This window comes from Lemur catta, chromosome 4 (genome assembly GCF_020740605.2).
Source record: "Lemur catta isolate mLemCat1 chromosome 4, mLemCat1.pri, whole genome shotgun sequence".
Lineage (NCBI taxonomy): Eukaryota > Metazoa > Chordata > Mammalia > Primates > Lemuridae > Lemur > Lemur catta.
Window position 1 is genome coordinate 116,758,526 of NC_059131.1, and position 143,264 is coordinate 116,901,789.

Below are 143,264 nucleotides of genomic sequence, written 5' to 3' on the forward strand. Positions count from 1 at the left end.
CTGTCACCGCCCTGCGCCGGTCCCCTCCTGCTACTCCGCGGGTCCCGACCCTGGGCGTGGTGGGAGGCAGAGTGCGCTCGGCTTTCCCGAGCCCAGGGCGCAGCTGTGCTCGGGGTGGCTGCAGGGTTCCTGCACCCCACAGGCCTGGGCCAAACTCCAGCGTGTCCCCAGAATCCAGGGTGGCAACGTTGGTCCATAGACAGACAGGATCTTGGACTCCAGACAGACGGGGAGTCTTGGGAGAACAGGAAACAGTCCTGTGCTCTCAGCTGGCGGCGGCGGCGAGGTGCCCGGGACGCGCGTTGAAAGGGTGGACGGACCCACTCACAGAGCGGGAAGCGCCTCGACGCGGAACCGGCTTCAGTGACTTAGGGGTGTCTAGACACAGGACAGGGCTAGGCTGGAAGGGAAAAGGCTCATTTCTAGTGCACGTCCTCCCCCCGCGGCCTGCACTCTCCTCCGCCACCCTCAGGCCACGGGGCAGACGGGGCAGGCGAGTCAGACAGCGCGAGGGAGGCTGGCCCGCATCTCCCCGCTCCTGCGTCCCTGACGCTTCGGCCCCCGCGCGCTCTGCTGCCGCTGCAGCGCACACGGTCACACACACAGACACAGTCACACACACAGACACGTACATATACATACACTCACACAGACACATACTTAGCCACCAGCACACATAAACATAAACACACACTCATACTCAAACACAAACATACACAAGTGCAACACAAAACATGCACACAAATACACACAAACATACATACACTCACACAAATACACACATACAAACACACACAAACATGTATACATACACTCATACATACAAACTAAACACATAGACACAAACACACACTACACACACACAAACATGCCCCTATACACATAATCATATACACATATGTATCCAAACACACTGTATACAGGCACACATGAAAATACACCCCCAGATACCCTCCTACCTTCTGAGGGGTTGGGATATAAGAGAAGACATGAACTTTCCATCTGCACTTAATTGTCATACAACATGCTGGTCAGCAGTTTTCGTACAGAAGTTTTCAATGTTATGTCTGCTTAAAATTGCTCCAAGTTTTACTTGACGGCAATAGTTTAATGCTATAAAAATACATTGTTAGAACCGGTTCCCGGTTCGGCCCCAGGAACAGAGTGGCAGAGTCCAAGGCTGCAAAAGGCAAAGGAGTTTATTGGCTGGCTCGAGCCAGGGTCCAAGTCCCAGAGCACCAACGCAGTGGTCTCTTTACGAACTAGGACCCCGCCCTGGGGTAAAAGCTAAGCTTTTATGCTTTTCAGTAGGTTACATACGCTGTGCACACCATTCCCCCTCCCCCCTTAGTTCATTTGCTCCTTCAAAGGTGGCTTGATTGAGTTGTCTCCTAATTGGTTGGCTCCAAGGTGCTCCATGTCCCAATACTTTTCCAGCTGTTTTGCAGAGTCATTGGGCGGGAAGAGGACCCATCCCAGGAACTCGTGACTTAGGCCCACCCGTCTTGGGGAAACCGAAACTTAGGCCTGTGTCAGGAGATTCAGCCTGTCTTGGAGTCACTCCTGCTCCCCCTTCTGCCCTTCAATATGTATATACTTGTTATGGTTTGTAGCTTCTAAAACATGGTCACCTGCTCTGTGTTTACAGAATTTGACACAGCATTCTTCCTCAAGGCTTTGTGTTGTTAGTTTGCTTCTCCAAGTCATCGTCTAAGTCCTGCTATGGTAAATGTCATCCCGGCCCAGCCCAGTTATGAGTTTCATTGTCGAGTTCTGCATTAATGAGGTCTGAACACGGTTCACTCAGGAATCCGGGTTGTCTGGCAGGATTTGCGACTGTGATCTGTTTTGTGCGATGTGCCACCTCTGCCGACCACCACCAGTGTCTCCCGGCAGTGGAGGGATTTGTGTGAGGCCAGCTCGCTCTTGTGACCTCAGCATTCGCCCTTCAGGGGACGGAAGTGGCTCTTGCTGTCTCAGTCCACTGGAAGCCCTCCCAAGAGAGCCTGGCCGACTGGCTTTGACTTTCAGTTCTGCCACCCGTGAGGGTGTGACCTTGGAAAAGTTGGTGCTTCTCCCTGCCCCTTGGTGCTCCTGTGACCTGGGCATGGGTGACGCCTCTCTTTCAGGACTCTTGTGAGGAATAAATGAGACGTTTTAGTAAAACATCTACACTAGTTTTACAATTTGCAGTTGTGACCCATGAATGAAATGAATTTGGTGAGTTGTGACCAACATTTTTAATAAGTTAAGTAAATTATGAAAACTGTCAATCAGTACCCAGGGGAAAAAAAGTTAAGTAAAATAGAATAGATATTGGGGATATGGTGTTTTTTTGGAGGGCGATGAAAATGTTCTAAAATTAGATTATGATGGTGATTGCACAACTCGGGAAATATACTAAAAACTATTTAGTTGTGGACTTCAATTGGGTAAATTTTGTGGGATATAAATCACATCTCAGTGAAATTGTTCATAAAAAAAGATTAGAGAGCCCTTAAAAAGCCCATCACGCCCTACCTCTGGGATTTGTGAATGTTATTATGGTATGTTCGACCTCAACCCGAAAATTAGGTGTAAAGATAGAAACTATCAGAGCGCGTTACATTTAGGAAGGGTTAACATCGTTTGCTTGAAATATCTGTGCAAATGTGTGTGCGAATGTGTGTGTGTACGGGGGCTGCAACAGAGACGCGTTTCCTAAAACATTTAGAGCCGTTGGCCTGGCACCTCCCCAGTCGGGATAGGCATTTAACTATGATTATTTGTACCCCTCCTACCCTGCCTTTCCAGAAACGCAAATAAAAAAGGAAGATGACGCCCATGTTCAACCACTGACCTCAGGGTGCTGGTCTGTTTTCTGACATGAAAGAGGGGAAATTCGGACCAGCTGTAGGAAACCTGTTACCTTCCCACTTCCATGTGCAGACGCACACACCTGTGTGCACCCTCTCTTTTCCAGTTAAATAAACACCACACCCGCTAGAAGAACAAAGAGCTGGCCTATCCCCAAAGACAATGTGCCTCTGGGCTTCCGGTTTTGGAGGGTTTGTAATGTTTGCTTTCCAGCAATCTCCACTTGACTCCTTCCCTGTTTGATTTGGTTTTAAATACCACAGTTTAAACTAGCTGTCTTCCTGCCGTGACCCTGGGCTGGGTACAGGTTCTCTTGACAGATGCGTCAGGCCTGCACAGCCCCTTCTCCTCTAGGCTAGAGTGGGCCGGGGGGAGCAGCAGACCTGGCCGTGGGCAGGGACACGGCTGCTGTGGGGGGGAGTGCAGGGCAGGGACCTCAGCCACTGCCACCACTGGGACATGGACTTAGCGCTTAGTCAAGGAAAACAGATGAAGTCATCCAGTGCTTGGTGACCCTTGAAGATGACCAAGTTCTAAATGGCCTTGGGATGACTGTTCCATCAGGGATGAAACCATTGCGTTTCTGTGGCTTTCTGATGATTGTTTCACTTGGGTTCTTTGCCCCGTAACACCCCTGGGCAGCCACCAGAGGGCTCTGGGGCAGATGCGTCCAGTGGAAAGACCGAGTTGGAAATGACAGGACTGGCACCTGCCTCCTCACTGAAGCCCAGGAAATCAGGAAATTGACTGAAGAATTCTTAGAATTTACTCTAGTTTTGTAAGTTCTGGGTTCAAATTCCATTTCATGTTATAGATAAGAGTGAGACAAGTACTAATTTGTGGCTACATTACAACTGACGTGGGGTAGTGGATTAGCCTCTGGTTGGAACTAGCTACCCTGGGAAGGCCACGTTAACTCTTTCAGGTGACTTGGGATCCCTGAGTGCCCGGAGCAAGGGTGGTTTCCGAGTAGATGGTCTATAGCACATGGCACAGGTGGATGGTGACGGCTGGTGTTAGATGGTTCATGACGTAATATATGCGGTGGTGGGTAGAGCCCACTTAGAGTCCAGCTGCCTGGTGAGAATGTGGGCTCTTCCTCCAACTTGCAGCTCAACCTTTTTGCCTCAGTTGCCACAGCTGCAAGATAATAGCACCTCACTCATGGGATTTGTTTTTTATTGTGTTTCAATAAACATTACATAAAATTTATCATTTTAGTGCTTTTAAGCATACAGTTCAGTGGCATTTAGTACATTCCCATTGTACACGGTCGTCACTATCCATCCACAGGACTCTGTTCATCTCCCCAAACTGAAACTCCGTACCCAGTGAGCACCAACTCCCATCTCCCCCTCCCCAGCCCCTGGCAGCCCTCACTCCACTTTCTGTCTGTGTGGATCTGACTACTCTTAAGTACCTTATACAAGTGGAATCACACAATATTTGTCCTTTTGTGACTGGCTTATCTCGCTTAATGAAACATCTTCAAGATTCATCCAGGGTGTAGTACGTGTCAGAATTTCCTTCCTTTGTAAAGCTGACTCATGCTCCACTGTACGGACACAGCACATTTTATTTATCCGTGGATGGACACTTAGGCTGTTTCCATCTTTTGGCTACTGTGAATAACACTGCTGTGAACCTGGGTGTAACAGCATGTGTTCAAGTCTCTGTTTTCAGTTCTTTTAGGTATATACCCAGGAGCAGAATTGCTGGGCCGGTCATATGGTAATTCAATGTTTCATTTTTAGAGAATCTACCATATTGTTTTCTACAGCAACTACACCATTCTACATTCCTACCAGCAATGCACAAGGGTTCCAATGTCTCCACATCCTTAGCAACACTTGTTATTTTCTTCTTCTTTTTTTTAGTAATAGTTCCCTGGGATTTTGTTTTGAGGATCCGATGAGAATGTATGAAAAACACTTAGTGCAGCATAGTGCCTTGCTCAGTAAATGCCAGCTGCCCTTGTTATTTCCGGTTCTCCTCTCTCTTGTAGAAATAGAGCAGACGACGACTTCCTCAGACGCTGCTCAAGTGTCCAGTTGTCTTTCACATAACATTGGCCCTGGAGCGCCAAAGGTTTGCATTTGGACGGCAGCGGCGGATTCTGGACCTCCAGCTCGGCTCTGGGAAGGTCCTATGTTGCTCTCGGTCCTGTCAAGCTTTGAGATTCTCGTGGGAGGGGGAGGCAGCATGGCTTGTAGGCTACCCCAGAATGGGGAGGCCTTTCTGTGTAACTTCTTAGGGTCTTGTTCTTGCCTGGGTTTTCACTATCCCGTTGGTTTTGTTACCTAGCCTAGCAAACATAAGCTCTCCATAGAAAGGGGAGCAATGAGAATAACTTGCTCATAGCCTACAAATTCTTCTAAGAAAAGGTATAGTGAAGAGACACAAAATTTTTCTTTGGATTATTCTAGAAATGTTGGAAAACAGCTTTATTTAACACTTGATCAATTTAGTTAGGAAGAGAATATTTTAAATGGAGTAACTGAGGATGAAAATGATTTTTATTTTCTTGAGTGAGGCAGCATGTTGGAGAATAGGACAAAATGAACGTCATTTTAGGTTGGAAGACAGTTAACTTGAACAATATTTGTTCCTTGATTTAACATTCCAGAAATGGATATGAAAAATGGGACCAACAGCATGCTGTGTGTATATGGTATTTCTAAGCCATGCCTTGGGTTAGTTCTATTTTTCTGTCTCTTCCTTCGGCCGAAGACTGTGCATTTCAGCTGTATTTCAACTGCATGCCTAGGCACCACCCTGACCGTGGGGTTTATGCCGTGTCCCATAAAGAGAAAGCCAGAGAAGGAAGTTTTGGATTAGAAAAACCAGGAAGAATCTAGTAATGTTAAAAAACAAACAAACAACACCCCCCCAAAAAAAAACTAACAACAACAATAACAAAACAACCAAAAAAGAAAAGGGTAAAAGCTTCCTTCAGTCTGGAACTTTGCTCAGAAGATTCAGGGCGAGTTGCTAATAGGCCTTCAGCTTGGTTTTCCTTCTGTTAGGGTGGAAAGCTTGGCAGGTGCTCACGGTGCGGGTGGAGGAAGATTTCTCACTCAGAGATTAAACAAAAAAGTAAAATTTATTTTGTCTTTTAGAAGGACAGTGGGAATGAGAGAGAGAGAAAGGGAGAAAGAGAGAAGAGGGGGGCAGAGGGCAGGGAGACACGTGGCAGCCCAGAGAAAGAGGAGAGGCTCCAGCAGCAGGGCCGGGTGGCTGCTGATTTTAAGGGGGATGAAGAGAGAAAAAAACAGCGATGGCCGTCGGTGGAGAACAAAAGCGGCAGCAGGTGGATGACAAAAACTGCACGGATGTCAAAGTCCAAGACTTGGTTTCCTGCCTTTCCTTGGAGAAGGGATTTTCACAGGAGATGCGACTCCGTCCTCATCCTGAGACGTGGTTGAGGCTGGAGCTCTTCTCCTGCTGTTTACTCAGGACCTCTGGTAAAGCAGAGTCTCAAAAAACAGTTTGAAAGAGGGAGAGTTACGTCTCTTTTCTGTTCATTCAGCTTTCTTCAGAGGTTGTGCGAAACAGAACTGCCGGTTCCTTAGCGAGAGAACCCGCAGGAGTGGTCTGTAACTGGTGCTGGGGAAACGGGGGGGGGGGGGTGGTGGGGTATTTTCCTGTTATTCTTGCAAGGCTGCTCCTCCCACCTTCAGCCCCTGTTTGAAAACAAATCAAAATGTAAAAAATAATAGTCTTTATTTAAATCTTTATTTTCCTTGAAAGAACTCATTGGAGGATTCTTTATTATTATATACATACACATACATACTGTATATGCAAGCATATAATGTTAATATATGGTATATAATATATATGTATGTAGTATATATGCATCTAGTGTAAGTATATAAATATATAATACATTCAGGTGACTAATAGTTTTGAGGAGTCATAGCTTATAAAATTTGGTGGCCCTTTTTCAGCGTAGGGTCGAAGAGGGCAAGCTTCCCCTTCTGCTGTTGAAACCACAAGGCGGTGTCAGTCTAGGTCCGGTTGCCCATTGCAGTACTGAGACAGGGAGGACTGCCAGGGAAGAACGCAGTTTTCCATGTGACAGATGTCTTGTCTTGTCGGGGGAAGGGGAGAAGCTGCCTCAAATCCACCCCCAGCTGGGGGAGGCCCCGGTTCGGAGGCCGGCGGGTGTGGTGTAGCTGGCAAGGGGACCATGGGCACCGGGGGCAGCGTGTGGGGGACAGTGGGTCCTGGCATCAGGAAGTCTGCCCAGGGGCCTTCAGAATCTCCGTTCCTTTGTCCTGCAGAAAACCCACCATTTCTGGGAAACAACTCCAAAGGTCAAGTAGTGAAGGGAGAGGATTATATAGGGGTCACTGAGGTTTGTTCAGTGGGGGCCGGTTACACTTCTCCCTCTGAAGATTCACTGAAAATGAACTGATAAAAGTCAGATTAAAAGGAGCAAAAGGCACACAGGCTTATTCACCAGGCATAGCAAGGGGCAGTTGCAGGAGCGAGTGCCCTGTGGGGGCCAGGCGCCTGCACACCCTCCTCCACAGGGCAGGGCCTGGGCCACGTGGGTAACTGACAGGGATCCTCTGAGCCCCGCGGAGGCCGTGGGCAGGGGAGGAGAACTGCGCTGGGAGCGAAGGCCGTCTGACTGTGCAGGTGAAGTCCTGCAGGTCGTCTCTGGTAGGTGGAAAGTCTGTCTGGGCCTGGTGATGACTTTCGTTCTTTCATTCATCTTTCCTGGTTATTTGATGAGATTCCTAGGGAGGGGGTCTTAAGACAATCGCATTTCTTTTGGAAGGAAGCTTTCTTAGTCAGATAAGGAAATTCTGGAGCAGGTTCCTCCAGGTGCAGGAAAGGAGGACACAGTGGGGGCCGGAGGGAATGGGAGTGTCGGGGGAAGGTCAGAGAGACCTGGCTCTAAGGCCTATTTCTGAGGTCTTTCAGTTTTCTTCAGTTCAAAGCACTCAGCATGCCCAAGTACTGTATTGCGGGGTGTCAGTTTCTGTGGCCCAACATAAGGGAAAAATACAAAATATCTTACTTTTGCAAAAATTTCCCCAAACATGACTATGTTAATGCATTGCTCAAGCTCCTCCCAGGTTCTGGCCAGAAGCTTAAGCTGTGTTGGCTTCCCAGAAACCTACCTCCAGGCCCCTGTGATTTCCCTGGAAGGTCCCCTGCAGCAGCTCCTTGAATGAGTGGCTCCTTTGTCACCTGCTGTCTTCTGAAACCATTGGTAATGGCAGCTGGCAGCTGGAACTTGATCCTCCCACCAAATCTGGGGATGTAGCAGAAGTAAGGGTCTGAAAAAGGGCAAAATGTTTTACAAGTTGTCTCTTGTCAATGAAAAAGAAGCCAGACTCTGTAAAATAATTTAAAGAGGTTTATTCTGAGCCAAATTTGAGGCCCATGACCTAGAGCCACGCCCAAGAAGTCTTGAGCAAGTGGACTCGCTGTGGCTGCGTTACAGTTTGGTTTTATACATTTTAGGGAGACAGGAATTACAGGTAAAGTCATAAATCAATACATGGAAGGCATACATTGGTTTGGCTTGAAAAAGTGGGACATCTCAAAGTGGGGGCTCACAGGTTACTGGTAGGTTTAAAGACTCTTTGACTTGTAATTGGTTAAAGAAATGAAGCTTTGTCTGAAGGCTTGGAATGTTTTAAGTTAAGAGAAGAAAGTCTGTTAATCAAAGATAAGCTACTGGCTCTGTACTTGTGTCAGTTGAGGCCCTGCAGGCTTGTCCTGGGCAGCCTTAGGCCTGTCAATGAGCTACAGAGGATGTCCCCGAGAAGGGAAGGGGGCGTGATGAGTCAGGTCTGACCTCTCTTCTCATGGCCACCAGCTCAGTTTTAGGGTATCCCCTTGGCCAAGAGGGAATCTATTCTGTCAGCAGGTAGGAGGGGTGGAGGGAGTCTACAGATTTCATTTTAGCTCACACCGTTTAAAACGCCTTGCCATTTTTGGGAATTAAAACCTGCATTCCTGCTGGAGGCCAGTAATCAAAGGGGTAGAAAAATGTTCTTTGTTCTTTGTATCTTAACCCACAGGAGATGGCTCAGCAGAATTGTCTGGACAGAGGTCACCGTCCTCACTGGAGACGCTGTGATTAAACAGCAACAGCCTGAAGCTGAAAAGCCCCTTAAGAGCTCTGTGTTTTTGCTTAAAGGAGGATGATGATTCTTTGAGACTTTAGGATGAGAGTGCCACCCTCCCCAGTTGCTGGCAAATTAATAAACTTCTCCTTCCTTTTCCTCAAACCAATTGTCCTCATTCTTCATTTGGCCTCAGGGACAAGTACTGAACTTTCAGTAACAGGGACATGCTTATCTTTAAGGGCCTGTGCAAAGGCCAGGAGCAACAGTTTTTAGGAGAGAGTCCCACTGCTTTGGTCTTGAAGTGAAAATGCGAGGAAAATAGCAACAAAGGTAGAAGTGGAGAAGGGGAAAAAAAGAAGTGGGTTGGGGGTTGGGGGTGCATGGGGTGGGCAGACAGCTACCGGCTGCAGCGATTGTCCTCATAGCCATGAAAGGAAGGGGGAAGATCCTCGGCTTCCAGTGGAGCTGAAATGGGTTCTCCTTAAGATCATGAACTGGAGTCTGGGAGGCTGAATTATTCATGAGAAGGAAGCGTTTGGCAACCTTGTCTCTCCCGGAGCTGTCTGGGCAGCAGGTGCTGGGATAGCCTGGTGTCTGCACACACCGGCCAGCCGCCAGCAGGTCCGCGTGTCCACTGCTCTGGCACCATGGACAGCTGTGACCACTGCAGAGAGATATCTTCAGGCTCAGAGTCTTGGATTTTAGTCCTTGTCCTCTGCGTGTCAATCTTCTGTCCTCCCAGCTGCTCTGGAGGGTCTCTGCAGGAGGAAACAGCAGACAACCCAATCAGAGCACGCGCTGCAGCACCTCTGCCCTGCGTTCTCACGTGGCCATGTCAGGAAAGGCAGGGGGCTGAGGAATCGTCCCCACTAAAGAGACATGACCAGTAAATGAGATGTGTAGCCTGGATTGGATTCTGCATTGGGGAAAATTGCTACAGAGGACATTACTGGATAATTGAAGAACCTGGTATATGGATTGTAGAGTAGATAATTGTATCTATTTGAAATTTCCTGAGTTTGAAAATTATTCTGTTATATGTGAAAGAACATCCTTGTTCTTAGGAAAGAAATGCTGGAATATTTAGGGGGATGGGGAACGGTGGCTCTGCAACTCACTTTCAAATGGTTCAGGAAGAAATCACAACATTTTATTATACATATTGTGAAAATAAGTAATTAAAAATCTAAGCTGTTGAAACTTTAAAATATTATGAGCCACAACAGGCAGCTGTAACTTTTATTTCTCTGATTGTTTATAGATTAGCTGTTTCCTTACCTACATTGTTATGTAAAATGTTGTAAATGACTGCAGGGTGACAAGGACGACCCCTTCCCTCTTACCTGGTTAACTTCCCAAAGTCTTCCTGACTCTCATCCAGACACTCATGACTGTCACGTTGTCTAAGATGGAATGTTAAATACAGTCTTTTAAGTTGGAAAGGAAAAGAAAACAAACTGTAACTAATTAAATTGCTGTAACTCATAAACAAGCCTGTATAGAAAATGTCACAATACTGTTAGAAAAAGTTCACACCTGTCCCCAAGGCTGCATCAGAAGAATGAGGACAAGTGGTTTAAGGAAAAGGAAAGAGAAGTTTATTAATTTGCTGGCAAATGAGGAGGATCGCAGACTTTCATCTTAAACAATCATTGTCCTCCTATAAGCAGAAATACAGAGCCTTTAAAAGGAGTTTTCAGCGCTGGGCTATCGCTGCGTAGCTGTAGCACCTTGGGTGAAGACGGTCCTGACCTCTGCCCGGCAGTTCAGTTGGGCTGTCTCTTGTGGTGCAAAGAACAAAGGACACTCCCTGCCCCTCTGACTACTGGCCTTGGGCAGGAACGCAGGTTTTAATTCCCAAAAAGAGTAGGGGCAGGGTTTAAAGAGACAACTTGTAATACATTTTGATCTTTTTCAGGCCCTTCTGTCACAATCCCACTAAATTCCTTTGTTTTCTGCCTATATAAGCAAGACCTTAACTTTAAACTTCAGAGTACTGACCCCATTTCTTTGGAGTCTGTGTTACCTGAATGGCTATTCTCAGCTTTGTGCTTTAATAAACCCTTTTAAACTGTGTTCTGATCCTTTCAATTATTTAAGGTTGACACCATATATGTAGAGGGGCGGAGGAGAGAGACATATTGAGAGAGAGGGAGAGAGATCGAGAGATAAAGACAGAGACAGAGGCAGAAAGCAAATGTGGCAAAATGTGAATAGTTGCTGAGTGAAGGGGAGAAGAGAGTTTTTTGTATTATTTATGAATCTCTTCTCTAAAATTTAAAATTATTTCAAAATTAAAAAATAAAAATCACAGGATATGGGCTTCCTAGGACCATGTTTATTGGGGTGTGTTTCCCAGCTGTCTGCGTTAGAATTTGCTGTGTGTTTAGACTCGACTCAGCAGGCCCAGGGCAGGCAGTCTGCTGCAGGAGGTTTGGGGCGTGGCCCCACGATCTGCGTTTTCCACAAGCGCCTCAGATGATTCTGGGTGAGCTGGTTGGTGGATGACACTTTAAGAGGAACTTCTTCAAGCAGATTTGTGCAAAATCTCGGGGGTGGCAGGATGACTGTAGCCCTGGCTGGTCTTGGCTATGCTTGCCCTGGGCAAACTGGATTCTGAGCCAACCGTTTTGAGGCAGGAACTAGGGCTGGTTTAGGATTAAGTCACCTGCCCAGACCCAGTGACACTGCCAGCTGTGCTGAACTCCCTTGCTCTTTCCTGTGTCTCTTCACTGACACAGTGACATGGTGTCCTCAGAGATGGTCTTGTAGTCACTCAAAGCCCCCAGGAATCCAAGGTAACATTACTGACACAAAGGTGGTGGCCCATAAACGGTGGCACAGGCAACAGTGGTGACACTGCTGCTGCTGCTGGTCCGATATTGACATGCCGTTCCTGAATGACGTGCTGGGGAAAGCAGGCGCCGCGAACCAGGGCGCGCACACAAGGAGCACCAGATAAAGGGGCAGGAGCAAGGTGGGAGGGTGAAGCACACAAGGTGTTTGGGATTATTCATCTGTGTTTTCAGTGACTATTTTATGAATCCCACGTGTGTGCCAGGAACTTTGCAAGGCGTGGAGAATATAGTTCAGACAGACAGAGCCTCCCTTCTCTCAGGGAGCTCGGCCCAGGCCTGGTCTCACCGCCAACAAGGACGGTGCAAGCGTAGCCTGGAGCTGCCATAAAGTTTGCACGAAGGGAAGTGACTGGGAAACAGCAGTGTTAAGAAAGTCGGGCTCCAGATGATGGGGATGGGAGGGAATTCCTGAATGTAGAGAACCCATTTTCTGCAGATAAGAAGTGGGAATGTGGGTCCTAATAGTAATAGTCAAATAATAATAATGATGATGACAAAACAACTCAAGCTTTTGTCTCAGCCCTTACCAGTGAAATAGTTGGAAACCCACCCTCGGGTCCCACCCCCATGGCCTTTGGAGTCGTCAGGTTCCAGATCCCCAGGAACCTTCACCTCTTCCACCGCTGGAGGCCGCTCTCTCTGGCTGGATGTGCGACGCCCCTGCCTGGCTGCCTTTGCCATCACCTCCAGGCTTCCTCTTCCTGCTCCCCCCAGGCAAGGTCTTGACTCCTCCTCTGCTCTCCAGAGGGGGCTGCATTTACTTGTTTCTTATTTGCTTATTTTCTTTAACGTTTACTCCTTCAGTAGACAATGCACTCTGTAGTTGAAAGATCAAAGCTATCAAAGAAGACCCAATGAATAGGGCTCCTGCTATTCCAGCCCCCCCGTCATGATGCCTCCCAGAGGTGACCGATGTTTCTCGATTCCTGTGTATCTTCCCAGAGATAGTCTCTGTATATTAAGGCATATATACTTTTCGTCATTTTTTTTTTTTTTGGAAAAAAATTCTAGTACATCGTAGATACCATTGTACTTTGCTTTTTTCATCTATTTGAAAATATCTCTTGGAGATCATTTCCTATCATGAGGAACCTCCTCCTTGTTTCTGCGACTGTATGGTATCCACGGTATCCCTGGTTGTGATTTAACTAATTGGTCTCCAATTAGTGGTCATGTAGATCCTTTCCAAATTTTTCCCATTATAACATACATATAAAATGTATAACATCCACATGAGTATAGCTGCAGGTTAAATTCCTACAAGTAAGAATTGTTGGCTACAAGGATGTGAGCTTTGAGAGTTTGATGGACACGTGACTGCCTTCCACTGAAGTACTAATTGACATGTCCACCAACAATGTGTTAATGTAATTGTACATTTTGTCACACTCTTCCCACCATAAGAATCAATTTTTTGTCATTTGCAATCCTGTAGGTAAAAAAAACAAAAGGTATCCCATTGAAATTTTAATCTTCATTCCTCGTGTTATAAGTGGATTTCAACATCCTTCTGTATGTTTAAAATCTATTTTCATATTCTTTTGGAGGAATTTTGCTCCCCCCGTATCCATTTCTCTTTTTTTATTGGGTTACATTATTTTTTCCTTTTTATTTACAAGGAGCACTTTATATATTAGGCCAGATTAGCTCTTTGTTAGTGATGTGAGTTGCAAATGTATTTTTTCATTTGTCATTTAGTTTTACTTGCGTTGGTTTGCTTCAGGGACTTTAAGAAATTTGTATACTGTTGAATGAATCAATCTTTTCCTTTATGGTGTCTGTTGTGTTTCATAGTTAAAAAGATATTCTTTATACCAGGATTATTATTGTTGTTATTTTTGAGACAGTTTCTCACTCTGTTGTCTGGGCTAGAGTGCAGGGGCGTATCATAGCTCACTGCAGCCCCAAACACAGGGATCCTCCTGCCTCAGGCTCCTGAGTAGCTGGGACTACAGGAGTGCAACATCACACCTGGCTAAGTTTTTTTTTTTTTTTTTTAATTTTGTAGAGATGGGGTCTCAGTATGTTGCTCAGGCTGGTCTTGAACTCCTGGCCTCAAGCCATCCTAACACCTTGGCCTCCCAAAGTGCTAGGATTACAGGTGTGAGCCATTGCACCCAGCCAATACTAAGATTATTAAAAATTTTTCCCATAAAGTCTTTTAACACTTTCATAATTTAATTTTTTATATTAAAAATTTAAATCCATATTAAATTTATCCTGGTATAAGATGTGAAGTGTGAATTCATCTTCTGTTTTTTTGTTTCCTTTTTCCATCTGCTTTTCAATATTGCCTAGTGAGGTGTGAATTCAAATTCATGTTTTCCTCCAGATGGTTATCCAGTTATTTCAGAAGCATCTTTTCTGCACTAATTTGAAGTGCTGTCCTTTTCATATACTACATTTTCATTTATGTGTGGATTTATTTATGGATTTTATATTCTGTCCCATTTATCTATTTATCAGTATCCTACTATTTCAGTGATTAATTGTAAAATGTCAATATTTGGCTGGGCTGACCCATTATTACTTTTTTTTTCCCAGAAATTTTTTGACTATTTTGCTTGTTTATTTCTACATATGATTTTTAGGATCAGCTTATCTACTTAAAACACCTCATTATTTTATTGGGATTTTTTAATTTATGAGCTATTTATAGAGTAAAGGAAAAATGGCATTTATGATGTTTCCATTCCAAGAATATGCTATGCCTTATTATTTGCTCAGGACATTTATTATGTGTCCAATAGTATTAATAACATTTTAAAGTTTTTATTTCATATAGATCTTACCTATTTCTTGTTATTTCCAAGTAGATTTTCTTTTTGCTATTGTAAATTCCTGTTTAGTATATTTTCTAACTGGTTGTAATTTGTATTTATTGAAGGATATTGAGTTAATCATTTCTGCATGTTAATTTTGAATTTTCTTGTTTGTGAAACAGGCAAACTAAATGAGGGTTTTAAATCATTAGAAATTAATTTGTTCCCTCTTCTTTTTAATATTTATTCATACAGTAAATTCTTTCTTTATTACTGGTCAATTCAGGTTTTCTTGTGCAGTAGCTAATGTTGAGTATCCTTTACTTTGACAGAACTTATTAACAGATTTGTCATGGATATCCCTCTATGTGTATAGTATATTAGGAGTTTTTTGTTATTTATGTTGATGCCACCATTTTGTGTTAAATCAACAAAAAATTTAAATATTTTTCCAATGAATCGTGATTGATTCCTCTTCACCAATTGAATTATCACCCAACACAAGAGCCTATTCATCATAACTCATTACTTCTACTATTGATCTATTTTTTTCCTGTTTAATGAATTATTGCTTTTGGTATGATCTGAAATTTGTTTTGGTTACAATTTCCTTCTTGATGTTAGAACAATTTTTATCAATTTCTTTGCTTCTATTTGTCACTTTTGTTTCATATGCCATTAATTTTATATGTGGATTTCCTCTAAGCTTTTTAATAAATTTAAAGATGAGAAAATAAAGTCCTTTTTATATATGCCCAAATCAGGAATATATAATTATGTTCCAAAACATCTTTCAATTATAGTGATAATGGCATATTTAAGCTTTTTTTTTTTTCAGAATAAAGTGCTTCATTTATTGATGATTAAAATGTCCCCAGCCCCCTGCCCCAGGGCCATGGGCCTCACAAGGAGGTCAGAAGGGTTCAGCGCCCCCAACTATGCCCCTTGGGCCCAGGCCTCTTCCCACCCCGGCCACACTGGGAAGGTGGTAGCGTGGGGGAGTAGTGGGAGTTTAAGGTGCAAAAAGTATAACAAACAAAACTGTATAAACACAAGAGGAAAGAGCTTAACTAGGAAACATGTAGTTTACGGAACCTTCCACTCCATCTTAAAAGCAGGAATGAAGACATTAAATGACAACAAAATAGGATTTCCTATTAGTGCAGGCCTCATGAGGGCAAGCACCGGGCACAGGCTGGGGTCCCCTGTCCCCGGGGGTTTCTCTCACCAGCAGTGCTGTGAGCGGCCCACCCACCTGTGCAGAGGCCCGGGAGGAGCCAGGATGCTGGAGCCGGCCAGGGACAGGCTGTGGCTGCCCTAGTGCCGCCACAGGGGAGCAGAGACGGACACAGACACACACGTCTCCTTCTGGTGTGAAAGGGCCAGGGTAGCTGGTGAGGGGCAGAGGTGCTCTGTGAGCGGCAGCCCTGCCCCCTGTCCCACCGAGAGCACCTTGAAACCCCAAAACACTTGTCCAAGTGGTCCTCCTTGGACCCTGCCCCTGGGGTCTAGCCTGTCTGCAGGGGTTCCTTGACTCCAGCCCCTGGGAGCTGGTGCTGAGGGAGGCACCTGTCTGCCCACCTAGGGCCTGGCCCACAGCACCAAGGCCTAGCAGCTTCGGGGGACATCGCCGGGACTCAAGACCCACGGTGCAGCCTGGTGCAGGTTGGGGGCCCCCAGGCCTGCCGGCAGGGATGTGAGTGGGGAAAGCAAGCCCCTGGGGTCCAGCCCCTGCCTCCCCCACACTACTTGGTGCAGAGCCCGGACTGCAGTTCCCGCTGCTCAACGCTCCCCACCCGCACCCGCCAGTGTCCAGTCTCAAGCCCTGGCGGGGTGTCCACAGCCCTCAGACTGGGTCCACAACTCTTCTACGGGGCGGCACCCCAACTTCTCCCCAAACCCTGCAAGAAGAAGGAGCAAATTAGGGGCACGAGCACGTGGGGCTAAACCGCTGAGGTCGCTCCAGGCTGGGCCTGACCAACCCTCTCCGGCTCCGGCCTCAGCAGCGTGACCGGCCACTACACCTGCCCCGGGCCCCTCCGTCCCCGCCGGACCTGCCGCCTCCAGCACCCTCCTCGCCTGGAGGGGTGCTGCAAACAGTTTCCTCTCTTTTCTTTTTCCTTCACTTCCAAAAAAAACCCAAAAAGTAAAGGCTTCAGGGAGCCGCAGAAGGGGGGCACTTGCGAGGGAGGCGTCCTCCACCGGCTCTGGGGGCTGCCGGCCCGCGCCCCCCGGGTCGGGGTCTCAGGCGGAGCACATCCAGCCACCTCTGGAGGAGGGGGCGGCGGCTCAGGCCCGAGCTGCTGCCCCCCAGCAAGGGGGGAGGGCAGCGGGGTCCCCCCCCCCGGAGCGGGCCCTGGGCTCCAGGTCGCAGCAGGTGTAGCTCGGCAGCTAGTTGGTGGCGTTCATGCCCCGCCAGTGCCGGCAGCGGTGGGGACGAGGGGCGGCGGGGCGGCGGGGTCTGGGGGAGCCCGGGCAGCAGGGGCAGCGCGGGCCTGAGGCTGGGCGGGGGGGCGGGGCGGGCGGTCGCCCGCCCGCGGGCGGCTGACAAGGAAGCATTTCTCCTTGTGGGCCTCGCGCACGTCGGGGCAGCGGCAGCGCGGGCCGCACACGTCGCAAGGCTCCGGCTTCTCCCCGTGTGCGGCGCCGGCGCCGCTTCACGCTGGGCGGGCTGGGGAAGCTCCTGCCGCAGATGTCGCAGATGTCCGGCCTCTCCCCTGTGTGGGTCTTCGTGTGCTCATCAAAGCACTGCTTCATGTTGAAGTCCTGGCCACACCACTGGCACAGGAGCTGCTTGTGGCCAGTGTGGATGCTCATGTGTGACGGCAGCTGGTACCTGTACTGGAAACGCTCCTTGCAGTTGTCACATCTGAATGGCTTCTCCCCGGAGCGCTGCAGTGAGTGCACCTCGAGGGACATGCTGCGCTTGAAGGACTTCCCGCAGGCTTCACAGGTGGAGGGCATGTCCTTGGTGTGGGCAACCATGTGCGAAACATGGGCCATGGTATAGAACTCACAGATCTCACATGAGAACTTCTTCTCTGCGTACCCATGCACAATCTTCTTGTGCTCATGGAGGGACCAGAGCTTCTTGAAAGCTTTGCCACACGTCACACACTGGATGTTGCGCTCGCAGTCCGTCTGCCGCTGCAGCAGCCGCTCACTCTCTAGCAGGAAGCGCTTGCCGCACTGGTCACAGATCTGCATGTGGCTGTGGGTCACATTCATGTGTTTCTCCAGGTACCAGCGGTTGTTGAAATCTCGTGGGCACTTCTGGCACGGGTGGTGCTGCTTCTCCTCCAGCCTCACGTTGGCCCCCCGCCCATCAGTGGCTGGAGGCCCTCGGGCTGGTGCAGAGGCCACTCTGGGGGACAGCTTGGGTCGCTTCCCACTACATGGCCCAGCCTCCTCAGGCTCAGAGGTGCCTTGGCGCCAGGCATTCTCCCGGGACCGCGTGGCCATGCGACTGTGGGGAGGGGGGTCAGCACGGCTGCCCCGGCGCCCTGGTGGCCCCTGCATGCTGCCAGCTTCCCCCTCCTCTGCTTCCTCCTCCTCAGAGCTCTCTTGATCCTGCTCACTGGGCCCTTCCTCCTCCTCCTCTTCTTCCTCTTCCTCCTGCTCACTGTGCCCTTCCTCTTCCTCCTCTTCCTCTTCTCCCTCACTGCCACTTTCTTGATCCTCCTCCTCCTCTCCTCCACTGCCACCATCCTCCTCTTCCTCATCCTCTTCTTCCTCCTCCTCCTCCTCCTCTGAGTGTCTCTGCAGTACATCCTCCCGGCCCAGCATCATGGTGGCCGGCTCCTCCCAGGGCCTGGCTTCCCCTCGGCCAGTGGACACGTGCAGTGTCTGGTTGTTGAGGTTCACCTCCACAATGATCTGGGGCTGCTCCTGGCGGCTGTAGGTGCCAGAACCCCCAAGCTCTTCCTCCAACTCCTCCCCACCCTCCAGCTTACACAAGCTGGCCGGGGGCCTGCCGGCCTCCTCGACAGCACCCTCCTTCTCCTCTTTGAAGAAGGGCTGGGCTGGCCCAATGGTGGCAGGCACTGTGCCGCCAGCGGTCCCTGCCCGTCCTCCACGCGCACTGAGTAGGGGTCAGGACCCTCGCGGGCACAGATCTTGGGCAGGCCTGGGGTGTCCGCCTCCTGCTTGATGTCACAGTAGTAGGGTGGCACAGCTGGGGTGCAGCTGGCAGCCGGCTGGGCCAGGGCCACAGTGCCGGGACCCGTGGGCCTAGGGAGCGGGCGTCCAGCAGTTCCTGGCGGGACGCGGCGATGCCGGCCATCTGCAGCAAGGAGGCGGCACTGAGCACCTCGTGGGCGCTGGCTGCGTTGACCAGCAGCTCGGGCGTGTAGATGAAGCTGAGAATCTGCTGCAGGCCACCAGACGCCAGCGCCTCCAGGGACAGCTCCACACGCCGCAGCTGCTCGTTCTGGGTGAAGAGCGAGTGGAAGAACCGGCTGTGGGCAGCGCGCGCGCCCGTGTGTGCCGGGAAGACGCTGCGCTGGGGCACCCGCACCAGGCCCACGTCGCAGGGGTCGGGCTGGAGAGGCGCTGCTGGGTCAGGCGGCCCGTCAAGCAGGCGAAGTGCGGCGCCCCGTGCTCCGCCAGCGAGAACTCAGCGCCGGTGAGTCAGTGTCGTCCCAGCCAGCAGCGTGGCGCGTGGCGCTGGGGGCTCGCAGGGCCCCGCGGGGTCGCTGCCCCCACGGCCGGGCCGGGCCGCCCCCGCGCAGGGCCCCGCGACCACAGCCCCGGGGGCGAGTCCAGCGCCGAGCAGCTCTTAGGCTTTAATAAGTTTTGAATAAGCGTTTTGCTTTTTGTTTGTGTCCAAGTTTCTCGTGCCTGTCTCTGAAAACACATTTTAGAGCCATGTTAAAATGTTGGTTGGTCACCTTGCAGGGCTTGAATGGCACATCGCTGGGACCCTGACGGGAGGTGGGGACTCATCCGGTTTGAGTTTAGTGGGTCACAGTCACTTCCTCACGCTCAGCTCCTGGTGGCCGTCCGGGTCTGGGTCGCCTCCCGGGAATGTCTCCTGCGCGTCTCCGCTGCTGACCGCGGGTGCAGGAACCGGTCCTGTGGCCCCGCCCAGCGCCACCAGGCAGGAGTTAAAGTCAGCGTGAGAGACTGTTCCGAACTGACGACAGCTGAGCTGTCTAATTTTCGCAATGTCTGATGACACAGGGCCACGCACATGCTGTCGCCGGAGCCCTTCGCGGGCCCCGGGGGACCGCAGGAGCGAGGCCGAGGCGCGGCCCCTCCAGCCAGGTCGCCCCGCTGCGGGCTGTGCCTGCGCAGCCCTCCGGCTTCTCCGGTTTCTCTTAGAAAATCCCCAAGTGCATCTCAGCTGGGTGACAATGAGAGCGTCCAGGCCTGCGGAACAGCGAAAGCTTCTAACTCCATTCAGGTCCCGCCAGCTCCAGCTTTTCCTGCCGGGGCCTCTGCAGGTAGGAGCCTGGGACGGGGCTCTAGCCTAGTTCGCTCCAAGTAGAAATTTCATTTTGAATAATTTTCGGTTGATTTTCTTATTCTTTTTCAGGTCAACAACCATACGGTCTGGAAATACAGTTGGCCCTTGAACAACACGGGTTTGAACTGCACAGGCCCAGTTACGTGTGGTTTCTCCTCCGCCTCTGCCGCCCAAGACAGCCCGACCACCCTCCTCCTCCTCCGCCTCAGCCTGCTCAGCATGGAGACGACGGGGATGAAGACCTTCCTGAGGCTCCACTTCCACTTAATGGATAGTAAATATATTTTCTTTTCCTTATGATTTTCTTAATAACATTTTCTTTTCTCTAGCTTACTTTATTGTAAGCTAATAATACATATAACATATAAGATATGTGTTAATCAACTATGTTACTGATAAGGCTTCCAGCCAAGAGTAGGCTATCAGTAGTTAAGTTTTTGGGGAGTCAAATGTTATACGAGGTCAGTTCCCTCACTCAACCCCTGCCATGTTCAAGGGTCAACTTAATGTTAATTTTGTGCCTCCTTTGCTGCCTTTTTTTTTTTTTTTTTTTTGGAGACAAGGTCTCGCTCTGTCCTCCAGGCTGGAGTGCAGTGGCATCATCATAGCTCATTGCAACCTCAAACTCCTGGGCTCAAGCGATCCTCCTGCCTCAGCCTCCCGAGTAACTAGGACTACAGATGTGTACCACCACAGCCAGCTAATTAAAATTTTTTTTTTTTTTGGTAAAGATGGGATGTCATTGTATTGCCCAGGCTGATCTCAAACTCCTGGCTTCAAGCAAGCTTCCTGCCTCGGCCTCCCGAAGTACTGAGATTACAGGTGTGAGCCACCATGCCCAGCCCTTTGCTGCTTTTATAGTTATTGTTTCCTTCTCTTGTGTAATTGTTTTGGCTAGTGTGCAGGAAAGAGTTAACACAGGCGATCTGAAATTGCTCTCCTTAGAAAGGCCTGCTTGCAAGCTTGGTCCTTGGCTGGCATCCGGGAACTTAGACTTTGGGAGGATCCCACATTAACTAACTGATGAGTGGCTCACAAATTGTACAAACAGTATGGTTTAGGCGGAGTACAAACTTCCCTTCTGGGATCTAGAATTTGGTTCTCTCCAGACAGAGGGTGCCCATGTGACCAGCCCCAATAAAAACCCTGGGCACTGAGCCTCTACGAGGTTTTCCTGGTCAGCAGCATTTCCCACTTATTGCTGGGAAAATCAGTATGTTCTGCATGGCTCCCCTGGGAGAGACCTTGAAGCTTGCTCCTGGTTCCCTCCGGAATTTTGCCCCGTGACTTTGTCCCTTTGCTGATTGTGCATAGCATCCTTTTGCTATAACAAATCTCAGCCATGGGTCCAGCTCTCTACTGAGTCTTGGGAGTCCCCCTAGAGAATTATCAAACCTGTGGGTGGTCTTGGGGGCCCTGACTCAGCTAGACACTCTATTTGTGGTGAAGCCACCTGTAAATGGCGAGAAACGGCCTCCTCCTGCCCATGTTAAGATCAGTTATTGGCTCACAAATGGTGTTCTCTGAAGGCCCCACCTCCCTGCTGTTCAGCTGAAGCACTTCCCAGAGCCGTCAACACTGCCTGGGGTCCTGTTAGAATGCAGAGCTCCTCTCCCCCTCTCAGAGTGTCAGGTCCGGCCTCCTGGTGGACTGTTGTCCTGCTTCTTTGGCTCCTTGCTTGGAAAATTCACAAGCAGGGCCGGTGCCACCAAGTGACCACAGACAGGAAGCAATTCCATGCAAACAGCTTTTATTGCAGAAAAGAAGGGAGCTATACAAAGTGAGAGCACATTCCAGAGAGGAACGGGTCGGTCTCCACGAGTGGGGAATGACGTTGAGGACTCCCAGGTGGTTTCCTTTGATTGGCCTGGTCCGGGGCAGGGCTTACGGGGACTGTGGGTGTCACCAGATGATTGACACATGTGATTTGACAGGTGTTCTTATAACAAAGTCGCAGCTCCGCAGCTGTGTGAGCCTCAGACCTCAAGTCCCTGCTCTTCGTGGTTGTCAGCTGCGCTTTCCTGCAGTCCCTTCCCCACTTCTCCATCCCCTCAGAACTGTCATCCTGGCCTCTATCAGCCACCTGCAGATTTGATCTCTGCCTAACAAGAGCTTCTGACCGAGGAGGTCTGAGGAGTTCACCAGCGCCCCAGGGATCCGGACTGCACGGTCCCAGACGCAGCCCAGCATCTGCCTTTATCTTTCCTTGGAGGTTTGTCCCAAAGGGTTTCTCTTCTATCCTTTCTCTCAACTTCCCTCGTCTAGTCCATACCTGGCAAAGTCCACTGGGGTGGGGTGATTCCCTGTGCCATCCACTCACGACCATCCCTCTGCACAGGTTCCTGCTCGCCACACTCTCCTGTCACACAGGTGTCCCCCAAAGCCAGTTCCATGCTCCGAGGGCTGAGAGCTGGTCTCGACTCTGTGAGGGCACCCGGGAGCCGCCCATCAGCAGCTCCAACTCAGGCCACTCACTTCCTCTTCCCTCTCAGGCGAGCCAGACCCTGCGGGGCCCAAATGTGTGGTTCTGGTGGACGCTGCTCACACCCTGCCCTGAGACCCGTGTCTCAGACACCTGCCCTGAGACACCCTGCCCTGAGACCCGTGTCTCAGACACCTGCCCTGAGACACCCAGCCCTGAGACCCGTGTCTCAGACACCTGCCCTGAGACATCCAGCCCTGAGACATCCAGCCCTGAGACAACCAGCCCTGAGACATCCAGCCCTGAGACCCGTGTCTCAGACACCTGCCCTGAGACATCCAGCCCTGAGACATCCAGCCCTGAGACCCGTGTGTCAGACACCTGCCCTGAGACCCGTGTCTCAGACACCTGCCCTGAGACATCCAGCCCTGAGACCCATGTCTCAGACACCTGCCCTGAGACCCGTGTCTCAGACACCTGCCCTGAGACATCCAGCCCTGAGACATCCAGCCCTGAGACCCGTGTCTCAGACACCTGCCCTGAGACATCCAGCCCTGAGACACCCAGCCCTGAGACACCCAGCCCTGAGACAACCAGCCCTGAGACATCCAGCCCTGAGACCCGTGTCTCAGACACCTGCCCTGAGACATCCAGCCCTGAGACATCCAGCCCTGAGACCCGTGTCTCAGACACCCTGCCCTGAGACATCCAGCTAAGAAGCGTCAATTAATTCAGGGATCACGATGACTCGTGGAAAGTTGTTTTCAAGATTAAAGCCTTCCGCCTTGGGGGTTGATCCAAGGGTGTTGGAGCGTGGTGGGAAAGATGCTTCAACATCAAGGGAGACCGTAGGAAACCAGTACATGAATCTGAATGTGAAGTAACGAGACAGTGCTAATCGGGACCTTGGTGGACGAGGTCGCATTGGATGACTTTTTCAAACTGTGGGTCCATTTCTCATTTTCAGAACCAATAGATTCTCTTGTGTTTTTTTTTTTTTTTGACAGAGTCTCATTCTGTCACCTGGGCTAGAGTGCCATGGTGTCAGCTTAGCTCACAGCAACCTCAAACTCCAGGGCTTAAGTGATCCTCCTGCCTCAGCCTCCTGAGTGCCTGGGACTGCAGGTTCCAGCTAATTTTTTAATTTTTATTTTTGTAGAGATGGAGTCCTGCTGTGTTGCCCAGGCTGCTCTCGAACTCCTGGCCGCAAGTGATCCTCCCGCCTCAGCCCCTCAAAGAGCTGGGATTATAGGTGTGCGCCGCTGTGCTGGCCTCTTTCATCTTTTTCAAACACTTCCTGCCTCCTGCCCATCTAAATGAGGTTAGGACCAAGGGGCCTTCGGGGCTAAAGAGATCCGTGTTAAAACCATGTGTGTGACTTCATTGAACCCTCAGAATCCGGTCACCTCATGTAAAATGAAAATGGTACCAGCACCCGCACGATGTCGGCAGAAGAGTGACGTGCAGAGTCCCACGAGAAGCACTCGTCACAGGGTCTGGTAAATGGGGAGCTTCGAGACGTGGTCGCAGTCCTCCTCCGTTCCTGAGGTCCAGTGGGACCTGCCTGCCTCATGGGCTTCTTGACTTCTCTGGCCACACAGCAGCCGAGCCCTGCCGCGCTGAGGCGTGACATTCGGTCCTGGATTATTGTCCGTGCAGTGAGTGGATTAGATGTAGCTCCTGAGCTAGACTGCACACTGTGAGGACATAGCCTGTGTTTTCTTCTTCTTCCTTTTCTGTGCCCCTTGTTCTCAGAAATTCTCCTGGCTGGAGCTGAGGGGGACCTGGGGGATTTTCTTTGTCCACATCAAGTCCAGGTCCTCTAGCCCCAGGCTCCTCAGAGCCCCGCAGGCAGCCCCCATGAGATCTAGGGCCGGGGCTGCCCTCCTGCAGGGGTCCTGCCACCTGGCAGATGCCCAGGGCTGAATGTGCCCAGCAGGCCCGTGGCCTGGGCACCCAGCTGCTCCCTGAGGGCACTTAGTCTCCCCTCATCTTGCCGGGTGACAGGGGCCGGCCAGCATCTTGCTTTGCAGGCCTGTGGAGTCTCCATGGCAACACGCTGGGACAGGGTGCGAGGGGCTGTTTTAATGGAACAGGCGCGTTCTGTTTAGTGAGGGGCATTCGAGACCCAAGCTGAGGAGATTACACGAGCTGACTTCTTGACAATGTAATTATAGCTCATTTTCCTCACTCAATTAAAACCCCGTGGCCGGGCACCGGCCTGCTCTGGGCAGCGTGGGGACAGCCGCCGCTGCCTGTCGTGTTGGGGCACCGGGCAGTGGCGGGTCTGCTTCCCTTAGAATGTTCCTGAGAAACTGTGCACAACTGGTTTTCGTGAGCATTTGCCTTGGGCTGGCGTCACGGTGTCGGGAAGGCTGCACGGCCGACTGATCGTGGAGTGCCCGCCGGCGTCCGCGTTGAGGTTCCCAAGCAGTTACTTGTCTGTAAACTCCGGGGAAGTTGGGGTTCCTATCCGAGGCGACAAGCTATTCTAAGTGAATCCTTTGGGAAAGAGAAAAATCCTTTTGTAGTGAAGAATGATCTCCCCTAATCGACGCCTCTGGTGAATTGGGCTTCCCTTGCCATAGGGGGTCTTGAGTGCACTGGGGTCAGCGGGGTCACGTGGCTCCAAGGGGCAGATGGGGGAGGGGGAAGGGGGGGGAGCAGCACAGTGGGGGGCAGGTGAATTGAGCACCTGCTGCTTCCTGTTCTCACGTGACCCACTTGGGAGTCCTGTGCGGTAGGTGTCACTACCCCCTTTCCCAAGTGAACAAAGTGAGGCCAGAAGAGGCCAAGTAGGAGTCTGAGGTGGCCCCGCTGGCAGGGGCTGGGCCAGGACTCGGTCTGAGGCCACTTCACCGCCGGCCTGGAAGGAGGCCCTGGGCGCTGCAGCCCTCTGCCCGGGAACAACCTTGAAGGCTCTGGAATTTCAGGCCGCTCTTACTTCTAGCTCTTTGAAGCCATTCTCAGAATCGAGTCCCCTTATCCTTCAAGAGAGGAGATGAGTTTTCTCTGGGTGAGTGTCCTGGGCTCATTCCACGGTGGCCCGGAGGACAATGGCTTAGTGTTTCCCTCCCAGCCCTCCGGGACGCCTGGGGCTGTGCCGAGTCTTCCTCGACCTTCTCCTCTTCAGACAACCAGACTACTTAGAGCAGCAAACAGCTCAGGTTTCCCATTTTAACCAGAAGCTGGGGTTAAAGTTTTTAATGACCAGAGTGGTCTTTTATTTTTATTTTTTCATTTTACAAATGCTTTAAATACAGTTATAAAAATAAGCTTTGATTTTACAAAAAAGCCAATACATTATTTCTTATTTTATTTTTTATTTCCTTCAGCTAGCCTAGAAAAAGCAATATATTAATATTAAAAGACGATGGGATGGGAAGCAAATTTCCGTGTTCCAAATGCTAACTCGACACAAGAGTTCCTTTAAATGGGGAACTACCTAAATGCATGTGATGTAGTTATGTTTCTAAAATTACAATTAAGTCTTTATTTAAATATTTTTAGATGCAATTTTATCTCATGCAAACTATTGCATAAAGTGTATGTGATATAAGTTTTAACCACAAATACAACCAGAGCCAGCCCAGATCTTCCTAAAGTACACTTCGGGTGCGACATTAACACCCTAAGGTGTTCGTGAGGCGTTCTTTGAAAGAAATGTTGTGTAACAAAAGCATTTGCCAAACACTGAGTGAAAGCTGAACACGTTATCTGAAACTGCAGGACTCCCTCTAAGATTTCAACATGCTAGTATATATTTATATTGGCTATCTATTGCTATAGAACATATTATCCCAAAAGCCAGTGGTTAGAAACAACAATAAACTGTGAGATGCCACTCACGGCATCTGCGGGTCAGGAATTTATGAGCGTCCTGCTTGGGTGACTTTGGCTCATGGTCTCCCCGGAGGCTGCAGTCAAGGTGTCAGCTGGTGACGCGTCATCCGAAGGCTGGACTGGAGCCGGGGATCAATCACTCATCCGCAAGCTGGTGATTGGTGGAGCCCTCGGTTCCTCTCCCCGGACCCCTCTGTACAGGGCTGCTTCAGGGTCCTCCCGCTGTGGTGGCCAGCTTCCCCCAAGGGACAAGGCAGAAGCTGCAGGAGGCATCACCTCCCCCAGACTCTATTGGTCACCCCCGCCAGCCCCGCAGCATTGTGGGAGGGCTCCACAAGCCCTTGAAGTCCCAGAGGCAAGATCTTTGGGGCATCATGATACCTTTCAACCTTGGTGTACGGTTTTCTCCAAACTTGCTTTACCTCACGGTTTTCTCCAAACTTGCTTTACCTCAGATAGTCACAAAATCCTTTTGTCTTTCAAGGAATGCGTATCCTGGTGTGTGTTGATTCCCGCTGTTCTAGCCCAGGCTGCTCAGTCCGACCCCTGGCCCAGATGAGCTATTGTCCACCAGCCTGTGTGGTGCCAGGAGACTTCTTTGTATTTGGTGTGCGTGCATGTGGGCGTGTGTCCATACGCGTGTGGGCGTGTGTCCATACGCGTGTGCGCACATGAGTAGGTGCATCTGGGTGTGTGTGTACATGCATGGGTGCACCTGGGTGTGTGTGCATGCATGTGTGTGCACGTGGGTGGGTGCACGTGGGTGGGTGCACGGTGCTGGCCAGGAGCTCTGTGGGCAGAGCCTGAGCTGAAGGACTTCCTGGGTATTTAAACTGCACCCCCAGGGGCTCTTCCCTTGCTGCAGTGCTGAGTTCCCGCCCACGCTGGGGCCACTCCCTCCCTTGCTGCCACTGAGTTCCCAGATTCAGAGCTGGGGTTTCTCTCCACTTCTTGGTTTCTTCCTCACCTTCCTCCACTTTGTGCCTGGATCCCCCTTTCTCTTTCACATCAAAGCCATCTTCCTGGCTTTTCTTTCACAAAAAGCTATGGTGGTCAAATCAGAAAGAACTTCTAAAACAGGATTCTGAGCCGTTCACGACCGAATGTATCTCCCCCTTCTTTGCCGAGAGGAAGGCTCTCCCTGCAGACCCAGCCGCCTGGTCAGCACGTCCCAGGGAGGGTCACTCTCCCTCCCTGTCCAGCCAAGGACGGGCCAAATCTAAGGCAGGAAAAAAGAGACACAGGGACTTGAGATTTCATATCCCGTTACAGGCAGCGTTTGTCCTTCTATCCCAGACCTGCCTCTGCCTGCATCTAGCTCGGGCAGGAACGCAGCCTTCCTGACCATCGAGCTTCTCTGACGTGCTCTTGCCCTCATTCCAGGAAACCACGTCTTTCCTGCTTTGCTTTTGTGGCGGCCCTCCCTCCACCTCCTCGCCCCCTCTACACCGCAGTTGCCTCGCACGTCCTGCCATGGACTTGGCTCAGCCACGTGCCTGCTGCCCTTGTCCTAGCGACAGTGTGAGGTCCCTGAATGAGCATCCGAAGCCGTGGCCCTGGCTGGATGTGGGCAGGGGCTGCATCCTCAGGCAGCCAGGCAGAGGGTCTGGAAACACAGCACGCTGTTCTTGTTTCTCCGTGAACTCGTGTGGTGAACATGAGAAGGCTCATAGGCTGCTCAGTGTCCTGGTTGTCCAGTGCTGGGATGGGGAGGGACACACACCGCATCTGACGCGCCGTCAGGCGGGGTTAACGAGTTTCTCTCTCTCCCCCTCTCTCTGTCTTTACTTTTCCGTCCATGTCCTGGACAAAGCTTACTTATTCGTAGAAGTCTTGTCCATTGTGTCATTTCCTTCCTTCTCTGAAGGGCAGATTTCCATCTGGGTATCTGGGAAGAAAGGAAAGGAAAATAGTTCTTGGACAGGGTGGTTCTGGAAATTAATAGCTCCCTCCTCTGTGTTGTCAATCTCCAGACTTAAAGGATACAACTTTTTTTTTTTACCACCCTGCACAATTGGTGATTAAACACCGGGGTTGTTATGACAGAGAAAAAAGGTTAGATTCTAATTTTGGCAGCAAGAATAAAGACTGACCTTGTCAATAAAATGTAGTCAGGGAGTTTAAACTCTTTTGCCAAAGGCCTGGTTTCCCAACTAGAGGGCCGTCCTCCGCCTCCTCCAGTGAAGTTGCTGATATTTTCCCTTGTTGATACATTGTCCTAAAATGCTGTGCAATTATTTTCCCCTTAATTGTCTCCTGGAACTACTTAGCACATTTCCTCTGAGTGAGGGATGGTGCAACCGAGGCACGGAAACACGACAGCGTGAACACCGTGCTCCCGAGGAGCTCTCCCCTCGCCCGCTGACGGCCCCCTCTTAAAGTAGCCTCCGTGGATCCAGGGGCAGTGGGGCTGAGACACAAGACCCTCACCAGCCTGTCGTGCCTCTAGAGCTCAGCCCGTAGGGGAAAAAGGACCCTCACCACTAGCCAGTCGCAGGCAGATTACAGAGCGTGGGTGAGGGCACGTGACTTTTTGGAAGCAAATACTCCTCTCTAGTGGCCGGGACTGGTTTGCTTCCAGATTCATGCAATGGCAGCCACCCAAGCCCCAGGTAGACGGTGGGATGGGGCTGTGTGGGGCGGAGTGGCCGTCTTCATTACCTGAGTCATCTTGGGCCAGGTAGACAAGTCTGCAGGCCACTTGTCCCCAAGCAAAGCTAAGTGAAGATAAATGTCTAAATCATCTTCACTTCCTTGCCAAAGCCACTGGGTGTCCAGGATGCAGCTGTAGCAGGATGTGTCAGGAATTTTATGCCTGTCTCTTTGTCTGGGCTAGATGTCCCTCTCTCTGGGATCCTACCCCCATCCCTGTCCTGACTGCTGTCAGCATTCGTCACTCTGTTACAGTCACCCGTCTGCCCTACAACACTATAACTGGCTTTACTGCAGGAACCGCGTGTGTGTGTGTGTGTGTTTCTGTAGCCTTAGTGTTTAAAATAGAGCCTGGCACCCAGTAGGGACCCAAAGTGTGTTTTCTGGGAGAATGAAATTGTCCTGCAGCAGAAAAGCAGCAGCAGGTGTCGCTGTCCCCGGTGAACTCAGGAGGGCTCGGCGGGATGCCTCCTGAAATGTGGAAAGACCCGGGCCCCTGAAGCAGACACGCAGCACTGGCAGGGCCAGTGGGGGCTGGAGGGAGGCTGGAGGGAGGGGAAGAGACAAGTGACTAGGGCGAGGGAGAAATCTCCAGTGCATTAGCACACTCTTTATTCTTGTCCAGTGAACATTTCTTGTTTCCTCTGGAGTCCCAGCTAGATCAGATGCTGGCAGTTGAGGAAGCGAATGATCATTGAGGGCGGGTGGAGACCTGTAGGAGCCTCGCTCAGAAGCAGACGTCGCTCCCTCCTGGCCGCCCGTCCCACGGTCGTTGAAACAACCAAGAGCAGGAGGGTGGTGGATGGGTGAGTCGGAGGCCGCAGGGAAAACGGGCCCCTCCCAGACACACACAGGCCCACGGAGGCTGGAATCACTGCTGGGCAGACGCCACCTTTTCCATACCGGGCTTTTTTGCAGAGAAGGGCAACTGATAAGAAACCAGTTCATATTAGGCATTTAGTAAACAAAGGAAGGAAGATGATTTCTAGGTCTCAGCCGATTCAAGATGATCTCCAACAGCAGTGTGTAACAACACACTGTTTTTAGGAATGGAACTTCTGTTGTTTTGTTTTTTTTTTTGAGACAGAGTCTCACTGTGCTGCCCAGGCTAGAGTGAGTGCCGTGGTGTCAGCCTAGCTCACAGCAACCTCAAACTCCTGGGCTCAAGTGATCCTCCTGCCTCAGCCTCCTGAGCAGCTGGGACTACAGGCATGCGCCACCATGCCCGGCTAATGTTTTCTATGTATATATTTTAGTTGTCCAGATAATTTCTTTCTATTTTTAGCAGAGACGGGGTCTCACTGTTGCTCAGGCTGGTCTCAAACTCCTGACCTCGAGCCATCCACCCACCTCGGCCTCCCAGAGTGCTAGGATTACAGGCATGAGCCACTGCGCCCGGCCTAGGAATGGAATTTCTTAGTTGCACAAGATCTGGTATTGTATCCTAGCATATAAAACGATGCACTTGGGGTTCCCCACGTCTAACCCCGCAGCAGACAACCACCCATGAACTCAGCTCGGGACCCACTGCCTGCTCCTCCCCCTTGGCTCAGGCCCCTGGAGGTCACGTGAGCCACCGCGTAGCCCCCTAACACTGAAAGAAGATTCCACCTGGTCCTCCGTCCTACACGTAATCTACCAGGAGAGTGAACTGGAGACTGACACCTGGGAGGGCACCGAAAATCCCCCAGTGCTTTGGGCGCTTTCCTTGTTCAACACCAGTTGGTGGGTCCTTACGGTTCTCCGGCATCATTCCTCACAAGGTCTCGTTGACAGTCTCATCCTCCTGTGTGTCCCCGGCACTTAACGCTGGGAAAGGCCATGGTAAACCCCGAACTGCGGGGAAGCAGCCTTTTGTCCAGAGCAGTTACCTTTTAGCGCTGGTGTCTGAGCTGCAGGTGGCACGTGGAGGATTTGAGACTGAGGGACAGACAGGAAACCACCCAGAGAAGAGGCTTCTGTTTGGCCCAATCGGGTCCTGCGGGGGCCCCGGCGGGAGGGTGGACTGTCCCCTCTTGGCGCCCACCAGGTCTGCGAATCTCTGTCCACCCTGTGGGGGGCCAGCCGGGCCTTTCCTCTGGCAGAGGCGTCTCACAGCGGCAGGGGGACTTGGGGACATGCACACTCAGGGGAGCACAGACAGGGGAACTCTCAGGCCTGTCATCCTTTGCACAGGCACGAGACCACCAGGCGCGGGACTGTGACCCTGTTTGACAGTGCCATGTGCTTAAGGAGGGAGTTCTGTACTTTCACAGCTGCAGCAACGGAGAACTGAACAGTCTCTGCAGCCGGCCAGTCCGCAGACACCGCGGGAGACGAATCCCACCCGGGCTCGTCTGGACCAGCTTGGGACACACAGGAGGACAGAGACAGGTAACGAAGGCAATGGGCCTGGGCAAACCAGGGCCAGGCCACTGGCGGGGGCCAGCAGGGGGTGGAAGTTAGTAACAGGCTCACAGCGCAGTGTTGTACATGCAGGGTTAAAGTTGACGCACAACTGCAGTTCTCCAGAATTATGTTTAACTTAATTGCTCAATAACCTGCCGATATTCTATACCTTAGTATGAATTCAATTCTGTTCACCCCACTATAGCGTTGCTTTGCAAAGTCACCAGTTCAAAGAAGTTCGTTCCCGTGTGTCAGGAGTGAGAGCAGCTGAGTCCTAAGAGCGCAGGGTCGGGAACCAGGTGTCCAGGGGACAACTCCTGAGCCTCTTGGGAGAGATGAGCCCAGAGAATGGTTCTAGGTATGAGAGCACTTTATTACAAGGTGACACTTTGGCGCTGTCGTCCCGCGGTATTCTCTGGAAATTTGCTAAACCACGTGGAGTGGGAGGGTGTTCTCTTGCCTAGATTCTGTCAGTCTCAACAGCTGCCTCCCCCCGTGTCACTTTCAGATTTCTTCTGGGCTTTGCACAGAGGGTGGAGGGGAAAGGGCCGGTCCTGACCTGCAAAGAGTGGAGACAGGAGAGGTGAGCCGGGAGGGGTGAGTGGTGACGAGGGAGAAGGGAGCCTGGGAGCGAGAGTGCTGCACTAGCTGGTGACAGGCAGAGGGTGGGAAGTGCGAGACTGCCACCTTTCTCCTTCCACAGAGACCCACGTTCCAGCTTCTGTGTCTACTGTCGTGGGTGCTCCAGCGTGGAGACGGGTCTGAGGCCAAGCATCTCACAGCACCGTTCTTCCTCCCTGGAGGTGGGGTTCATTCCGAGGGCTGTTTTGCATTGATGTCGTGTTGTGGGGGGAGTACAGTCTCCCATCTCTCTCCCTCTCCTCAATCCTCCCTGTTTCCTGAGACATAAAAAAATAGAAATTAGGGCAATTAATAACCATACAGGGGCCTCTGAGTGTTCAAGGGAAGGGAAGTTGCACGTCTCTCGCTTTTAGTCAAAAGCTACAAAGGATTAAATTTAGCAAGGAAGGCAAGTCTGAAGCCAAGACAGGTGACAGCTTGCTCCGAGGTCAGCTGTTGAGCCTAAGAATACTGAGTCATAGAAATGCCCCCTGTATTTCCGGAGACAAGATTTGATTTCAGAAGTCACATAAGGCTTTGCCTTAAAGAAAAAAGAAATGTGTTAGTTCAAAAGCTGCCTCGTCTCAGGAGGGCGTCTCCTTGGTCAGTAAAAGCTGCACTTCAAAGAGACAGCTGTAAACTGGGCCTATGGTTCTCACCTGTTTTGAAAGACAAGGCAGGCCTCTTCCTAGAGCCAGGGGTTGCCAGAGCTGGCAAGGACCCCCGGAGATGAGAGCTGATCAGAGAGATATGCTAATGCCCACGCCGGGCCCAGAAGGAGCCATGCGGTTAAAGTAATTAACACAAAGCACAGCTCATGTTGACTTCTGAGATCATCTCTGTCTCCAAGAACACAATCACTGGAGCCAAGATGTCTCTGGTTTTTGCTAAAGTAATAGCCTTATCAGAAAACTTAGAAGTTTGTCCCAAGAAGATTTTACAACTCATTGTTCCCCTAGTTAGAGTTAGTTGAAGGATCTGTAGTAGCCTTTTAGAAGACTTTGACCCGAAAGCAAACTGCCAAGGGCAACGGGAGCTTGTATCTACCCTATATAACACCTGTGTGGATTTTCAGTTTTGGATATATTTTTGGCAGGAGGAAATATTCGCATCCGGATACCCTCCTTTATCTATTTTCATAAACCTTTACTTTATAAACTATATCTTTGGCTCTGTGTATTATTACTATTATTTCTGTTTCCTACTATTTTTTCATCCTTTGCGATGACCCCTGCCTGAGAGACCTGATCGGAAGAGAAAACCTCTTTGCTGGGAGCGCAGCTGACTCCCCGCAAACTGGCGTGGTCGACTTAGAGACCGGATCCGAAGAAAGAGACAAAACCTCTTTGCGGGGAGCGGGAGCGTAGCTAACTCCCCGCAGTCAGCCAAGCTGTGACTGCCAAGGAAAGTTCCTGAGGGAAATGAAAACTGCTGCTCCAGCGATCACACAAGTGATGAGACAGTGAAATAGTCTCGCTGACACGGAGAAAGTGTTAGCGGTGGGGACAGAAGATCCAACCGGCCACAGCGTTCCCTTAGGCCAAAGCCTAATCCAGAGCGAGGCCCTAACTCTCTTCAGTTCTGTGAAGGCTGAGAGAGGAGAGGAAGCTGCGGAAGGGAAGTCAGAAGCCAGCAGAGGTTGGTTCCCGAGGTTGAAGGAGAGAAGCCGTCTCCACAACATTAGTAAAACTCACGGGGAAGCAGCCGGTGCTGGTGCAGAAGCTGCGGCAAGTTGTCCAGACGATCTCGCCAAGGTAACTGCCGGCCACGCTCAACGCAGATTTTTAATGTGAATGAAACAGCCTCCTGTGGGGAGCAGGTGCCATCCAGGACTTTCACAGCTGGACGGGAGCAGTCAATGTCCGGCTTCAAAGCCTCACAGGTCAGGTGACTCTTCTGTCAGGGCCAATGCCGCTGGCGACTTTAAGCTGAAGACGGTGCCATTTGCCACTGTGAAAGCCGCAGGGCCCTAAGACTTAGGCCGACTCGGCTCTGCCTGTGCTCTGTCGGCGAAACAGCAGTGACAGCACATCTGTTTACAGCGTGTTTCAGTGAATATTGTAAGCCCAATGTTGAGATTTACTGCTCAGAAAAAGAGATTCCTTTCAAAATGTCACTGTTCATTGACAATGCAGCCAGTCAGCCGAGAGCCCTCATGGAGATGTACCAGGAAATTGATGTTGTTTTCATGCCAACACAACGTCCGCCCTGCAGCCGGTGGATCAAGGAGTAATTTCGACTTTCAAGTCTTATTATTTAAGAAATATATTCTGTAAGGCCACAGCTGTCATAGGTAGTGATTCCTGTGGTGGATTTGAGCAAAGTTAATTGAAAACCTTCTGGAAAGGATTCACCATTCTAGATGCCATTCATGAGAGAAGATCAAAATACCAACATTAAAAGGAGGTTGGAAAAAGGTGATTCCAACTCTCGTGGATGAGTTTGAGGGATTTAAGACTTCAGAGGAGAAAATAACTGCAGATGTGGCAAAAATAGCAGGAGCACTAGGATTAGCAGTGGAGCCTGAAGATGGGACTGCATTGCTGTGATCTCATGGCCAAACTTGAACGGATGAGGAGCCGCTTCTTACGGGTGAGCAAAGAAAGTGTTTCTTCAGATGGAATCTACTCCTGGTGAAGATGCTGTGAGCACTGTTGAAATGACAACAAAGGATTTAGAATATTACAGAAACTTAGTTGATAAAGCAGCAGGAGAGTTTGAGAGAACTGACTCTAACTTTGAAAGAAGTTCTACTGTTACCCACAGTGTCATATGCTACAGAGAATTTTTTTTTGTGAAAGAAAGAGTTAATGTGGCAAACTTCCTTCCTTTATTGATTAATTGATTGACAGGGTTTTGCCCTGTCACCCAGGCTGGAGAACAGTGGGGTGATCATAGCTCATTGCAGCCTCGAACTCCTGGACTCAAGCGATCCTCCCAAGTAGCTGAGACTACAGGTGTGCCCTGCCATGCACAGACAATTTTTTTTTTTATTTTTGGAAGAGGCAAGATCTCACTGTTTTGCCCAGCTGCTCTCAAGCTCCTGGCCTCAAGTGATCCTCCTGCCTTGGCCTCCCACAGTGCTAGGTAGGACTGCAGGCATGAGCCACCACACCTGGCCTCATTGTTGTCCTGTTTTAAGAAACTACCACAGCCGTCCGCCCTTCAGGAACCACCACACTGATCAGTCAGCAGCCATCACCGTCAAGACAAGACTCCGCACCAGCAAAAAGATTGCAACTCACTGAAGGCTCAGATGATCGCTACCATTTTTTAGCAATTAAGTGGTTTTTAATTAAGGGATTTACGTTTTGTTTTTAGACAGTGCTATTGCACACTTAATAGACTGCAGTCTGGTATAGATAGATACAACTTTTACATACACCGGGAATCAAAAAATTGGTGTGACTTGCTTTATTGCGATGTTTGCTTTCTTGGACGGTGTGGACCAAACCCGCACTATCTCTGAGGTGCCTGTGTGGGGATGTGCTGGAAGGTAGGACTGGCTTCCTGTTTAAACGCAGCTTCCAAAGCTTTTATTTTTATCTTCACACCTTGCTTTACATGTGTCAGAGATCAACTGGACCTGCTGGAGTGCCAGCAGGTGTGCTGTTGGCCCTGCAGTGAAATGCCTTCCACCTGCTCTCAGGCCCAGAAGATGTGGACTGTCAGGGCCGAGTTCCTGCTGTGAGATGAGCCCTGGGGGGCTTGAGAGACCCAGCCCTGCCCTAGTTGCCACCACCCAGGCTTCTCACCTCCCTGCCAAAGGGAAGGCAGTCGTTGGAAATGAAGGAGCCTTTCCCAGCACTGTCCTCACGTGGCTTTGAGTTACTGTCTAGTTTTCTTTCATTTTAACTTAAGGAACTTCTGTTAGCATTTCCTATAGGGCCAGTAATGAGCTCCTTCAGTTTTTGTTTATCTGGGAATGTCTTAATTTCTTGCATATTTTTGAAAGACAGTTTTTGGAATATAAAACTCTCAGTTGACAAATTATTTTTCTTTCAGTACTTTAAACTACTTTCCCATTGCTTTATTCTTTTTAAAAATCTTCTTACTGCTTTCTGACATCAAATGTTTCTGATGATTAATCTGCTGATAATCGTATGGGGCGTCTCTTGTATGTTATGAGTCCCTTCTCTCTTGCTACTTTCAAGATTCTTTTTTTTTTTTTTTTGTCTTTTGACAATTTGAGTATAATGTGTATTGGTATGGGTCTCAGACTTTATTCTACTTAGAGGTCAAGTTTCTTAAATTTGTGAATTCATGTGTAGAAGCAAATGTGGGCCATTTTCAACCATTATTTCTTTCAATCATCTGTTTTGCTTTTCTCTCTCCTCCTTCTGGGAATTCCATAACGTGTGTTTTTCTGCTTGATGGTGCCCCACAGGTCTGTTAGGCTCTGCTAACTTTTCTTCCTTCTTTTTTCTTTCTACTCCTCAGATGAGATAATTTCATTTGTTCTTTTTTCAAGTTCACTCATCTTTCTTTTGTCTGCTGAAATCAAATTGCTGTTGAACACCTATAGTGAATTTTTCATTTCAGTTGTTGTACTTTCAGCTCCAGAATTTCTGTTTGGTACTTTCAAAAATTCTGATCTCTTTGTTAATATTGTCATTTTGTTCATATATCATTTTCCTGATCTCCTTTAGTGGTTTTGCTTATGTTTTCCTTTAGTTATTTGAGCACGTTTTAAACTTTTTTGTGTAGTAAGTCTGATGTCTGGGCTTCCTCAGGAATGGTTTCTGTTTAATATTTTTTTACTTGAATGAGCCATGTTTTCCTCTTTGTTTGTACACATTGTGGGGTGTGTGTGTGTGTGTGTGTGTGTGTGTGTGTGTGTGTGTGAGAGAGAGAGAGAGAGAGAGAGAGAGAGAGAGAGAGAGAGAATTGGGCATCTTACTGTTATAATGTGGTAACTCTGACATTCAGAATCTTTACCTTCTCCAGGGGTTGCTGGTTTTTGTAAAAATTGTTGAAGCATGTAGCACCAGTCCATTTGTTTGAGACTTTTCCAAACTTTTTTTATAAGACTATTCCTTGTCATGTGTAATTGCTGAAGTCTTTGTTCCTTTACTTTGTGTTCAGCTAATGTTTGGACAGAGATTTCCTTGAAGGCCAAGGGGTCTCCTGGTCTTTGCAGACTGTCTTTGTGCACTCCTTCAAAATCAGTGAAGCTTGCTCAGAGCCCAGGGATCAGCATGAGGTGAAAGTCTAGGTCCTCTCAGAACTTTGTGAGCACACATTGTCCCTGAGCATGTAAATTCCCCTGCAGACACAGCTGCTTTTGAATATCCCAATTTCTCAGAGTCTCACTCCAGCTTCCAGTCTGGGCCTCAGGTGGTCTATTGTATGTCTCCACTCATAATCTTTCACCCCAGGCATCGGTGAGTCTGCAGTCATCTTGCAGCTTTCATGAACATTGTCCCCCTGTGTTCCCACCTGTGTGTGTTCTGTGCTATGTGACACAGACTAGTGAGTCAGTCCTTCAGGTATCTCCCAGACAGTATAGAAGAGATGTGCATAACAATTTGCAAGTAATATCTGCTCTGATTCTTTCAGCACCAGGGAAGGAACTGGAAACGAGGCTGGTTGCTGCTGCTTCAAGACTGATACAGCCACCACACTGGGAAGAAGGTGGGACCAGGGTAAGTAAAAACACAACAGAAATTTTCACTTTGAAGATGGCATTTTCTTGATCGGGCATTCACTTGGTTGCTGTAAACCTTTGACTGTTTTCCAGTACTCAGACAAAAGTGGTTCAAAAAATTTCTTTTTATTTTTTAATGTTCTGTGGGAAAAGGAAAGCTTAGAGCTTCCTAGTCTGCCAGTTTTCTGATGTCTGTCCTTCAGCAAACTCTGTAATCCTGTGTTAGCATGTCCCCGTACCTATTTTGGCTGAAAGCCTCCTCAGACCATTGTGGCGTGCGGCAGAGTAAACACAAACCCCCTGGGTGGGCTGCTGTGTGCACGGCAGTGACCCGCGTGGACACGCCAGTGTGGCCGCCACCCAGACGCCATTTTGGTGTTTCTGTGGAGAAGCTGAAGGACGGCAATTGTAAACGGGCCCAGAATCCTTCTGGAGAAAGCCTGCTGTGCAGCCACACTCCTCCTTTCCTTGGAACTTTACCCAAAACCATTTTGAATTTTCCACAGCTAGTTTACCAGTCTGGTGGATTACTATTTTTTACCCGTTTGTGTGTGTGTGCTTGTGCACACATGTAGGCTAGGGAGGGGGTGGGGTGAATAACTCTTCTTCTTTGCCTAAAATGGCAGAGAAATGCCCACCTCGCCCCCACCCCAACCCACCCCTTTCTACCTCCCACACTAAGAATCTCAAGACCTGACCTCATTGTTCCTCCTGAGGAGCTCACGGTTTGGTGGGCTCCTTCCAGAACCCTCACAGCCTCCCGCGGAGCAGGTCTTCCCACCCAGCCTCGCTCTCCTGCCGGCCTTGGCTCCCGTGTTCCCTTCCTGGGATCCGCCGTCCAGTCAGCAGCAGGGCTGCAGAGACGACAGAGCTTGGTGTCTTTCCGGGTCAACGAAGCTTCCACTGTGACCAGGGACAGTGCCCAGGGCCCTCCTTTTCAAACATGAAATGTAGAGAATCCCGAGAGAGATGCAGCGAAGGAGGGAAAGTCGGCCGGATGGGCTCCGCCCTTCCAGTCATCTGTCCCTTCGGCGCCTGTACACAACGTGGGACCTGTTGACAATGAGCGTCAGATGTAAGAGCTGACGGAAGAACACCCAGACAGGGAGGGGGTGAAAGGAGGAGACTCTTGACAGGGACCTCCTCTTTCCCCCAGCCTGGCCTTGTGAGACAGGGAGCCCAAGGGCTGTCGGGGTCACATTTAGTGTTGCGGCCTGAAAACCAAAGGAGACACAGAGGTGTGCGAACCATTAGCACCAGGACGAAGACAGCTGAGCCAGGCACAGAGGGCAGCTCTGCATTGGGGCCACCACCTTCTGGCTGAAGCTGAGGCCCGGCCGCCAGGGCGGCTGCTTGCCCGACCCATCTGCGCCTTCCAGCCCCAGCCCCACAGGGATCCGGGAAGGGAAGGAACCTCCCCAAGGTGTCCAGGACTGGACACTGGACGGTCGGATGGAGGAGGGGAGAAAGGGATGGAGAGAGGAAGGGGAGAGAGAAGGGAGGGAGGGACGGAGGGGCTGGGGCAGGGACAGAGGAAGGGAGAAAAAGAAGTTGTCTCAGCCCCGGCAGGAAGGCCACGCTCACCTTAGGATGAGTGGGGCTAGGGGTGGAGGTGACCATCTAGTGTTGGTTGGCCTCAGCAGGTGAGGGGGTGGCAGGGTTCCCTCCTTTTCCTTCTCTCCGTCCCTCCGTTCTGTCCCTCCCTTTGGTGCTTCGGGCTGAGCATAGGAAGAGAGCGGAGCTCTTGGAAACAGGAAAGCTGAAGATAAACCCCAAAGCTTCCTTTGTCTCCCCTTAATCTGCTTTAGGCTCCCGCTGGCTCCTCCTAATCCAGTGAGTCCTTGCATGAAAGGCGCTTGGGGTGTTAAACTGCTATTTACCGGCAAGTGGCAGGTGGCAGGTGGGGCAAAGGGCAAGAGGAGCCCGTCTGTGGGAACAAGAGCTAGGAAGCCTTCCTTCCCCCTGCCCCCTGGCGAGGGCCCCTGACGCCCTGTCGTCAGTGTCTCGGCCGGTGCCTTCCAGACTGCTGCCATAAACCGCTGGGGGACTGGGAAATCAGTTTAGTGGATTTCAGCCAGCATTGCTGAGCTGTGGGGGTTGGTGCCCCATGGGAGGGTAGAATAGAAAGCAACAGGAGGCTTTGCAGGTAGCCAAAGGAAGTATTGCTTCCTGAAACCTGCTTTAGATGAGAGAGAGAGAGAGAGAGAGAGAGAGAGAGAGAGAGAGAGAGAGAGAGAGAGAGAGAGAGAGAACACTTAGCTGCAATAGAAAATGCACTTTTACTGCGGGCCATGAGCAGAGAAGTTTGAAAGCCTCTCTGATGTATCAGATGCTTCCACAAGAAGAGTCCCCATGGTGTCTGGATCATGAGAAATGATAACTCACAGGGGACTTGGGGACAGGAGTTCTTGGCCGTGTGACAGAGAAGGCAGCAGAGAGGTGGGAGGTGGGAGGGCAGCCTGTAGGACTCAGTGTCCCAGCATCTGCTGCTGCTGTGCCTGCAGCCAGGACCCTCCCCCCAGGGACAGGGACAGGGACAGGGACAGGGGGAGGAGCAGATGAGGGAACCGAAGGCCCCTGTGATGAGGTCCGGAGGGAGAAGGGCAACAGAAAGGCGGTGCTGGGGGGAACTTTAGTCCCCACTAGCGTTGACCCTCAGAAGGGAGTTTCGCAGCAGCTCAGCCCAAATGAGCTTTGTAGAGGATGACCTTTCTATTTCGAGTTTTAAAGATTCCATCTTACTGTTTTGCCTTCCATCTTTTATGTGTACGTTAGGCAAAGAGTAATACAGTGAGCGTTTAGGATTCATATTAACACCTTCATTTGATTGTTAAAGCTTTTTCCCCACATTTTTTTGGGTTCCGCTTAAACAGTACTGAAGAGCAGAAATAATTTGCAGCCCCTACAAGTGTGTTGTGCTATTTCAAGTGTGTTATGCTATTTCATTGAACTAAGTGTGTTGAAAAGTAAAATAATTTGCTTATAGCTAACGGCCAAATTCCGCTTCTGTGAACGGTGCTTGCTTACTCAAATGCTTGGTAAACAAGGCCCAGGCCCTGGGGGGGTGACTAGAAGCGGTGCTTGCTTACTCAAATGCTTGGTAAACAAGGCCCAGGCCCTGGGGGGGGTGACTAGAAGCGGTGCTTGCTTACTCAAATGCTTGGTAAACAAGGCCCAGGCCCTGGGGGGGTGACTACAAACAACTTACTGATAAAGGGGCCGAGGCATGATCAGCACGTAAACAGCCTAACAGCCAGGACAACGTTCCTAATCGCACGTAGACGGCTTGTGCAGGGTGTGTGTGTGTGGGTTTGGGCAATCAATATTGGACAATCTTTTGTAACAAGCTATAGCAAAAGTATAAAAGGGCATATGTCCCATTGAGCGGGGTCCTAGTTCGTAAAGAGACCACTGCGTTGGTGCTCTGGGACTTGGACCCTGGCTCGAGCCAGCCAATAAACTCCTTTGCCTTTTGCAGCCTTGGACTCTGCCATTCTGTTCCTGGGGCAGAACAGGGAACCAGTTCTAACAGTACCACTAGCAAACCCAAGTGGATCAGAAAGTGGGGTGCTTGTGGGAAAAACAGACAGAACGCTGAGGCCCAGGCTGAGCTGCGGCGGCGCTGCGGGAGGGGGCGGCTCGGTCCCCGCGCTCAGAGCTAAAGGGACCTCCCAGCGCTTCGCGGGCCGGGCGGGCAGCTCCCAGCGTTGCTGCTGCCTCTGGGGTTACGGGTCATTGTCCAAGGTCCACACTGTCCCTCACACCGTGCACGACCCTCGGCATCTCGTGGGGAAAGAGGGCTTTAGCTCCAAGATGGACTTTGGAGTTTAAAAGTAAGGGCAGCGCGAGGTCCCCCAGGGCCACCGCGGAGGCTGCGCAGAACCGGCTCTTTCTGCGCAAGTGAGCAGCGTCCGGGCCGCCCCCGCTTCAGGTGACAGCGACCTCTTCCTCTGCGGCTGGCCGGGGTGGAGGGGGATTACTTGGGACTAGCATAGCGACATCAAAGGAGAAATGTTTACAGATGTTTGTCTTACGGGGAAGTGGAAACCATTCTTTTCGGATGGGGGAGGCGGCGCCCGCTGAGACTGCTGGGTTTTGGCCGCGGCCAGGAGACAGCCAGTCGCTGAGCAGTTACCTGCCTGTCACCACTCACAGCAGTCCGAAGTTATTACAAACCTCCATGCGGTTTGTTTCCCCAGGGTCCCAGGGCACCAGCCGGGGAAGGCAAGGCAGGACTGCGGCAGCAGCGAGCTGTCACCCGCGGCCCGCCCAGCAGGGGTTTGTAGCAGTTGCTTCCCCGTCAGGTGCGGGTGTCCCCTGCCTGCACCTGGCGCATCCCAGGGACGCAAGTGAGTCCAGCCTGGATGTTTCTGGGCCGTGTGGCGATGCCTTAGTGTGCTCACATCCACGCTGGCGGCTGCTCCTAGCCCCGGGCCTGTGTCCTGCGACCTTCCTGGGCCTTCACCCCACACGGCACGAAGGAGAGAAAGGCCCAAAGACGCGAGGCCCTGCACGGGGCAGGGCCGGGGCGGAGCCGGCCCACAGGCGGGAGGGAAGGACGCTGGCCTCCCTCGCAGCACGTGCCGTGTGGGGCCCGGGAGCTCCTGGGCTGCCCCTGCCGACTCCACAGCCTCCCGGGCCTCTCAGAGCGGCAGCTTTTCCTCCAGGCCCGGGGGGCTCCCTGGAGGGGGTGGTGCCGCCGCCCTTTCTGGCAACCCTGGGTCTGGACGGCGGGCTCGGTGGAGCCAAGTGTCCCGGGCCACGGCTCCTCCACCAGAGCGGGTTCTGGGGACAGGATCGGGACAGCAGATCCTGGGAGGTCAAAGGAGGATGCTGAGAGGCCCGCAGCCCCGGCGTGGGGCCAGGGCAGGCGAGTGGTGGGAAGGTGGGCTCAAGGCTGAGCCGGGGCACGCTGCCAGGAAGAGTCAGGGGACGCGACGGCAGCGGGAGAAGCCGAGGGCTGGAATCTCCTGCCCTGGGGACCGGTGGGCTGCTGCCGCCGGGGCCATCAGAGCGGCAGGAGCAGCGCGGGCAGGACCGGACAGGACGCCCTTCTCCTCCCCGGGGGGCTGGGCGGCGGCAGGAGGGCGGCGGGCTCGCTGGCCGGCCGGGCGGGCCCTGGTCACACTGCTGTCGGCCAGGCTCCCGCCTTGCGCTGCGGGTGCCCTCGGCACGCACTGAGGGGCCCTGTGTTCCAGACGCTTCTAGCGACATCGCCTGCACCAGCTCATGCCCTTCGCACGGCAGCAGTGGAGCAGCACCTGGTTCTGTTTTCACTTGAGAGGTGGGTGAGGAGACGGAGACCCGGAGAAGGCGGGTGACTTGCCCCGGGCCACAGCGGAGGAGCCCACGCTCCCTGACCGCTGAGTCTGCGGTGACCAGATCCCGCAGGTACGGTGACAAGACCAGACCACGCTAGAGTTGTCAGGGGCCCAAACTGACCAAAAAGGTGAATCAAAAGACAGACGGGCGGGACTCAGCGGCTCACATCTGTAGTCCCAGCTACTCGGGAGGCTGTGGCAGGAGGATCGCTTGAGCAAAGGAGTGTGAGGCTGCTGTGACCTATGATGGCACCACAGCACCTTAGCCTGGGTGACAGAGTGAGACCCTGTCTCAAAAAAAAAAAAAAAAAAGTTAAAAATAAGGTCTGTGGGCTCCTGTAGAAGGAGGAATGAATTCTGAAGAGGAGAACCAGAGGAGGAAGGCTCCCCCCAGAATGTGGGTTAGTCTTCAGCAAAGCCCCATCTGTCACCACGCATCGCTCGAGCGAACCCTCGGGAACCACTAGCTCCTCAGACACTTCTCGTCCTGGGTCACCTCCTGGAGACCCTATCAGGAGCCCCGAAAATAGAAAGGTGGCCAGCTCAAACAAAGGATGACAACTTCCGGAGAGCAAAAGTTTATTTCTTTCGGCTTCATTCAGTGCTTATAAGGAGAAGAGGTTAGTTTCTGAGAGCCCCACAAATCACTCACTACCACCTCAAAAGATTGATTTTATTTTTAAAAATATGTTCTCTTAACAGAATGTACAAGACAAAAGACAGCAGCCAACCTGCCGCAGAGAGACCTCACATGACGCAGAGGTTGGGCCCCGCTTCCTCCTGCGAGGCGAAGACTGTCTCGATCCGGTAGACACGGGCAGTCGCAGGGCATGGCACCTGCAGGGGAGAGACCCTGAGCCAGTGTCAGTCTTAGGTTATTACAGCTGTCCAGGGGTTTACAGTTAAGAAACATTTTTTTTTTAGGAATATAAAAATATTTATTGACCGCTGTTCACCAGTATTTACAATAAACAGTATACAGTTGGATACCATTCTGATTACTACAAGGCTGTTCTTCCTGGCTTCTGCAGAACCAGTAACCCAAATACTGAAAAGATTGAGCCTACATGTAAGAAATGAATTGGGGTAAGAAAAAACATGCAGGTCAATAGTTTAGATTACAAAAAGTTTGTTCACTCATTTATGTCAGCAGGTCTGAAACTGCCAACGTTTCTAACCATCTGAATAAGTTTCCATGGGCCAAACCTCAGCTATTCCATTAATCATGAACTTTTAGTCAATGCAGCACAGGGATTTCAAGTTTTTGTAAAAGAATTGCTCACTAGGGGAATCTTTAATGTTCATTTAACTAAGTCTCGTTTACTGTATTAGAACACACCAGAATTTGTCTAGTTTCCTCATCTGGGTGGGGAGATTTTTGGTAGCGATAAAGCTTTTCCTTTTAGGAATTTTGCAAACACAATGTTGCATTTATATGAATATCCATGTAGATACGGATTCTAATATGGCTGCCTTTAAATTATCCAATTAATTATGAACCAACTATTTAGTTTGAAATGTTACAGCTTCAGGAAAATTTTCAGTTCTTAGGTTGCTCAGAATGATAGCATCACAGACACATGGGATTACCCATGATTTTTGTTTCGGTGAATGTTTAAAAATAAAGAGAATCATTTACATATGCATTTTACGTATACACACACAAAAACAAATTTAAAAAACCCAGAATGGTCCTTAGGCATGAGTTAAACACAAGTTCTGACTGAAAAATGGCTATGGAAATTTCCCCTAGCATTTAGAAGAGCTGTTCTCTAGTGCAGAGGAAATAATATACCATGGTATCATATGTCCTTTTCTGATAAAGGAAGCAACTACGGAAAGCTTTTGTTTGTTCAAAGTAACCAGTGCTATTGATGCACCCCCCAACAATTCTCTCAATACTACTTTCAAAACAAATGTATCAAACTTGATTTATTAGATGTAGTTATTTCTTCACATTAGTAAATCAAAAACCAAGCCCCAGATTGTGTGCGTATATATAAATATATATAAAAAACAATGCACACAATTATTGAGCTGCATCTTCTGGACAAGAATGCCAAGTTAGTCTCTCTTCATAAAAAGCAATTACAATTTGAGGACACTTCATATTTGCTTCTTTTGCCAGCACCAAATCTGCCTCATCTGAATCTTTCCATTTCATAAGAAACATTAATTCCCCACTGCTATCCGTGGCACCAATTATTCTTTCAGGATCAAGACCTCTGGCAAAGCCTCTTGGTTTGTCAGCACCATCTCTTTTTTTCTTTGATTTGCTATCGTCAGATTCACTGTCAGATAAAGATTTTCTTTTTGTACCATCTTTTTCTTTACCAGCTCTTTGAGAATTAAGAAATGCTTCAGGGAGACTCGCCGTGACACGGGCCTAAGCCACCGCGACTCGGGCGTCTGGACAGCTCGGACCCTCGGGCCAGGCAGGTGCTGCCCCTCAGAGGGTGGGCCAGGGCCAAGGCGCCCACCCGCGCGGCCCCCACCGTGGGCCGGAGCCGAGTCGCCGCCCCGCCTGCTGGGGGACGGCTGGTCAGAACTGTGGGAGCCGGGGGACCCCACGCTGGCTGCGTGCAGGAGAGGAGGGAGGAGAAACTTTGCCCTTTATTGTTTTTAGCCGTTAAGTGCAAGGAACTCTGTGTTGGAAGGAAAAATGTCCTTCTTCAATTTCCGTAAGATCTTCAAGTTGGAGAGTGAGAAGAAGAAGAGGCAGTACGAACATGTGAAGAGGGACCTGCACCCCGAGGAGTTTAGGGAGATTATAGGAGAACTGGATGACGGAGCCTTTGGGAAAGTGTACAAGGCCCAGAATAACGAGACCAGCATTTTAGCTGCTGCAAAGGTGATTGGCACCAAATCTGAAGAACTTGAAGACTACATGGTTGAAATTGATATATTAGCATCTTGTGATCACCCAAATATAGTCAAGCTTCTAGATGCCTTCTATTATGAGAATAATCTTTGGATCCTTATTGAATTTTGTGCAGGTGGAGAAGTAGATGCTGTGATGCTTGAACTTGAGAGACCATTAACTGAGTCCCAAATACAAGTAGTTTGCAAACAGACTTTGGAGGCATTGAACTACTTACATGATAATAAAATCATCCACAGAGATCTAAAGGCTGGCAACATTCTTTTTACTTTAGATGGAGATATTAAATTGGCAGATTTTGGAGTATCAGCTAAAAACACGAGGACAATTCAAAGAAGAGATTCCTTTATTGGCACACCATATTGGATGGCTCCTGAAGTAGTCACCTGTGAAACATCTAAGGACAGACCCTATGACTACAAAGCTGATGTTTGGTCCCTGGGTATTACTTTAATAGAAATGACTGAGATAGAACCACCTCATCATGAATTAAATCCAATGCGAGTGCTGCTAAAAATAGCAAAATCTGAGCCCCCTACTGAGCACAGCCATCAAAATGGTTTTCAAATTTTAAGGACTTTCTAAAGAAATGCTTGGAAAAGAATGTGGATGCTAGGTGGAATATATCTCAGCTACTGCAGCATCCCTTTGTTACTGTTGGTTCCAATAAACCAATCTGAGAATTGATTGCAGAGGCAAAGGCTGAAGTAACAGAAGTTGAAGATGGTAAAGAGGAAGATGATGATGAGGAAGCAGAAAATTCTCTGCCAATACCTTCAGATAAGCATGCCTCCTCTGATCTTAGTATTGCCACCTCTGAAGAAGACAAACTTTCACAAAATGCTTGTATTTTGGAATCTGTCTCAGAAAAGACAGAACGTAATACTTCTGAAGATAAATTCAACAACAAATTTCTTATTGAAAAATCTACCACTGGTGAACCTGAAAAGGCTATGGATAGAATTAATGAACTTGTTAATGATGCTCATTTAGAAGCTATGGCTGAACTCCATAATAGAACAACAGTAATCAAAGAGAATGGGAGAGAGAAGAGACCTGAGTCTGAAAATCTACCTGATACAAAAAACCAAGAAACTGTGAACACTAATTCAGTCAGTGAAGGAAAAGAGAATAATGCAGTGATAACTTTAGAAACAAACATTGAAGATAATCTAAAATCTGAGGAAGAAAGGGATCAGGAAGAGAAACAGACATTTGAAAATAGGCTTATAAAATCTGAAGAAATTAAAGATACTGTTATTCAAACAATAGATTCAGTTACTCAAGAGACTGGAGAAAAAGAGGCAGCTATTCAAGCAATTGATAGTGAAGTTGGCCTTAAAAAGGAAGACAGCCAAGAGAAATTAGGAAAAGATGACAAAACTCAAAAAGATGTCATCAACGATACAAGTAATGTGGTAGAAATAAACAAGGGAGTAGATGTTCAGAAGGTTGTTGAAAACAGTGCTGAGGATACTCAGAGTAATGATGGGGAAGAAGTGATTGAAGTAGACCAGAAATTAATAAGCAAGCCTGAGGAGGGTCCTGAGGCTGGTGGTACTAAGGAAGTTTCTATTAAAGAAATAGTTGAAACTAATGAGATAGATCAAAAATCTGTAGAAGATAAAAATAAGGAACAATTAATAAACAGTTCAGAGAACATATTGGAGACCAGTGAAGAACTAGGGACAAATGAGTTTGAAGAAATTACTGAATGAAGTAGCACAGAAAAAACAGAGGTTGGAAATGTAGTGATTGATGCTGACCAAAAGGCTTTAGGAGGTGACACTCAGGATGCTCATAAAGCCACTACTCAGATAGATACAGAGAAAAAAGAAATGCCATATGAAGTGCCAATTAAAACAGAACCTCAGGTTACTGCAGTTTCACAGCCCAGTGAACCTCAGCCTGTTCTAATACCCAGTATTAATATCAACTCTGGAGATGCAGAAAATGAAGGAGAAATCAGTGCTTTGTCAAGAAATGAAACCATGCTGCTTCCAGAATCTGAGAATCAAAAGGAACATGATGCTGATTCAGGCATTGGTTCTACTGCTGATAACAGCAGCATTGACTTGAATTTATCCGTCTCTAGCTTCCTCAGTAAAACTAAAGACAGTGGATCAATATCTTTACAAGAAACAAGAAGACAAAAGAAAACACTGAAGCAACTTAAAGATCAATATTTCATACAAAGACATCAGCTACTTAAGCGCCATGAGAAGGAAACAGAACAAATGGAGTGTTACAATCAATGACTTATTTGAGGAATTGAAAAACAGGCAGACTCAAGAAAGAACAATATTACCCAAGATTCAACACAGTGAAGCTAAGACTCGAATGGCCATGTTTAAGAAAAGTTTGAGAATTAACTCAACAGCTACGCCAGATCAGGACTGCGACAAAATTAAACAGTTTGCTGCACAAGAAGAAAAGAGGCAGAAAAATGAGAGAATGGCTCAGCATCAGAAACATGAAAATCAAATGCGGGATCTTCAGTTGCAGTGTGAAGCCAATGTCTGAGAACTGCATCAGCTGCAGAATGAAAAATGCCACCTGTTGGTTGAGCATGAGACACAGAAACTAAAGGAGTTAGATGAGGAACACAGCCAAAAATTAAAGGAGTGGAGAGAGAAATTGAGACCTAGGAAAAAGACACTGGAAGAAGAGTTTGCCAGGAAACTCCAGGAACAGGAAGTGATCTTTAAAAGGACTGGGGAGTCTGAATGCCTTAACCCATCAACACAGAGCCGTATTTCTAAATTCTATCCTATTTCTAGCTTGCATTCCACTGGATCATAACATGGGAAGCATTCTGTGCTTGAGTTGGCTTTTTAAATATATCATTCTATTCTCTTCATCTTCTGCCACAGTCTATATCAAATAGCTCACGAAGACAATCACCTGCCTCACCTTCTAGGTGTTTTTTTGGTTTTAGTTTTGGGTTGTTTTTTTTTTTTAAAGCAAAGATGAAGGGAAAACAAACTAAGACAGATGCTGGGCCATGCTGGCAAAGTAGCATCTTGCAGTAATTCCCTAAGGTGATTTTGTATATTAATCTTAAAAATTGTATTCTTTAGACACTGTTACCTGAAAAATTATTAAGAGAAATAATGTTTAAAGTTATTTAAAAAAACTGTTATGTCACTAAGTGTTAATAAATGTCTTTTTACCTGTCCTAACTTCTCAGTGATGCCTAAATTCTATAGCTGAAGCTCTGCTGTAGAGGATTGAAATGATTTTCTTTTGGTGAATCAGCTCTCATAAAAAAGCTATGAGTTGCTCAAAATGTTCTATTGATTCAGTGAATAAATATATTTTATCTTTAAATAGGAACAAACTCTTTTAAAAGAGAGAAATTATTTCAGTAATTTGTTGAAAGTAACCTATTTAGGCATGAGCTAACAATTGAGGTTGCTAGTTTTATTAAGATAGTGCCTAAAACACTAAATTTTAATCAAGTCTAAGATAGGATTTTCTTTTTGATCAACAGAGACATAACATCCTTAGCATTAAACATTATTGTGTTAAAAATCTTGCTCCTGTTACCATTTGATGGAAATTTTCATCCTAAAATATATGTTGTACAAAGTTTGGAAGACAAAAAATAAAAATAAAAATAGCTTTTAGATGTGCAAATTGGAAATGTAAAATACCAAACTAAAAGTAAGATAGATTTAGCCATCTCAGTTTATTTTCTAAAATAATACATGAGTTAAATGACTTCTCTCCTTCTTAGTGAATTCTGTACTTTTAAAACTCTATGAGAAGCTTGCAGGCTCTGAGTTATATTTATAAATATATTTTCTGAAATTAATTTTAAAAGGCATTTATTCAGAATACTTTTTTTAAAGGATTTAAATATTTAGGCAAATGTCAGGAATGACTTTTCATTGTTTTGAAATGAGGAAACTTACATTTTGGTGTTATTTTGTTTCATATTTAAATTATTTACTTTGAATGGGAAAAGCCTGAAACCTTTATCATGTGGTTGCTGATATGTGTAATTATTAATGAAATGTTCATTCTCAGTCCCTTTTGAGGCTTAGAATTTCAACCATGTGGCAGGTCAAATAGTATTACGAACTGGACTTTGGTGTGTGAGACAGCACACTTGTAAATGATGCTTGTTGCCTGCCATTTACAACCTATTCTCTCTTAAGAGTGCTAGAAGTTTGTTTTTAGTTGTATTACTTTTGAGGCTGGTGAAAAATTTAAATGCAACTTTGTGGGAACACTGACTTATACTAAGAAAATGTAAATGTCTGTAGCACTTTCTTGCAGTTAATTTGAAAACTTTAGATGCTGAACCTTATTTTGTCAGTGGTTTGGATGATTTAAAAATGTATGTGTGATTTTAATTTTGTAATTTTTTTGACAAGCATAATTTACTTGGACAACTTTGTAGGTAGCCTTAACTTCTGGCCAAGTTTGTTTTTTATATAAATATATATACATATATCATGTATGGTTGTAAATTCATACACTTATCACATGTATGTGTTATTATATACAAAACTCTTTTAATGCTTTATTCTCAAATGCTGGGTTGAAAAATGTTTTTAAAGCCTCTTGAAATATATACCTTTATAAAGTAATATTCAGGATGATGGAAATTATTTATATTGTTATGATAAAAATGACTGTATTTAATGATTTATTTGAAGAGGGAGTGGGAGGAAGGTTCTCATAACCACTTTCTCCTTTGAAATTTTCAGTTTATTAACTTCTTAAAAATGAATACTTTAGGCAGTAGGTATTTTTTCAGTATCATTGAAATGATACCCTGAGTGCTAAAGTTTGTGGCACCTAATTAATTTGGTCTGAATATTTGATGCTTTCCCTTTCAGTTTGACATTCAGAGTATTGACTCAAGGAGAGAGGCTCAGAGTGGCATGGTTGATGCTCTGGGCAAAGTTATTAGCGACTCGCATCTCCTGTAAAACTGCCTTTTGGATTCAGTGTGTGTGCTTGAGTTCTCTTTCAAACATGACCATATTCATGGTCATGACTATACAAGACTGGTGCAAGACTATACAACGATACCTATATAGAGGTGAAGCATTCATTTTCATACTTAAAGTTATATAAATCTTTTCAAAAAGTGTTTTGTTATAGAATATAGTGTTTGTACCCATACTGGCCCACCTCTTCTTAGGCCCTATATTCAAATAGATAATAGTGATCATTCTTTCTTGCATGAAGTGTAGGTAGGGAGTGGATGAGGGGCACAGACTTTGAAATCTAAGAGTACAGTCAAATTTCTTCCTGATTTGGTTGTTTTGTTGCTGTGGCAGAATGTGCCATGAAATGCATAAAAGAACTTCTCCATATGTGCACCCTAATCAGTCCCCTCTCCTCCTTTTCCTGAGTGCTGTGAACACACCAGACCTCCATGCTTCTGTAGGTCCAGCTCCTAGAGCTTGGGGCACCAGGCTGCCTTTCCTAGTCCTGCCAACTATAAGGTATGAATTGCTGAATTAGCTGCTATTTTATGTGGAGTCACATTAAGCTTTTTCTTACCCTTCTCTATGGGGAAGCTATAGGGTGGGTAAGGAGGAAGTTTAGAGTGCTTTTACTTTGCTGAAAATGTTAGAACTTTCCTGTGACAGGACACAGCAAATTGTAATTAAATATAAACCAGAACCAGAGCTACCTCTAAGTAGTATTTCCTCAAGCACAAAGCTCTCAGGCCTATGGGACCCACTTTAATAGAGAGCCTCTGATGTCTTGAGCACCAGTGAGTTTCAGAAGTGACTATTTTTTGTACTCTTCTAGTTTCCTCGTATACACACTTTTTCCCATTCCACACTGTGCTTAAATGACAGACTTCTGAGAAGCCAAATTCTGTCAAAGTATTAGCTAGAGATGTTGATTAAAGGCAAACCTAGACTGAAGTGGAAGAAGAGTGTTCCAGTTCTAACAGTCTTTTGATTAAATAAATAAATTCTTTTCTGGGAAATGACTTTTTTATAGGAAATGGGATGATATTTTAAATGCTTTTCTTAAGTTGAAGGCACAACAGTTAATGCCTCTATTGTTGCTATTCTGTGGCTGATGTGCTTTTGATAAAGCTTTAAAATTTCTGCTACTAAGCCTAGGATAGAGTGTTTTACCAGTTTTAAATGTTGGCTGCAGCTTTTTGTTGATCCTTCTCTGATTTGCAGTGTAATGAGTTCATAAGCTAAATTTTCAGAAAGAATTTTGTTTCAAATTATGCTTCTTGTCTATCTGAGAGCAACATGTCTTTTCAATCATGAGATTGACACACAAAAAATAAAGTTATTTCTTAATCTAAAAAAAAAAAAAAGAAAGAAAGAAATGCTTCAATTAACTCTGGACAATCTAAATTTTCTTCAGGTTCCCAAGTGTTGTCAGCATCTGTAAATCCCTTCCACTTCAGGAAATACTCCACTTTCCCATTTACTACACGTCGATCCAATACTTTTTCCACCACAAATTCTTCAGGCTCTGCCTCTTCAACCTTTTTACTCTTCCCATTCTGTTTCTTTCCCATTTTTTGCAATGTAGTTTTATTGGAGGCCAATTTTTTTTTTTTTTTTTTTTTTTTTTGAGACAGTCTCACTCTGTTGCCTGGGCTAGAGTGCCGTGGCGTCAGCCTCGCTCACAGCAACCTCAAACTCCCGGGCTTAAGCGATCCTCCTGCCTCAGCCTCCCGAGTAGCTGGGACTACAGGCATGGCCACCATGCCCGGCTAATTTTTTCTATATATATTTTTAGTTGTCCAGATAATTTCTTTCTATTTTTAGTAGAGACGGGGTCTCGCTCTTGCTCAGGCTGGTCTCGAACTCCTGACCTCGAGCGATCCTCCCGCCTCGGCCTCCCGGAGTGCCGGGATTACAGGCGTGAGCCCCCGCGCCCGGCCTGGAGCCGTTTGTTACTGCAGACTTGAAGAGCTATTATTCACCGCCTCCGAGCGGCTCCGGGTCGCGGTCTACGGCGTCTCTCAGAAACATCTTTGCATAGACGAGCTCAGCTGGGTGGGGACGCGCTGGTCCCCTCATTCTGCAGGCGAGGTGAGTGGCTGGCCGAGGCTCCAGTGACTCGTCAACCCTCCCTGGGAGCAGGCCCGACCGCGTGGTTCCTGGGTTCGTGTCCATCACCGACTTTTCCGCTCAAGCGCTGGCGTCTCAGACAAGGCGAAGCCACCGGGGACGGGGGTAGGGAGACCGGCTGTGAAAGCGTCTCCACCCGGCTGACTTGTGTGTCGGCAGTCTGCAGGGACACACGGTTTGGACAGCCGTGTGACAGCCTTCACACCAAAGAGGTCCAGCCTTCACTGAGTGTGTCTTGCGCACGTTCTCATTCACCCCTGAGAAAACCCGTTAAATATGTTCTAAATCCCCATCTACAGACGTGGAAATGGCAGCTTTGCGACTTCAGTAACCTGCCCAAGGTCACACCAGTGGGACGCTGTGGAGTCCCAGTTTAAGCCCGTTGTCTGGTGCGGGGTCTGTGTCCCTCCCACTGCCTCCCTCGAGTCCCCTCTCCTCCTGCCGTGTGTGCCTGCTGTCTGCAGGGCCACATGCTGCTTATCTGGAACCAGGAGAAGAGCTGTTGTCTTCCCGGGGACCTGACAGTGGATGACGTCCCCCAGGACAAGGAAGTCCAGGTAGACAAGGGAGCGACATGGGTGGGAATAGAGGCAGTGGCCCCTGGCCCCTGGCACTGAGGAGACTGGAGGAGCTGTGTCCGCAGGAGGCTGCTGGCCTCCTGCTGCAGGGCTGCCCCGCGCTGCTGCCTTCTGGGCCTGGCGATGGTCTAAACCTGCCACGGCCACTCGGGAGGGAGGCTGAGGCGGGAGGATCGCTTGCACCCAGGAGCTTGAGTCCAGCCTGGGCAACGTAGCGAGACCCCGTCTCTATGTACATCATGATCTTCCTGTCCCTGGTTGCAAACTCCTGGCAGGCGAGTGCTGCTCCTCTTTCTTTCTGGGCTCATCTCCGAGCCCGCCTCTGCTCTCTCCGAATGAGAAAGAGGAGGACGCTTCTCCGTACCGACGTGCCCACACTGGAGCACACTTATCGCCCCCCGGGGCCACCCCTCGGTTGAGGGTGGAGGGAGAAGCTCCCCCAGAGACACAGGGGACTCTGCTCCAGACAGGCTTCCCTGCTCAGGAGACTGTTGACAGTGTTGACGACAGCACTGTTCCTGCCAGCCAGGACACACTTCCTGCCTCCCTCTGCTCGCCATGTATTATGCACCTCCTGTATACCAGGGCCTGTTACAGGCCTTGAAGATACAAAGACAAATTTTAAAAGGCTTCTGCCTGAAAGAGCCATGGCTTCTAGTAGATTCCCTGTCGTAGGCCTTAGCTACGGCTGTGTTGCATGGAGTAAAATGCGTTTTTCATAATCTGTGTTTCCTCAGGCCACAGCAAAGGAGGCTAAAAATAGGGCTACTCTGACAGCCGTGAAGGACATTTTTCTGGTCCTCATCTCCACCTGCTGTTGTTAGAACTTCAACCCCTGGGCGTCCTCCAGGAGGATCTCCTGTGGACTGTGGATGAACACCATTCTTTCTTTCTTTCTTTCTTTATTTATTTTTTTGAGGTCACAAAAAGAATTTTAATAGTAGCTAATAAGGACAATTACCTCTTAGTACTCATCAAAAACATGGCTTTCCCACTCAGATTACAACCAGACAGAATTAACATCTCACTGCATCAGTTGTTCCTGCATGTTAATTATCAATACAGGGGAAAGTGAAACAGGTACAATATATAAAAAATAACATATATGTGTACACGTATATACACAAAAACATATACACATATGTATACATAGTTCACATTTCCCAGTCAAGTGTTCAGAAAAACTAAAATAAAACAAACACAAATATAACTTATTTGGTCTTGGAGAGGTATACATTCTACACATACATGCATGCATATATATATACATATATATATGTATATACCTTCATATATATATATGTATATAATGCCTACACGCATGTTAGCACACTGGTATACACACGCAAGCATGTCTACTCGCTTGTCTATCACATGCTACACCAGCTCGATTTTTCAGATGGTCATTCAAGTTTCACCTTTGTTCTGGGCTGTCTCTACTTTGTTTTCTGTCAACTGCCAAGCCATGTTCTATCAACACTTTACGCAGTGGGCCACGCCAACAGGAAGGCCGGGATCAATATGCAGGCTGCGGTCTGGGTGCTGTCGCCTGCCCAGCAGCGTGGCCCGGCGTGGGCAGGGAGTGCAGGACACGTCCTCCCTCACCCGTAGGAGGGCAGCCCAAACAGCTCAGGCCGGAAGTCCTGCAGGGAATCCAGCACCGGCGTGGCCTTTGCCGTCAGGTCGTGGCTCAGGGGTCCGTCTGGAGCCGTGACCGCCTGCATCCCGGCTGCCAGGGCCGCCTGCAGCCCGTTGGGAGCATCTTCAACGACAAGGCCCTGCTCCACGGGAGGAGGCGGGGACAACCTCTTGGCACAAGCCAGGAATATGTCGGGCTCCGGCTTCCCGCTCTTCACTCCCGGGTCGTCTCCCAAAACGAGGTGACGAAACAAACCAAAGAATTCCTTGTTCCTGCTTGTCTTCATCTCGAGTGACGCAGACCCGGAGCTGGCGGCGGCAGAGGGTATGTTGTGTTTCCGCAGGTGGCGGACGAGTTTTTAGCCCCTGGCATGAGTGCGGCCGTGGGGACAGCTCCTTTAACGTCGCTTGGCTTTCGTCCCGCGGCTCCTCCTTGGACGCGGGGGGTCAAGACGTCTGTGACGATCTGCGCGGCCTCCGGCGCCTTCTTACCCCTGGCCAGGGACTGCACGTCCCAGGTGTGATTCCTCCCAGAGCGGCCACATGTTTCTCGAAACACCACTGAACACAGCCGTTCCGTACCCAGAAGAAGGCCGTCCGTGTCACAGAGGAGGCAGGTGACGGGGCGCAGCATGGTGCCGCCTTCTCGGTCTAAACACCGTCCTTTAGTCGCCGCCCGGAGCTGGCCTTCGCCGCCCCCGACCCCGGGGTCTTGTTCCGACCTGGGTTCATACAGGCGCAGGGCCCGAGAGGAGGAGGAATCAGGTGCCTGGTGGCGCCTCCACTTGTCGCCAGCCACCAGGGCCAGCACCTGCCAGAAGGGGCCCGGGAGCACCACGCTGCCCCTTCCTAGATTGGCTGTTTGACCCCAGAAGGCTCTGAGCCCTCCGAGAGTCGCGGGCCACCGGCAGTGCTGCTGAGGCGACATGGTGCAGGCAGCAGAGGCGACAAGAGTAGATGGGAAGGCAACTTCCAAACTGCAGTGGCGCAGAGGAAGTTCTCCAAGGCGGGTCTGAAAGTCCCACGTGAGTATTTGCTGCGTGTCGGGGATGCGCCGGACCCCACACGCCCCTGTGACGTCTCAGCTCCCAGCAGTGACACAAAGGCTCTCAGGAGCCCCGCGGTGACCCCAAAATGTAACACGCGAGCGGACACACCCCTGTTTAAAAATCAGCATTTTTCTGAAGTTTTTTTATTGGACTGAGGGCTCCTTTTCTCACTTAAAACCTCTTCTTCCCATAGCACTGGGGCCTGGGGAACAAAACCTAGTGCCGGTGACCGGCCCTGGGCGTCACGCAGGAGAGTGGCAGGTGGGGGGGTGCTCTTCACTTCTTCTGCCTCCCAGGGGGTCTGTGACCCTGGAACCCGGGACACCCCGGTCCCCTCTCCCCTGCTGGCTCGGGTGGCACATCCCACATCCAAAGCAGCGATAGCTGTGGACTGACGTGGGACACCTTTTCTACACGCTGTCAGCTGAGCCAACTGGGTGGGGGGACACGTTGGGGAAAGAATCGCGGTTGGGGAATCAGCAGACAGGGCTGGCACTGCCGACTATCGATCATCTGCGGGATTCTGGGGGATGCTGAAGTCCCCACAAGCCTCAGTTTCCATCTGTGAAATGGGGACAACACACATTGGACAGGCTGTGCCAGGATGAAATGAGATAACATAGGAGAAAACCCGAGACTTGTATCAACGTGCTGGAAGGATCCAGAAATTTCTAGCCTAACACACACCCTCAGCACAACACACACACCACACATCACACTCACCACACACTCATACACCACACATCAAACACACAGCACAGCACACTCATCACACTCATACACCACACATTGCACACACCACACACCACACTCATCACACACATTCCACACGCCACACAGCACACTCATCACACACATTCTCACACCACACACCACACTCATCACACACAAACATACACCACACATCACACACCACATACCACACTCATCACACACACCACAGATCACACTCATACACACTCATATACCACACAATATAGACACCACACACCACATGCATCACACACCACACTCATACACATGCATACACCACACATCACACACACCACACACCACACTCATCATAGACAAATACACCACACATTACACACAGCACACACCACAGTCATCACACACACTTATGCACCACACATCACACACACCACACTTAAGACTCATACACACTCATACACCACAGATTACACACACCACACACTACACTCATCACACACCACACCTCACACTCATCACACACACTATATACCACACATTACACACACCACACAGCACACTCTTCACACACCCTCATACACAACACATTACACACACCCCACATCACACTCATACACACACACTTATACACCACACATTACACACACGACACACCACACTCATCACACATTCATACACCACACATCACACACCATAGTCATGACACACACTCATACACCACACATCACACACACCGCACGCCACACTCATACACACACCACATGGGCTCTCGCTCATGCACATGCTCCGAGCCGTCCCTGTGTGTCACTTGCCAGCGCACCGTGAGTTGGGAGCATTTTCAAAGTCCAAGACAGGCCTGGTGGCGGCACAGGGGCGGGCTGAGGGGCTGTCCCCCGCCCCCGTGGGAAGGTCCGTGGGCTCCGAAGCCCCCCCCACGGAGGGAACTTGGGTCACCGGCGTGTGCGTTGGAGCCGGTGGCCCTTGTCCCCGCCGGGCCTTGGTCGCGGACAAGAGCAGCTGAGTGAGGCGGCGGCGCCTGTGCCGACTCCCGGCCCTGCGCCCCCCACGCCGAGGCCTGCCACCTGGTCCCGTGCGGGGACAGGGACCTCCCGCTCCCCCAGGCTGGCAGCACCCAGCTGCCTATTCCTAGAGGATGGTCTTTCGTCTGGAAGATGCATCACTTGTGGAACGAGAGGCTGGTACGCTCTGTGTCACGGAGAAGCAGGGACAGAAAGCAAAGGCTGCTGTCGCCCCGCCCCCTTGTCTCTCTCAGCCGCGCTGCCAGCAGCCTGGGACACGCGATGATCCCAGCGTCACCGAGGCTGTCTCTTTCCTTAATGCCACAGGTACGTTTCACACTTTTAAAAGAGAAGCCATGTCACTGTGATGGCCCCGGCGCCTCCCGTGCGAGCTCCCGTAACGCTGTGCTCGGGCCGCAAACCCCTGCCGGGGACAGTGTCCCTCACGCTGACGCCCGGGAGGCCACGGAAGGCTCCGGTGCGAGTCCCCGCAGCACGGGGGTCCGACGCGGTTAGAAGCCAAAGTGCCCCCGGAGAGGACGTAGCACCGGAAACACCTGGTGACACGAGGCCGCGGGGCCGCTGGAGGCCGAGAGCGGGCCCAGCTGACACTCGGGGACGCGTCCCCGCTGCGTGAGATGCGTCCGTGCCAGACTGCGGGACGCGCGTTGCGGGGACCGCGGGCTCCGTGCCGGGTTCATCCGCAGCTCCAGCAAAGCCCAGGGAAGAGACGGGGGCAGAGGAAGGACTCGGGCCTCCTCCTGCCCGACTAACGACGCTGCAGCCGGAGCGGCTCCCGAGAGTCCGGCCGGAGCTCTGCGACCTCAGGAGGCCGGCAGGTACTCGTTGCTGGACAGACCCCTCTGCTGGTCTTATTGCAGACACACACGGTGCCTGCCCCCGCCGGCCAGCCCCCAGTGTGGCCCCGTCAGAAAACACAGGACAGTAAACCCAGACGGATGGTCTGTCGGGGAGCGACACTGTCGTCCCTTTGGTCGTTCTCCTGCCAGCTGTGCCCTTCATTGAAACTGGGCACAGACTGAGTGGCCTCCGCCAGGCCGCCGGGCACAGGGACCGGAGGCTGCTGCTTTCCTTCCTGCCCTCCCCCTGCCCAAGGTGGGGCAGACAAAGGGAAACCCTGCTTGGTGTGGGCCGATCGGTCACCAGTTTCACACCAGCCTGGCGGGCCCGGGTGAAATTTCACAGTTAGCAGACGCGCTTCTGGTCATTCGTCAGGACCTCAGTGTGCTCTTGCAACGGACACCCCCAATTTCCAGATGCTCCGCTGTAGGGGAGTCACACGATGGCTGGGAGGCAGGAAAGGTGAGGCTGGTCCATCCGGGTTCAAGTGTGTTAACACGTGAAAAATGAAGAAGGCCAGGGGTTTAGACACCCAGCCAGGAGAAGAGCACTGACTGCAGCAAAAGGTGACTCCATGGGCTGAGTTATGTCCCCTAAAAATCACGTGTTGCCTTCCTAACCCCACAGGAATGTGAATGTATTTGGAGATAGTGTCTTTAAAGAGGTAATTAAGTTGAAATGAGGACATCAGGGTGGGCTAACCCAATCTGACTGGTGTCCCTATAAAAAGAGATTGGGACACAGACACACATAGAGAGACCAGGTGAGGATGCAGAGAGAAGACGGCGTCTGCAAGCCCAGGAGAGAGGCCCCAGAGGAACCCAACCCTGCTGGCACCTTGGTCTCACACTTCCAGCCTCCAGAGTCATGAGAAAATAAATGTTTGTTGTTTAAGGCCCCCAGTCTGTGGTACTTCGCCATGGCAGCCCCGGCAGACTAGCACAGAGACCCTAGTATTGCTCGAGGAACGTTGTCCTTTGTAGCGGGGGACGCGTCACGACTTACAGCAGGTGCACATGCCTGGTGGCTCTTGGCATCCTCACCGCAGGCCTGAAGGGCAGGTCAGGAATTATTACAGGGCTTCAGCCCCTTATCCAAAACCACTGGGGACAAATGTACTTGGATTCCAGAATTCCTCAGATTTCGGGAAGATCATACATGCATGCACCATGTGTTACCTAACACACTGAGTGCGTCTGCCAGGGCACCCACAGTTAAACACACGGCCACTTCTGAAATGAAACAGAACCACATGTGTGTGGAGATATCTACAGATACGTATTTGCACTAAAAAGGATACATAAAGCATATATGTAACCTCATATTTGTTCAGGTCAGATTGTGCCACCAAATGAGTTAGTGTCAAGTGGATAAAGACTTGTTTGGGTTGGGGGATTTTGGAAATACACACAGGGTGTTACAGACTTGCCTAATTCTCCCACCCTCACCTTCTGAATTCAACTTTCAAAGAAGAAGAAACCAAGACTCAGGGGAAAAGCCCCTCATTAGGGATCACCTGGCTCACAGAAGCCCAGCTGGGCTCTTAACTTCTGCCTCCTAACTCCGAGGTCCGGTTCTTTCGATGTGAACCCAGAGGGCCTCCCTGCAGGGCTCGCCCACCGGCAGCTCCTTGCAAACGCCCCCTCCCACCTCCTCCGCCCTCCCCCTCCATCCTGGCTCTGCAGCCTTTCCGGCTCCACCCGGGCACTTGGTGGCCATTCATAGACATCATCTTCCAGGCTCCCTTCCCTGACCTCTCAGAGTCTCATAGTTTCAGGACTGGAAATGACTTTGAAGATCATTTCTGGAAGAGTAGCCTGCTAACTTTTTTAAAGAATCAAATGTTTTATTTTTCCACTGTAATCACACATCTCAGATTATCAGACAGGTACAAGCAGAGCTGCTCCTGCGAGCCTGGGCTCCTCCTCCCCTAACCAGCCAGAGAGACCCGAGGGGCCTGGGCAGAGCTCTGCGGATCCTCGAAATACAGTCTGACACCCTCTGGTGTGGCAGGACGCTGTTATACTATGGGACAGAAAAAAATGAGATCCACCAGGGGAAAAAGGCAGCCAAAGTTTACAAGATGCTCACTAGTTATTGCCAATCTCATTGCACAGAGTCAGAAACTGAGGCCCCAAAAGGACTGGGAAAAACCAAGTGCAGACAGACTGCGGCCGGCAGCAGCACAGCAGTTAGCCTGCCTTGCAGACCTACGTTCCTGGCATTCCATGCCCCTTCATATGCTAAACGAAAGAGCAAGGTGTACTGTTTGGAAAGCTGCCCAAAGGTGTCCGGGGCTGATGAGACTTGTGCTCGGGAATTCTTAGCAGCAGTGGTTTGTATAACATGAACCCCGAACTCCAATGCCTACCCTAGGCCGCAAATGTTCATAATAATTCGGTGACTTCTGAGTTAACTGAACGTAAAGAAACCCCAAAATATGTTACATAAGAGAGATTTTTGTTTCTCTGCTCTAGAATCTGCCAAATGGAACTTGTTCAAACTTCCTGTATTAAAAAAAGAATCCCTTCTAGACTAAGATCCAAAATGCAAGAGTTCAATCCAAAAAGGATAAATTTTAAAAGGTCATGATCCTGGGAACTACTGGATTATAGTGAGAATTGAAGTTTTCATGGCATGAAAAAAAATCTAAGAATAGTATATATTTTGGAGACGTTTCACCAAAAAACTTTGACCATCTCTTTGAGTTTTCCAAAAGCGACCCCTATCTTTTCCTTTGCTGTCTGGATTCTATTATGAGGGTCACCTCTGTGTTTGAGGACAGCTCCAGGGACTTCGAAATTTGGTCAGCTACTGTCTGAAAGTGAGATAATGACTATAAAATTGTCCTTCCACATTCATCGCCCCTCGCTCTCGATGACAGAATCCCTGGGCATTAGCAGGACTCCCGTCTGCTTGTGTAGACATGACATTTCTCAGCCTCCCTGACCACAGTGTGGCCATCGAGTGAAGCCTGGGAGAAGGATGCAGGTAGAAGGGACCCTGGGCAAGTCCTGAGGCCCATTATTAGAAGGACGGCGCCTGCCCCTCAGTGACCCCTGCTTTATGTGACTGAGAACAGCCCCCCAGGCCTCTGCAAAGGAACTGGGTCCTGGATGACACCCTGCAGCAGCATGACCCAGCTCTGGGCCACACATTTTCAGGCCTCTGTGTTATAGCAACTCTGCCACTAACTGACACGAGAAATGACATGTGGGTGTGATGACTGCCAGCAACAGTGTCCAAGGCATTTTTCCAGAGAGACAGTTGGGCCTGTAATGGCCACACAGGGGCCCAGATGCCCAGAGGCGAGCCCTATACCCCTCTGTCCCTTGTTGACCTGGGAATGGGCCACCTCCTGCCTGGGGCTGACGGGGTGAGGCTGCAGGCATGAAGTCCCTGGCCTGACAGTCACAGGCCCACAGGTGTTGCTGGGCCGGGCTGCACCCAGACAGGAGGACAGGAGGGCCTGGGCAGTGCTGCAGACAGACCCGGCCTGTGCCTGGCATACTGGGGATGTCCAGTCAGGACTGGTTAAAACGTCCTCTTGCCGTAGCGCCCCCCCTTGCTGTCAACAGGCACTGCCAGCTTGTCCCATCCAGACCCACACCTGCTTTCTGCCCCAGCCTGCTCCAACCTCCTCTGTGTTTCCATCTCAGTGAGTGGCACCTCCCCACTATTGCGGAGAGGGGTTCCTGGCATCTTGCCCTGCCAGCTCCCCCTCTCTGGGGGCATCGGAACCATCAGCACCTCCCCTGCGGCTGCCAACAAGGCTCCTGGTTGCCCTCCGTGCCTGCAGTGTGTTCTGCAAACACAGCAGGGCGATCCTCTGTGAGTGTAGGTGACATCGCACAGCCTTCCTGCCTGCACCCCCCGGCTCCCCGCTGCTCTGCAGCCAGACCCCAGCTGCCAGGCACAGCCCCGGGGCCCTGTGTCCCTCCCGGACTGCGGTCCTTCCTGCCCCGGGCGCCTGTGCTCCTGCAGCCTGCAGGGCTCACGTCTGTCCTCGACATTCTCATCGCTTCCTGACCCCCATGAGGGAGTGTCCCCCACCCCACCCCCGCCACCGCGTGCTTGCCTTTTTATTCTTCGCGGCCATTACCATCCAATGCGGAAGTGATCATTGTTACTGTGTTAGTTGATCATCAGCCTCCCCGACAAGAACGAAAGCCCCTAGGTCTGCCCGGCTGGCACCAGTGGGCTCTTAACAAACATTTCTCGAAGGAATGAAGTGAGGTGAGTTGAGCTGGACAGGTTCTATCTTCCAAAGTCACCGCAGTAGAAATTCCCACCATTTAGAGACTAACAACTCCAGCCCAGTGGGCAGAGCAGGTGACAGTGAACTTCAGCAGAGACCAGTGAGCTCCCCGTGCTCACGCGCCGGCCTCACCATGAGCCGAGTGACCCACTAAGGTCACCAAGCTCTCTCTCCCCTCCCGCCAGCCAAGCGTCCCTCCAGTGGGTGGCCGTGGGACTGCAAGGGACCTTTGTGAACAGAGAAAGGAAGAGGCAAGGTAAAGGACGAGGACTAGCCCAGCAATTGGACTGTTTTGTTTGTTTACCTCTGTTTTCCGGTGATTTTATAGTGGCCATGTATTTCTTTTATAATGTTTTAAAAAGGAAAAATATGATCATTGTAAAAGAAATTATCATTCTGGTGGATTAATACCATCAGAAGATAGAGAAAGAGAGAGAGAGAGAGAAACAGTAATAACAATTTTCCTCTAAAATTTCCTAGAAATAGACTGGAACCACGTACAATAATCCCTCCCCCAGTGTGGGGCTCAGCAGCCTATAACCTACAGCCCCCCGCCCGTTTGTATAAATAAAGTTTCATCAGAACACAGCCGTGATCCCCGATGCCTTCCGACTGTGCAGCGTTAGAGTTGAGTTGGGACAAAGACCGTGTGGCCTGCAGAGCCGAACACAGCTACTGCCTGGCCTCTTCCAGACAAAGCTTCCGCCTCCTGCCCGGGACAGAGCTCCCTGCGCTCCCCTTTCCCGGGCTCCTTCCGCAAGGCCAGCACAGGCAGCTGCGGCTGCTTCTGTGTCCTCGCCCGCATCTGGTGTCTCTGTCTCTCGGCTGAAGATCAGAAACTAGATTCATCTTTATATTTCCACAGGGCCTGGCACAGTTTTGGCCTTGGAGCATGAGCATGTTGTGGAAATATTTCAGTTCTGCTTGAGTGAGGAAGCCGGAGTGGATCCAGTCTTCAGCAGCCCGTGTGGCTGCGCAGCCAGGGCTGCTCCCCCGGGCAGCCTCCCTTGCTGCGTCACCGCCTGGCGACAGCGGCGCCCTGTCTCTGATGGCTCTTGGCCACACTGGATGGCGTGAGGCTGCCCCTCCTCAGCACCGCCCGCCCGGACTCCGGACGGGCACAGCAAGGCCTCTTCAGAGCCAGGAACAGGAAGCAGTAAATGCCCGACCGAGGACAAGCTGAGGGAGGGGTGGACAGTCTAGATTTGGTAAGTCTGAGGTGCAGAATATCATTTTTCAAAAAAGGCCATTTTGTTCCTTCCACACAAAAGCTCCCGGACTCATGCTTATGAAGCATCGCTAAGCCAGCACCACGCTGGGCGTGACATGAAAAGTGTGCATCCGTCTGTGGTTTGCAGCCAACACCGGCGGCACAGGCGTCTGGTCCCGCACAGTCAATCTGCCCGGTCCCGCGTCTACTATGAATCCGCGTTTTAGCGACCGTCGTCCTTGTGAGCCGCGAGGGCGAACGGCAGGGAGCGGCTCCGCAGGCCCTTTGCTTTCAGAGGCCCCGGTGCTAGGCTGGCGCCACTTCTCAGGGAGGCTGTGATCGCAGCGACAGGCCCCATGACCCCTCCCCCGGGAAGGTGAGCTCTAGAAGGTCAGAGTGCGCGCGCGCGCATGGGGAGCCCTGTGGGGGCGTGGCTGGGAGACCCCGAATTTTTTGAGAAGAGAAGAAAGGACTGAGGCTGCCTGTGAACTCCCCCCACTGTGCCGCCCACCCTGGAGAAACGGCCACTGGACTCAGGACCGCTGTCCCGCCCGAGCTGGGTGGCAACGGGACGGAGCGTCCCTTTTCCCAGTGAAAGGCGACCGGTTCACATTAAGATCGTTTCCTGGAGAGCTAATGGCCCTCTCAGGTTAAAGACTCAAGGCGAATGAACTCATCTGGTCACGACTCTGTGGGGGACACCTGGTGGGGGGGGTCTCATCGCTGTAGCTTAATTAAAGACCCCCAGGCGCCGGGTCAGCTGGTGGCCCTGCAGGCTTGACTAATTGTAATATTTTTCTCATTAAATTTCTGGAAGGAGACAAGCTTGGTCCCGCACAATCCCTCAATCCCCCAAATAATCAGGCGGCGTGTGGCACACTCTCCACACGGCCGGGTCCCGGGGAGCCGCCGCCCGGCGACAGCGGACGGCTGACTGTCGCGGGGACTCTCGGTTCTCGCCCCGCTGGACTGCGGGTGTTGCGGAGACGGCGGCACAGCGAGGGCGACCCGCTCCGCCCCTGGGGAGTCCTCCTTCTTCCCTGACTCGAGCGACAAGCAGGAACAGTGAGAGCCACACGCCTCCCTCCGTGCTTCCGCCCTTCACGTCTGGAAGCCGCTTCCCCGCAGGTGCGGGCCGAGTCACGCCCGGCGGGTCCCGTGGTCTGCGCTGTCACAGGGCGGCTCTGGAGCGGCCACGCGGGCCGCCCAGGCGGAGCCGCCGCACACAAGGACCCTGGCTCGGGCCGGGCAGGTCCGCTCTTCCGCCTGGGGAGTGGCTGTCACGTCTGCACAGCCCCCTGGATGCTGGGCCTGTTAACCTGCACTCTCCTCACATTTGCCACCCGGCATGCCCATCGCTTGTCACACGCTGTGCGATGGCTTTAGAAACATTTCCTTTTAATTTTTACGGCAAACCCAATGAGGTAGACAGTTTTACTCCAGTTTTACAAACGGGAGAGCTATGGCTCCGAGGTGAAGCAGCACGCCCAAGTTCAACAGCTGCCCAGTGCAAGAGCTGAGTTTGCGGCTCTGTGACCCTCAAAGCCCTGCCATCCGCAGAGCAAAGTCAGAGCTCTCTGCATGTCCCTTGAGCTGCTGACCTGAGCTCCCCTGGGGGCACCGGCCGCCTGTACTTCCCCACTGTCGTGGGCTAAATTGTGTCCCCCTCCCCAAAATTTGTGTGTTGTAGCCCTAACTCTCAGTACCTCGGGATGTGATCTGTATTTGGAGACAGGGTCTTTGAGGAGGTGATGAAGTCAAAATGAGGCCTTGGTGATGGGCCCTAATCCGGTGTGCCTGGTGTCCCTATAAGAGGCGCTGAGGACACAGACACACACAGAGGGATGACAGCTGTAAGCCAAAGAGAGAGGCCTCAGATGAGACCAACCTGCAGGCACCTGGATCCCAGACTGCCGGCCTCCAGGACTGGGAGACAACGTGTCTCTGCGGGCGACTCGTCCAGTCTGCGGTTCTTTGCTGTGGCAGCCCAAGCGGCCCGAGACGCCTCTCCCCATGTGCTGCCCGGGCCTTTGCTCAGACCCCGGCCCCACGCCTGGGGTGCTCTGTCCACTGTCTCTGCTCGGTCGGCCTTTGCCAGTCTTTTGAGATTCACTTCATGAGTCGTTTCCTCTAAGAATCCTCTGGATTGGGCTAAGAATTCCTCTTCTGGTCACCTGTACCCCCTTCTGCGTGGCGCTGTCTTAGCAGATAGCAAATCATGTTTAGTCGTGTATCTGTCTCTCTGATTGGAGAGCAGGGACCAACTTATACACCATTGTGCTCCCAGCAGCTGGCGCAGGCCCTGGCACGTGGTAGATGACAAATAGATGTTGGTGGCACCATACGCTGAGTGCTGAGTCCCCATCAGAGCACATGTTGGAACCTGTTTCCCATATTCTTTCTTTCCTAGGCTTGTGCACAGAAGCCTCTCCCACCCCCTGGCAGGATCCGTGGGGGCCACATTTCCTTCTTTCACTCCTCTCCGCTCAGCCTCAGAGTCACCTGTGCTCCCACGCCTCAGCAGAGCACGAGGGGCCTGAACCCAGCAGGGGAGCCTGGTTCCACCCTCACCTGGCCGGAGCTGTGAGCGTCTCTTTGTCTTGAGACTTCCAAAGTCCCCCTGGTCCCCTGGCCCCTCCTTGGTGCTCTTAAATCCTGGAGGCCAGTGAGATCTTACAGAGGCTGGGCTCACCTGTCCTCAGGGCCTGGAGTGGCAGGTGCGTTGACACAGGAGACAGGCCCTCCACTCCCCACCCCCTGCCTCCGCAGCGCAGCTCTGCTTCATGAGTGGAGCAGGTCACTCCAAGGTGAAGTCCTGGCTAAATCCGATCCTGTAAAACAGCAGATGAAGAAAAAGTGGCTTTGATTCGGATTGAACATGTATTACATCCAATGTATTTTTTTTTTTTTTTTTTTTTGCAGCACTGGTAGCATTTTGCTATCTTGATAATTTTTTGCATATGCTAACCTTAAACTGAATTACATTTCCAGAGTCCACGTCAGCTAGTGTGTGCTTGTAGGCACGTGGGGGTGTGCTAAGCCCCCACCCCTTGATCAGTGTGGACGTCTCCCAGCCTGTGAGGGTAGTTTCTCTGAGCTGGCACTTCCTCCCCTTTAAAATGGGGATAATGTCTACACTGCAGGGCTGTTTTGAGAAGTGGAGATTTTGTGAGAGCTGTTCTAGTGATAGCTCTCCCTGACAACTACTGATACTAACAGTACTACTCTTTCTTCCCAACTTAATTTTCATAGCCTGGGGCAAACACCTACCTCTTTAGTATTCTCTTTACTATCTATTGCTGCTGTTGTTGTTTTTAACTAACTCCATGAGAAAGGGAGACAAGAGATGTCATGTTTGGGAATAAAACAAAAACAGCTTAAGGAAATCAGAAAGGAAGTAACTACGCCATTGCCTGTGTTATGCGTTGCCTGGAGGACAGCAAGCGTGTCTCGTGAGCGCCAACTACCCCCGCTGGGTCCTCGCACCGGCTGTCTTCCCACAGCACCTGACCTGGGAAAGGCAAGCCTTCACTGTGCCCTTCCTTGGTGCTCTCTGTCTTGCCTATAATGGGCATATGTCATTGCTGTTTGTTGCCTTGCTTGGAGCCACTGGCACAACACACCTTGTGCACGGTTTTTAATTTACCAATTTACTGAAACAGGAGGGCCTGTGAGGAGCTGCCTCCTGCTGGGGCCGCATACTCGAACAGAGACAGGTGCAAACCTCACTGCCCTGCCCTAAAGCACCCGACAATCCAGTCAATGAGGATAGTTAGTATGAACAGTGCTAGATGAGTGGCATGGAGACATTGAGTGCTCCGTGAGGACAAGGGAGCCATGGCCTGGTGGGGGCAGGGGAGAGAAGCCATCCCTGAGACAGGGAGTCCAGAGGGAGAGCAGGCAGGGCTAGGGGAGAGCTGGGTCACCCCGGGGGGTGCCTGCTGTCGCCTTCTCCAGATGCACCGCCTACTTCTCCCCCGCAGCCCCCAGAGAAGGAGTGGCTTGCTCCCCTGGACTTGGAGGCTGCCTTGCCTGGCTACCCCCTGCAGAGCGAGCAATGCCCCCTTTCCCAGGGTTGGGACGGCCTCAGGACACATTCAGAACCCACCTGATCCTGATCTCAGGGCAGATGGGCCCTCATCCCTAACAGGAACTCACGCAAGACCCCTGTCCACCAAGACAAAGGTGGACAGATGGTTTTAGCAGGCAGGATGGCTTGGGGGGTGGTTCTTCCTCAGCTACTTTTTAATGGTGACGGTGATAACAAAATCAATATAGTATGATTATTATATAACAGTGCATTTGAGCAGATCAAGTACATCCGAATCAATGCGCTCATTATACAACTTACAATATGCAGTGTGAGGGACAATGCACCACACAGTGTACAACACGAACCACTCCATGTACAGCTTGACACAGTCAGGCATCGGGCAATGATGGGGTTATGTTCTGAGAAGTGCTTTTTTTTAGGTGATTTCATTGCTGTGCAAACATTACAGAGTTACTTACACAAACCCAGATGGTGCAGCCTACTCCAAACCTAGGCTACATGGACAGCTGATTGCTCCCGGGCTGCAGAGCTGCACAGCATGTGACTGTACTGAACACTGTAGGCAACTGTAACACAATGGTAAGTATTTGTGCATCTAAACATATCTAAACTTAGAAAAGATATGGTGAAAATACAGCACTAAAGATGAAAAATGGACACTTGTGTAGGGCACTGACCATGAATGGAGCTCCCGAGACTAGAAATCGCTCTGGTTGAGCCAGTGAGTGAGTGTTGGGTGAAGGGGAGGCCTAGGACGTTCCTAGTGTTTATAAAGTCTGTAGACTTTATGGAAACACTGCACACTTAGGCTACACTAAATTTATAAAAAAAAAATTTATTTTTTCAATAATATATTAACATTAGCTTACTGTAACATTTTTATTTTGTTTTAATTTTTTTAACTTTTGACTGTTTTGTAATAGTACTTAGTTTAAAACACACGTTGTACAGCTATACAAAAAGTTTCTTTCTTTACATCCTTATGCTATAAGCTTTTTTATTTTTAACTTTTTTTTTTTTTACTTTTTAAACTTTTTGTTTAAAAACTAAGACACAAACACACAGTAGGCCTACACAGGGTCAGGATCATCGATATCACTGCCGTCCACTCCACACCTCGTCCCTCCGGAAGGTCTTCAGGGCCGACAGCAGGCCTGGGGCTGCCGCCCTGTGACAGCAATGCCTTCTGGATGCTTCCTGGAGGACCTGCCCGGGGCTGTGTTACATTTACTTTTTTTATGTAAGCAAAATGAGCATACTCTAAAAAAAAATAAAAGGTTAATAAATATACAAACCAGTAACCTAGTTGTTTATTTTTATCAAGTGTCGCACACCGAGCGTATTGCATGCGCTTTGCTTTCATAGCCCAGGCAGTGTTGGACTAATGTGTCACGCTCCACCGCCACTGCGTCACTAGGCCACAGAAATCATTCATCTCCGTTTTGACCTTGGGGACCACTGTCATATGTGTGGTCTGCCTTGACAGAATGTTTTCACGTGGTGCGGGACTGTGTAGCTGGACACCAGCTGGAGGGCCGATGCGCAGTGCATGTTACGTACAATATAATGATCCGTGTGTGAATATTCACTCCTCCTACACGCAGCCCAAATAAGAAACACTCCACAAACGCCAAAGCCGAGGGCTGGAGAAGGCCAAGATGCGCCGTGGGTCACAGCGTGGAGCGACACAGCGTGGAGCGACACAGCGTCGCCCTCGGCTCGCAAACGCGCTCCCGCCGCGGCGTCTTCCCGGCCGCCTCCAGCCTCTTCTCCGGGCTCAGCCCGACCTCCTCTGCCGAATGGCCCGGGCCACCCTTCGTCCCCTGCTCCGGCTGATCCAGGTTCCCCCCCCCAGGCCCCCCAGCCCCCCCAGCCGCAGCTCCCGGCTCGGGAGAAACCCCTGCCGCAGAGCTCAGAGCCGCACACGCGGCCGCCCGGTTCTCAGCCGGTCCCCCGTGCGGCTCCGCAGCCTCCTCGCACTGCTCCTCGGCCCTTAGTCCATCAGGAAATCGCTGCAGTGAGCTGTGGTCAGCGTTTAAGGAAAGAAAAAGAAGAGAATAGAACAAAATAGGATGCATCGCACATATTGATAGTATGGATCGGCCTGTTTTGTACAACTTTTGTTTCCTCCGTGTGTCTCTGTGTGTGAATGTGTGTTTCTGTGTGTGTGAGTGTGTTTGTGTCTGTGTGAGTCTGTGTGTGTTTGTGTCTCCGTGTGTGACTGTGTGTGTGTGTGTGTGTGTGCTGGATCACCATGAAAAATGTATTTTTTACATTTTACTGTGGATTATGATCAAAAAAGTTGCAAGCCCTGAGTTAGAGGGCTGGCATTTTCCTGCTCATTCTGTTGCCCTCGGTGCCTACAAAGTGGCTGGCCCCAGGGAATGGGGACCGGATCAATACCTGAGTTAACAGTCCAGGAAGGAGCTCAAGCCAGAGCTCGGGGGTGTGGCTGCCGGTCCCTCCCGACTCCTGCTCCAACACTCCCAGTCCGCGCCGCCCCCAAGCCTGCAACCCGTCTCCCCACACACGACTGCCCCCCCACCCCCACCCCCTGCAGGAAGGGGCCCAGCCGGGTTGACCTCATTAGAGCACGGACACCGCGTGCGGGGTGGTGCAAAAGCAAAATCCTTCCATTCGGGCATTTACTGAAGACCCAAACTAAACTGCGTGCCTCAGTGCGTGGCGTGCTGTGGGGCAGAGTGGTGCCCGGTACCTGTCCCTACACTAAGCACCAGCACCCCTCGCCCCGCCCCACCCCTTAGCTCCTGCGCAGTGGGGGGAAGAGCATCCTGGAACCAGCACTGCGCAGCTACCTGCAGACACACACCTGCGCCCCCTTTCCTTCCCTGGCCAGGTGTCCGCCTCCCTGGGCTCAGTGCGGGCCGAACAGGCTGGTGTTCCACGGCGGCGAGGCTGGAAGGTGACCCCCGCTGTTTCCTGCCCGGAAATGCAGGCTGCCCTGGCAGCGGCCGCGTCTCAGCTGGCTCTGGGGGGCGGCCAGAGGCCTTGTGCATCCTGCGCCCTCGCTGCCCTTCCGGAAGGTCCGCGCCGTCCTCCCTCCCTCCTGCTGCCGTCTGCCCCACTGCCGCTCTGTTTTCACTCCAGGGACTGGGACTTTGGGAACAGCCGGGCTCAAACATTTGGCCTGAGCTTAGGCCCTCAGCAGACTCACCCCTGACACGCTGCGTCAGCAAACCAGGGCGGAGCGCGAGTGACCACGGCCCAGGGGAGGCCAAGCAGCCGGGAAGAGAGTGAGCAGAGGGGAAGGCTGGTCGCTGGCAGGGACACTTTCCCAGGATCCCTCTAAGAGCTTCCTTCACGTGGGGAAGGTGTGGAGGACATGGAGATTTGACAGCCAGCTACTTAAGAGATGAAAGGAAGCTTTGGGGACACAGGTTGTCCGGTGACAGCAAGCAGAAAGCAGGGCAGGGCCACCAACATTCCTCTTAGTTCCTGAGGGTAGGGGACTACTTTCCATTTGCACTTAGCATGTAGGCTGTGTAGTGGCAGGGGTCTCACTCTACTCCCCAGGCTGGTCTCGAACTCCTGGCCTCAGGTGATCCTCCCACCCTGGCCTCTCAAAATGCTGGGATTGCAAGAGTGAGCCACTGTGCCTGGCTAGGAAGCAGAACTGCTAAGTGCTCCATTGATTCCAGAAAGCAGAATTATGTTTCCAAGAGTAAAGCCATTAAGATGTAAATTTAAAACAAACAAAAACGCTAAATGTCCCAAGAGGCTATAGTCACCCTGTTTATCAGGGACCTTTGAGCTGCAGATCACTGGTAAAAGCCAGGAGGAGGGACGGAAGAAACAAAGGACTGTCTTCCTGCCCCTGAGGAATCGACCTGCTAAGACAGAGACAGGTAAAATGCACGTAAAAGACAGTATGTAACCATGTACATTAGAAAACACAAACTCCTCTGGGATGAATGATATCCCAAGTCTGGGGGTTATGGGATTTGAACATCGTAGACCAGGTGACTCGGGAGAGCTTTGTGGGGTACTGAGTCCATCCCTGCCCCTACAGGCAGCGACGGTCAGGAAAGGCATGCCCTCCAGCGTGGCTGTGGGGTGGGTGTCCCATGGTAGCAGCCTGTTTGCAGCCTCTGGAGCAGAGAGAGAAAGGGAGAGGTGCAGACGAACCAGGAGGAAGGACTCACTCGTGCTGTTCCCATGACACCCTTCATGCGTCCTTGCATTTAACTGGCCTGCATTGCCTGTTCTACCGTGGTCCCGGGCATTCATTCACGCTGAGAACTCCGGTGAATTCTGACAATCGGGAACCAAGCAATGGCACAATCAGAGTAGCCTAGGACAAAGAGGTTTTTGGGACAACATACAGGAAAGTGTATAGGATAACAGAGGCTGAAGTCCATAAAGTAACAAGATTTAGCAGACTTTTATTTAGGAAAAAAATGACACAAAACTTGTAAAATTTTGGCCTCATTGTTTTGTGATCTTTTAAATTAGCCTAAAATATTTGAAGTGTGAAAAATAGAGAGAAGACAGGCACCGCAGCACAAGGCGACAGTCCCAGCTACTCCGGAGGCCGAGGTGGGAGGATCACTTGATCCTTGAGGCCAGCCTGGGATACTCCATTTCTAAAAGAGTAAACAAATCAAAAACAGAGGGGATGAGGTAGCCATTCACTAATAGTAGTTTATTAAAGGCATTATTTTTCCACCAAATTCACTAAGGCCTGGACACCAAAACCTGGGCACCGTACAGTTCAAAACAAGTGACATTACCCAGAATAGCCATAGGTCCAACAAGCTGTCCAGCCACCTACCAGTTTCACCTACAGTCCTTGGACCAAGCTAAAACAAAGTGAAACAGAGACAGTAGCTCCTGGCTGGTGGAAGAGCCCACTCTCATGTCTGGAGCCTGGCTTCCAGCCTTCAGAATAGCTCCGTGGCCCACATTTCATGGCACTTGCCTTAAATGCATGGGCCACACTCCCTAAAGCTCCTACCGCCTGGCTGCTCACAGCCTTCCTCCACCACAGGCCTGCGTCCCATCTGGGCTGCCCAGCAGAGCCTGTCCTGAGCTCTCCACATGCATAAACATTAGCACCGTGAGGAATGAGTGGCCACCACACCCAGGCCAACCCACAGGACCAGTTCCTGCTCCCGTGGGGTGTCCCCTGGGCCTGCCCACATCATATGGCAGTCTCTCGTCTACCTTTGTGGGGTATCTCCTCAAACACTCTCAGGCAAAGCAGCTGCCTCTCTCCCCGTCTGAGCTGCTATGTTTTGAAACACATTGGCCAAGAAACAATATACTTAAAAAAGTCTCGCAGGACTCTGTGAGCTTGCAAACTGCAAGGAAATAAAACAATATTTTAACAGGCTGTCCAGCCAACAGGGATCCTGGGAGTCTTATATCAGGACTCCATGACTAATCCTGTCAAAACTAACACAGGCTACAACAATATTTAGCCAGGAACACTGCTGAAAGCTGCCAGTGTGTGGTCCTCCATGTAACGATTTCTCAGGTTTTTATGCTGGGCAGAGGTTTGGGGAGGAGATGGCGTTTCAGAGACTGTTTTACCTTCCGTGGAACAGTTCCTGATGCACACCAAGAAAAGTCCCATTACTAGTCAGAAGCCAGGCTGCACCTTTGCATGGGTCTTTCAGGCACTCACTTTAGAAAAGGCAAACCAAAGTTTCCCCAAAGAACACGTTACTTTGTTCTTACAGCCTTGGCGGTGGCAACTTCTACGTCGTGTGCCAAGATTCTGAGCCTTCCCCCTAAGCCTGGGAAGGAAGGCAGGTGGGGAGCGGCCATGGCCCACGGCAGCCTCAGCCCTCCTTTGCACTGTTTCTGTTCTCTGCTTCATGTCTTTTCATACACAAACACATACATGTGTACACACATGCTCACACAAGCACATGTGTGTACACATATGCTCATGTAAGCATATCCTTGTGCACACATGCTCAAGCTAACACACACCCATACACACTTGCACACACATGCTCATGCAATTATGCCACAGGCACCTGTGTTCTTTATTTCACATCTTCTCGTACTCTGAACACATGCACGTGCACACGTATGTGTACACACATGCTCACACAGGCGTGCACACATCCCCTGCAGAGGCGAAATAGCAGAGATGGATGTGAGTGCACAGAGCTGAGAGGGGAGGAGCAGAGAGTTTGGTCGTGTCTACAAAAGCGTCTGCCCAGGCAGCCCGAGTCGGGGATCTGGGTCAGGTCACGTTGGGATTCCCAGCTCCACCACGGGCCAGCTCAGTGTTGCTGGGTTAGTAACTTAATCTGAGGCCCAGATTAAGAGGGTTTTTTTTCTTTTTTTCTAAAATGAAGATGACACCATCTACTCACAGGACTTTTTTCCCCAGAGGATTAAATGAAATGATAAATGTTAAAGCTCTTCGTAAATTTCAGTGTCATAAGGAGTCATATGGAGCTGACAAAAAGGAACAATGTGCATCTCTAAATGCAGCTATGGGAACATCCTCACATACTTAGAACCAAAGGTAAAAAGTTGATGAAAAATGTACAGAGAACAGAACACTGTCTAGCGCCCAGCATGTCCCAGGCTGTTTGCGTGTTCTGGCCAATGCCTGTACGTCACCTGGTGAGTGATGACACAGCTCCGCAGGTCTGGAACCCCGGACTGATTAGAAGTGACTGTCATTTAGACAAGGATACAGGGCCATAAAACAAACAACAACATCTTGTCTTTATTTAAAATTCTGGTATTCTGTTCATCAAGACTTTTGCATGGAAATAACTTTTATTTTTTAAATATTGCATTAAACTATTACTTATCTTGATTACTGAGTTCTTTGGTGTCCCCTTAAATTTTGCACGGCAGCCAAGCACTTCCCTTGCCTCCCTCAGCTGCAGCCCTGGTGAACGTCACTCGTCATTGCCATGTTTCATTTCAGCAGATTTTCTGTGCTGACGTAAATGAACGTCACTCGTCATTGCCATGTTTCATTTCAGCATATTTTCTGTGCAGCCGAGTCACTCTGTCTGTTTTCCCTGTCTGCCCAATCTATAAAATAATAAAACTGTTGCAAAGAGTATAAAAGAAGCAAGAAAGTTGGCCCTTGGTGTCAAGGACCTTACAATCTGGTTGGGAAGCCAACCTGGCCTGCTTCAAGCTACTGAGCTACACAAGACAGTGTGATAAAAACTGTTTTTATAAATTTTATAGGATTTCAGACTAGGAGGAAGACTTGTGGGAGCCATGATCTCTCTGTAATAGGTTCATTAAAGTGAATCTTAAGTGAAGTACGGATCCGGATTAGCATGAAAAATGGAGAGAAACATCACACAGCTGAGATGCTGGGAGCCTCTCTCCTCTGTCTTTGGGTCAGATTCCAGCTCTCGTTAATTAACATAGTAACCCTGGATGCACAAAGCTGTGGTGGTCAGAGCTCTCTCTAGAAAAAGTTCAAGCCCCCCCACACCAGTTGCTCCCCAAATCTCATAACAGCTGGCAATATTTTTTGATCATTTTGGCCATTTCAGCACCAGAACTTAAAATGGATCTTAATAATGGGTTTGGGATTTGGGGGCTTTGCTGTTGTTGTTGTTGTTTTGTTTTTTGGCCACAATTTAAAAAGAATGGTGAAGGAGAAAGCTAGCTAGCTGTCTAGGTCATCAAAAACAAGGACAGTCTGAGAAATTGTCACAGCCGAAAGGGGCCTAAGCAGACATGACAGCTAAATGTAATGTAATGTCTGGATGGGACACTGGGACATAACAAGGACATGAGGTGGAAGCTAAGGAAACCTGGAGCTAGATGCCAGTTAATAGTAACGCCCGAGTCCGGGTTCATTCCTACTCCAGTGATGTGAGCTCTGACAGGGCAAACTGAAAGGCATATGGGGGCCTCTGTCCTGTCTGTGGAACTTTTCTATAAATCTAGAACTATTCAAAATACGAAGTTTATTGAAATTATAAAAAAAAGGTTCTTAGTGGCACAGTAAGGTTAGAATCCGGCAGAGGGATAAAAATGAGTCCTGAAGATATCAAAAGGTAATGCAATCGGGGCTAAAACCTCTCTTCCAAATCCCCCCAGAGGGGTGTGCACGGGGTAGTGTGGGGAGGCCTCTGAGCTGGAGTGAAACGTCTGGAGGAGTCCAGGGCTCAGGATTCTGTCACCCAACAGAACCTCAGGTCGTTAACCGCAGCCTGGGTGCTCCCAGCTGAAAATGCCTCCTACGAAACGCCCCAGGCCAAAGCACAAGGCGTCAGAAACTGAGTTCCCATGTCCCCCAGCAAGAACCCGAGGCCCCCCAGGGCTGGATTGGCTTCCTCGGGGACTCTGGGATCCTCCCGCTTGTCCTCTGGGCCTCCTCCCGGACGGCCAGGACCAGGGCCACCTGAGAAGCTGCGACCCAGGACACACTTGTTCACTTATCCATGGCAGTCTGGACTCAGTTTACCCTCTTGCCTCCTTGGCCCAATCCGGAAGTAGAGGAGCATAGTGCTGATAAGTCTCAAAATTGAATTAAAATGAGAAGTAACTGAAGTAACAGCACAGCTCAGGGCACACGGCAGTTCCACAGAAGCACAGTCCCTAGTCCAGCCTCTGGGGCCCCCTGTGTGTCTGTAAGTTTCTCCGTTTGGAAAACTCTAACAAGGCAGCGGCCTTCACGTGCCGGGGTGAAAACACAGAGTGTGTTGCTGGAAGGAGGCTCACTGGAACCCAGGAGTTCGAGGCTGCAGGGAGCTATGATTGCACCACTGCACTCCAGCCTGGGTGACAGAACGAGACCCTGTCTTTAAAAAAAGCAGAAACTAAAATAAATGAAAATTTGTAAGAAGTGGTCCCATAAGGTGGAGCCAGCCTGGAAAAGAGAAGGCTGCGGAGGGAATGTCTTCAGTCCACAAGGGACCCTCCCCGCAGTGCTTCTCACCAGAAGCACAACCCGAGCGTTGACGTGCACACACACACACACACATGCACACACACACGCACACACACACATGCACACACACACATGCACACACACACATGCACGCACGCAAGTGCACACACATGCACACACTCACGCACACACACATGCACACGCACACACATGCACACACACATGCACACACGCACACACATGCACACACACATGCACACGCACACACATGCACACACACATGCACACACACACATGCACGCACGCACGTGAACACACATGCACACACACACGCACACACTCACGCACACACACATGCACACGCACACACATGCACACACACGCACACACGCACACACACATGCACACACATGCACACACACATGCACACGCACACACACGCACACACATGCACACACACGCACACACGCACACACGCGTGCACGCCCCTGCTCACTGCGGGCTCAGTGTGCATGAGCCGCCCGTGCTGGCCATGCAGAGAGAGGCCGGCCAGCCCGGGGCCTCCCCTCCTCCGCCCCGTGGGGGTGCTGCCCGCGTGCATGGCCCACAGGCTACACCTCCAGGGCCCCCCCGCTGCTCACCAGGTCTTTGCCTTCCCGTTTCTCGAACCGGAAGGGAGTGCAGAGCTCTTCAGCTGCAGTCTGTGCTGCTTTCTCCCATCTGACTGGGGGCTCCCTGAGCACCCCGTGCCCAGCAGTGCTCGCTGGGAAGCAGTCAGGGACTCTGGGCAGGAGCGCAGAAGCCCGCCATGGAGGGAGGCTGCCTGTGGGTGACCCTCGCAAACAGGCCCACCTGATGCCACAACAGTGGGATGGGGACAAACCACTCAACTCAGCCAAGAGCCTGGCCAGTGGCCACCCCCGTCTGCTGGTCAGGACACTGGCAGCCGGAGGAAACGTTCTCAGACCGGGCACTTTAGGAGCCAGCATGTTGGTCAAGACCCACAGAACCAACCCAGTGGGCCCTGTCCCGCTGCCCTCGGCCCTGCATTGTCACGTTGGGGACACACTGATATTAGGGCCTCACTGTCCGCATTTTCCCTCAGCACCGCGCCTCTCACCAGCTTCAGTTCTGTCTTCCCCAGCACTAACTGAAGCTTTTCCTCTCTCGCTGCCAGCAACGTCTTTCATCTGCCTGTCTTCCTGCTTCTGAAGCCACCAAATAGTGAATTTATCCTGTGCAATGTATGAGGGTCCCTTGTGGACTGAAGACATCCCCTCTGCGGCCTTCTCCACTCCAGCCTGCCTCAACCTTATAGGACCACTTTTTAAAAATTTTCATTTATTTATTTTTTACTTGTTTTAGAGACAGGGTTTCATTCTGTCACCCAGGCTGGAGTGCAGTGGTGCAATCATAGCTCCCTGCAGCCTCGAACTCTTCCCAAGTAGCTGGGATGACAGGTGTCAGCCACCACGCCCAGCTCTGTGACCACTTTGTTTACCTGCTCTGAATGCTTTGATTTATCAACATCCCTTAAAATTAAGAACTCTGCTCTTAGAGCACAGTTTGGAGTTTAGAATAGGAGTAATGCCAAGATAATTGATCTATCCCATTGCTATAGTTTGGACGTTTGTCCCCTCCAAATTGCATGTTGAAATTTGATCCCCAATGTTGAGGTGGGGCCTGATAGGAGGCGTTTGATTCACAAGGGCAGATACTTCCAGAATAGATTAATGCCCTTCCTTGAGGGTGAGTGAGTTCCTCAGAGAGCTGGTTGTTAAAAAGAGGCTGACACCTCCCCGCCCTCTCCCTTTGTCTCTCACCCTGTGATCTCTGCACACGCCACTCCCCTTCGCCTTCTGCCAGGAAGCAGCCTGAGGCCCTCACAGATGCTGGCTCAATGCTTCATGTATACCCTGCAGAAACAGGAGCCAAATACCCCTCTTTTTTAAAAAAAAATATTTTTAGGTATTCCTTTATAGCAACACAAATGAACTAAGACACCCATTCTGACTTTTCCTTTTTTTTTTTGAGAAAGAGTCTTGTTTGTCATCACAGCTAGAGTGCAGTGGCATCATCATAGCTTACTCCAATCTCAGATTCCTGAGCTCAAGTAAACCTCCTGCCTCAGCCTCCCAAGTAGTTGGGACTACAGGTGTCTGCCACCACACCCAGCTAATTTTATTTTAGTAGAGATAAGTTCTCTCTCTTGCTCAGGTTGGTCTTGAACTCCTGAGCTCAAGTGATCCTCCTGCCTCAGTCTCCCTGTGCTAGGATTACAGGTGTGAGCCATCATGCCTGGCCACTTTTCCTTTTTTAATGCTACTTGATAATGATTTCCTTAGAAATTTCAAATCAATGATTTTTCTAATTCTATCATTCCTCCTACATTTATTGCCTGGCATTCTTCTGTAAAGCCGAGCTTTCCTTTATCAGCTGAAGTTATTTGGCTACCATGAAATATATTTCCTATTGGAAGGGTAAGATTAATAATTATTATGCTTTAATGAATTTCAAATAAGTTGATTATTGCAAAAAATAGTGAAAATGGAGGACTTTTTTCTTTGCTCTCTTTTAATTATTATTATGAATTCATAGATTTTTTCTCCATTTTAGAGATTAAAGACATAAAACTAAGACGTAGTTTCCTTTTCTTAATGTTATGCAGCTAATAAGTGGCAGAGCTGGGACTAGGACCCAGGCCAGTCTAATACCAAGGCTAATCTCCTAACCATGATACTTTACTGCTTCCTTATGGCCCACGCTTTTTTTTTAGGTTTTCAAATACTGAGTTTGAAAGTACAAATTCTTGCAGTTCACTTGGTTAATACTAGACCCAAGGCTTGTGGGATTATAACAAAATATCTAATATTCATGTCATCAGAGTTTTGGAAAGAAAGAAGTAAGAGGGCAGGACTGAAAAAATACTCAGAAAAATAATGGCTGCAAAATTCCCAAATTTGGCAGGAGACATAAACCTAAAGATTCAAGAAGCTGAATAAACTCCAAGTAGGATAAAAACAATGAAATCTACACCAAGACACACTGTAATTAAATTTCTGAAAACTAAAGATTATACGTAAAACAAATGACAACAAATTTCTAATTGGAAACCAAGGAGGTCAAAAAGAAGTGGCACAATATTTTTCAAATGCTGAAAGAAAATCAGAATAAAGAATATCCAGCAAAAAAAAAAAAAAATCCCTAAACAAACAAACACCCATCAAGATTAAAGAAAAAATCAAGACACTGTCAGAGGAAGGAAAACTAATAGAATTTCTCACCAGCAGACCTACCCTAAAAGAATGGCCAAAGGTTGTTCTCTAAATATAAAGAAAACAATAAAAGAAGAATCTTTGGAACATCAGGAAGGATGAAAGAACACAGTAAGCAAAAATGTAGATTTTCTTCCCCTCTTGAGTTTTCTGAATAATGTTTGACAATTGAAACAAAAAGTATAGCACTGTTTGATGTGACTCTCAATGTATGTATAGAAATATTTAAGATAATTATATGACAAAGGGCCGGGGAAGGAATGTAAAGGGAGGTAAGGTATTTATGCTTCACTCAAGCTGGCAAAATGATGACGCCAACAGACTATGATAAGTCATATATATGTAAATGTAATACCTAGAGAAACCATTAAGAGCTAGACAAAGAAATGCACTCAAAAACACTATAGATACATCACAATGAAATTCTAAAATATGTTCCAGTAACCTACAAGAAGGCAGGAAAGAGAAAACAGAGAAAACAGAAGCAGAGAGAACAGACAGAAGACAAAAAATAAAATGACAGACGTAAGCCCTAACATATCAATAATTACTTTAAACAAAAACGACCTAAAGTTACACTAATTAAAAGACAGAGATTGACAAATTGGATTAGAAAACATGACCCAAATATAGGTTTCCTACAAGACATTCCCTTCTAATGTAGCGATATAGGAAGGTTAAAAGTAAAGGAATGAAAATGTATCATATAAATATTGACCAAAGGAAAGCAGGGCTGGCTATATTAATATCAGACAAAATAGACTACAGAGCAAAGATGATTACCAGAGACAGAAGAGGAAATTATATAATGTTAAAAAGGTAAGTCTGCCAAGAAGACATATCAACCTATGCACCAAACAATGGAGCTGCAAAATACATGAAGCAAAACCTAACAGAACTAGACAAATACACAATTACAATTGAAAACTTCAACATCCCTCTCTCAAAAATCGACAGAAAAACTTGACATAAAATTAGCAAGGCTCTAGGAGAATTCAACAGGATCTAACTGACATTTATAGAACACTGCACTTGTGGTGGCTAACATTAGATGTCAATGTGACTAGATTCAGGGATGCCCAGATGCCTGGGGAAGCGTTGTTGCGGGGTGTGTCTGGGAAGGTGTTTCGGGGGAGACTGGCATGCGAGTCAGTGGACTGAGGGAGGAAGCCTGCCCTGGGTGTGGGTGGCACCATCCCACCGGCCGGGGCTGGGACAAAGCAGGAGGAAGGGAGATAGATATTCAGCTTCCTCTTGCCTCCTCTTGCTCTCCTTCCCAGAGCCAGATGCTTTTTCTCTTCCTGCCTTTGGACATCAGACTGCAGGTTCCTTGGTTTTTGGACTTTGACACTCACACCACAGCCTCCCTGTGGTCTCCCAGGGACTCTCCTGCCTTCAGCCTCAGCCTCAGACTGGGGGCTGCACTGGCAGCTTCCCTGGTTCTGGGGCTTTGGGGCTTGGACTGAGCCAGGCTACCAGCTTCTCTGGGAGCCACACTATCAGCTTCTTTCATCTGCCAGCTTGCAGATGGCCTGTTGTGGGACTTCGCCTTGGTAATCATGTGAGCCAATTTCCCCTAGAAATTTCCTTTCATATCTATATATTATTTCTTCTGTTCTTCTGGAAAACCTCGACTCTCCAGCAGCATCAGAATGCACATTCTCCTCAAGCACCCATGGAACATACACCAATATGGACTGTATCCTGAGCCATAAAACAAGCCTCAGTCAACTTAAAAGAATTGAAATAACACAGAGCATGTTTTCTTACCACAATGAAATCAAACTAACAATCAATAATGGAAAGATAACAAGGAAATCTCCAAGCACTTGAAAACTAAACAACACACTCCTAAATAATCCACAGTTCAAAGAGGAAGTCTCAAGCAATTTTTTTAAAAGTGCATTGAACTGAGTGAACAATAAAATACACCAAAATTTGTGGGGCACAGCTACAGTAGTGCTGAGAGGGCAAATTCACAGCACTAAATGTGCACATTAGAAAAAAAGGAAAGTCTCATATCAATAATCTAAGTTCCCACCTTAAAAACCTAGAAAAAGAGTAGCAAAATACACCCAAAGCCAGCATGAGAAGGGAAATAATAGAAATAATAATGGAAATTAGTGAAACTAAAACAGAATAGTAATGGGGAAAATAAATGGAACAAAGAGCTGGTTCTTTGAAAAGATCAATAAAATTGGCAAACCTCTAGCAAGACCAACAAGGAAAAAAGAGAGAGGATGCAAATTACCAATATTAGGAATAAAACAAGGTATATCACTATAGACCTCAAAGATACCAACAAGATAGGGGAATACTAAGAACAACTCTACACATATAAATTTGACAACTTGAGGAAATGGACCAATTCCTCAAAAAATACAAACTACCACAACTCATCCAATATAAAATATATAATTTGAATGACCCTATTACTATTAGGGAAATTGAATTTATAGTTCAAAACATCCCAAACCAAAAAATATCTCAGCACAGATTATTTCACTGGAGATTCTACTAAAGGTTTATAGAAAATTAACACCAATTCTCCAAAGTTTGTTCCAGAAAATAGAAGAGGAGAGAGCACTTTCTAATTCATTTTATGAAGCTAATATTATCCTGGTTTCAAAAGACAAAGAAAGTACAAAAAAAAGGAAACTACATACCAACATCATTCATCAATATAGAAGCAAACATCCTCAACAAAATATTAGAAAATAGAATTGAGCAATATATTAAAAAAAACATATATACACCATGACCAAGTGGGCTTTACTCTAGGAATGCAGGGATATTTCCATATTTGAAAATCAGTCAATATTAACATAAACATATGAACTGGCTAAGAAGAAAATCACAGGATGTATAATAAAAATTTTGCCTGGTCTTTGTCCCTGGTTTCTGGGAGGCAGCATCTATCCTCAGTGATAAGAATGTCTTTGTTATTAATTGTGGGTCCATGCCTGAGTGTATGCTAATGAGGTAACCCATAGTGAGCCCCTGGATAGTATCAGGATGGGGGCTGGCCATGCCAGAAAGACAAACCACTTGGTTAGAGGGTTGGAGCTTTGAGATATGTGATATCCAGCCCAACCTCCCAATGTCCAGGGAGGGAAGGGAAGCTGGAGGTTGATTTCGGTCACATGGCAAGTAATTCCATCACTCATGCCCGTATAATGAAACATGGACACCAAAGCTTGGATGAACTTCTTGGTTAGTGAACATATTGATTCCCTGGGTTGAGGACACAGAAGCTCTGTGCTAAGAACCCTCCCAGACCTTGCCTTCATTGGCTAGTCCTAATATGTATCTTTTATAATGAAATATTAATCGTAAGTATAGCACGTTCTTGAGTTCTTTGAGTTGTTCTAGTGACTTATCAAACCTGAGGGAGTAGTGGGGACCCCAAAATTTATAGTCAATTGGTCAGAAGTATGGGTGGTTTGGGAAACCCAGAACTTGTGGCTGGCATATGAAGTGAGGACAGTCTTATTGGGGACTGTGCCGTAAACCTATGACGTTTACACTAACTCTAGGAAGTGTCAGAAATGCATTGTAATATTGCACATGATCATATCAATTGATGCTGAAAAAGCATTTGACAAAATTTAACGCCTTTTCATGATACTCTTTGAAAAACAGAAGTAGAGAGAACTTCCTCAACTTGATAAAAAGCATCTACAAAAAACGAAAAAAACAAAATAAAAATGCTATAGTTAACATAATACCTAATGGTGAAAGATTGAATGCTTTTCCTTTAAGACTGGGACTAAAGCCAAGATGTACATTTCCACTAACCATATTTAATATTGTGTTAGAAATTCTAGCCAGAGCAGTAAGTCAAGCAAAAGGTATACAATTAAAAAAAGGGAGAAATAAAATAATACCTATTTGTAGGTAATATAGTTGTTTATGTAGAAAATTTGAATGACTCTACATACATACACACAAAAGAACAACTCCTAGAATAAGTGATTTCAGCAAAATTGCAGGATACAAGATACATACAAAAATTAATTGTATTTTTACATAGTAGTAATGAACACATAAACACTTAAAATTAAATATATAATACCATTTACAATGACTCCAAAAATGAAATCTTAGGTGTAAATGTAACAAAATATGTACACGACTTGTATACTAAAAACTAAACAATGCTGATGAAAGTAATCAAAGTTGATCTACATAAATGGAGAGACATACCATGCTCATGGATTAAAAGCCTAAACACAGTAAAGATGTCAGTTCTCCACAAATTGATATACAGGTTTAACATGATTCCTATCAAGATCCCAACCAAATGTTTTGTAGGTTTAGACAAGATTATTCTAAAATTTATATGGAAATGGGAAGGAACTGAAATAGCTAAAACAATTTTCAAGGTGAATAAAGTGGTAGAAATCAGTCTATGTGATTTCACAACTGTGAGGTATGGTCAGGGGTGTAGCTCAGTGATAGAGTATGCACCTCTGATGTCAGAGGGGTAGACACATACATCAATGGAACAGAATGGAGAACTCAGATATAGACCCACAGGAAAATATGCTTAATTGGTTTTGACAACGGTGGAAAAGTGATTCAATGAAGGAAAGATAGCTTTCTCAACAAATGGTGCTGGAACAATTGGACATTGTAGGCAAATAAATGAACCTCAACTAAATTCTCACACCTTATACAAAAATTAACTTAAAGTTAAGTATAACTTAAGTTTAACACATTGACTGCCATGTGAGTTGTATTTAACTCAGGCTCATTTTGAGCCCCGGGGCCTCATGAAGCAAAACCCTGCAGCTGGTTCATGCAAATCTTACTTGTTGATATTCTTATTGTTACAATCAATATTGACAGTTTAATTCTAAAAATGTGGATTACATTGGATGTAAGTCATGCACAGAAAACAATAAAAATTAGAAGGATCCTTTTGTTTTAATAAAACACGACAGCCCCGGGGGGGGGGGAATTTTTTTCTAGTGTGGCCGTCAATGTGTTAAAACATGAAACTATAAAACTTTGAGGAAAACAACTAGGAAAAACTCTGAAATCTGGGGCTACACAAAGAGTTCCTAGACGTGACACTGAAAGCACAGTCAACAAAAGAAAACATGGATAAACTGGACTTATGCTCTGAAAAAAACCTTGTCATGACAAAAAGACAAGCTATGGAGTAGGGGACAATATTGGCAAAGCACACATATATAGCAAAGGCCTAGAATCTGGAGTAAAAAAACTCTCAAAACTCAATAGTAAAAACAAACAATCCAGTGAGAAAATAGGGAAAAGATGTAAAGAGCAGCCATGTTGAGGTCACCTGCCCAGGTTTGCCCTACGGGCTGTGAGCAGAGCTGACACGTCTCTTGCAGTCAGAGGAGATAGGAGTAGCAGTGTGGGTTCTCATGTTTCCCCTCTTACCCTTCCTGGAAACCACGTACTGAGATGACAGAGTAGAGTGTTCACCTGCAGGCGTGAAGGTTCACCTGCAGGCGTTAAGTGTTCACCTGCAGGCGTGAAGGTCTGCACAGGACCAGCGAGGCTCTTCTGGCCTCAGTGGCTGTCTGCCTTCCCAGCCCTTCCAAACACCGCGTTCCTGTCTGGCCAAAGCTGCCGGTCGCAGCCTGGACCTGACCTTGCATCACCATGTGCCTTTGTATAAGCTGGTCCCTCTGCCTATAACCATCCTGGAGATTTTGTTCCCAGCATCCATCACGGTGCAGAGTGAGGGCTTTCCTGCTCCCCCAGGGCCCAGAGCTCCTCACTCCCTTCCTCACTTCCTGCAGGATGTGCTACCACTGTGGCATCTTCCTCAAGGCATGGCTCTCTCTTCCTCCAGATTACAAGTCATCGAGAACTTGTCTTCTCTCTCTTTTTGTTCCTAGCATCTACCATAGTGCAGAGTGAAAACATAGCAGGTTTTTGTTCAATGCATGGCACTAAGTCAAACCAGTTAGCAAATTTTTTTGTTTCCAACTTCTGACTGGGCCCTAAGAAGTCATCAAAAACAAAACTGGAGGGACACTTTTGAAGCCAAATCATCTAGAAAAGCATCAGAAAGCAAGGGCCAAGTTATAAATGCTTCAACTTGGGGCTCAGTGTCAGCATTCTTGCACATTCTTGCAAAGCTTGAGTAACTTTCCAAAGCCTGAGGAAATTCTTATGCATGTATAGCGTGCAATACATGCTTGGTCTTTTCAGTTAAAATATATGTGTTGGTAAGGCTTTAATAATCTGTAGTATTTCCCTAAGATTCATTTGGCTGATAGTGTTGTTTTAGCTCTGTCACAGTTGGAAGCATCTTGATGTGACCTATGCTGGGGGCGAGGCTTACTGAGGGTCCCCGTGCTGCCTGTTTGAATAGGACAGTTATAAAATGCTACTCTTTTTAGCTGATTAACTGCTTAGACTCCTGGTTAGACTGAAGAGGGACTGGAGTAAGGGAAAAAGAAAGAAGAGAGAAATTTAGCCCCTTTGCAGGAAGCACAGATCTACTTAGAAACAGACGTGAGGGTAAGATTAATAGGGGCAAATTACCACTCACAATCTCACCCAGAAGACCAGGGCCTTAACGTCTTTGGCTGCAGTTTCAAAATCTCCTCTGTACAAATGGAAAGCTTCGGGCGACGATGATGATGATACTGCCCTTAAGTGGCCCGCGCCCCAGCAGGAGACTGCAGAGAACATGGTGTCTCTCAGCCCAAACGAGGGGACTGAGTGGCACTCGCTGTCTCATCCCCCGTCACCTTTCAACAGCCTCAGTCGTGAGCACTGAGACTTCCCACGAGCCTTTTGCCAGAAACGGGGTGCGTTACGTTTCAGGTGATTCAGGTCAATCTGATGGACTGTTAACTCAATGTTTTTGTTTAAAGATGAGTGGGGATGAGTGAGTAATGCCCTTCATCCAGAAAGTTCTCAGAACACAGACTGCAGAGGGCATTTAGAGCGGCCACTGCCTCGTGCGAGAATCCGCTCCGCTGGAGACTGCTGTCGTCGCGGACTCTGGGCTCTGACGTTCCCGACGGTCACGCTGATGAGACGATGTATTGAAAGAAACATGGAGCTTGAGATGAGGAAACTTTACAAAAGTAACAAAAATTTTAAGAGTTCACTGGCAACAGGATGTCCAATTAGCAAAGGTAATTTTAAGTGGCACTTCGTGTAAGAATAGAGTCAAATAATAGAACAGCACTGAGCAAATGTGGGAGAATCTGAGCATTGGATGGACTAGAACATTCGATGACCCGACTGTGTCACTGCTCAAATCTCAGGCATTTGAATACTGAATAAAAAATACAACAACAGAATCCCAGATTATCTCTGTCCTAAATAAATCAACCACCTATCAAGTTGTTATAGAGCGGTAGGGTGGGGATTTTTTCCTTATTTTCCAAACTTCCTGATATGTTGTTTTACTATTTTGCTAATAATAATAATAATAATAAACAGACAAATTAACCTAGAATAGAGTAACATAAATAATACATGCTTTTAAACAATGGCTTATGAAAATAAAAAGAAGAAAATATTCAGTGTTTCATTAAATGGCATTAAACTTCTTGATGCTCTGCAAGCTCCCTCACTCTGGTGCTGACCCCAGGCAAACTGAACAGAATATACCTTAAATTGTGTGATTCCATGCCATGTAAATATTATCAACATTCCTGAGTGTGGTCTGATTGTTAAAATGTAGTCATTCATGCATACGTAATTGCTTTCAAAACTCTACTTTTTTATGTGTCTTAGTCTGAGGCTGAATAATTATTATTTAAAGATATTCCCTCTTTTTATTTTTTTTTATTGTGGTAAAATGTACATGCCAAAGGTATCATTGTCAGCATTTCTAAGTGTGCAATTCAGAGGCATTAAGTATATTCACGTTGTCATATGAACATCATCGCCATCCATCTCCACAACGCTTATCTTCCCAGACTGAACTTCTGTCCCCATGAAACAGTAACTCCCTGTTCCCCCTCCCCAGTCCCCTAGCGACCACCACTGCATTTTCTGTGTCTGTGAGTTTGACTTCCCTGCGCATCTCATTTACATGGAATCATACAGTGTTTGTCTTTTCTGTGACTGACTTGTTTCACTTAACAGAACGCCCTCAAGGTTCATCCGTGTTGCAACACGTGTCAGAATTTCCGTCCTTTCTAGACAGAATAATATTTTGCTGTGTGAATATATCATATTTTGTTTATCCATCTGTCGACTGATGGGCATTTGGGTTGCTTCTCCCTCTTGGCTCTTGTGCGTGGCCAATACACAGCCCGCACTGCTGTGATGGGTGCACAGATACCTGTTTAGCCCCCTGCTGTGAATTCTTTTGGACATACACCCGGATGTGGCATGGCTGGGCCATTTGCTAATCCTGTGTCTACATTTTTGAAGGGCTGCCATATTGTTTTCCATGGCAGCTGCACCCCTGTGCGCCCCCCAGTGGCAGCAGGGCTCGAGGGTTCCAGTTTCTCCACATCCATGCCAGCACTTGTTACGTTCTCCATTGTCTTCTCCAAGAACACTGAACGACGCACTGAATCCTGCCCTGCCCGGCACCATGTCAGAGGGCACCTGACCCTCCTCCGGGGAGGCCCAGCCTTGTGCCACTGAGGCCCAGCCTTGTGCCCATCCCTCCTGTCTGTCCTCGGCGGACCGATCTGGATATGCGGAGAAAGGAGGGCCCAGAAGGCTGATGGGAAAGGCCTGCTGAAGAATCCGTCTGTGATTCCGCTTCCCCTGAAAGTGGGAAAACACTCCCACAGCTGCCAGTGGGGCCACCTCAGCCTCCTCTGTCGGGGCCCTGGGGTGTCCACCAGCTCCCAGGCTCCACTGCCCTGGGGAGGAGATGCCCCCTCCTGCCGAGTTTCAGCCCCACCTGCGCCACCGCGTGTGACCACACACACTTGCTGTAAACCTCCTCTCTCACCCGGAATCCCCAGGGACCCTCAGACCTTACCTGGCCTGACCTGGGCCCCTTGCAGCTACCCACCCAGAGGCGTGGGTAAACGCCTGCCCAGGAAGGACAAGGGTGACAGCTGGGGTTCTGCTGCTGACTCAGGTCAATGACTTTCCTCTCTAGTGTGACAGGAAGCAGAGTTGTATGTTACCATCTTTCACCCATGGAGCTGACAGCAGCTTCTCCATTCGTCTCCAACACACTTTTCTGAGGCTCAGAAGTTAGAGGTACCCCTGGCTGTGATTTACAGAGGATCCAGAGAGAGGGGGGAGGTTTGGGGCCAAAAGTCTCTTAAAAAAGCAGGGAAAAAAAGCAGGAAAGACAAGAAGTGGTTCACTTCACTTTCTGTTTTCAGCTCAGAGAGCCCAGCTGCTCTTTTTGTTTTAAGCAGGAACTGAGACAGGGGACAGCCCAGCAGAGTAAACCGAAGCAAGTAAGGACTCTGCAGTGCCATCCTCCTCCTGGCATGCCCTGACTCCATGGAGGACAACTGCCCAGGGCTGGGAGAAAAGAAGAAAAAAGGATGAAGCCATTCTTTCCACATAAGTGGATGAGGAGAAGACCAAGGACTGTGGTCTGAATGTGTACCTTCCTCCAAAAGTCGTATGTCGAATCCTCACCCTCCAAGTGGTGGTATTAGGAGGTGGGGCCTTTGAGAGGGGATTAGGTCATGAGGGTGGGGCTCTCATAAATGGGATTAGTGCCCTCATAGAAGAGGCCCTGGGGAACTCACTCACTCCTTCTAGCATGTGAGCTCACAGCAAGAAAACACCATCTATGAACTAAGAAACTGGGCCTGAACAGACACTGAATGTGCCAGCACTTTGATCTTGGACTTCCCAGCCTCCAGCACTGTGAGCGATAAATGTATGTTGTTTATAAGCCACCCAGTCTATAGTTTTTGTTATCACTAGTAAGCCTATGTGCCAAGGACCATATCAAAACATATAAAATATGTATATTATCTCTTTCAATTTCCACAAGAATAATATATTTCTTTGAGAAACAGATAATACTATCTCCATTGTATAGATGAGAAAACTGAGGTTTAAATAGACGAAGTGATTCAGCCAAGGTCATGGAACAGCTCTGTTCTCCCACAGTTATGCACTGATATTAAGCATTTATTAGGAGCTTCTGTATGCAGAGGTGGTGTGGTGGCTGTGGTCACTGACAGCCACCTTGTCCTTTCATGGCTGTTCCTAATAAAGCCCACAGGGATCAATAAAATATTATTTTACTATCCTTTCTTATGCAGAGACGTATTAGAGTTTTCCAGAGATATGAAACCAACAGGGTATACATGAACATACAGAGCCTTATTTTAAAAAATTGGCTCCCGCTTGTGGGGCTGGTCAGTTTGGATCTGCAGGGCAGGGCAGGCTAGAGATTCCAGCAGCGGTTGACGTTGCAGTCTTATGCCCAAAGGCATTCTGGAGGCAGAATTCCTGCGTCTGTGGAGGACCTCAGTCTTTGCTCCTAAGACCTTCAACTGATTGGCTGAGGCCTACACACACTAAGAGGGTGTCTGCTTTTCTCACAGTCTCCTGATGTAAATATTAATGTCATCTCATCAGTACCCTCACAAGCAACACCTAGGTGGGTGTTTGACCAAATATTCGGGTACCGTGGCCCAGCGAAGTTGACGCATAGAATTACCCACCACCGAAGGCTGAAGTTGAAACAGAACCAGCCATCTGGGGAGCTCTAAGTGGAAAGAGAGCACTTTGGCGAGACCTGAACCCCACCTGCAGCTCTCTCTATGGTCCGGCTGAGCCCTGGCACCACCTCGTCACCTACGTGAGAGAAACCTTGGCACAAATCAAGCTGTCTCCCCCTCCAGCTGGCATGTACAGCTGGGGCCGGGAGCTCTCACAGGTCAGCCAGTAACTTTGTGATTTGAGGAACCACATCTGGCTCAGACTTACCTTGTCTACCGATCAGCAAACCACTCCAGAATCCGTGGGCACAATCATGCCATGTTTTCTTAGTTTCTAGTGAGGCAGCAGCTGGTTTCCTTTGAATGAATTAGTAAGTGACAATGTGAAATTTGATGAATAGAAGGAGCTGGAGAGAAAAAAGAAAAAAAAACTTGAACTATTCTAGGATAGGATTCCAGCTCAGCTGCCACCAGCAAGGGAACTGCCACCAGTTAAATGGTGATACCTGATCCTAGTCCAGTTATGAATAACTGAGACAACCAGAGTTATTAACTGACTAGTTCATTTCCTACTTGTCAATTGGCTAGAAACTGTGGGAGTCTTCTGTCCACTTCTTAGAAACTGTCCAATTCAGGAGACATCCTTGTCTAGAAAAGGCTCATGTTATCTTTTGTTAGGTTAGCTATGCATAATAGAAAGCTAAAAGTACTAGTGACTTTAACACACAGTGATATATTCTGCCGTGCAGAATTCTGGACAAGGGAGCCCAAAGCTGGTACAGTGGTTTCATGAACTCATCAGCTACTTTCTTTCCCATCATCCTCAGCACTTAACTTCCATCTTCCGCATTCCTGCAAGGTCCAAGGTGGCTGCTGGGGCTCCTGCCATCAAACCCACCTTTGCAAAAATAAAATATAAGAGGGAGACTCCGATGGGAGTCTTCTCTAAATTGCTGCTCCCCTTTGAAGAAGGCTTCCTAGAAGTCCTTCTCAACAACTTTCACTTATACGGGGTTGGCCAGAATTTAGTCACAGGTCTACAACTAGGTAGGAGGAAGGCTGGGTATATTGCCACCTGAGTGATGCGGGAGTTGTGGCATGGATATTGGGGAGCAGGTTGCAGTCTTGGTTGTACTTTTCTTCATCCTCTCTGACCCAACCCATCCTGTCTCCTGGGCCCACTGTACTAACTTACATTTCCACAACTTGAACCATCCTGTTAGTGAAATATTAAGGGTGAAATTACGATGCCAGAGATTTGCTTCAAAATAAACAGCTGAGGCTGGTTGTAGCTGGCAAGTGCACAGAAGCCACAAGAATCATGATCCACGTGTATCATGGGGCCTTATCTTACTCTTCCCTATTTTGTATATGTTTCAAATTTTCCATAATAAGGAGTTTTTTCCAAATCACACACCTGCCAAGTTTTCTTGCTTTTATTCAGGCTCCACAACACTCTAAACTCCTACACTACATAGAACCAAGTTCCCATCTGTTTTTGCTCCCTTTTTACCATAGATATTTGTGCAATGAATGAAGGGATGCTCTTTCTTCTTCCTAGAAGTCCTTCTCTGCCTTCTTGCCCTGCTGAAATTCCTCATCCTCTAAGGCCGGGTGCAAACATTGCCTCATCTGTGCAGTCCTATCCCATGGCCCTCCTTCCTCTTTGCTGGCCTAGCATGTTCTTATATGTTGCTATGGCATTTGTCACATGGATTGTCATCGTTAAGTCATTTGCTCATCATTGATAGTCATTGATCATCATCGGATTGCCATCGTTAAATCCGTTAGCTACTGTCTCTCTCCCCAGAAAGCCTGTGAATGCCTGGGGGGGTGAACCCCACTTCGCAGCCACGTCTGTGCCTCCTCCGCGTGCACAGTACCCAGCACACACAGACATCCGTGCATAAACGCCTTCTTTAAAACCAGCTTGAAAGCAAAATCTCAGGTTTAATTGGGCTTTAATATCGCTTTATCCCATTGGCAGACACAACCTATGTGTATTAACAGTGAAATTCAGAATTACAGTGCCAGGCCCAGAGGTCTCGCTGGTTTAGTTATAGACAATGAAACGGCACCGGAAGGAAAGGGAAAGGCCGGGCGCGGTGGCTCACGCCTGTAATCCTAGCACTTGGGAGGCCGAGGCAGGCGCATCATTTGAGCTCAGGAGTTCGAGACCAGCCTCAGCAAGAGCGAGACCCCGTCTCTACTAAAAATAGAAATAAATTAGCTGAACAACTAAAAATATATAGAAAAAATTAGCCAGGCATGGTGGCACATGCCTGTAGTCCCAGCTACTGGAGAGGCTGAGGCAGTAGGATCCCTTGAGCCCAGGAGTTGGAGGTTGCTGTGAGCGAGGCTGATGCCATGGCACTCACTCTAGCCCAGGCAGCAGAGTGAGACTCTGTCTCAAAAAACAAAAGGAAAGGGAAGCGGCGAGTGAGAGAGACTTAAAGGGGCATCTTCTCATGTGACAAGTGGAGAACCTAAAGCATGGCAGTTCAGAGTCCTAGAGAAATCTGTGGCAGACCCCAAGTGTCTGCGGGGAAGGCTCCTGGCTCACTGGGACAGGCAGAGGAAGAGGAAGAGGAAGAGGAAGAGGAGACGGCAGCCCGGCATCCAGCTTCTGGCTCGGTGCCTTCCCCCCTCCTTCCTCCCTCCACCCAATACCGGGAAAACTGACCTCTTCAGTGGGTCTGGCTCATCTGTGGTCAAGACAGTGGGGGCTCAGGGGGACTCGGTGGGACTTGAGCATCCACAGTGGGCACTGAGGTGAAGGATGGGAAGGGGGATGAGAAGGAGGAGAGGTCACCATGGCCTTGCACCTGTCTGGGTAGGACTTTACCCCAGAGAGGAAGGGCGTCACTGAAGGGCGTTAAGCAGGAAAGTGACAACACAGCGGATGTCTACCTGGACCTACTGCAAAGAAGCAGGGGTGGGGTGTCGGGGGTGGCTCTGACTCATCTCGGAATGATTTTAACACAGGATAAACGTGGATCTTAATCAGAGCAAACAGGACTCAGAAAAATCCCACGTGACACCAGGGCCGAAGGGGTTTTAACACACGGGGCAGCTGCTGACCCCTGGTTGTGACTGACCGGGGTCCTGGGTGACCCGGAGATCACACAGCTGACGGCTCAGCTCCGCCCTTGCTCTGCCAGGTGCCTGCCGCTCACCTCAGCCATGAACCTCTCCAGAGAAGGGGCGATAGGAAATCTGCAATCTTTGTCCCCAAGCTTCCCGTGGTATCTGGAATATAGTAAGGCTGCAACATGAAATAAAGCCATCTCCCCCAGCTCCTTTCCCTGTGGACAGACAGCCACTCGGAGCTTGTGGCCCCTGGGGACTCCGAGCCACACGCGCCTACAGGCTCACCGCTCCCTCCACGTCTTGTCTCCAGGACTGTGGCCCGACAGGGCTTTTCCACATGCAGCTTCTCCATGTCCGGATCCTGCCCCGCAACACCCCCGGCATCTCCTCTCCACACCGTCGTCAGCGGGCGCTTTGAAGCAAAAATCGCTTGAAATCATCAACTGACTTCCATCTTAGGAAATAACCAAAAATGTGGACAGAAATGACTACAGAACAGTGTTAGATCCAATATTCAATGTCAAATTTTGTGCTTTATGGTTCTGAGATATAAACCCCCAGCTCAAGAAAATTTCTAGTACCTAGCTAACTTGTGTGAATATTGCTGGGCGTAGGGACAGAGAAGGAAAGATTACATAAGAGTTAACATGCTTTTGGCAGCAAGTAACAGAAAGTTTGTCTCAATAGGGCTTAAGCGATAAAGGATTTTGTTGGCTCACGGAAGTGAAGATGCAGAAGTTTGGGCTTTGCGATTCTCGCACTCTGTCCTCCTCCTTTGGAGACCTTTATTCTTACAGATGCAGGGAGCTGCCAACTGAGACAATAGTCATGACAAGTGGGAGAGAAAGTCTCTTATCTAACTGTGAAATTAAACTCCCCTCTTCATTCTGATTGGAATCATTTAGTATATGCACTTGTCCCTGAACTGGGAACTGTCACCAGGGAAATGCCACACACTGATTGGCTTAAACCTGAGTTCCTAAAATAATTCCTAGCAGAGGAATGGAATTATCTGACTAGCTTAGGCTGGATCTGGAGTCAATTCCCAAAACCACATTGTTCCTGCTCTAAAGAGGAATGAGGAGACAGATGTTCACACACAAAGAGAACTGCGGAGACGCGTCAAGTCCCTCACTTGGATCAAAGTAGTGTGAAAGATTAAAAAATATTCACAAGACAAAAAGTTGAAACTGACATTTCAGTAGAAGTGAGAAGTCCAAGCCAGAAATCCTGAGGAGGTCCCTGAACTTCCCATAGGATGTAGGAAGAGAAGTTTGGAGTTGGTTTTATCAAAGTCACAAAGAGCAGGACAGAACGACCCAGCTTTATCTGGGTAACACACATAGAATAAGTAACAATGCCTAACAATAAGTAGGCGAGGGGGCGGATAGTGAGGAGGGGGTATAATTGCACAAAAGCAAATGCTGGGGTGAAAATACTGAAATATAATAGTCTCTGCCATTGGATAAGGGAACTGTGATTGTTTTTCTCCTTTCTAGTTTTCCAGTTTTTCCAATATTCTTATAATGAGAATATATTAATTTTACGATTAGAAAGTATTAAAATAAATGGTTGTTAATGGTGGTTTCCAGAGGTAACTTACTCTGAGACGTGCCATTCCCATGACCCATTCTTTACTCGCCAGCCACAAAAACCAAATGCACAGTAATAAATTTTCTGATATTTGTTATGCACTGAATTGTTAAGCTCTTGGGAGGCCTGGCAAGATAAAAGTCCCTAGTTAACAAGCACTCAAGGGCTGACACATCACGTGTTGAAACTGTGGTATATTTGTGGTTGAAGGCTATGCTTATGTTAAAAAGTTAATTGTTACTGAGTCAATAAGAGATAACTCTGGCTCCAGCAGAGAAACTGATTAAACTGGGAAGCCTCGGCAGAGCTCCCGCTGCAAGGAGAAGCACATTCTTGTCTCTAGGCGACTTTCCAGGAGCAGCAGGGTGAGTCCCTGGGAGGCAAGAATTCTGTGCAGTGACCATCACATGCACACACAGCGGCATAATAAAATCTTTTCTTGATACAGATAAAAACCAACAAACTCTCGTGGCACAAACTCACTTTAATCAGCTTCATTATTTTCTCTGTTTTGTACTATTTGATCATCTTCATTTCTCTTCTCTCCTTTCTTTTTAATTTCTTTTCCACATTAACAGGGTTTGGATTAGCAAGGATTTCACTCACTGAACTGCCCGTGTGTCAGGAAGTGAGAGGTTTTGTATCCTCCTGGAAACCCTTTATTTGCGAGGGACTTGGCCTGCCACGCTCTTAGGCACCAGAGCTGCCTCTTCTTTCCTCGTCTCTGCGCGGACGCTGCTGACGGGCCGCTGGCCAGGAGGACATGGGCTCGCCCAGGTCGGGCCTCCAGACTCACGCCCAGCCCAGTGGTCTCAAGACATAACTTTCTTTATTGGAGTTTGGTGAGAACTATGAATTTCTTAACCTCGTATTGAATTTGGTTAAAATAAAAAATCCTAAGCCGGTAAAGGTCAACCAACAGTGAAGAGAATTTTGATTATCTTAAAATTATAGAGAAGAGACAGTAGAGATTTCTTGGTTTCAGCTCCTGGTGAGGATGAAAAAATTCAAAGCCAGAGAAATTAAACTCATCCTCTAAATGTGCACAGCGGGTCCTGGCAAAGGCAGGGTGAGGATTCAGGGTTCCTGGGACCCTGGTGATACCGGGCAGTCCTCTCTGCTCTGTGCCATGCAGCCCCTCCTGGTGACATTGCCAACACACGCTGCCCTAGAGCAACCACCCTTGCTGAAACCCCAGATGTGGGCATATCACAAATTGTATGCAAGAGAAAAGGAAATGTCTCAAAAGTATGGACAGACAGTGCATGTCAGAAGAACAATGAAAGTCAAAATCAGAGAGTGTCTTATGGGATCCTGGGGCACAACTACCCAGGAAAATGCCTTTGGGGAGGGAGAGGGACAGAGTGGGGAAAGAAATCACATTCTGGGAACCCATTCTACTGCTTTGGGAAATGGCTCAGAGTAGTTGCAAACGCCACCTCTGATTGGGCCGTGGCCTCATGATGTCATGGTCTAGCCACCTGCAGCGCAGGGCCGGGCGAGGCGCGATGGCAGGTGGTGCACACCTGACGGGGGTTTACAGGGTCTGGTGGCCAGTGGCAGGGGGTCGCAAGGAGGGGGTCCTAGGCAAGGGATGGGGGAGCTGATGGAGAGCTGCCGTCTCGGTAATAGCAGGACGCTGCTATTTGCTAAAAGCCCCTGAACACTATCCTCCACCCTCTCCCTTGAAGAGTTTGCAATCTGTAGAGGAAACAAGGCAGGGATATATACTTTTTCACTAAAAGAGAATTACGGTTTTTTTTTTTTAAACCACACTAACAGTTAAAAAAAAGAAAAAAAACTCAAACAATTAAGTTGAAACTCACTGGTTGGTCTAGAAAGGTAAATAGCTCCTTGTGCTCCTGAGAAACTCTTTGAGTTTAGGTTTTTTTCTTTTTGTTTCTTTAACTCTTGTTTCCATAGGCCATGAGTTTCTAAGAGGCTGACTTAGGGGAAAGAACTACTGAGGACTGGAAAAGTTCATTTAATGTGTTGATACTTTCATTAGCTGAAAGAGAAAGCTATTCTTTTTTTTTTTTTACCATGTACAAATACTTTATTCTTCAAAAATCAAAGAAAATGCCTAGTTCCAAAAGAAAGTACATCCCAGTTAAACCCTCATATCTTTCTCAGGGCTTACAGCAGTCTGGCTGTATGCCAAGATTTGTCCACCAGCTTGAAACTTGGACATCCATGTTAAAACTTTAAAAACATTACTTGAATTACAACTACATAAGAAGTTTAAACGAAATTCTAAGTGAGCCCAACTGTCACAGATCCTGAATTTCAGGAAATAAGGATAGCTCATAGATCCCGAGGATCATCAGGAGGATCGTCAGGATGATGAGGATCATCAGGAGGATGATGAGGACCATAAGGAGGATGATTAGGATCACCAGGAGAGTGACTAGGATCATCAAGATGATCAGGATCATCAGGAGGATGATTAGGATCATCAGTATCATCGTCATGAGGATCATTAGGAGGATCATGCAGGTAAGTCACCAATGCACAACCATTGCTGCTCAAAGTTATGGTGTGAGCAACAAGAGACCTCATTCTTTCCTTGCTACCACCTAACTGGCTCAAACTGGGATAAGCAAGGAGACTTTAGAGGGGCACAAAGAACTTATCTTCTAAATACAGCTATTCTAAATACAGAAATTCTTTCCCCAAAATCGTGCTTGGTTTTCCTTTGTCTTAAACACAGTATTTTTCACTCCCCCTCCCCAATCTGAGGGGGACACATTCCAAGCCCCTAGTGGATGCTGGAAACCACAGGTAGTACTGAACCCTGTATATGCTACACAAGAATTTCCTTTTCCTTTGTCACAGTTTTACTGAGGAAGACTTAAGGTAGATCTTAGCAACCTCAGCATATAATTTTTTTCTTTCCTTATTAAGTCTAGAACTTTCATTTTTCCACCTAAAGGAAGTACTTTACAGTTTCTCATTGGCATATCGAATTGCCAGCATTACTATTCTTGAGTTTGGGGTTCACTGTTATGTAGTATTTACTTAATTTTACTATAAGTCTATTAAGTAAAATAAGGGTTACTTGAACACAAACACTGCGGAACCAGGACAGAGGATCTGATCTGATCATGGAGATGGTTACTAAGTGCCTAATAGGCTGGTAGCGTGTGTAGCAGAGACGCACTGGACAAAAGGATGATTCACATACTGGGTGGGATGGTGGGAGATTTCAGTACAGAGTGCAATTTAAGACTTATGAGTTGTTTATTTCTGGAATTTTCCATTTAATATTTTTGGACCATGGATGACCACAGCTAACTGAAACTGTGGAAAGTGAAACCCTGGATAAGGGGAAACAACTGTATGTATCATAGTAGGTATAACATTTTCTTTAAAAGTGATTTCAGTCCTTTTCTGCCTTGATATAGGGAATATCAATAATTATCCACTTTCCCTCAACAAGAATGTGAGGCAAAGCAGTTAATAATTGTTTGTAATTTATAGGAGTCAAAAATTCTACTGATTTAATAAAATTATTAATATTTAGAAAGTAATTTGTCAATATTGATAAAAACTGAAGACACATATGCTTTTTATGCCAGCAATTGTACTTTTAAGAATTTATGTAGGGATATATTTGACGAAGTATATATATATATATATATAAAATATATACATGAATGTACATACACATATACAAGACTATTAATTCCAGCATTCTTTACAGGAACAAATGACTGGAAACACCTTAAATGCCAGTAAATATGGGACTAGCTAAATGGATGACATTACATTCATATCCAATGGAACACTACATAGCCAGTAAAAGTAATGATATAGCTCTTTATGTGTGCTTTAGAAGCTAGTCATGACATCTATTAACTAAAGGAAACCTAAGCTGCAGAATTGTGTGCATATTGGTATTTTCAAAAGATATTTATATGTCTGGATATGCATATATAATTTCTGGAAAGATACACAGATATGCTAGTTTTTTGCAAAGTGAAGACTGAATTAGATAATAGATCTTTTACTGAATATTGTTTTATAGTTATTAATATTGTAACCATGCAAATATTAAGTAGGTTTGTTCTCAATTTAAAGAAACTAGTTAATAGATAAGAGTGGTAAATAAAAATCAGTCTACCTATTCAAGATCTGTTTTGGTAAACCAGCTGTGAACTAGTATAGACTATTTTTTTTAATTGCTAAACTATGAAGACACTTGGCTGTATCTAATAAGACCCAGAGTTAAGGAAGCTATGTTTAACTGTTTTCGTTTTTAATTGTGGGCTAATATTGCACATATTAATATTTACTTGAAGGGAAGGTTGCTATCAAGAGGAAGAAGGGACATGATCAATGAAAGTCTCTGATGAAGCAAAAGGGAATTGGTCCAAGAGTACAGAGGAGGCATCAGCCTTTCAGAACTGTGCTTGATTGTTGCTGTGGCTGTCTTTGTTCCCGTCACTATAGCAGGTAACATTTATCAAATATTTACTATATGCCAGGCTCTCTGCTATATGCTCTATATCCATTTTTCATTTAAATTTTCAAAATTGTTCCTCAAGAAATATTTACTGAGCACCTGCTATGTGCCAGATATGGTTCTGATGAGTACTGAGAAGAAAAATAAAGCCAGATCAGGAGAGAGGAGAGAGGGGGAGGAGGAGCCAGGAGTAGGGGTGCTAGTTTCTTAGGAAACACATTCTTGTGGGAAGAAGTAGACAATACAGAATAAATGAGTAAAATAATTCATGGTGGAAGGAGGGGACACTTCAGATGGGAAGTTCAAAGAAGGCCTAGGGAGGTGAACTTTGATGTAAAACTTAATGTAATGAGGATAAGAGAGAGGGTGTACCAGACAGAGGGTGAACCCATGCTTGTCCGAGTTTGTCATGTGACTGAGACACAGAAAGAAGGCCCCTGTGGCTGAAGCATTTGGGGCAATGGAGAGAGGTGGGTGGGGCCAGATCCTGTGGGGACTTGTGGGCTGCGATAAAACATTTGGATCTTATTCTCATGGTAAGAGGAAGCCTGGGGAGGGTTTTAAGCAAGGGAGTAAAAAGGGATTTATTAATTCCTTCAAACAAGAATTTCTTTATTTCACTCTGAAAACAGAAGCTTCCAGAAGAGACTCTGCACTAGCTCCTGTCAATCTATCTATCCACCAACCTGTGCCTGTGCCCACATACCTGCCTTCCAGGTTGTGTCTAGATGAACAACCGTTATCCCCTCTGAAGATCTCTCCGCCTCGGCATCTTCTCCTGCTCTCAGAAGCCAGTCTCAGCAGCAAACGTCTGGTGCAATTTCTCACATCTTAGATATGTATAGATACTCTAAACTTAAAATGTCCAACACTGATTCATAATCTCCTTCTCACCAACTGCTTGCTCAGCAGCTTTCTGCATCTCAGTTGAGGGCAAGTCCATCATCCTTCCAGGCATCCAATCATGCTGCTAAACTTCTCCTTTTCTCTCAAAGTCCGCATTCAACGTACCTGAAAATTCTGTGGGGCTACCTTGAGAATATTCCAGAATATGACCATTTGTCAGAACTTATGCTAGCCACCTGGTCCAAAATACCATCATCTGACACTGAACTCATCTGTGTTTCTACCTTTTCCCAGCCCCACTGCCAGTCTATTCTCAACCTAGCAATTTGAGAGATCCTTTAAAAAATGGAAGTTGGGTCATATCACTCCTCTCTGAAGACCCCCAAAGCCTCCCCTGCACCCTCTGATTCTCTAAGAATAAAACCCAAATATTTCATTTGTCTCCCAAGCCTTATGTGATCTTGTTCCTTATTAGCACTCTGGCCTTACACGGCAGCCACACTGGCCTCTTGGCGTTTTTTTTTTTTTTTTTCCTTTTAATTTCTCCTCTCTTTTGAAGAATAATTTTGCCAGATATATAATTCTAGGTTGGTACAGTTTTTTTCCCAATACTTTAAATATTTCACTTCACTCATTTTTGCTTGCATGGTTTCTAACAAAGTAGTCAGCTGTAATTCTTTTTTTCTTTCTTTTAGAAATATATATATATGTTTTTAAAAATAGAGATGGGGTCTTGCTGTGACGCCCAGGCTAGTGTCAAACTCCTGGCCTCAGGTGATCCTCCCACGTCAGGCTTCCAAAGTGCTGGGATTACAGGTGTGAGCCACTGCACCTGGCCTGGCAGTTTCTTGAATCCTATACAGACTCCCTCTTAAGGCTTTTGTGCTGGCTGTTCTTTCTGGCTGGTAGGCACTTACCCCAATACCCATGTTTCCACCGTCCCGTTGAATCCAATATCTGGTTAAACGTCATCTTCTCAGAGCTTTCTCTGCATAAAACTCCTTTGTCTGTTACTTCTGTTCCTTTGATCTTCTTTTTAAATATCACTTATAACTTTTAGACATAGTATGTATGTATTAATTTATGTATATATTATGTGCCTCCTCTCACAAGAGTGTCAACTCTTATGAGGTCAGTGACAGTTTTGTTTACTCCTTATCCACTGCACCTAGAAAGATGCTTGGCACAGAATAAACATTCAATTAAAATATTGTTTATTCCATCACTCAATAAATACTTATTGGCATAATTCCTGGAAAGATACATGGAATACATCTAGCTTCCTTTGGCGAGGAGGACTGAGTTGGGAATAGATTTGCCTTTCATTGTATACTATTTCATAATTAACATTTTAACCATATAAAATTAGTTTCTCTCAACTTAAAGAAATTCATTAATAAATAAAAACAGTATATAAAATAGAGTGTACTCATTCAAGATTTGTTTTGTTATCCAAGTGTGAGCTAGTATAGACTACCCTTTTTGTGGCTATATTGTGAAGATGTTGGGCTGTAGCTAATAAGATAATCTAGAGTTAAGGAAGGTATGCTTTAATTTAAATTGAGTGGTCAGGGCAGGCACAAAGATTCCATAACTTATCTGAAGTTATGGAATTTCTGGAAAGAGATACTTAAAATTTGGATGCATGACACTTCTCTAGTAGGTAATTATTAATAAAATTTTTACTGATTAACATTTTTCTTACTTGAAAGATTATGAATGTGTATGATCAAAAAGTTGAAGTATTACAATAAAATTCACAGTGAAAAATAAATCTTCTCACATTTAACCCCTAAGGTGCCAGTTTGCCTCCCTGTAGGCAACTATGTAATTTCCTAAAGGGTTCTCCTCAAAATAAGCTACAGATATGCACATATATGCATCTTTCTCTGTATTTCATATCTTTTTACATAAATAGGTACCTGCTATACATACTGTAGTACACTGTGCTTAAAATGTGGTCTTTATTTCAATGTTTTCATTTTATTTATTAAAATAAATAAAATTTATCAAATTTTACTAAAATTTTAATATTTTCATTCAGTTCAAGAAGGAAAAGTGAATTTCTGAGGCATGTTAATTGCACACACTTCCATGTTGATGTTTCAGCTGCTGTTTTTTCCCCACAAACGGTATTATTTATGCTGAAGCTGCAGAGGGCAGTGTAGTCCTTCCAAAAGCATGGTGTGTCCTTGGATAGTGTTTTGAAGATCTTGAATGTGGTGGAAACTTTAGAATTTGGAGAAGCTCCTGGTATTAAAATAATGCATCAGTTCAAATTATTCACCCATGCTCTTTTATGCATTTCATATAAAATTATTTGCAATATGTTTATATTACATATGTCATCACCTTCCATAGGAGTAATTTTTGCTTAATAGATACAATGCTTATTTCAAAGGTCATTTTTAGTTCCAGTAACTTTATGATGTCTTCATTAAAAAAACCCTGAATTGTTAAGAGAGTATATTTTACATGTTCTCACCATAAAAAAGTATATGAGGTAATGCATATGTTAATTTGATTTAGCCATTCCACAATATATACGTATTGTGAAACATCATGTTGCACACTGTAAATGTATGTAATTTTGTCAACTAAGAAAATAAATAATAACATTTAAAAAAGGAATTTCAAATTGAGGATGGATGAGTGTAAAATTGAATATGGATGCGTGAGGGGGTAGGAAAAGTCATCTGTGTTACAGAAAACGTCTAAGGTAGTCACAGTGTGTCTGAGAATGATGGCAGTCCACCAAATCCATTTTCCTCTTTCTGACAAGAAACCAAGACTGCATCGTTAGCCTTGCAGTTAGTGTCTTGCAGTGAGGGGCCACCACTAGACCTAGATAAGAAAAACTGCACAGCTGCATTTTTCCTCACTTGTCATTGGTGAGCATACTTTCCTCTTTGACAATTCCAAACCTTCACCACTCTCCTCAAGCCCAGGTTTCCTTATTTTTACTGAGAAAGCAGGGTCATCGGGCAAGATGTCTCCACTCCTAGCTCTCCAGCTGTACCTCCTGTACCCCTGCTGATCTACATAGCCATCGATTTTTCCCTCTTGTCACGTACTTGCAGACTGGAGTATTCATTGTGTTTGAAGAGTGTTCTTTTGCTTATACCCTTGGTTCCTTCCTCTCCAGTCTCCTCCAGGATTCTGATCCAGTAATTATTTGCTCTGTATTTCAGGAAAATGTTAGAAAACAACAAAAAGGAAAAATAATTTGTAATGTTAGGGTTAGGGTTAGGGTTACGGTTAGGGTTACGGTTAGGGTTTAGGGTCAGGGTCAGGGTCAGGGTGAGGATTAGGGTTAGTGTCAAGGTCAGGGTCAGGATTAGGGTTAGGGTTACAGTTAGGAGTTAGGTTCAGGGTTAGGGTTAGGGTCAGGGTCAGCATTAGGGTTAGGTGTTAGGGTTAGGGTTAGGGGTAAGAGTTAGGGGTACAGTCAAGGTCAGGGTCATGGTTAGGGTCAGGACCAGGGTCAGGCTTAGTGGTTAGGGTCAGGGTCACAGTCAGGGTTAGGTTTAGGAGATAAGGTTAGGGTTAGGGGTTAGAGTTAGGGTTAGGGTTAGGGGTTAGGGTTAGGGTTACAATTTGTGTTAGGGTTAGACATAGGGTTAGGAGTTAGTTTTACGTGTTAGGGTTAGGGTTATGGTTAAGTGTTAGGGTTATGGTTAGGTTAGGGTTAGAGGTAGGGTTAGGGTTAGTGTTAGGGGATAGGGGTAGGGGCAGGAGTAGGGGTAGGGTTAGGGTTAGGGGTAGGGTTAGGGCTAGGGGTAGGGATAGGGGTAGGTTTAGGATTAGGGTTAGGAGTAGGGTTAGGGGTAGGGGTATGGTTAGGGGTAGGGGTAGGGGTAGGGGTAGGTTTAGGGTTAGGATTAGTGTTAGGGTTATGGTTAGGTTAGGGTTAGGGTTAGGGTTAGGGGTTTGGCTTATGGTTAATGTTATGGGTTAGGGTTAGGGTTAGGCTTAGGGTTATAGGTTAGGGTTAGGGTTCCGGTTAGGGGTTAAGGTTAGGGTTAAGGTTAGGGGCTAGGGTTAGGGTTAGGATTAGGGGTTAGTGTTCAGGTTAGGGTTATGGATTAGGGTTAAGGGTTAGGGATAGGGTTAGGGTTAGGGGTTAGGGTTAGGATTAGGGTTAGAGTTAGGTGTTAGGTTTAGGTTTAGGGTTAGGGTTAGGGTTAGGGTTAAGGTTATGGTTATCAGTTAGGTTTAGGGTTAGGGTTAGAGTGAAGTGTTAGGGTTAAGCTTAGGGTTAGGGTTAAGTGTTAGGGTTAGGGTTAGGGTTACAGTTAGGGGTTTGGGCTAGGGTTACGATTACGCGTTAGGGTTACGGTTATGGTTAGAAAGTTTAGGGTTAGGGTTAGGGTTAGATGAGTTAGGGTTAGGGTTATGGTTAGGGTTAGATGGGTTAGGTTTAGGGTTATGGTTAGGTTTAGGGTTAGGCTTTAGGGCTAGTGTTAGGATTAGTGGTTATGGTCAGGGTTAGGGTTAGGGTTAGGGGTTAGGGGTTAGGGTCAGGGTCAGGGTTAGGGTTAGGTTTAGGGTTAGGTTTAGGGTTTAGTGTTAGGGTGAGGGTTCGGAGTATGTTTATGGTTAGGGTTAGGCTTAGGGGTTAGGGTTAGGGTTAGGATTAGGGTTTGGGTTAGGGTTAGGTGTTAGGATTAGGTTTTAGGGTTAGGGTTAGGGTTAGGTGTTAGTGTTAAGTTTAGGGTTAGGGGTAGGGTTAGGTTAGGGTTACTGTTATGGAAAGGAGAAGGGGTAGGGGTAGGGTTAGGGGTAGGGGTAGGAGTAGGGTTAGGGTTAGGGTTAGAGTTAGGGTTAGGAGTAGGGTTAGTTGTAGGATTAGGCTTAGGGTTAGGGTTTGGGGTAGGGGTAGGTGTAGCTTTAGGCTTAGAGTTAGGATTAGTGTTAGGTTTCAGGTTAGGTTAGGGTTAAGGGTTAGGGTTAGGCTTTGGTGTTAAAGTTAGGATTAGGGTTAGTTTTAGGGTTAGGGTTTAGGGATAGGGTTAGGGTTAGCGGTTACGGTTAGGGCTAGTGTTAGGGTTAGAGCTTATGGTTAGGTTTAGGGTTAGAGGTTAGGATTAGGGTTAGGGTTAGTGTTAGGGGTTAGGGTTAGGGTTTCGGTTAGGGGTTAGTGTTAGGGTTAGTGTTAGGGTTTAGGGTTATGGTTAGGTTTAGGGTTAAAGGTTAGAGTTAGGGTTAGGGTTAGGGATTAGGGTTCGGTCTGTGTTAGGGTTAGGGTTCAGGGTTAGGGTTAGGGTTAGGTTTAAGAATTATGGTTAGGGTTAGGGGTTAGGGTAAGGGTTAGAGTTAAGTGTTAGGGGTAGGGTTTAAGGTTAGGTTTAGGGTTAGGGTTAGGGTTTAGAGTTAGGGTTAGGGTTAATGTTAGGGCTTAGGGCTTAGGCTTAGGTTTAGGGCTAGCGTTAGGGTTAGGTATAGGGTTAGGTGTTAGGGTTAGGGTGGAGGTTAGGGTTAGGGTTACGGTTAGGGTCAGTGTCAGGGTTAGGGTTAGGGTTAGGGTCACGGTGAGTGTTAGGGTCAGGGTCAGGGTCAGGGTTACAGTCTGGGTCAAGGTCAGGGTCAGGGTTACGGGTTAGGGTCAGTGTGAGGTTCAGGGTCAAGGTAAGTTTTGGGTTGAGGTAAGGTTACGGGTTAGGGTTAGGGTTAGTGCTAGGTGTTAGCTTTAGTGTTAGGTTTAGTGTTAGTGTTAGGGTTAGGGTTAGGGTTAGGTGTTAGGGTTAGGTGTTAGGGTTAAGGTTGGGTTTAGGGTTAGGCGTTAGGGTTAGGGTTAGGGTTAGGGGTAGGGTTATGGTTAGGGTTAGGGTAGGAGTAGGGTTAGGGGTAGGGTTAGGTGTAGGGTTAGTGTTAGGGGTGGGGTTAGGGCTAGGGATTGGGTTAGGTTTAGGGTTACAGGTAGGGTTAGGGGTAGGTTTAGTAGTAGGAGTAGGGTTAAGGTTAGGGTTAGGGTTAGAGGTAGGGGTAGGGGTAGGGGTAGGATTACGCTTAGGGTTAGGATTAGTGTTAGGGTTGGGGTTAGGGTTAGGGGTTATGTCTAGGATTAGGGTTACGGGGTAAGGGGTTACGGTTAGTGTTAGGATTAGGTATAAGGTTAGGGGTTAGGGTTGGGGTTAGGGTTAGGGTTAAGGTTAGGTTGGGGTTAGGGTTAGGGTTATGTTTAGAGTTAGTGTTAGTGTTAGGTTTAGGAGTCAGGGTTAGGGTTAGGGTTAGGGTTAAGGGTTAGGGTTAGGGTTAGGGCCAGGGTTATTGTTAGGAGTTAGGGTTAGGGTTAGGGTTAGGCGTTAAGGGTAGTGTTTGGTTAAGAGTTAGGGTTCCGGTTAGGGTTAGGGTTAAGGTTAAGGGTTAGAGTTAGGGTTGGAGTTAATGTTAGGGTTAGGGTTAGTTTTATGGGTTAGGGTTAGTGTTAAAGGTTAGTGTTAGGGTTAGGGTTAGGGGTTAGGGTTAGTTTTAGGGTTAGGTTTAGGGTTATGGGTTAGGGTTAGGGTTAGGTATAGGGTTAAGGTTAGGTGTAGGAGTAGGATTGGGGTTAGGGGTAGGGTTAGGGTTAGGGTTAGGTGTTAGGTTTAGGTTTAGGGTTAGAGTTTTGGTTACGTTTAGGGTTAGGGTTAGGGTTAGGGGTTAGTGTTAGTGTTAGGGTTAGGGTATGGTTAGGGTGAGGGTTAGGCATTAGGGTTAGAAATTAGGGTTAGGTTTTAGAGTTAGAGTTAGGATTAGTGTTAGGATTAGGGTTAGGAGTTAGGGATTAAGGTTAGGGTTAGGGGTTACGTGTTAGGTATAGGGTTAGGATTAAGGTTAGGTGTTAAGGTTAGTGTTAGGGTTAGGGTTTAGGGTTAGGTTTAGGTTTAGGGTTAGGGGTTAGGGTTATGGTTATGGCTAGGGGTTAGGGTTTGGATTTAGGTTTAGGGTTAGGGTTAGTTCTTAGTGTTAGAGTTAGGGTTAGGTGTTAGTGGTAGGATTAGGGGTTAGAGGTTCTGGTTAAGGTTAGGGTTAGAGGTAAGTTTAGGGTTAGGTTTAGGGTTAGGGTTAGGATTTTGGTTAGGTTGAGGTGTTAGGGTTAGGGTTTGGGTTTATCGTTAGGGTTAAAGTTTAGCATTAGGGTGAGGGTTAAGGTTCAGGGTTAGTGTTAGGGTTAGGGTTAAGGTATGGTTAGTGTTAGGGTTACGCGTTAGTGTTAGAACTTTGCATTAGGTTTTAGAGTTAGGGTTAGGCTTAGTGTTAGGGTTAGGGTTAAGTGTTTAAGGTTAGGGTTAGAGGTTAGGTGTTATGGTGAGGGTTAGCGTAAGGGTTAGGTGTTAGGTTAGTGTTAGCATTAGGGTTTAGGGTTAGGTTTAGGGTTAGGGTTAGGGGTTAGGGTTAGGGGTTAGGGTTTAGATTTAGGTTTAGTGTTAGGATTAGTTCTTAGTGTTAGAGTTAGGGTTAGGTGTTAGATTTAGGGTTAGGAGTTAGGAGTTCTGATTAGGGTTAGGGTTAGAGGTAATTTTAGGGTTAGGTTTAGGGTTAGGTGTTAGGATTTTGGTTAGGTTTAGGTGTTAGGGTTCGGGTTAGGGTTCAAGGTTATGGTTAGCGTTAGGGTTAGGGTTTCGGGTTAGCGTTAGGGTGAAAGTTTAGGATTAGCGTTAGGGTTAGGGTTCAGGGTTAGTGTTAGGGTTAGGGTTAGGGTATGGTTAGTGTTAGAGTTATGCGTTAGTGTTAGAACTTTGCATTAGGGTTTAGAGTTAGGGTTAGGCTTAGTGTTAGGGTTAGGGTTAAGTGTTAAATGTTAGGGTTAGGAGTTATGGTTATGGTTATGGTTAGGGTTAGGGTTAAGTGTTACCGTTAGGGTTAGGGTTATGTTTTAGTGATAGTTGGGGTTAGGGTTACAGTTAGGATCAGGGGTTAGTGTTAGGGTTCAAGGTTAAGATAAGGGTTAGGATTAAGTGTTAAGGTGAGGTTTAACTGTTAATGTTAGGGTTCAGGTTTAGGGTTAAGGGTTATGGTTAAGGTTATGTTTTCTGGTTAGGGTTAGGTTTAGAGTTAAGTGTTAAGTGTTGGGGATAGGGTTAGGGTTAAGGGTTAGGGTGAGGGTTAACGGTTAGGGATAGGTTTAAGGGTTAAGGTTAGGGTTAGTTGCTAGGGTTAAGGATTAGGATTAGATTTAAGGGTTAGGGTTAGTGTTAGGTTTAAGCCTTAGTATTAGGGTTAAGGCTTATGGTTAGGGTTAGGATTAAGGGTTAGCGTTAGGGTTAACATTTAGGGTTCAGTTTAAGGTTAAGGTTTTGGGTTAGGGTTAGGGTTAACTCTTAGGGTTAGTTTAGGGTCAAGGGTTAGGGTTAGGGTTAGGTTTAAGAGTTAGTCTTAGGGTTAAGTGTTTGGTTTAGGTTTAGGGGTTTGGGGTTAGGGGTTAGTGTTATTGTTAGGGTTAGGGGTTAGAGGTTAGGGTTTGGGGCTAGTGTTAGGTTTAGGGGTTAACTGTTAGGGTTATTTGTTAGGGTTAGGGTTAAGAGTTAATATTCTGGTTAAAGGTTAGGGTTGGGGTTAGTTTTAAAGTATAGTGTTAGGGTTAAAGTTTAGGGTTAGTTTTAGGGTTAAGGGGGAGGTTTAGGGTTAAGTTTAGAGGTTAGAGTTAGATTTTGGGTTAATTGTTAGGATTAGGATTAGGGTTAGGCTTAAGGCTTAGGGTGAGGGTTAACGTTTAGGGTTACGGTTAAGGTTTTGGTTTAGCGTTAGTCATGGCATTAAGTGTTATTTTTAGGGTTAGATATTAGGATTAAGTTTAGGGTTCATGGTTAGGGTTAGGGGTTAGGGTTAGGGTTAAGGGTCAGGGTTAGATGTAATGGTTTGGGTTAGGGTTGGGGTTAGGGTTAAGGGTTAGGGTGAGATTTAATGGTTAGTCTTAGGGTTAAGTGTTAGGGGTTTGAGGTTAGGAGTTAGGATTAGTGTGAGGGTTAGGTGTTACGTTTTACGGTTAGGGTTGTGGGTTAGGGTTAGGTTTAATGTTAGCAGTTATTGTTAGGGTTAGGACTAGGGGTTAATGTTAGGGTTAGGTGTAAGAGTTAGGATTAGGGTTATGGTTTAGTGTTAGGGTTAGGGTTAAGGTTTAGGGTTAGGGTCAGGGTTATGGTTTATAGTGAGGGTTAATGGTTAGGGTTAGGGGTAAGCGTTAGGGTTAGGGTTAGTGGTTAGGGTTAAGGGTTATGGTTAGAGTTAAGGGTTAAGGTTAGTTTTAGGGTTAAGGGTTAGTATTAGGGTTAAGGGTTTGTGTTAGGGTTAGGGTTAAGAGTTAGTGTTAGGCTTAACGGTTATGGTTAGCTTTAGGGTTAAGGATTAGGGTTAGGATTTGTGGTTTAGTTTTAGGGTTAGGTTTAAGCGTTCAGTTTAGACTTAGTGTTAGAGTTAAGTGTGATTGTTAGGCTTGGTGGTTAGGGTTAGGATCCAGATTCAGGCTTAGTGTTAGGGTAAGAGGTTACCATTAGGGGTGGGGTTTATGGTTAAGGCTAGGGTTAGGTCTAGGCTTTAGGGTAAGGTTTAGGGTTTGGTTGTTACGGTTATAATTAGGAGTTAGGGTTAGAATTATGTGCAAGGGGTTGTCAGTGTAAGTGTTATGCATTACGGTTAGGTTAAGGGGTTAAAGTTAGGGTTACTGTTAGGTTTACTTGTTAAGGTGAGCAATAGGGTTACGGTAAGGTGTTATGTTTAGGGTTAAGGTTATGTGTTAGGGGTAGTGATTATGCTTAGGGCATGGGCTCTGTCTGCCCTAGGGGTGGTTAGGGTGCTGGGATTGTCACCGGAAACCCACTCTATCATACTCTGGGTATGAGCCCCTGGGTTTCATACAGAACACAGTAGCAGAGCCTCCTTTCATGCATGGCATGGGAGGATTGTAGGCTTTCTTAACTCTGAGAAAGCAAGAAGTCTGAAGATTAGATTTAGGGTTAGGATTAGGGTTAGGGTTAGGGATTAAGGTTAGTGTTAGGGTGAGGGTTTAGGGTTAGTGGTTAGGGTTAGGTTTAGGGTGGTTGTTTGGTTAGGGTTAGGGCTAGAGATGTTGTAAGTGGTAGTGTTAGGCTTAGGGTTATCATTAGGGTTAGGGTTATTGTTTTACAGTTAGTGTTATGGTTTAGGTACTGTTATGGTTATGGGTTAGGGTTAGAGTTAGGGGTTAGAGGTTGGGTTTAGGGTTAGGGTTAGGGTTAGGGTTAGCAATAGGGTTAGGGTTAGGTGTTATGGTTAGGGTTGGGGTAGCGGTTAAGTTTAGGGATTAGGGTTAATGCATGGGCTGTACCTACTCTATGCAGGGTCAGGAACAGGGAGCATCACGGGGACCCCACTCCATTGTACCCAGGGCATGGGATCCTGCCTCTGACTTTGGATACTGGGGCAGAGCCTCATCTCATGCATGGCTTGGGTTGATTGTAGGCTGGCTTATGTCTGTGAATGGAAGAAGTGTGAGAATTACATTTAGGATAAGGGTAAGGGGTTAGGATTATGGTTAGGGTTAGGGATTAGGAGTATGATTAGGGGTTAAGGTTAGGGTTAGGGATTAGGGTTAAGGTTAGGGTTTAGAGTTAGGGTTGGCTGTTAGAGTCAGGGGTTAGGTTTAGGGTTAGGTGTTAGGCTTAGTGTTAGGGCTTAGATTTAACGGTTAGTTTAAGGGCACAGGACCTGTCTATCTATTGTGGGGGGGCATGCAGGGTCACTGTAACACCACTCCATCATACCTTGGGTGTAGGGCCCTGACTGTCATGCAGCACTCAGGCAGAGCCTCATCTCACGCATGGCATGGCTGGATTGTAGGCTTGCTTAACTCTGAGAATGGAAGAAGTGTGAGAAACAGGGTTAGGATTAGGGTTAGGGGTTAGGAGTTAGGGGTTAGGGTTAATGTGAGGGTTAGGGGTTAGGTGTTAGGGTTAGGGTTAGGGTTAGGACTAGGGGGTTAGTGTTAGGGTTAGGTGCAAGTGTTAGGATTAGGGTTAAGAGTTAGGGTTAGGGTTACAGTTAAGGGTTAGGGTTAGGGTTAAGGTTTAAGGTTAGTGTCAGGATTAACGGTTAGGGTGAGTGTTAACGTTTAGGGTTAGGAGTAAGCGTTAGGGTTAGGGGCTAGGTTTAAGGGTTATGATTAGGGTTAAGGGTTAATATTAGTGTTAGGGCTAATGGTTAATATTAGCGTTAAGGGTTTGTGTTACGGTTAGGGTTAATGGTTAAGGTTAGGGTTAATTGTTAGGGTTAGGTTTAGGGTTAAGGGTTAGGGTTAGGGTTTGTGGTTTAGTTTTAGGGTTAGGTTTCAGGGTTCAGGTTAGGTTATTGAGAGAGTTAAGGGTTAGGGTTAGGCTTAGCGGTTAGTGTTAGGATTAGGGCTCAGGGTTAGTGTTAGTGTAAGAGGTTAGGGTTAGGTTTAGGGGTTAGTTTTAGGTTTTCATTTAGGTCTAGGCTTTAGGGTAAGGTTTAGGGTTTAGGTGTTATGGTTATGGGTAGGAGTTAGGGTTAGAATTATGGGATAGGGTTTAATTTCAGGGTAAGTCATGCATTAAGGTTAGTTTACGGGATTTTGTTAGGGTTAGGGTTACGTTTATGTGTTACGGTGAGCAATAGCTTTAGGGTTAGGTGTTATGTTTTGGGGTAGGGTTATGGGTTAGGGATGGTGTTTATGCTTAGGGCCTGGGCCCTGGCTGCACTAGGGTGGTGAGTTAGGGGACTCGGCTTGTCGCCTGGAAACCCCTCTATTGTACACTGGGACACTGGGTAGCGGCCTGTGGGTTTCATGCAGGACACAATGGCAGAGCCTCCTTTCACGCATGGCATGGGGTGAGTGTTGTCTTGCTTAACTCTGAGAATGGAAGAAGTGTGAGAATTATGGTGATGGTTAGGGTTAGGGGTTTGCGGTTAGGGGTTAGGTTAGTGTTAGGGTTAGGGGTTAAGGGTTAAGGGTTAGGGTTAGTGTTAGGGTTAGGCATTAGGTGTTAGGGTTAGAATTTAGGGCTAGGGTTAAATGTAAGGGTTTGTGTTAGCGCTAGGGTTAAGGGTTAGGGTGAGTGTTAACAGTTAGGGTTAGGGTCAAGGGATAGGGTTGAGGTTAGTGGATAGGGTTAACGGTTAGGATTAGGGTTAAGGGTTAGGGTTAGTTTTATGGTTAAGGGTTAGTATTAGGGTTCAGGGTTAGGGTTAGGGTTAGGTTGAAGGTTAAGGTTAGGGTTAACGGGTAGGGTAGGGTTTAGGGTTAAGGGTTAGGGTTAGGGTTATGGTTAATGGTTAGGGTTAAGTTTAGAGTTAAGGGTTAAGGGTTAGGGTGAGGTTTAACGGTTAGTCTTATGGCTAACTGTTAGGGTTAGGCTTAGTGTTTGGGGTTAGTGTTAGGGTTACGGGTTAAGTGTTAGGTTTAGAGGTTAGGGTTTGGGTTAGTTTTTAGGTTAAGCGTTAGTGTTAGGGTTAGGGGTTAGGGTTAGGTTTAAGGTTTAAGATTAGGGTTTAGGGTTAGAGTTAATGTTAGGTTTAAAATTTAGTGTTAGGGTTAACCTTTATGCTTAGGTTTAGGGTTAAGTGTGAGGTTTAGTGTTAAGGTTAAGGGTTAGGGTTAGGGTTAGGGTTAAGTGTTAGGGTTAGGATTAGGGTTATGGTTAAGGGTTAGGTTGAGGGTTAGGTTTAGGGTTCAGGGATAGGGTTAAGATTTTGGGTTAGCATTAGGGTTAGAGTTAAGGGTTATATTTAGAGTTATGGGTTAGGGTTAGGGTTAGGTTTCATTCTTAGGGTTAAGGTTAGGGTTTAGGTTTAGGGTTAGGGTTAGGTTTAGGTTTAGGTCTAGGCGTTATGGTAAGGGTTAGGTTTAGGGTTAGTGTTTGGGGTTGCGGTTGGGGTTGGGTTTTGGTTTGGGGTTGGGGTGAGGTTAGGGTTAGAGTTATAGTTAGGGGTTTGGGTTGGGTTTGAGGTTGGGGTTGGGGTTAGGGTTAAGGTTAGGGTTAGGTTTAGGTGTTAGGTTTAGGGCTGGGGTTAGGGTTAGGGATCGGGTTAGGCATTAGGGTTAGGGTTAACTGTTAGTTTTAGAGTTAAGTTTAGGGTTCAGTTTAGGGTTGGTGTTCTGTTTAGGGTTCTGGTTAGGGTTAGAGTTAGGGTTAGGTTTAGTGTTAGGGTTTGGTGTTAGGGTTAGTGTTAGGGTTCGGGTTTAGGGTTAGGGTTAGGGTAGGGTTAGGATTAGGGTTAGGGTTGAGGTTAAGGTTAGGGTTAGGTGTTAGGGTTAGAACTTATGGTTAGGTTTAGGGTTAGGGTTATGGTTAGGGTTAGTGTGAGGGGTTAGTGTTAAGGTTAGGGTTAGGGTTTTGGTTAGGGTTAGGGTTAGTGTAAAGGTTTAGGGTTAGGAATATGGTTAGGGTTTGGGGCTAATGTTAGTGTTATGATAAGGGTTTTGGGTTAGGGGTTAGGGTTAAGGTCGTTGTTTGGTTAGGGTTAGGGCTAAGTTCATTATAAGGGATAGGGTTCCAGTTAGGCTTGTAATTAGGGTTAGGGTGAGGGTTAGCGTTTTAGTGTGTTAGTGGTTATGCTTTTGGTTACGGGTTCGTGTTAGAGTTAGGGGTTTGAGGTTGGGATTAGTGTTAGGGATAGGGATAAGTGTCAGTTTGAGAGGTTAAGGTTAAGCTTAGGGTTAGGTTTACGGCTTAGGTTTAGCCTTAGGGTTAGAGTTAGAGGTTAAAGTTAGGGATTAGGGTTAAGACATGGGCCCTATCTGCTCTATGTGGGGTTGGGACTTGCAGCATGGCCAGGAACACACTCCTTTGTACCCAGGTCATGGGACGCTGGCTCTCATGTGGGATACAGGGGCGGAGTGTCATCTTAGGCATGTGATGTGTTGGATGCAAGCTTGCTTATTTTTGCGAATGGAAGAAGTGTGAGATTTACATTTAGGGTTAGGGTAACTGGTTAAGATTATGGTTAGGGATAGGGTCTCTGGTTAGGGTTAAGGTTAGGATTTAGGGTTAGTGTTGGCTGTTAGGGTCAGTGGTTAAGTTTTGGGGTAGCAGTTAGGGTTAGTGTTAAGGCTTAGATTTAGTGGTTAGTTTAAGGCCACAGGACCTGTCTAATCTATGGTGAGAGAGATGCGGACAGGATCACCACGACTCCACACCATAGTACCCTAAGCCTTTGGCCCTGACCCTCATGCATGACTCAGGTGGAATCTAATCTCACACATAGCATTGCTGGGCTGTAGGTTTGCTTAACTCTGAGAATGGAAGAAGTGTGAGAATTAGGGTTAGGGTTATGGGCTTGAGGTTAGGGGTTAGGGTTAGTGTTAGGGTTAGGGGTTAAGGGTTAGGTATTGGGGTTAGTGTTAGGGTAAGGGTGGTTGTTTGGTTAGGGTTAGGGCTAGAGATGTTGTAAGTGGCAGGGTTAGGCTTAGGTTTGTCACTAGGGTTACGGTTAGTGTTAGTGTTTTACAGTTAGTGTTATGGTTTATGTACTACGGTTACGGTTACGGGTTAGGGATAGAGTTAGAGATTAGAAGTTTAGTTTAGTGCTAGGGTTAGTGTTAATGTTAGCAATAGGGTTATGTTTAGGTGTTATGGTTAGGTTTGGGGTAGCGGTTAGGATTAGGGATTAGGGTTAATGTATGTGCCCTATCTGCTCTATGCTGGGTGGGAACAAGGATCATCACCAGGACCCCACTCAATTGTACTCAGGGCATGGGACCCTGACTGACGAGATACTGGGTAGGAGCCTCATCTCACTCATGGCTTGGGTTGGTTGTAGGCTTGTTTATCTCTGCGAATGGAATAAGTGTGAGAATTACATTTAGGATAAGGGTAAGGGGTTGGGATTATGGTTAGGGTTAGGGATTAGGAGTAGGTTTAGCTGTTAAGGTTATGGTTAGCGGTTAGGTTTAAGGTTAGGGTTCAGAGGTAGAGTTGGGGGTTAAGGTCAGGGGTGAGGTTTAGGGTTAGGTGTTAGGGTTAATGTTAGGGCTTAGATTAGTGATTAGTTTAAGGGCGCAGGACCTGTATATCTATGGTGAGAGGGGGGCTGGCACTGACACGGCGACACTACTCCATAGTACACTGGGCCTAGGGCCCTGACTGTCATGCAGCACTCAGGAGGAGCCTCATCTCTTGCATGGCATAGTTGGGTAACTGTAACCCTAACCCTAATTCTAACCTCTAACTGTAACCCCTAAACCTAATCCTAGTCCTGAACACCTAACCCTAACCTTAATCCTAACCCCTTACCCTAACCAAAAATCTAATTCTCAGACTTCTTCAAGTTGAAAAGTTAAGAAAGCCTAAAATCCACCCATGCCATGAGTGAGATGAGGCTCTGCCCCTGTGTCCTACATGAAACGCAGGGGCCAATGCCCTGGTTATGATGGAGTGGGGCCCAGGTGATCTCCCCTTTCCCCTCCCCTGATGGATCAGATAGGGCCCATGTCCTAACCCGAATCAATAACCCTACCCCCTGAACTAACCCTAAATATAACACCTAACTCTAACCCTATTGCTAACCCTAACACTTAATGCTAACCCTAACCCCTGACCCTAACACTAACACAAACACTAAACCCTAACCATAACCCTACCCTTAACCCTAACCTTAAGCCTAACCCTAAATCTAATTCTCACACTTCTTCCATTCTCAGAGTTAAGCAAACCTACAATCGTCCCATGCCATGCGTGAAAGGAGGCTCTGCCACTGTGTCCTGCATGAAACCCATGGGCCCATACCCAGCATACGATAGAGGGGCTTCTTGGGGACAATTCCCAGCCCCCTAACGCACCCCCCTACTGCAGACAGAGCCCGTGCCATAAGCATAAACACTACCCCTAAACCATAAACATAACCCTAAACATAACACCTAACCTGAACCATATTGCTCTCCTTAACACGTAAACCTAACCGTAACCCTAATCCTAACCTTTTATCCTAATCTTAATCCGTAACACTTACCCTAACAAAAATCCATATCCCATAAATTTAACCCTACTTCCTAGCCATAATCATAACACCTAAAGCTTAACACTAACCCTAAACTGGTAACCTGAAACTTAACCCTACGAAAAACCCTACAACTAACCCTAACTGTAACCCCTAACCCTAACCCTAACACTAACCCTGCCCTAACACTAAACCTAACCCTAACCCTAACCCTACTCCTACCCCTAACCTCTAACACTAAACCCTAATCCAAACTTTTACCTTAACTCTAAACTTAACCTTAACCCCTAACCCTAACCCTAACCCTAACCCTAACCCCTACCCCTAACCCTAACCCTAACATATGCCCTAACGCCTTAACCCTAACCCTAACACTAAGCACTAACATTAACCCTAACCCTAACCCCAACCCCAACACAAACCCCAACCCCAACTCCAACCCCTACCCCAACCCCTAGCCCTAACCCTAATCCCAACACTAACCTTAACCCCTAATTCCAACAATAACCCTAACACTAAACCTAACCCTATGCCTAACCCTAACCCTAACCCTAACCCTAAACCCTAAACCTAATCCTAACCCAACCCTAAACCTTAACCCTAATCCTAACCCTTAATTCTAAACTTATTCATAACCATTAAAACTACACCTAACCTTAACCCTAACCCTAGCCATTAACCCTAATACTACTCCTGAAGCCTAAACATAACCCTAACCCCAAAACCTAAACCCAACCCTAAATCTAACGCTAAACTCTAGCCCTAGCCCTAACCCTAACCCATAATCCTAACCCTAACCTTAAAACGTAACACAATACCTAACCCTAACCCCTAAACCTAACACTAACCCTAACCCCAACCACTAACCCTAACACTAACCCTAACCCCAACCCCTAATCCTAACACTAACCCTAACCTCTAACCCTAACCAGAACCCTAACACCTAACTCTAAATGTAACTCAGGCCCTAAATCTAATTCTACCACAAGACCTAACCCCAAACCCTAACCCTAACTTTAACCCTAACCCAAAACACCAACCTTAACTATAACACTAACCCCTAACCCTAACGCTAACACCTAACCCTAACCCCTAACACTAAACCTAACCCTAACCGTATCACTAAATCAAACACCAAACCCTAACCTTAACCCTAACTGTAACCATAACCCTAATTCCTAACCCCTAACTGCTAACCCTAACCCTAACACAAACCCTAACCCTAACCCTTATCCCTAGCCCTAATCGTAACCCTTAACCCTAACCCTTACATTTACCCTAACCCCTAACCCTAAACCTAACCAAAAACCAAACACTAACACTTAACCCTAACCCTAACCCTAACACGAACTCCTAAGCCTAAACCTATCCCTAGCCCTAACGCTAACGTGACCCTAGCCCTATCCTTAACAATAACCCTAAGCATAGGACTAACCCTAGCCCGAGCCCTAGCTCTAACCCTAAACCTAGCAATAGCCTTAGCCCTAGCCCTAGCCCTAGGCCTAAAGCTAGCCCTAGCACTAACACTAACTCTACTCCCTAACAATAACCCTAACCCTAAGAACCCTAATGCCTAAAACTAACCCTAACCCTAACCTTAACCATAACCCTAACCCTAACAGCCCTAACACTTAATCCTAACCCTAAAGCGTAACACTAACCCTAACCCTAACTGGCAAGCATAAGACTAACAATAACCCTAACACTAACCTCTAACCCTAACACTAACGTTAACCCTAAACCTAACCATAACCCTTAACCCTAACCCTAACCGTAACCATAAACCCTAAACCTAACCCTAAGCCCTAAACATAACCCTAATCCAAACCCTAAACCCTAACACTAATCTGAACCCCTAACCCTAAGCCTAACCCTAACACCTAACACTAAACCTAAACCTAAAATTTAACCCTAACTCTAATCTTAGCCCTAACCCTAAACCTAGCTCTAACCCTAGCCCTGGACCTAGCCCTTGCCCTAGAAATAACCGTAGCCCTAGCCCTATCCCTAGCCCTAGCCCTAACCCTAGCCCTAGCTCTAGCGCTAACCCTTGCCCTAGCCATAACCCTAACTATATCCTTAACCCTATCCCAAATCCTAAAGACTCTAATGCAGAACACTAACTCCAAACCTAAACCTAACCATAACACTGACCCTAACAACACTAACCCCTAACTCTGTCGCTAACAAAAAACCCTAACCGTAACTGAAACCCTAAACGGAAACTCTAACCCTAACTGAAACCCTAACCCTAACCGCAAACCCTAACCCTAACAATAAGACTAACCCTAACACTAAACTCTAACCCTAAACGTAACAACTAACCCTAACACTAATTATAAGCATAACACTAAAGCTAAACCTATGCCTAACCCTTACCCCTAACCCTAACACCTAATCCTAACCATAATCCTAACCCTAACCCTAAACCCTAACCAAAACACCTAAACATAACCCAAACCCTAACACCTAACCCTAACCCTAACTGTAACCCTAACCCGAGCCTTAAACCTAGCCCTAGCCATAGACCTAACCCTAACCTTAAACCTAATCCCTAAACCTAACACTAAACTTAGCCCTAGCCTTACCCCTAGCCTTAACACATGACCTAGCCGTAGACCTAACCTTAATCCTAATCCTAACCTTAACCCGAACACTAAACCTAGCCCTAACCCTAGTCCTAGACCTAACCCTAGCACTATCCCTAACCCTACCCCTAGCCCTAACCCTAGACTTAGCCCTAGCCCTAGCCCTAACCCTAACCTACCTGTAACCCTAACCTTTAAACCAAACCCTAACCCTAACACTTAACCCTAATCTTAACCCTTTGCCCTAACCCTAACCTCTAACCCTAACACTGACTGCTAACCCTAAACTTAACCCTAACCCTAACCCCTAAACTTAACACTGAACCCCTAACCCTATCACTAACCCGAAACACTAACCTGTATCCCCTTCCCTTAACACTAACCCTAACCCCTATCACCAAACCCCTAACCCTAGCCCTAACAATTAACCCTAAAATTAACCCTTAAACCTCACCCTAACCTTAAACCCTAACCCTTAACCACAAACTTAACCCTAAATGTAACCCTAACCCTAACACTTAGACCTAAACCCTACCCTAACCATTAATCCTAACCTTAACCTTAACCCTAAATGTTAACCCTAATACTAACCCTTAACACTAACCCTAACCCTTAACCTTAAGCCTCACCTTTAACCCTAACCACAAACCCTAACACTTAACCATAAACCTAACCCTAACCATTAACCCTAACCATAACACAAACACTTAACCCTAATACTAACACTTAACCCTAACCCTAACCTTACCCAAACACTAATTCTAACACTTAACCTAACCCCTAACAATAAATGTAAACCTTACCCCTAACCCTAACCATCAACACTCACCGTAACCCTTAACACTGGACCTAACGCTAACCATTAACCCTAACCCTAACACTTAACCCTAACCCTAACCCTAACCCTAAACCATAATCCTAAACCTTACCCCAAATCCTAACACTAACGTCTATTTCCTAATCCTAACACTCACCCCTAAACCTAAACCAAATCAAAAACTTAACCCTTACACTAACACCTAAACCTGAACCCTCACACTAATCCTAACCTCTAAGGGGTTTGCCCCTAACACTTAACCTAACCCTAACCTAAACATAACCCTAGACCTAAACCTAACCTTAAACCTAACTCTAGCCCTAGCCCTAGCCCTAGCCATAACCCTAACCCTAACCCTAACCCTAAACCTAACCCTAACCCTAAACCTAGCCCTGGCCCTAGCCCTAATCCTAGCACTTGCCCTACCCCAAACCATAAACCCAACCCTAAACCTAACCCTAGCCCTAAATCTAGCCCTAGACATAGGCCTAGCCCTAACCATAATCCTAACTCTAAACCTAACCCTAGCCCAAACCCTAGCTGTAGCCTTATCCCTAGCACTAACCCTTGCCCTAGACCTAATCCTAGCCCTAGCCCTAGACCTGGCCCTAAACATAGCCCTAGACCTGGCCCTGACACTAACCCTAACCCTAAACCTAATCCTAGCCCTAGCACTAGCACTAGGCCTAGACCTAAATATAACCCTACCCCTAAAACTAACACTATCCTTAACCCTATCCCTAACACTAACCCAAACAACCCTAACCCCTAACACTAAACCTAACCATAACCCTAACCTTAAAAGCCCTAACCTCTAACCCTAACCCTAACACCTAAAAGTAACCCTAACCCTAACGCCAAACCCTAAGCCTAACACTAATGCTCACTACAAACCTAACCCTAATGCTAACCCTAAACACTAACCCTAAACCTAATCCTAGACCTAACCCTAGCCCTAGGCTTAGAATTAAACCTAATCCTAGCCCTAACACTAACACTATCTTTAACCCTATCCCTAACACTAACCGAAACAACCCTAACTCTTAAAACTAAACATAACCCTAACCCTAAGCATAACCCTAACTTTAACAACCCTAAACCCTAACTCTAACCCTAACCTCTAAACCTAACCATAACCCTAACCCCAAACCCTAAGCCTAACCCTAACACTAACTGCTAACCCTAACCCTAACGCTAACTCTAACCCAAATCCTAACCCCTAACCCTAAACCTAATCCTAAACCTAACCCCTAAACCGAACTCTAATCCTAACCCTAACCCTAAACAAAAAGGTAACCCTAAAACTTAACCTAACCCTAATCCCAAACCCTAAATCTAACCCCTAATACTAACCCTAACAATAACCCTAAACCCTAACCATAACCCTAACCCTGACCCCTAACCCTAACCTTACATTACCCATAAACCCTAACCCTAACCATAACCCCTAACCCCTAACCCTAAACATAACACTAAAGTTAACCCTAACCTCTAACCCTAATGCTAAGACTAACCCTAACAATAACGATAACCCCTAACCATAACCCCTAACCCCTAACCCTAAACATAACACTAAAGTTAACCCTAACCTCTAACCCTAATGCTAAGACTAACCCTAACAATAACGATAACCCCTAATCCATAACTCTTACCCTAACCCTAACCCTTGCCCTAACCCTAGCCCTAGCCCTATCCCTAACCCTTACGCTAAAACTAACCCTAACCCCTAACCCTAACCGTAACCCCTAACACTAACACAAACCGTAACCCTAACACTAAACCATAACCTTAACCCTAACCCTAACCCTAATCCCAACAGCTAACTCTAAACCTAAGCCTAAGCCTGGCCATAGACCTAAGCCTAACCTTAACTCTAGCCCTAACCCTAGGCCTAACCCTAGACCTAGACATAGGCCTAACCCTAACCATAATCCTAACCCTAACCCTAACCCTAGCCCAAACCCTAGCCATAGCCCTGCCCCTAGCACTAATCCTTGCCCTAGACCTAACCCTAGCCCTAGCTCTAGACCTAGCCCAAAACATAGCCCTAGCCCTAGCCCTGACCGAAACCCTAACCTTAAACCTAATCCTAGCCCTAGCCCTAGTCCTAGGCCTAGCCCTAAACTTAACCTTAGCCCTAACACTAACACTATCCCTAACTCTATCCCTAACATTAACCCTAAAAACCCTAACCCCTAATGCTAAAGCTAACCCTAACAAGAACCCTGAACTCCCTAACCCTAACCCTAACACCTAAACCTAACACTAACCCTAACCCAAACCCTAACCACTAAACCTAACCCTAACCCCTAACCCTAACACTAACACCTGACACTAAATCTAATCCTACACCTAACCCCTAAACCTAACTCTAATCCTAACCCTAACCTTAATGCTAACCCTAACCCCAAACCATAACCATAACCCCTAAAGCTAACTCTAACATAACCCTTAAACCGTAACCCTAACCCTAACCCCTAACCCTTAACGCTAACCCTAGCCCTAACCCTAACTCTAATGCTAAGATTAACCATAACAATAACCGTAACCCCTAATCCATAAACCTAAACCTAACCCTAACCCTTGCCCTAACCCTAGCCCTAGCCGTAGCTCTAATCCTAACACTAACACTAACCCTAACCCCTAATGCTAACCCTACCCCTAACACTAACACTAACCCTAACCATAACCCTAAAACATAACCCTAATTCTAAATCTAACCCTTACCCTAACCATAACCCCAACACCTAACCCTAACCCTAACAATAAGCCTGGCCCTAGCCCTAACTCTAAACCTAATGCTAGCCCTAACTCTCACCCTAACACTACCCATAGCCCTGGCACTACTCCGAGCCCTAACACTAACTCTAAACCTAACCCTAGCCCTAACCCTAACCCTAACCCTAACCCTAACACTATCCCTAACCCTAACCCTAACCCTAGCCCTAGCCCTAGCCCTAGCCCAAACCCTAGCCCTAGCCCTAACTCTAACCTAATCCTAGCCCTAGCCCTAGCCCTAGCCCTAACCCTAACCCTAGCCCTAACACTAGCCCTAGCCCTAACTCTAACTCTAAACTTACCCCTAATCCTAACCCTAACTCTAACATTTAAACATAACCCTAACCCTTAACCCTAATCTTAACCCTTTACCCTAACCCTAACCCATAACCCCTAACACTAACTCCTAACTGTAAACCTTATCCTAACCCCAACCCCTAAACATAACACAACGCATAACCCTAACTCCAAACTCTAACCCCTAACCCCTACCCTTAATACTAACCCTATCCACTATCACCAAACCCCTAACCATAACCCTAACAATTAACCCTCACCGTTTACCCCATTAAACCTCACCCTAACATTAAACCTAACACTTAATCCTAAACTTAAGCCTATCCATTAACCCTAACTGTAAACCTAAACCTATCCATTAACCCTAAACCCTACACTAACCTTTAAACCTAAACCTAACCCTTAACCCTAACCCTAACACTAAACCTTAACCCTAATACTAACCCTTAATCATAACACTAAACCTAACCCTTAACCCTAACCCTAACTTTCACCCTAATCCTCACCCTTAACTCTAACCAAAAACCCTAACCCTAAAACTTAACCATAAACCGAACACTAACCATTAAGACTAACCCTAACACAAACACTTAATACTAACCCTTAAACCTAACCCTAACCTTACCCTTAACCCTAATCCTAAACTTTAACCTAACACCTACCCTTAAGCATACACCTTACCCCTAACCCTAACTGTCAACACTCACCCTAGCCCTTAACACTCATGCTAAACCTAACCCTTAACCCTAATCCTAATCCTTACCCCTAACCCTAAACCTAACCCATATTGCTAACGCTAACACTAACCCCTAGCCCTAAACCTAACCCTAAACCCTAACCCTAACCTAACACCTAACACCTAACCCTAACACTAACACTAAACCCTATCCGCAAACCCCTAACCCTAACCCTAACACTTAACCCTAAGACTAATCGTTAAACCTCACCCTAACCCTTAACTCTAATCCTAACCCTAACCCTAACCATTAAACCTAACCCTGCCCCTTAACCCTAACACTAACACCTAACCCTAACCCTAACCCCTAACCCTAACCCTAACCATGAACCCCAAACCTAACTCTAACACCTAACCTTAAAAGTAACCCTTACTGCTAACCCTAACGCTAACCCAAAAACTTGAACCTAACCCTAAAGCCTAACCCTAACCCTTATCCATAACCCTAACCCTTAACCGTAACCCTAGTCCTGACTCTAACACTTTAGCCTACCCCTAAACCAAACCCCTAACCTTAACCCTAAACCTCACCCTTAACCCTAAACCTAACCCTAAACCTTAACCCTAACACTAACCTTTAAACCTAACATTAACCCTAACCCTTAAATCTAATCTTAACACTTATCCCTAACTGTAACCCCTAGCACTAACATTAAATACTAACCCTATTCCTAACCCTAACCCTATGCCCTAAACCCAACACTTAACTCCTAACCCTAACACATACCCCAAACACTAACCCCTAACACCTAACCCTAAAAATAACCCTTAACACCTAATCCCAGACCCCTAACCCTAACCCTAACGATTAACACTCACCCTTACCCTTAACCATAACCCTAACCCTAACACTTAACCCTAAGACTAACCATTAACTCTAACCATAACCCTTAAGCCTAATCCTAACCCTTAACCCTAAACTTAATCCTAACCATTAACCCTAGCCCTAATCATAACACTTAACCCTAAACCTAAACCTAACCGTTAACTGTAACACTAAACCTTAACCCTAACACTTAACACTAATACTATCCCTTAACCCTAACCCTACCCTTTAAACCTAATCCTAATCCTAATCCTTAACCCTAACCACTAACACTAACCAAAACCCTTAACCCTAACCATTAACACTCACCCTAAACCTTAACACTAACCCTAACCCTATCACTTAACCATAAGCCTTAACCCTAACCCTAACACCTACCGCCTAAACATAACACCCTAACCCTTAAACTCTAACTGCTAACCCTAACACTAACCCTAACCTCTAACCACAAACCCCTAACCCTAACCATAACCGTAATTCTCACACTTTTTCCATTCTCAGAGTTAAGCAAACCTACAATCCTCCTACGCCATGTGTGAAAGGAGGCTCTGCCACTGTGTCCTGCATGAAACCCACAGGCCCATACCCAGTGTACGATAGACGGGGTTCCCAGCAAGAATCCCAGCTCCCTAACCCACCACCCTAGTGCAGCCAGGACACGTGCCCTAAGTATACACAATACCCCTAAACCATAATGCTACCCCTAAGCATAACACCTAACCCTAAATCTATTGCTCACTGTAACACATAAACCTAAACCTAACCCTAACTTAATCCTGTAAACATATCTTAATGCATGATTTACCCTGACAACGACCCCATCCCATAATTCTAACCCTAACTCCTACCCATAAACGTAACAACTAAACACTAACCCTTACCCTAAAGCCTAGTCCTAACCCTAAACCTAACCATAACCCATAACCCTAACCCCTTACCCTAACACTAACCTGGAACCCTGATCCTAACCCTAACCCTTAACCCTAACCATAACCCTTAACTCTAACACTAACCCTTACCTGAACTCTTAACCTAAAATTAAACCACATACCCTAACCATATCCCTCAACCCTAAATTTAACCCTAACCGTTACCCTAACCCCATCTCTAACTCTTAACACTAAACCAAACCCTTAATGCCAACCCCCTAACTAACCCTAACACTTAACCTGAACCCTAACAGTTAACCCTCACCCTAACCCTTAACCCTGACTGTAACCCTAACACTTAACCCTAACCCTAACCCTTACACGTAACCCAAGCACTAACCTTTAACCCTAATTATAACCCTTAACCCTAACCCAAAAACTAACCCCTAGTCCTAACCCTAACACTAAATCCTAATCCTAAACCCAATCCTAACACCTAACCTCTAACCCTCACACTAACCCTAACCCCTAATCCCAAACCCCGACCCCTAACCTTAACCCTAATTGTCACCACTTCTTCCATTCTCAGAGTTAAGCAAGCCTATACTGCAGTCATGCCATGTGTGAGATGAGGCTCTGCCTGAGTCCTGCGTGGCAGGCAGGGACCCATGCCCATGGTACGATGGAGTGGGTTCCGTGGGTTTGTAGGCTTGCTAAACTCCAGTTTGGAGGAATTGTGATAGTCATATATAGGGTTGCTTACTTTTACTTATAGAAGCAACTATTTGGGTGTGCTTTCTAGGCTTGCCTTACTCTAGTTTGGATGAAGTGGGTGAGTCCTATATAGGATCGTTAGCATTGAGTTAGAGGGAGTATCTATGGGGGCTGCTTTTTAGGCTTGCTAAACTCTGGTTTGGAAGAAGTTGGAGAGTCATATATAGGAATGATTTCATTGATTCAGAGAAAGCAATTATAGGGAGTTTATTTGTAGGCTTGCTAAGCTCTACTTTGGAGGAAGTCGAGAGTCATATATAGGAATGCTTATATTCACTTAAAGCATCTATGGGGTTGGTTTCTAGGCTTCCTAAACTCTAGTTTGGAAAAAAGGGAAAGTCATGTATAGGAATTCTTACATTCACTTAGAGAAAGGAAGTATCTGCGGGGATTTGCAGTATTGCTAAAATCTTACATTGGAAAAATCGCCAGAGTCATATGTAGGAATGTTAACATTCACTTAATGAAAGCAACTATCAGGGGGGGGTTTCCAGGTTTGCTATACTCTAGTTTGGATGAAGTGCGACAGTCATATATAGGAAGGCTTACATTCACTCAGAGAAAGCAATTATGGATGGGTGCATCGTAGGCATGCTAAACTCTAGTTTGGAAAAATTTTGAGAGCCATGTAGAGGAAAGCTTACAGTCACATAGAGAAAGCAACTACGGGGGTGGTGTGTAGGCTTGTTAAACTCTAGTTTGGAAGAAGTGCCATAGTCATATATAGAAACGCTTAAATTCATTTGGTGAAAGTAGCTGTTGGGGATTGTTTTCTAGGCTTACTCAACTGTAGTTTGGAAGCAGTATGAGAGTCATATACAGGAAGGTTTACATTCACTCAGAGAGAGCAATTCTGGGGGTGCTTTGTAAGCATACGAAACTAGCTTGTAATGCTTGCAACAGTCATACATAGGAATGCTTAAATTCACTCAGAAAAAGCAACTATGGGAAGGGTGTTTGTAGGCATGCTAATCTCTAATTTGGAAGAAGTTCGAGAGTCACATATACTAAGGCTTATATTCACTCAGAGAAAGCAACTATGGGGGGTGTTATTTTGGCATGCTAAACTCTTGTTTGGAAGAAGTATGAGAGTCATATATAGGAACGCTTACATTCACACAGAGAAAGCAACTACAGGGTGATGTTAGGTAAGCATGCTAAACTCTAGATTGGGAGATGGACCAGATTCCTATTTAGAAAAAGTAACAGCCACTTAAAAAAAGGAACTGTCGGTGGGTGGTTTGTAGGCCTGAGAAACTCTACTTTGGAAGAAGTGTGAGAGTCATATATGGGAACACTTACATTCACTCAGAGAAAGCAACGACGGGGTGGTGGTTTGTAAGCACACTAAACTATAGTTTGGAAGAAGTACTAGTCATATATAGTAACGCTTACATTAACGCAGAGAAAGCAACTACGGAGTGGTGTTTGTATGCATGCTAAACTTTAGTTTGGAGAATTTCGAGAGTCATATCTAGGGAAGCCTATGGTGACAGAGAAAGCAACACTCGGGGGGTGGTTTGTAGGCCTGCTAAACTCTATTTTCAATGAAGTGTAAGTGTCATATATGGGAACGCTTGTATTCACTCAGAGAATGTAACAATGGGGTGGTGGTTTGTAGGCATAATGAACAGTAGTTTGGAAGAAGTACGAGAGTCATATATATGAATGCTTACATTCACACAGAGAAAGCAACTACGGGGTGGTGTTAGGTAAGCATGCTAAACTCCACTTTGGGAGAAGATTCAGAGTCCTATTTAGGAAAGGTAACAGCCACTTAGAAAAAACCAAGTGTCGGTGGGTGGTTTGTAGACCTGCAAAACTCTATGTTGGTTGAAGCATGAGTCATATATGGGATCGTGTCCATTCACTCACACAAAGCAACGATGGGATAGTGGTTTGTGTGCATAGTAAACTCTAGTTTGGAAGATGTACAAGTCATATACAGGAATGCTTACATTCACGCAGAGAAAGCAACTGTGGAGTGTTTTTTTTTAAGTATGCTAATTGTTATTTTGGAAGAAGCTCAAGAGTAATATATAGGAAAGGTTACAGTCACTTAGAGAATGTAACTCTCAGCGGGTGGTTTGTAGGCCTGCTAAACTCTAGTTTGGAAGAAGTACAAAAGTCATATATGGGAACGCTTACATTCACTCAGAGAAAGCAATGATGGGGTGGTGGTTTGTAGGCACATTAACCTGTAGTTTGGAAGAAGTACCAGAGTCATATATAGGAATGCTTACATTCACGCAGAGAAAGCAACTATGGGGTAGTGTTTGTATGCATGCTAAACTACAGTTTGGAGGAATTATGAGAGTCATATGTAGGGAAGCTTACAGTGACTTAGAGAAAGGAACTCTTGGGGACTGCTTTGTAGGCCTGCTAATCTCTACTTTCAATGAAGTGTAAGAGTCATATATGGGAACGCTTACATTCACTCAGATAAAGCAATGTTAGAGTGGTGGTTTTTAGGCATACTTAACTGTAGTTTGGACAAAGTAGGAGAATCATACATAGGAACGCTTACATTCACACAGAGAATTCAACTATGGGGTGGTGTTTTGTAGGCATGCTATACTGTAGATTGGAAGAAGTTCGAGAGTCTTATATAGGAAAGATTACAGTCACCTAGAGAAAGCAAATCTCTGGAGGTGGTTTGTAGGCCTGCTAAACTCTAATTTGGATGAAGTGTGAGAGTCATACATGGGAATGCTTATATTCACTCAGAGAAAGCAATGTCAAGGTGGTGGTTTGTAGGCATACTAAACTCTCGTTTGGATGAAGTGTGAGAGTCATACATGGAAATGCTTACATTCACTCTGAGAAAGCAACTATGGGGTGGTGTTCTGTAGGCATGCAAATCTCTAGTTTGGAAGATATTCGAGAGTAATATATAGGAAAACTTAAGTTACTTAGAGAAAGCAACTCTCGAGGGGTGCTTGCTAGGTCTTCTCAATTCTATTTTGGAAAATGTATGAGAGTCCTTTATGGGAATGCTTACATTCATGCAGAGAAAGCAACTATGGGGTGGTGTTTTGTAAGCATGCTAATCTCTAGTTTGGAAGAATTTCAAGAGTAATATATAGGAAAGTTTACAGTTACTTAGAGAAAGCAACTCTCCGGGGGTGGTTTGTAGGCCTGCTAAACTACTTTGGAAGAAGTGCAAGAGTCATATATGGGAACGCTTACATTCACTCAGAGAAAGCAATGATGCGGTGGTGCTTTGTAGGCATCCTAAACTCTAGTTTGGAAGAAGTATGAGTCGTATATAGGAATGCTTACATTCACGCAGATAAAACAACTTTTTCTGAGTGAATATAAGCGTTGTCATATATGACTCTTACACTTCATTGAAAATAGAGTTTAGAAGGCCTACAAACCACTGCCCGAGAGTTGCTTTCTCTAAGTGACTGTAAGCTTTCCTATATATTACTCTTGAGCTTCTTCCAAACTACAGAGTAGCATGCCTACAATACATCACCCCATAATTGCTTTCTCTGTGTGAATGTAAGCGTTCCTATGTATGACTCCTGTACTTCTTCCAAACTAGAGTTTAGTATGCCTACAAACCACCACCCCATCATTTCTTTCTCTGAGTGAATGTAGGTGTTCCCATATATGATTATAACAATTCTTCCAAACTGGAGTTTAGCAAGCCTACAAACCCACGGACCCCACTCCATCTTACCATGGGCATGGGCCGCTGCCTGTCACGCAGGATCAGACGAGCCTCATCTCACGCATGGCATGGCTGGAGTGTAGGCTTGCTGAACTCTGAGAACGGAACAAGTGGTGAGAATTAGGGTTAGGGTTAGGGGTCAGGTTTTGGGGTAAGGGGTTAGGGTTAATGTGAGGGTTAGGGGTTAGGTGTTAGGGTTGGGTTTATGGTTAGGGGTTAGTGTTAGTGTTAGGAGTAGGGGTTAGTGTTAGGGTTAGGGTTAAGGGTTAGACTTAGGGTTAAAGGTTAGGGTTAGGGTTACATGTAAGGGTTAGGGTTAAGAGTTAGGGTTACGGTCAGGGTTAAGGGTTAGGGTGAGGGTTTATGGTTAGGGTTATGGTTAAGGGCTAGGGTTAGGGTTAGAGGTTAGTGTTAAGCGTTAGGTTTAGTGTTAAGGGTTAGGTTTAGTGTTAAGGGTTAGTGATAGGGTTAGGGTTAACTGTTACGGTTAGGTTTAGGTTTGAGGGACAGGATTAGGGTTTTTGGTTTAGTTTTAGGGTTAGGGTTAAGTGTTCTGGTAAGGGTTAGTGTTAGAGTTAAGGGTTATGGTTAGGGTTAGGGGTTAGGGTTAGGATCGGGATTCCAGGTTAGTGTTAGGGTAAGGGGTTAGGGTTAGCGTTAGGGGTTAGGGTTAGGTTTAGGGTTAGGTCTAGGCTTTAGGGTAATGATTAGGGTTTTGGTGTTACGTTTATGGGTAGTAGTTAGGGTTAAAATTATGAAATAGGGGTTGTTGTCAGGGTAACTCATTCATTAAGGTAAGTTTATGGGATTAAATTTAGGGTGAGGGTTAGGTTTACGAGTTATGGTGAGTAATAAATTTTGGGTTAGGTGTTATGTTTCGGGGTAGCATTATGGGTTAGGAGTAGTGTTTATGCTTAGGGCCCGGGTCCTGGCTGTACTAGGGTGGTGGGTTACGGGGCTGGGATTGTTGCCGGGAACCCCCTCTATTGTACGCTGGGTATAGGCCCATGGGTTTCATGCAGGACACAGTGGCAGAGCCTCCTTTCACGCATGGCATGGGAGGATTGTAGGCTTGCTTACCTCTGATAATGGAAGAAGTGTGAGAATTATGGTTATGGTTAGGGTTAGGGGATTGCAGTTAGTGGTTAGGGTTAGTGTTAGGGTTAGAGGTTAGAGGTTAAGGGTTAGGGTTAATGTTATGTTTAGGCGGTAGGTGTTAGGGTTAGGGTTAAGGATCAGGGTTAAGTGATAGGATTAGCGTTAGCGTTAAGGTTTAGGGTGAGTGTTAACGGTTAGAAATGGGGTTAACGGTTTGTGTTAGGGTTAGTGGTTAGGGTTAGGTTTAGGCTTAAGGGTCTGGGTTAGGGTTAGGGTTAATGGTTAGGGTTAAGTTTAGGGTTAAGAGTTAGGGTTAGGGTTAGGGTTAAGTTTAGGGTTAAGTGTTAGGGTTAGGGTTAATGGTTAGGGTTAAGGGTTAGGGTTAGGCTTAAGGATTAGGGTTAGGGTTAACTGTTAGTCTTCGGATTAAGTGTTAGTGTTAGGTTTAGGGTTAAGGGTAAGGGTGATTGTTAATGGCTGGGTTAGGGTTATGGGTTTGGGATTAGGGGTTAGGGTTATTGTTAGGGTTAGGTGTTATGGGTTAGGGTTTAGGGTAAGTGTAAGGGTTAGGAGTTAAGTGTTAGGTTTAGGGCATAGGGTTAGTGTTAGGATTAGGGTTAGGTTTTAGTGTTAGTGTTAAGGGTTAGGGTTAGGGTTAAGGTTTAAGATTAGATTTAATGGTTAAGGTTAACATTAGGTTTAAAGTTTAGTGTTAGGGTTAACATTTACAGTTAGGCTTAGTGTTAAGGGTGAGGTTTAGGGTTAAGGTTAGGGGTTTGGTTTAGGAGTATGTTAAAGTATTAGAGTTAGGACTAGGGTTAGTGTTAAGGGTTAGGGTGAGGGTTAAGGGCTAGGGTTACAGTTAAGGGTTAGGGTTAGATTTTAAGGTTAGGGTTAAGTTTTCGGTTAGCATTAGGGTTACTGTTAAGGGTTATTTTTAAGGTTAGGTGTTAGAGTTAGGTTTTGAGTTCATGGTTAGGGTTAGGGTTAAGTGTTAGTGTTAGGGTTAGGGGTTTGCGTTAGGGATAGGGTTAAGGGGCAAGGTTAGGTTTAATGGTTAGTATTAGGGTTAGGATTAGGGTTAAGGGTTAGGCTGAGGTTTAATGGTTAGTTTTAGGGTTAATTGTTAGGGTTAGGGTTAGGGCTTTGTGGATAGTGATTAGTGTTTGTGTGAGGGTTAGGGGTTATTTGTTAGGGTTAGCGTTAGGGTTTAGGTTTAGGCTTAGGGCTAGAGGTTAGTGTTAGCGTTAGGACTAGGCGTTAGAGTTAGGGTTAGGTGTAAGTGTTAGGATTAGGGTTAAGGGTTAGGGTTAGAGTTACGGTTCAGTGTTAGGGTTAGGGTTAAGTGTTAGGGTTAGTGTGAGTGTTAAGGGCTAGGGTGAGTGTTGACGGGTAGGGTTGGGATAAGGTTTACGGTTAGGGTTAGGTGTTAAGTTAAGGTTTAGGATTAGGGTTAAGGGTAACTTTAATATGGTTAAGGGTTAGTATTAGGGTTAACTGTTTGTGTTAGGGTTAGTCTTAATAGTTAGGGTTACCATTTTATGGTTTATGATTTATGGTTAAGTGTTAGGTCTAGGGCCTGTGGTTAGGGTTAAGAGTGAGGATTAGGGTTAAGGGTTAGGGTTAGGGTTAAGGGTTAGGTTTAGGGTTAGGGTTAAGGGTTAGTATTAGGGTTAAGTTTTAGTGTTAGGGTTAAAAGTTAGGGTTAGGTTTAACGGTTAGAGTAGGGTTTAGGGTTAAGCAATAGGGTTAGGTTTAGGGTTAGGGTTAACAATTAGGGTTAAGTTTAGGGTTAAGTGTTAGGTTTAAGAGTCAGGGCGAAGTTTAACAGTTAGTCTTAGGATTAATTGTTAGGGTTAGGGTTAGAGCTTTGGTGATAGGGGATGAGGTTTGTGTTAAGGGTGGGTGTTAGGGGTTAGTATTTTGGGTTAGTGTTAGGAATAGGGGTTAAGTGTTAGGTTTAGGGGTTAGGGTTAGGTTAGGTTTACAATTAGGTGTTAGTGTTAGAGTTACGGATTAGGGTTAGTGTAAAGGGTTAAGATTATGGTTAAGGGTTAGGTTTAAATGTTAGGGTTAGGGCTAGGGCTAGGGTTAGGGTTAGGGCTAGGGCTAGGGCTAGGGCTTGGGTTAGGGCTAAGGTTAGGGTTAGGTCTAGGGGTATGGCTAGGGTTAGTGTTTGGGCTAGGGCTAAGGCTAGGGTTAGGGTTACGGTTAGGGTTAAATCTAGTGTTAGGGTTAGGGTTATGGTTAGGGCTAGGGCTAGTTTTAGGGTTAGTGTTAAGGCTGGGACTAGTGCTAGGGCTATGGCTAGGGTTAGGGTGAGGGTTAAGGCTAGGGTTAGGGTTAGGGTTAGTATTAAGTGTTTTGGTTAGGGCTAGGGTGTAGTGTTAGGGTTAAGGATTAAGAGTTAGAGTTAGGTTTAGACATTAGGGTTAGCATTAGCTTTTAGTGTTAAGTTTTGTGTTTAGAGTTAGTGTTGGGCGTTAGTGTCAGAGGTTAATTTTAGGGTTTGGGGTTAGGGTTAGTGTTAGTGCTTAGATTTAGCAGTTAGTTTAAGGGCGCAGGACCAGTATAATCTATGGTGTGAGGGGTCCGGACATGGTCACCGTGACACCACACCATCATACACTGGGCCTTGGGCACTGACTGTCATGCAGCACTCAGGTGGAGCCTCATCTCAGGCATGGTATGACTGGATTGTAGGTATGCTTAACTCTGAAAATGGAATAATTGTGAGAAATAGGTTTAGGGGTTAGAAGGTAGGGTTAGTGTTAGGGTTAGGGGTTAGGGATTACATTTAGCATTAGCGTTAGGGTTTAGGGTTTGGGTTAGGGTTAGGGTAAGGTGTTAGGGTTAGTATTAGGTTTTATGGTTAACATTAGGGTTATTTTAGGTGTTATTTTTAGGGTTGGGGTGAGGGATTAGGGTTTCAGATTCAGGTTAAGACATGGGCCCTGTATGATCTATCAGGGTTGGGGAACTGGGAAGATCGCCTGGGCCCCACTCCATTGTACACAGGGCATGGGCCCCAGCCTTTCATGTAGGACACAGCGGCATAGCCTCATCTCATGCATAGCATGGGTGGATTGTAGGCTTCTTTAACTTTTCAAATTGAAGAAGTCTGAGAATTAGATTTGGGGTTAGGGTAAGGGGTTATGATTAAGGCTAGGGTTAGCTGTTAGGGACTAGGATTAGGTTTAGGGGTTACCGTTGAGATTAGAATTAGGGTTAGGGTTACTGTTATAGTTAGGGATTAGGACTATGTTTAGTGGTTAGGTTTAGGTTTAGGGTGAGGGGTTAGGGCTAGGGTTAGGGATTAGGGTTAATATTAGCAGTTAGACTCATGGGTTATGGTTAGGGCTAGGGGTTCAGATTAGTGTTAAGGTCAGGGCTTAGGTTTACTGATTAGGGTTAGTGCAAGGGCCCTATCTAATCTATGGGGCACTAGGGGTGTGGAGCATGGCTGCATCCCCACTTCATTGTACCCTAGGCCTTTAGGCTCTGACTGACTGTCACGCAGGACTCAGGCAGAGCCTCATCTCACGCATGGCATGGTTAGATTGTAGGTTTGCTTAACTCCTAGAATGGAAGAAGTGTGAGCATTAGATTTAGGGTTACAATTAGGGTTAGGGTTTAGGATTAGGTTTAGTGTTAGTGTAAAGGGTTAGGGTTCGGAATATGGTTAGAGTTTGGGGCTAACGTTAGTGTTAGGGCTAGGGTTTAGGGTTATGGGTTAGGGTTAGGGTCTTTGTTTGGTTAGGGCTACGGCTAGGTTTATTGTAAGGGGTAGGGTTCAGGTTAGGGTTGTAGTTAGGGTTAGGGTGAGGGTTAGCATTTTAGGGTTAGTGTTAGTGGTTAGGTATCAGGTTTTTGGTTACAGGTTCATGTTAGAGTTAGGGCTTCAGAGTTGGGATTAGTGTTAGGGTTAGGGATGAGGGTTAGAGAGGTTAGCATTAAGCTTAGGGTTAGGTTTAGGGGTTAGGTTTAGCCTTAGGGTTAGAGTTAGGGGTTAGAGTTAGGGATTACGGTTAGGGCATGGGCCCTATCTGCTCTAGGCAGGGTCAAGACTGGGAGCATGGCCGGTAACCCACTCCGTTGTTCCCAGGTCAGGGGACCCTGACTCTCATGTGTGACACAGGAGCACAGCATCATCTCACGAATCACATGTGTTGTTTGTAGGCTTGCTTATTTCTGTGAATGGAAGAAGTGTGAGAATTACATTTAGGGTTAGGGTAACAGGTTAAAATTATGGCTAGGGATAGGTTCTGTGGTTAGGGTTTAGAGTTAGTGTTGGGGGTTAGGGTCAGGGGTTAAGTTTAGGGTTAGGGGTTAGGGGTAGTGTTAGGGCTTAGATATAGCAGTTAGTGTAAGGGCAGAGGACCTGCCTAATTTATGGTGACAGGGATGTGGACAGGATCACTGCAACACCACACCATCATACCCTGAGCCTTTGGCCCTGACCCTCATGCATGATTTAGGCAGAATCGATTCTCACACATGGCATGGCTGGGTTGTAGGCTTGCTTAACTCTGAGAATGGAAGAAGTGTGAGAATTAGGGTTAAGGTTATGGTTAGGGTTCTGGGGTTAGGAGTTAGGGTTAGTGTTAAGGTTAGGGGATAGGGGTTAGGGGTTGGGGTTAGTGTTAGGGTTAGGGGTTAGGTGTTAGGTTTACGGGATAGGGTTAGGGTTAGGTTTAGGGTCAGGGGGTTAGTGTTATGGTTAGGGTTAGGGTTAGGTTTAAGGGTTAGGATTAGGGGTAATGGTTAGGGTTAAGGTTAGGTTTAAAGGTTAAAGTTAGGGTTAACGGATACGGTTAGTTTTAGGGTTAAGTGTTATGGATAGGGTTAAGGTTCAGGTTAAGAGTTATGGTTAGGGTTAGATTTTAGTGTTAAGGCTTAGGATTAGGGTTAAGGGTTAGGGTTAGTGTTAGGGTTAAGCGTTAGTATTAGGGTTAAGCCTTAATGTTAGGGCTAGGGTTAAGGGTTAGGGTTAGGTTTAACAGTTAGGGTTAGGTTTAAGTTTGTGGGTTAGGGTTAGGGTTAATGGTTAGGGTTAAGCTTAGGGTCAAGTGTTAGGGTTAGGGTTAGGATTAACAGTCTTAGGGTTAAGTTTTAGGTTTATGGGTTTGGGGTTAGGGGTTAGGGTTATTGTTAGGCTTACGGGTTAGAGGTTAGGCTTTGGGGTTAGTGTTAGGTTTAGGGGTTAGGTGTTAAGTTTACAGGTTAGGGTTATGGTTACATTTAAGTTTAGGGGTTAGTGTTAGGGGTAGGTGTTAGGGGTAGGTTTAATGGTTAATATTATGATTAAGTGTTAGGGTTGGGTTAGGTTTAAAGTTTAGTGTTAAGGTTAAAGTTTACCGTTAGGTTTAGGGCTAAGGGTGAGTTTTAGGGTTAAGATTAGAGGTTAGGGTTAGGTGTAGGGTTAATTGTTAGGATCAGGATTAGGGTTAGGCTTAAGGCTTAGGGTGAGTGTTAACGGTTAGGTTTAGGGTTAAGGGTTAGGTTTAGGGTTTCGGGTTAGGGTTAAAGTTTCGAGTTAGCGTTAGGGTTGGCGTTAAGGATTATTTTTAGGGCTAGATATTAGGGTTAGGTTTAAAGTTCATGGTTAGGGTTAGGGTTTTGGGTTAGGATTAGGGTTAGGGCTTAGGGTTAGGGTTAGGGTTTGGGTTCACGTCAGGGTTAGGTATAATGGTTTGGGTTTAGGGTTAGGGTTAAGGGTTAGAGTCAGGTTTAATGGTTAGTCTTAGGGTTAAGTGTCAGGGTTAGGGTAAGGGATTTGGCATTAGGAGTTAGGGTTAGGGGTTAGGTGTTAGGGTTAGGGTTATGTCTTAGGGTTATGTTTAGGGTTCACGGTTAGTGTTAGGGTTAGGACTAGGGGTTAATTTTAGGGTTAGGAGTTAGAGTTAGGATTAGGGTTAAGAGGTAGTGTTAGGGTTACAGTTAAGTGTAGTGTTAGGTTTAAGGTTTAGGGTTAGGGTCAGTGTTAAGGCTTAGGGTGAGTTTTAACGGTTAGGGTTAAGGGTAAGCGTTAGTGTTAGGGTTAGTGGTTAGCGTTAAGGGTTAGGATTAGGGTTAAGGGTTAAGGTTAGGGTTAGGGTTAAGGGTTAGTATTAGGGTTAAGGGTTTGTGTTAGGGTTAGGGTTAAGGGTTAGGGATAAGGTTAACTGCTATGGTTAGCTTTAGCGTTAAGGGTTAGGGTTAGGGTTTGTGGTTCAGTTTTAGGGTTAGGTTTAAGGTTTCAGCTTAGTCTTAGTGTTAGAGTTAAGTGTTATGTTTAGGGTTAGCGGTTAGGTTTAGGATCAGGGTTCAGGGTTAGTGTTAGGGTAAGAGGTTAGGGTTAGGGTTAGGGTTTAGGGTTATGGTTAGATCTAGGTTTTAGGGTAAGGTTTAGAGTTTAGTTGTTATAATTAGGAGTTAGGGTTAGAATCATGCGATAGGGGTTGTTGTCAGTGTAAGTGTTATGCATTACATTTAGGTTAAGGTGTTAAAGTTAGGGTTACTGTTAGGTTTACATGTTAAGGTGAGCAATAGTGTTAGATTAGGTGATATATTTAGGGTTATGGTTATGGGTTAGGGGTAGTGATTTTGCTTAGGGCATGGGCTCTGTTTACACTGGGGGTGGTTAGGGTGCTGGGATTCTCGCCAGGAACCCACTCCAGCATATCCTGGGTATGAGTCCCTGGGTTTCATCCAGGACACAGTGGCAGAGCGTCCTTTCATGCATGGTATGGGAGGATTGTAGGCTTTCTTAACTCTGAGAAAGCAAGAAGTCTGAGAATTATATTTAGGGATAGGATTATGGTTAGGGTCAGGGATTAATGTTAGTGTTCGGGTGAGGGCTTAGGGTTAGTGGTTAGTGGTTAGGGTTAAGGTTAGGGTGCTTGTTTGGTTAGGGTTAGGACTAGAGATGTTGTAAGTGGTAGTGTTAGGCTTAAGGCTGTCATTAGTGTTAGGGTTAGGTTTAGTGTTTTACAGTTAGTGTTATGGTTTAGGTACTACTGTTATGGTTACGGGTTAGGGTTAGATTTAGGGGTTAGAGTTTGGGTTTAGCGTTAGGGTTAGGGTTAGGGTTAGCAATAGGGTTAGGGTTAGGTGTTATGGTTAGAGTTAGAGGTAGCAGTTAAGATTAGGGATTAGGATTGATGCATGGGCCCTATCTGCTTTATGCTGGCTCGGGGACAGAGAGCATCACCGGGACGCCACTCCATTGTATGCAGGGCATGGGACCCTGCCTCTCACTTGGGATAGTGGGACGGAGCCTCATCTCACGCATGGCTTGGGTTGGTTTTAGGCTTCCTTATCTCTGTGAATGGAAGAAGTGTGAGAATTACAGTTCGGATAAGGATAAGGGGTTAGGATTATGGTTAGGGTTAGGGACTAGAAGTAGGTTTAGGGGTTAAGGTTAGGGTTAGGGATTAGGGTTAAGGTTAGGGTTTAGAGTTAGGTTGGAAGTTAGGGTCCGGGGTTAGGTTTAGGGTTAGGTGTTAGGGTTTGTGTTAAGGCTTAGATTTAGTGGTGACTTTAAGGGCACAGGACCTGTCTATCTATTGTGACAGGGGAGCGGGCAGGGTCGCTGTGACACCACTCCATTGTACCGTGGGCCTAGGGCCCTGACAGTCATGCAGCACTCAGGCAGAGCCTCATCTTACACATGGCATGGCTGGATTGTAGGCTTGCTTAACTCTGAGAATAGAAGAAGTGTGAGAAACAGGGTTACAGTTAGGGTTAGGGATTAGGAGTTAGGGGTTAGGGTTAGTATGAGGGTTAGGGGTTAGGGGTTAGGGGTTAGGGTTAGGGTTATTGGTTAGTGTTAGGATTGGGACTAGGCGTTAGCGTAGGGTTAGGTGTAAGGGTTAGGATTAGGGTTAACCGTTAGGATTAGGATTACGGTTAAGTGTTATGGTTAGGGTTAAGGTTTAGGGTTAGGGTCATGGTTAATGGTTAGGGTCAGTGTTAACAGTTAGAGTTGGGGTAAGCATTAGAGTTAGGGTTTAGGGTTAAGTGTTATGATTAGGGGTAAGTGTTAATGTTAGGGTTAGGGTTAAAGGTTAGTATTAGTCTTAAGGGTTTGTGTTAGGCTTAGGTTTAAGGGTTAAATTGAGGGTTAATGGTTAAGTTTAGGGTTAATGGTTAGGGTTAGGTTTAGGGTTAAGGGGTAGGGTTAGGGTTTGTGGTTTAGTGTAGGGTTAGGTTTAAGGGTTCAGGTTAGGGTTAGTGTTAGAGTTAAGGGTTATGGTCAGACTTAGCGGTTATGGTTAGGATCAGGGTTCAGGGTTAGTGTAAGAGGATAGGGTTAGGGTTAGGGGTTAGGGTTAGGTTTACATTTAGGTCTAGGCTTTAGGGTAAGGTTTAGGGTTTAGGTGTTATGTTCATGGGTAGGAGTTAGGGTTAGAGTTATGGGATAGGGGTTGATTTCCGGTCAAGTCTTATGCATTAAGTTTAGTTTATGGGATTAATGTTAGGGTTAGTGTTACATTTATGTGTTACGGTGAGCAATAGCTTTAGGGTTAGGTGTTATGTTTAGGGGTAGGGTTATGGGGTAGGGGTAGTGTTTATACTTAGGGCATGGGCCCTTGCTGCACTAGGGTGGTGCGTGGAGGGGCTGGGATTGTCTCCAGGAACGCACTCTATCATACACTAGATACGGGCCCATGGGTTTCATGCAGGATACAGTGGGAGAGCCTCCTTTCACGGCTGAAATGGGAGGATTGTAAGCTTGCTTAACTCTGAGAATGGAAGAAGTCTGAGAATTATATTTAGGATTAGGATTATGGTTAGGGTTAGGGATTAACGTTAGTGTTAGGGTGAGGGCTTAGTGTTAGGGGTTAGTGTTAGGGATAGGGTGGTTGTTTGATTAGGGTTAGGGCTAGAGATGTTGTAAGTGGTAGTGTTAGGCTTAGGGTTGTCATTAGGGTTAGGGTTAGGGTTAGTGTTTTACAATCAGTGTTATGGTTTGGGTACTACGGTTATGGTTATGGGTTAGGGTTAGAGTTAGGGATTAGAGGTTTGGTTTAGTGTTAGAGTTAGGGTTAGTGTTAGCAGTAGGGTTAGGTTTAGGTGTTATGGTTAGGGTTAGGGGTAGTGGTTAGGCTTAGGGATTAGGGTTATCGCATATGCCCTATCTGCTCTATGCTGGGTCGGGAACAGGGACATCACCGGGACCCCAATCCATTGTACCCAGGGCATGGGACCCTGACTAACTTGGGATACTGGGGTGGAGCTCATCTCACCCATGTCTTGTGTTGGTTGTAGGCTTGCTTATCTCTGCGAATGGAAGAAGTGTGAGAATTATATTTAGGATAAGCGTAAGGGATTAAGAATATGGTTAGGGTTAGGGATTAGGAGTAGGTTTAGGTGTTAGGGTTAGGGGTTAGTGTTAAGGTGAGGCTTTAGAGTTAGTGTTGGGGGTTAGCGTCAGGGCTTAGGTTTAGTGTTAGGTGTTATGGCTCATGTTAGGGCTTAGATTTAGCGGTTAGTTTAAGGGCACAAGACCTGTCTATCTATGGTGAGAGGGGGTGGGCACAGTCACTGCGACACCACTCCATCGTGCACTGGGCCTAAGGCCCTGACTGTCATGCAGCACTCAGGTGGATCCTCATCTCATGCATGGCATGGCTGGATTGCAGGCTTGTCTAACTCTGTGAATGGAAGAAGTGTGAGAATTAGATTCAGGGTTAGGTTTAGGAGTAGGGTTAGGGTTAGGGTTAGGGTTTAGGATTGGGGTTAGAGTTAGGGTCAGGGGTTAAGGTTAGTATTATGTGTTAGTGTTAGCATTAGGGTTATGGATGGGTGCTATGTTTAGGATTAGGGTCAGGATTTAGGGTTATGGGTTTGGGTTAGGACATTGGCCCTATCTGATCTATCAGTCATGGGGAACTGGGAAGATCGCCAGGGACCCACTCCATTGTACACAGGGCATGGGCCCCTGCCTTTCATGTAGGACACAGGGGCAGAGCCTCATCTCATGCATGGCATGGGTGGATTGTAGGCTTCCTTAACTTTTCAAATTGAAGAAGTCTGAAAATTAGATTTGGGGTTAGGGTAAAGGCTTAAGATTAAGGTTAGGGTTAGGTGTTCGGGACTAGGATTAGGTTTAGGGGTTATGGTTAGAGGTTAGAATTAGGGTTAGGGTTACAGTTACGGTCGGAGATGAGAATTATTTTTAGTAGTTAGGTTTAGGTTTAGGGTGAGGTGTTATGGTTAGGGTTAGGGATTAGGGTTACTGTTAGGATTCACGTTCATTGGCTTCGATTAGGGCTAGGAGTTTGTGTTAGTGTTAGCTTAGGTTTAATGATTAGTGTCAGGCCATGGGCCCTGTCTACTCTATGAGGCACTGGGGGTGTGGAGCGTGCGTGCACCCCCCCTCCATCATACTATGGGCTTTGGGCTCTGACTGTCATGCAGGACTCACTCAGGGCCTCATCTCACGCATGGCATGGCTAGATTGTAGGCTAACTTAACTCCTAGAATGGAAGAAGTGTGAGAATTAGATTTAGGGTTAGGATTAGGGTTAGGGTTTATATTTAGGTTTAGGGTAAAGGGTTAAGGTTAGGAATGTCATTAGGGTTAGGGGCTAACATTAGTGTTAGTGCTAGGGTTTAGGGTTAGGGGTTAGGGTCAGGGTCGTTGTTTGGTTAGGGTTAGGGCTAGGTTCATTGTAAGGGGTAGGGTTAAGGTTAGGGATGTGGTTTTAGGGTTAGTGTTAGTGTTTACATATTACGGTTTTGGTTAAGGTTTTGAGTCAGAGTTAGGGGTCAGGGATTGGGGTTAGGGTTAAGGTTAGGGATGAGGGTTAGTTTGAGAGGTTAGGGTTAAGCTTCATTAGGCTTAGGGTTAGGGGTTAGAGTTAGGAATTAGGATGAAGGCGTGGGCCCTATATGCTCTATGCGGGGTCGGGACTGGGAGCATCGCCGGGACTGCACTCCATAGTACCCAGTTCATGGGACCCTGGTTCTCATGTGGGACACAGAGGCAGAGCGTCATCTCACACATTGCATGTGTTGGTGGTAGGCTTGCTTATTTCTGCGAATGGAAGAAGTGTGACAATTACATTTAGGGTTAGGGTAACCGGTTAGGATTATGGTTAAGGATAGGGTCTGTGGTTAGGGTTAAGGTTAGGGTTTAGAGTTACGGCTGGGGGTTAAAGTCAGGGGTTAAGTTTAGGGTTAGGGGTTAAGGTTAGTGTTAAGGCTTAGATTTAGTGGTTAGTTTAAGGCCACAGGACCTGTCTAATCTATGGTGAGAAGAATGCAAAGAGGATCGCCACGACACCACCCTATTTTACCCCTGAATTAGGCCCAGACTTACATGCAAGACTCAGGCGGAGCCTCATCTCACATAAGTGATGGCTGGATTTTAGACTTGCTTAACTCTGAGAATCGAAGAAGTGTGAGAATTAGGGTTAGGGTTAGGGTTAGGCATTTGGGGTTAGGGATTAGGATTAGTGGTAGAGTTAGGGGTTAGGGGTTAAGGGTTAGGGTTAATGTTAAGGTTAGGGTTAGTGTTAGGGTGAGGGTTAAGGTTGGGTTTAGGTTTAGAGTTGGGGTTAGTGTTAGGGTTAGGCGTTAGGGTTAAGGTTAGGGTTCTTTGTAGGGTTATGGTTAGGGTTAGTGGCTTAGGGTTAGGGTTAGGGTTTAGGTGTTGCGGTTATGGCTAGGTGGTAGGGCTATGTTTAGGATTAGTGTTAAGGGTTTAGGGTTAGGTTTAGCATTAGGATTGGTGTTGGGGTTAGAGTTAGGGGTTAGCATTAAAGTTAGGGTTGTGGTTGGGGTTAGGGTTGCGGTTGGGGTTGGGGTTAAGATTAGGGCTAGGGTTAGGGGTTGGGTTCGGGTGTAGGTTGGGATTGGGGTTAGGGTTCAAAATAGGGGTTAGGGTTTGTGTTAGGCATTAGTTGAGT

General features: G+C 47.0%; 1 protein-coding gene, 2 long non-coding RNA genes and 2 pseudogenes across 6 annotated transcripts; 3 read left to right on the forward strand and 2 right to left on the reverse strand.

Moving 5' to 3' along the window:
* Nucleotides 1-16,723: 16,723 nt before the first annotated feature.
* On the reverse strand, nucleotides 16,724-19,761 carry LOC123637498 (zinc finger and BTB domain-containing protein 47-like). Its single transcript, XM_045550656.1, is given in 8 exon segments — nucleotides 16,724-17,060; nucleotides 17,062-17,210; nucleotides 17,212-18,632; nucleotides 18,635-18,793; nucleotides 18,796-19,113; nucleotides 19,116-19,182; nucleotides 19,550-19,641; nucleotides 19,704-19,761. Coding segments are annotated over 8 exon segments (2,601 nt in total).
* Nucleotides 19,762-31,908: 12,147 nt separating this feature from the next.
* Nucleotides 31,909-44,097, forward strand: LOC123636544. Of its 3 annotated transcripts, none has more exons than XR_006734583.1 (4): nucleotides 31,909-31,923; nucleotides 37,521-37,606; nucleotides 42,807-42,999; nucleotides 43,632-44,097. It is a non-coding gene; the product is annotated as an uncharacterized LOC123636544 (long non-coding RNA). The 3 variants fall into 3 exon arrangements; XR_006734584.1 differs by lacking the exon at nucleotides 31,909-31,923 and adding an exon at nucleotides 37,219-37,345 and having other exon boundaries at nucleotides 37,527-37,606; XR_006734585.1 differs by lacking the exons at nucleotides 31,909-31,923; nucleotides 37,521-37,606 and adding an exon at nucleotides 41,925-41,957.
* A 1,391-nt stretch (nucleotides 44,098-45,488) lies between these two features.
* Nucleotides 45,489-48,472, forward strand: LOC123637499 (annotated as a pseudogene).
* A 6,316-nt stretch (nucleotides 48,473-54,788) lies between these two features.
* Nucleotides 54,789-56,030, reverse strand: LOC123637500 (annotated as a pseudogene).
* Nucleotides 56,031-64,065: 8,035 nt separating this feature from the next.
* On the forward strand, nucleotides 64,066-69,517 carry LOC123636545. 2 transcript variants are annotated; one of them, XR_006734586.1, is made up of 3 exons: nucleotides 64,066-64,208; nucleotides 68,684-68,843; nucleotides 69,316-69,517. It is a non-coding gene; the product is annotated as an uncharacterized LOC123636545 (long non-coding RNA). The 2 variants fall into 2 exon arrangements; XR_006734587.1 differs by having other exon boundaries at nucleotides 68,713-68,843.
* The last annotated feature ends 73,747 nt before the right edge of the window (nucleotides 69,518-143,264 follow it).